The sequence below is a fragment of the Macadamia integrifolia genome, chromosome 4, assembly GCF_013358625.1.
Source record: "Macadamia integrifolia cultivar HAES 741 chromosome 4, SCU_Mint_v3, whole genome shotgun sequence".
Taxonomy (NCBI): Eukaryota; Viridiplantae; Streptophyta; class Magnoliopsida; order Proteales; family Proteaceae; genus Macadamia; species Macadamia integrifolia.
In genome coordinates this window covers 36,281,439-36,425,617 of record NC_056560.1, presented here as the reverse complement: position 1 = coordinate 36,425,617, position 144,179 = coordinate 36,281,439, and the positions used below count along the sequence as shown (strand labels likewise).

Below are 144,179 nucleotides of genomic sequence, written 5' to 3'. Positions count from 1 at the left end.
ATAAAAAATTCATGTTCCAGCAAGGGCCATTGCCCTTTTGTCTTGCCGTGACCAGTGACCAAGCTTCACTGCAACGTTCTGGTTCTTCATTTTGGGGAAGAAGAAGAAGAAAAAGGAAAGAGAAAAAGGGGATAAGAACTGGTTGGGTTAAGGGTAGAGTGGTACTTCATATTTTATGAGGGTAGTTTGGTATTTAAAAAAGTATAAGTCAGCTGATGTCATACCTTAACAGATATTCCCTAATGGACATTGACGTAAGGCGTCCGGTTCTAATTGTCAGTAATGTAAGGGGTGTTTCGTTAATAGTGGCATTCTCCAGGGGGTGGCACTGTAAATTTTCCATTTGCAAAACATGACACTAAGGTAAACCAACACAACCACGAAGCATATAACTAAAATTAAATCAGAAAGAAAAATAAAGAAGCAACTTACTAAGGAAAAGGCTACAAATCGGCTCGTTTCCGACCAGTCTGGCATCCCAGGTATGTGTCCATGCCACTGCAGTCGCTCTGCTGTCAGAAAGTCATTTAAACCTAGGGATTCACATTCACTGTAGAACGTAGCATGCAGATGAGTTTGTGTGAACTTTTAAGCATTCAATAGAAAGTAAAACCTATTAAATGTGATATCTGAAGGAAGCACTTACCGCCTAAACTTTGTCATGAGACAGCAAAACCTGAAAAAGTCGGACGAGTACTCTTCCTTCTTATCCCAATGGAAATAGTTAATCTGCAATTATAACTGATTTAAGTCCACAGACTATTCAAAGTCAAATTTTTTCGCGAAACTCAGAGGCTTAGAAGGATTTAGAATATCACATAGTTATCGTGGCAATATGTATTGTTGTTGCCTCCCTTTGTGTGACCGTACTCATCACCCATGTAAATCATTGGCACACCCTAATAGAAAAGGACAGCTCTAGTCAGTGAAACATTCGTATTGATAGGAATTATTATCTCCCATTTTGCCATGAATTTGTGGTATGCAAATAGTATTGGACAGCTACAAAGGACAGAAGGCTAGAACAGAAAAAAAAAATCCATGAAACCTACAACAAAAACAAACTCAAACCTAAACCTTAACCCAACTGAATGGGGTTGGCTACAATGAATCCAAGAAAAAACAAAAAGGAGAAATGAAAGTAGGAAAAGAAAGTAAGAAGAAATTCAAAAGTCATGAAACCTCCTGCGACAAAAACCAATCTAAGATGAAAGCGATGCCAAAGAAGCCTATTACACACTGTTACTTTGATAGCACTTCACCAGAATAGTGTGATTGAAGTGCTAAACAGAAGAACAAACATTTATTGGAGATTGCTTGTTCTTCTATTGTTTCATATGAATGTTCCTACAATTTTTTGGGGATGTTGTTTTACTTGCTTGCTACTTCATTAATCTTATGCCTTCCTCTGCTCTTGATTCCAAATCTCCCATGAACATTGTTATTTTCTCATTATCCCTTATATTCTTTACCACCTCGTGTTTTTTGACACACTTGCTTTGTTAATATTTAACGTCCGGGTATTGATAAATTATCTCCACAGGCAGTCAAATGTGTTTTGCTTGGATATTCACACACCTAAAGGGTTATCACTGTTATGACCCTAATACTCGTCAACAGTTTGTGATGTTGATGTTACCTTCTTTGAGAGAACATCACATTTTCTACTTGGGGTAATGATTTAGCAACTGATTTTTTAGTGCCCTTCAATCCACATTTCAGTTCCTTTTTAGATTCTTTTCTATTATTTGTCCAACACCATTGCATGTTTACTAGCAACAGCCTATAACATTTGCACTTGTGGCTACATCTCCTTCGTTATTGCCCTCTACATGAGATAATTCCTTGGCTGAAGTTCCTGATTCGTCCTCTACTCCTGACTTGCCAGCTGCTTTATGCAAAGTTACTTGCACGTGTACCCAATGGTATATGGTTGCTTCCCCCATTGAAAAATTTAATTTTATCTCACATCTTCCATCTTCTCTTCATAGATTTGCTTTATCTTTGTGCGCAAACTCTATCCCAAAAACCCACATTCTCATCTCAGGTGGAAGCTCTCCATGGATAAGGAAATGGATGGTTGGGTCTCTTGTAAGGCATGGATCTTGATTGATCTATCTCCAGGTAAGGAGTTAGTGAGGATTCGTTGGGTGTATACTATCAAGTACAACCCTGGTGGATTTTTTGCGTGGCTCAAGGCCAAGTTGGTGGTAAGAGGGTATACTCAGAGTTATGGTGTGGACTATTTTGAGACTTTTCCGCCGGTTGCTTAATTGAATTTTTTTCGTGTGCTTATTTCCCTTGTTGTTGATCTTAACTGGCCATAGCATAAACTCGACATTTAAAATACTTCTGTTTATGGTGACTTACATGAGGAGGTGTATATGGTGCAACCTCCTAGGTATGTTAGTCAGGTGGAGAGGGCTACTGAAGTGTGCAAACTTCATAACGCATCTATGGTTTGAAGTAGTCTCTAAGGGTTTGGTTTGATAAATTCAGAAAGATTGTTACACATTGTGGGTTTACCAACACAGATCACTTAATGTTCGTTCGTTGTTGTGATTCTAAGGTGGTGGTATTGGTTGTAGATGTTGATGATATCATTATTTTTGGTAATGACCCTTCCAATATTGATGAGGCTAAATCTTAAGATAAAATTTTTAGACGAAAGATTGGGGTGCACTATTTGTTGGATATTTTATGTGAAATTGGTATGCTTGCATCCAATCCAGTTGATACACCCATAGATCTGCATCATAAATTTGGGGTAGATGATGGTGAGGACCTTGTCTCGCGATATCTTCCTCCTTTGCCTTCAATTACATCTGTAAACGACTTGTAAACTTTATTATGACCATCCCTCATTGGTTGTCCACAGATCACATTATCCATGGCTTATTATACCAATTCCTCTAGACACATTACTAATTCCCCTGACATAGATCTACTTGTTCTTAATAAATCGGTAAGAATGTTGTTCAGGTGAATAAGCATTAACACAGGAGGTTGTCGGCTATGGTTAGAAATCTCGGATGTTTCAGGGTTTTTTTTTTTTACTAAAACAATCTGCATACGGAACACTGAAAAACCCAATTTCAGTCATATTTGGTCATTTCGTTTCTAAAAATTTCACTCATTTCAGTCCAAAAAATGCACTATTATGTTAAAATTTTGATCATCTTGGTCATTTCATTTTTTTCATTTCGCTAATTTCGGCCATTAGCCCCCCAAAATGACCAAACAAAACACATGGAAATAGTACACTGTTTCGGCGAAATTTCGGTTGTTTTGAAACCACCAAAACACCGAAATGAAACGAGTTTTTGAACCTTGTTGTCGGAAACTCATTTCTCTTACTATTACCAAGCCATATATATACTTTGCTCTTGGAGGTCATAAGTCAGTTTATGGAAACACCTACAAAGGTTTATTGCGAGGCAGCCTGTAGAGTTTTGAGGTATCTCAAAAGTGCTCCAGGGAAGTGCCTTACTTATAGGACTAACAGGCATATTGATTTGGTCGGCTTTTCTGATGCAGATTGGGAACTGTTGAAGGTGAAAGGAGATCTACCAGTACTTAGTGCACGTTTATGGGTAGTAATCTTGTCATAGAGAGAAGCAAGAAGCAGACTACTGTGGCCAGCTCTAGTGTAGAGGCCAAGTATAGGGCTTTAACTCATACTGCAGCTAAGCCGATTTGGTTGAAATCCTTACTTTAGGAGCTTGAATTTCCGGTGACTAGACACGTTTTGTGATAAACAAACTGCCATCTACATTGCCAGTGATCTAGTTTTTCATGAGTGGACTTAACACATTGAGATTGATTCACTTTGTGCAGGACGCAGTTATGAGGAAATTTATATCTACTCCGTTTGTTAAATCTGGGAGCCAGCTAGGTGACATGTTTACTAAAGCTTTGTTTTGTGTGGCCTTTTTGGAGGGTTGTTCCAAGCTGGGCATGCGAGATATCCTTGGGCTTAAGTGCTACTGCAGGGGTACTTCAGTCATACATTCTTATGTATAATGTTTTGTGTAAATAGCTGTGGACCAAGGCTATACTTGGTATACTTGTCATATCTTTATATTTCAGCATATATCTATATAAATATAGCACTGCCCACTGTTTGGACATTCAGTCAAACTGTGAGCCCTATTGTTCACATCTTCTTCTTCTCACATCACTTTGTACAGGTCTGGTATTGATCTCTTATATCTATGATTTAGTTACAGAACTTTGGTCACAGAAATAAACTTACTCAAGAAAAGAAGAGTGACTCTTGATCATGCCAGTAAATTCCCATTAGCAGGTGAGATTTTCAACACCAGTTGGTTTGATATAAAATCAAGCAGTTTTGATTTCTTGCTGCATCCTTGTTTTCTGAAAATTTAATCATAAACCAGATCATTTTTATAAATTTAATGTTTCATTCTAATGGTTGTGTCAAAATGTGCCACACGTAGTCATATTACTCACTACTTCCCAACCACCCCCCCCCCCAAAAAAAAAAAAAAATATATATATATATATATAAATAAATAAATAAAGATAAAGAAAAGGTGTTTCACATTTTTTTTACAAAAACAAAGTTTGTACAAAGGTTCAGTGTATGTGTTAATAAAAATAAATAAGAAAATCAAGATGAATCAATAATTTAAACCTTACTTGGGAAACCATAAGGCAGAGGAAGAAATTCCGCATTTGTCTTTTCCTCAGTCTTTTGACCGGAAGGCTCACAAACTCTCCCTCCTACACACATTTAACTGAATCAAACTAGGTAGCTTTCATTTGGATATAATAAATTAATATAGATAATGGAAGTTATAGCTCTGGAAATTCAACCTTTTAAGTATCTGAAAAAAAATTGGACAATAGAAACAGTTTATCAAAAGCCGTTTGAGCTGAAATGTTCAGAATTATTAGCAATTATTCAGCTACTAAAGTTAACTCTTACTGTTACCAAAAAAAAAAAAAAAAAAGTTGACTCTCACAAAATTCAAGTAAAATTTCAAGAGTCTAGACATACAAACCCCGGTCCAACTGTCCAAGTTTGGTTCAGGGTCTTAAGACTAAGTTCACATCCATAAGTGGTTCAGTAAACATCCTTTCAAAACCATGAACTACCCTATGGGCCACAAGAAAGCTCTCATGAAACATCATTTAGGCCCAATCAAGTTTTTTGTACTTATTTTCTAAAAGATTTCTATTTATGATCTCTTGAGCCTACTTTCCAACAAGATCAGGGTATAATTATCTTGCAAGATTTTGTACATTTCAAAAAACTCACAATTAAGGTCTGCTTTCACTTGTGAATGTTCTGCAATATTTGTTTGTATTGGCTTGGATTGTTTTGTCCATTATAACTTAAAAGACTGTAACTTTATTTAGGATGGATTGTTTTGTTCATTATAATACACAAAATCTTCTTAACAGAATGGCAGGACATGATTTGTTCAGCCAAAAGTAAAAAACAAGTTATAGGGATACATCTTTGTCAAATTGAGTGCACACAATTTCTCTCTGCTCATTTTTTTTTTTCTCTTTCTTGGAAAAAATATCAAAAAGGATTAAAAGTATCGGTATTGGGTATTGCATCAGAGGGGTGATTTTATGAGATAAATCGTGCCGTATCTACACAAGATACACATGGAAAATGGTCAAGATACGAATAGAAATACACTTATGGAGAGAAAAACACTGTAAATAAGAAATATATAACACACATCACATATAAACACTAAAATGGAGAACAACATATAACGAAACAAGTCCATTTAATTAAAGTTATTATACAGGATGAGGTATCGTGTATATATATATATGTAAAAATATCCCAACTCAATCAATTTTTTTTTGCAAGAAAATCAATTTTTTTTTCCAGGTTAGACACTTCAGACATTCTAAGAAATTTTAAAATCTATGAACAAATTGATGCAATTTCAGTTTGTTTTACCTAAATCTACTCAAACATAGAAAAAAAGCAGGAGTAAAAACAAGATTTGCGAAAACAAATTCAAATTTTTTCAACTTACCTGTCTTCCCTATGTTTAGTTTCAATGGATTTTCAACGGATGCTTTTTTAATGCTTGATTCAAGTTCTGGTTGATTCACCCCATTTACTAGTGCCGTAATCGGTTAGGAATCCGAAATGACAGCACAACACAAGCCGCCATACCTCCGGAGGCTTCACTTTGCCGCAGATCCAACTCTGGTCTCTGTCGGACCCCTCCCTTTGACCCATCTTGTTTGATTTTGTGGGGCTAGGAGCCGACTGCTGGAAGAGGCTTTCCCGTGGGTTGGGAGGGTAGCCGCCTCTTCACTCTCTGGAAGCCGATTCAAATACCGAATCGTATCTCTTGGAGAGAGGTGCAAAAGCTCTCCTTTGACTCAGGGGACATTTCACCACTTCAACTCATGCGGACGCAGTTCCCTCGTTGTAAAAGAAGTAATGAAATGGAGCTCCGGGTCAAACCGTGTTCTTTGTTGCCTGTAATTGTAGATTTTGAATCGTTTTCTATGAATGATTCAAAGTCCCAAGTCCATGAAATGAAAGGGAGATTGATCGTGCAATTGTGCTTCAAATTTTGGAAACTTAGGCACAGTTTGATAACATTTCTGCTGTTTGTGTCTAGAAACAACAGAAACGATTTTTCACATTTTTGGGAACAAAAGTGGATTTTTTGGTGTTTGATAAACTTGTTCCTTGAATTGAGTAAGGTTGGGTAGATTCCTTGGGTCGGTGTGTGTTTTGCTGGGGAATTCGACCTTCAATCCCTAGCAACGATTCTGTAATCGATTCATGAGGGTCTGGAGAGAATTGGAAGAAATCCACAAAGGAATCGATGAGATGTGAATTTAAGGCTTCCACTAGTAGAGCAAAAATTCAAGTGTATTCCTTCTCGTTTCCCTAAAAAATCTTTGAACTTTGGAAAGTGCCAGGTTAGGTAACTGTTGGGTTGGGAGATACAACTTTTCATCGGGGGTCCATTGATTTTTTGGCCCACAAGTTGTTCCAAGAAACGGAAAAAAAAGTCTGACTTGTTTCGTCAAACCCGTTTCTAAACACAGAAATAAGCATAAATTTTGATCGGGTTGTAATTATTCATGAAATTAATATTTAATTATTAATTTTAATCTGAGTTTCATGATTAATTTGACTATATAATGTGATATTGTATGTTTGCAGGGTTTTCAAGAGATGTGCACAGTTTGATGCTAAATGGATGCATGTGGTTCAGTCTAGAAGCAAGGGCAAAGGGTCAAGGGCAGAGTTGGAATTTCCAAGAGAAGAAGAGAATATAAAAAATTAAAAATAAAAAAAGGGAAATTTAGGGAGAGAGAAAACCCCATGGTTCTCCTCTCTCCCTATTCCACACGTTCTCTTCTCCCTCTCCTACTTTCTCTCATGTTTTTCTCTCTCCTTATCCTAACCATCTCCTAAATAACCTCACCTTGGGGTGCCCCAGTATTGTTTGTCAAGAAGAAGAATGGCAGCTTGCGTATGTGCATTGATTACCGGGAATTGAATAAGCTAACCATTAAGAACCGGCATCTATTGCCACGCATTGATGATTTGTTTGATCAACTACAAGGTGCAAGGTATTTTCGAAGATAGACCTTAGATCAGGCTATTATCAGCTCAAGATAAAGAGCGGCGACATACCCAAGACAGCATTCAGGACTCGGTATGGTCACTATGAGTTCCTAGTGTTATCTTTTGGGTTAACCAATGCACCGGCAGTATTCATGGATTTAATGAATCGAGTATTTCACGATGTCCTCGACAAATGGTAATTATTTTTATTGATGACATCTTGATCTACTCTAAGACAGAAGAGGAGCACACTCAACATTTGAGAATGGTGTTACAGAGGTTGAGAGAACAACAATTGTTTGCCAAATACACAAATGTGAATTTTGGCTTGAGCAAGTTGGATTCCTGGAACACGTAGTGTCTGAGGCCGGAATCGAGGTGGATCCTGATAAGGTGAAAGCAGTAGTAGAATGGGAAAGCCCTAAGAATGTCACTGAAATTAGAAGTTTCTTGGGTTTGGCTGGGTACTACCGGCGCTTCATTGAGAATTTTGCTCGGATCTCAGCACCAATGACTAAGTTAACCAAAAAGGTGTGAAATTTAAATGGGTAGAGGAATGTGAGAAGAGTTTTCAGGAATTGAAGAAAAGATTGGTGTTGGCCCCGGTGTTGGCCATCCCCGAAGGCACAGGTGGAATGACAGTTCACCCGAAAGATTTGAACATGAGGCAGAGGAGATGGCTTGAGCTCATGAAGGATTATGACTGCGACATCCAGTATCATCCTGCAAGGCTAATGTAGTGGCAGATGCATTGAGTCGAAAGGCACAGACTGTGTCACTCTCATACTTAGCAGTTAGCCCATCACTTGTACAGGAGGCGACGCTAATGGATTAAACCCTCTTATATGAAGAGCAACCTTAGAGCTTGAACATCAACTAGAAAACCTTAAATGGTTGCTGTATCACTGGCGGCTCTACAGGTGCATCCGTCTATTAGGCAAGAGGTGATAATAAAACAACCTTTGGATCCTGAATTGCAGCAGATCAGAGTTAAGATTCAAGATCAAACAATGAACGACCCTGATTTTGCTTTAGCCAGTGATGGGGCATTGATGTTTCGAGGCAGATTGTGTGTGCCCGATGATTTGGATATACAAGACAAGATAGTGCGGGAAGCACACAGCTCTGAGTACTCACTCCACCCAGGAAGTACAAAGATGTATAAAGACCTTAAACAAAATTACTGGTGGCCAAGCATGAGAATCACGATAGCCCTGTATGTGGCGACTTGCCTTACATGCCAGAAAGTAAAAGCTGAGAGGCATTGACCTTATGGTACTCTTCAGCCACTCCCAGTACCAGACTGGAAGTGGGATAGGATCACAATGGACTTCGTCACCGGACTACCATGCACACCTAAGGGGATGGATGCGATATGAGTGATAGTCGATCGGCTTACTAAGACTGCTCATTTCATTCCCATCAAGACCAAGTTCTCTATGGCCAAATTAGCACAACTTTATATGGATAACATAGTGCGCTTGCATGGAGTGCCAGTGAGCATTGTATCAGATAGGGACCCAAGGTTCACTTCCAGATTTTGGAAAAGCTTCCAGCATGCCTTGGGATCACAATTGAAGTTGAGTACTGCCTTCCACCCACAGACTGATGGTCAGTCGGAGCGAACCATACAGATATTAGAAGACATGCTCAGGGCATGTGCAATGGAAATGTGTGGTAGTTGGGAAGAATATATACCCCTTATGGAGTTTTCCTATAACAACAGTTACCAAGCTACAATTGGGATGGCTCCATATGAGGCATTATATGGTAGGAAGTGTAGAACTCCTCTGTATTGGAATGAGATAGGCGAACGCCGAATGTTAGGACCCGAGATGATACAGATGACTTGTGACAAGGTCGATGTTATTCGAGAAAGGATTAAAGTAGCTCAGTCACGTCAAAAGAGCTATGCAGACAACCGCAGGAAAGACATTGAGTTTCAGGCAGGAGAAAAGGTGTTTCTCAAGATCTCTCCTACTAAAGGGTTGCAAAGATTTCATAGAAAGGGGAAGTTGAGCCCGAGATACATTGGCCCATTTGAGATCTTAGCTTGGGTTGGCTCAATAGCCTACATGCTTGCTCTGCCACCTTCACTCGGGAATGTCCATAACGTATTTCATGTATCCATGCTGAAGCGATACGTTCATGATCCATCTCATGTTTTACCCGTGGAACCAGAATATCTAGAAGCGGATATAACCTATACAGAGCAGCCAGCTGAAATCTTGGACCGAAAGGTGAAAACCCTTCGCAACCGCTCCATTTCCTTCGTAAAGGTGCGATGGGCTAATCATTCACTTGAAGAAGCTTCTTGGGAGAAAGAGGATGAAATCCAAACCAAGTACCCTCATCTTTTCGAACCAGGTATGCCAATTTCGAGGAAGAAATTTTCAGAAAGGGGGGGTAAATGTGACCCTATTTTTTTAAACCCGGTCTAATTACACGGTTGACCCGGTTTAACCATACAGGACCGAACCGGAGAGGGTTAAGGCAGGTTCCTTATGGACCATGATGGCGAGGGTGACTTTGAACACTGGTTGGCCAGACAAGTCCGAGTCAGTGCCAGAGGAGACGGGTGTACCTAAGCCATGTATATACACATATCATAAGGCCATGTATGGATAAAGCTAGTATGTAGCCGTACCCTAAAGCACATACGTATAATATATCTTGTGCCGAGAGTGAGATTCAAGCCGAGAGTCGAATTCCACCAAAATCCCACTTGTTGGCCAATTTTCGGCCCTCAGGTGGGCGGTCTCAGGTGGGCGCATCTGCCCACCTGAGTGATCCACCCATGTGGTTACTTAGTTGTTTTAGGAAGTATAAATAGCATTTATGAGTTTTCCATTTTCTCATTTATGACATTTGGGTGTTTGGTGAAAAGAGTAAAGAGGAGAGAGAAAAGGAGGGAGAAAAGAGAACGGAGAAGAAGAAAGGGGAGGAAGAGGAAGAAGGAACGGATTTAAGCGGCGCCAAGGCTTGATCTTCCCATTCCGACCCCGGAAGAGTGATCCCTAACACGAGATCTGCGTTTAGAGGTGAGCGAAGGCTATATTCCCTAAACTTGCAGCATACCCAAGTAAAACCCTTGATTTGGATAGTGTTTCTTGAGGTCTTGTAAATCCCCCTTGAGATGATGAATCTAAGGTTTAATAGATGGTCCATGTGTTGATTTTGAAGGATTGAAGAAGTGTTTACAAGGTTGGAGAAGCATTGGTGATTTGAAGTGATTTTGGGGTTTTTAAACGAGTTCTTGAGCAAAGAAGGTAAGATGGCTTCCATTCCTTAAATCTAACCTAGATCTAGGTTAGAATCATCTTATGAGACCTTGAATGTGTGGAAAATGGGTTTGGAAAAGCCCCATTTGATTTCCCAAAGGTTGGGGAAGGTTTCGGGGGAAAATGCATTTTCCCCCAAGACCGCGGTGGGCCGACGATGGGCCAACTGGCTACCCTGGGCCAACCGACGGGCCCCTACCGGTGGGCGCCGCCGCCGTTGGCGACCCCCCACCTGTGAAGACCGGTGGGCTGTGACAGGTGGGCTACCCGACCCACCCGAGAGGCTCCCAACGTGATTTTTACACATGATTTTGTCATCAAATCTTGTTAGTTTCGACCCCAAAGTGGTGAAATGCTAACCCCATTCACTTATGATAGGTTCACCAAAACGTACGCTTCTCGCACCGGATCTTAGCCGTACCGGGCGTGAGTCTTTGTACACTACAGGTAAGTGGGAAGAGGACGTTTGGCCTTATTTTAAGGCTTGTTTGGCATTCATTAAATTGTATCTAGACTAGCCATGTCATCATGCAAATTATATGTAGCTTAGCCATCCTCATATTATTATGACTTGTGTGTTGTGTTTATTTTCTAAATGACAAATGATGATGTGATTATGTGATGAATGATGACATCATTGTGCATAATGCATTAATAGACTAGATGCCGTAGTCGGCCTGGAAACGAGTGCATTGGTGGCCCGTGGAATGGGACGCGGTGGCACTATGCAATCGTACTATGTCATATAGGAGCATGCGGTTTAGGATTATCATCTTCCCGTGCTACGACCCTTCCCAACAGGGATTGAGGTGTTGGGTTACCATTTGGGGGGAAGCAGTGATCGCGGTTGTAGGGTCACTGTGGCAGTTAGATATACGTCCGGCTGGTCATTAGGACAGTCAGCAACCTCGGTGGTATATTCAAGAGGGCCAATCGTACTGCTTTTAAATTGTTAGAGTCAGCACCTTTATTTTCTGTCATTTACTTTTATGCTGAGAGCTGGTGGTCGACATGCTTTACTTTTCCGAGTACTCACGGTGGGCCTTCTCCGACAGCCCTATGGGCGTATCGCGGGATGGAGTTCGCGGCTCGTACCTGGAGTATACGAGCACTGTGGTTGTAGTAGCGCTAAACCCAAGACTTAGTAATGTTGTTTAGGTGGATGTAATTTAAAATGAATTGCATAGCATATAGTTCATATGGTTGTGATTGTTGTGTGGACTGTTGTGTGGTCCTTCTTTTCACTTACTGAGCTAATGAGCTCATCCCACGTGTGCACCTCTTTTAGACGATTTTGTAGGTCACCAGCCTGAGGATCAAGGGTCGGGCCCCACAGTGGAATTCCCCGAGGAAGATTGGTGGGTCTCCGAGGACTATGGGCAAGGCACGGATTGCACGTGCGAAGGTTGTGCTGTGGGACCACAGCAGTGACTCCATACAGGGTTACTTTTTGATTCTTTTGATGATCCCTTTTGTGTACTTGATATGTAAATTGTATTATTTTTATGTAAATATCATGCCTACGGGCCCACACGTACATAACTATGTACTATAATTTGGGTATCAAGTATAATGGGGATATTTATAGGTAAATTAAGTCTTCCGCTGAACTGTTGAACATTTTTTTAGTTGTGTATGCTGTGGTTGGATACTGTATCAGATGATCCTGGCAGGTTTGGGTTAACCGGAGTTAACCCTGTCACCGGTCCGGTTCTATGTGAACGGGGTGTGACACCATGAGCAGCTAAGTTCCTTTCAATCTTTAGGTCTAGATGAAGTCTTGAGTTATTTTTATTTAATTTATGGTTTAAGTTCATACTTGATTGTTTGATGTTAAAGACTCCTCCCATTGTGGATGATTTTAATAGTTAAATTAGTTTAGGATATTTGTTTCTGTGATTCAATTATTCTATTCAAGTAATAGTATTTCATGTGATTTTTAGTATACATTAATGATATCCTTTAACCAATCAAATAAGCGTGCTAAGCGAAAGTGATAGACGATAGTGCTTAACAGGATAGGTTATGCTTACTACAGTCAAAGATTGTGTTTTTGTGGTTGCATTGGAACTTGTAGTTTCAATGAACCGAAGTATAAACCAAAAATTGGTAACAATACCAAAACGGATTCGAGACCTAAGGATAGCTACTTCTCATTAATTATTGTTCTTGTTAATTGGTTTATTTAGTTTTAATTTAAATTCTGAGTTTTACAAAATTGATTTTCAAAACAACGTTCACCTCAATTTTAGTAGATTTAGCCTTCTAGTTCTCTATGGGTTCGACCCCTTTCTTACCACTATCTCATAGTTTAGTTAGGGTTTATTTTGATTCGCTCATGACAACAATCAAATTTTGGCGCCGTTGCTAGGGAACCGAAGCACGGTTTGCTAAGATTGATTTAGTTGTTTTGTTTTAGTTTTAATTTCAGATATTTTTTTTTCTTTAGTTTAAGTTTAGAGCAGCCTAATTATTTATTTTGTTTTGCACGTATCCCAGTTTGTAGAGCAAAGAAGAGTGCACTATCTTCAACATGGTTTCATTTCCGGGCATTGAACCCGGGTCTCTTGGGTAAAAGTCAGATATCACAACCCAATTTGTTTAATTTGCATTCAGCCCTCTTGCACAATCTGGGTATTAAACTTTCTGGTTAGATTATTTTATTTTCATGGTTATTGGTAGTTGATGCATGGTCATTGTTCTTGTCATCCCAACTTGACCAATTTGGACCCTAAAATTGAGAGAACTTTACATTTAATTCGGAAAAATAAAATGGCAGAGGAGAATGGACCTGTAAGACGCCCATTGAGTGAACACTTTACCCCCATCGACTTATACATCTACCTCTTGTATTAAGGTTCCTACTATTCAGGCTGCCCAATATGAGATAAAGTCTAGTATCATTCAAATGCTCCCATCTTTCCATGGACTTAATAATGAGGAACCCTACAAGCACCTGGATGAATTTTTGGAGATATGCTCCACTGTCAAAATCTAAAATTTTTCTAAAGATGCCCTTAGGTTGACCTTGTTCCCATTTTCCCTTAAGGATAAAGCCAAACAATGACTTAATTCTTTAGATTCCTCTATAGTGATTGAGACTTAGGCCCGAATGCAACAAGAGTTCCTAAAGAAGTACTTTCCCATAGGTGGACCAACCAAATCAGGCGATCCATCACTAGTTTTTCACAAGTTGATGGTGAGCAATTCCTTGAGACCTGGGAGAGACTTAAGGATCTAATTAGAAAGTGTCCCCATCATGTTGTACCTAAGTGGCAGTTGGTTCAATGTTTCTATGATGGACTGATAGATAGATATAGACAGATGGTTGATGCTTCCTGTGGAGGCACTTTTATGCATAAAAGTGAGGATGAGGCATGGAAACTATTTGAAACTCTCAGTGAAAATTCTCTACATCATGTGTCAGCCTCTAGGATTGAAGCCCCCACCATTGGATCCCAAAAGAGAGGTGGCCTCTATGAGGTAGGCCAATCTGTGGCCATAAACACCAGAGTGGACATGCTTTCTGAAAAGCTTGACTGCTTATTGTCCATGGGGCAGAATTTTAGGCAATCTACCCTAGCTCCCACTTATCAAGATGCGTGCGCTCTTTGTGCCAATCCTGCACATTATGTGGGTGATTTCCCTCAAGCTGTGCCATTACCTCTAAATATGTTCAAGAACATGCACAGGCTGCCCAGAGTTTCTCTAAACCAGGTAATGACCAGACCTATAACCCTAGTTGGAGGAATCACCCCAATTTTGGATGGAAACAACCCAATAGTTTCCAAAATCCACCATATAGGAAGAATTTTTCCAATCAGCAGATTGCCTATAGAGATGTGCAGCAACCACCTCCTCCACCGCCTATGAATTCATCATCAGAGGAAAAGGTGATGCGTGCCTTGAATGGGTTGGACCAAAACACACAGCTCTTACACTCCCATACTCAATCCTTCACTAAGTTAGAAACTCAGTTGGGTCAGTTAGCTGAAGCCATTAGCAGGAGAGAGGAAGGTCAACTACCAAGTCAAGTGGTAGGAAATCCTAAGAGTCAGCCTAACAATCGAGTTTTCCATGAACAAGCCCAGGCAGTATGACCCTAAGGAATGGCCAAGTATTGGGAACACCTGAAAGAATTCCCTTGCAGAGGATTCTGAGAAGGAGATGAGTCTAGACCCCAATCCTGAAGCTCCACCAGCTTCTAAGGATGATGAGATTAAACATGTTGGGGGAGATAGTAATCCTAATGTTTATATACATAAAGCCCCTTTCCCCTCTTGTTTAGAATCTCTTTCTTTTTCTGCATTTGGCAAGAAGGGTTCAAGAATGGAAGAGATGATGGAATTGTTCAAACAAGTCCAAACCAACCTTCCGCTTCTAGATGCCATAAAGCAAGTTCCAGCTTATGCTAAGTTCTTGAAAGACTTACGTACACAAAAGCGAAAGCTGAAGACCCACATTCCAAAAACTGTCCAACTTGCTGAGCAAGTGAGTGCTGTCTTGTCCAATAAGCTTCCCCCTAAGCTTAAGGATCCAGAAGCACCTCTCATATCTTGCACCATTGGGAACCTTACCATTGAGCGTGCTCTCCTTGATCTAAGGGCGAGTGTGAATATTTTACCTAGCTCAGTTTGTGATCATTTTGGGTTTGGAGAATTGAAGCCTACAGAGGTTATTCTCCAACTTACTGACCGTTCAATCAAAGTCCCTAGAGATTGTATTGAGGATGTATTAGTTAAGGTTGATGAGCTTTATTTTTCTGTGGATTTCCTTGTTCTTGACATGGAAGCACCTACTAATGGAAAACCAGTCGATGATCTTAGGGCGTCCATTCTTGGCCACTGCCAATGCATGCATCAATTGTAGATCAGGTGCAATGGACATTTTCTTTGGTAATAGGAAGCTCCAATTGAACATCTTCAATGCTTCTTTAGGGCCCCAACGTGAGGACGAGTGTTTCTCTGTTGATGTGATAGATGAGGTGGTAGCACAGTACACCCTGGTGATATTAGCAGATGACCCAGTGCAGCAATGTTTGACCTTCTTTGGAGGTGATGATTTTGATGTTGATTCTTACACTGCTGAGGTCAATGCTCTGTTAGATGCTCCTACCTTTTCTGATCTTCCTCGGACTATCAAGTTTGAGTCCCTTCCTCCTTTGGCTGAGAAGCTAGCATTGAGTTCTATTGAGTCTCCACCAATGTTTAAGCTTGCCAGATTCATTGAAATATGCTTTCTTGAGATCAAATGAGACATTGCCTGTCATTATTGCTTCCAACTTGACACCTGATCAAGAAAGCAAACTGTTGGATGCTCTCAAAGAACATAAGGCTGCAAGTAGACGGTCTGTGGCTGATTTAAAAGGTATTAGCCCATCAATTTGTATGCATCGTATCTATTGTGATGATGAAGCTAAACCATTCTAAGATGCGCAAAGGAGATTGAATCCTAACATGCGCGAAGTTGTCAAGAAAGAGGTGGTGAAATGGTTAGATGCAAGCATTATTTATTCCATCTCTAATAGCAAGTGGGTGAATCCGACTCAAGTTGTGCCTAAGAAGTCAAGCATTACTGTCATTGAGAACGACCAGAGTGACAAGGTCCCTACTCGCACAACCACAGGTTGGCGGGTATGCATTGATTATCGAAGATTGAATTCTGTCACCCGTAAGGATCACTTTCCTTTGTCGCTCATTGACCAAATCCTAGAGAAATTAGTAGGACACAGCCATTTCTATTTCTTAGATGGTTATTCAGGTTATAATCAGGTTTCTGTGTCTTGAAGACCAAGAGAAAATCAATTTCACGTGCCCTTATAGTACATTCGCTTTTCGACGGATGCCCTTTGGGTTATGTAATGCACCTGCCACCTTTCAGAGGTGCATGATGTCTATTTTTTCTGATATGGTGGGAGATTTTCTTATGTTTTCATGGATGATTTCTGTGTTTGGGTCTTCCTTTAATGATTGTCTCTTAAAATTGACCAAAGTTTTGAAACGTTGTATAGAGACAAATCTGATTTTGAGTTGGGAGAAGAGCCATTTTATGGTTCAAGACGGCATCGTTCTAGGTCACATTGTGTCCAAACGTGGGATAGAGGTTGATAAGGCCAAGGTGGAGTTGATTGCCAAACTCCCACCTCCCACTTTTGTTCGGTAGGTTCGTTCATTTTTAGGCCATGCAGGTTTCTATAGGCGATTCATTAAGGACTTCAGTACTATATCTAGACCCTTGTGCAATTTGTTTGCCAAGGATACTCATTTTGTCTTTGATGATAACTTCTTTGGAGCCTTCCATACCATTAGAGCTTTAATGTCTACAGCACCCATAATCCAGCCCGCAGATGGGTCGTTGCCATTGATATTATGTGTGATGCATCTGACTATGCTGTTGGAGCTGTGTTAAAACAGAGAGTTGACAAGAAACCCATTGTCATTTATTATGCTGGTAAGACATTCTCAGAAGCTCAATTGAATTATACTACGGCTGAGAAAGAATTACTAGCAGTTGTGCTTGCTCTCGATAAATTCCGATCGTATCTCCTTGAATCCAAGGTTTGTACATAGTTGTCACGGCATCAAATCGATCCAAGGCGGTGGAGGGGTGGCTAATTGATTTGGCGATAAATCGCCCATTATGGCGTTGGCATGGCAGTCAAATCGCCCGTGTCATTTTTTATTTTCCCTATTTTCTAAAGTTATTTAGTATGTTACTTTTTTATTTTCCCTATTCTCTAAAGTTATTTAGCATGCTACATGCCTACAATATATACCTTATAACATATAAAACCAACATTAAGCAACATCAAATCATCAAAAATCAACATAACCCTATCAAAATCACCCTACATTTTACAAAAAATCGACCGCTTAGTGAATCAGGTGTGACCTGGCGTCCATGGCAGTGTCATGGCGATGCCTATCAGCCAATGGCGACCGCCATTTGTGAATCACGTAATCGTAGCACTGCCATGAACTTCTTTTTTCGCCAGGATGCCAAATCGCCACCTTGGCGATGCCATGAAAACTATGGTGGTGTATACTGATCATGCGGTTCTTAGGTATTTACTTGCCAAGAAAGACACCAAACCTAGGTTGATTAGATGGATTCTTCTATTACAAGAATCTGATTTAGAAATTCAGGACAAGAAAGGTTCTGATAATGTGGTAGCAGATCTGTCTAGGATCTCAGTTGAGTCACCCTCCACCACTGAGTTGGTTAGAGATTCATTTCCTGATGAGCAATTATTTGTGATTTCTCATATGCCTTGTCTTTGGTTTGCACATATAGTGAACTACTTGGTTATTGGGAAGCTTCCTGATGGTTGGAGTAAGCAAGAGAAAGATAGATTCTTCTCATAGCTGAAGTTCTATTATTGGGAGGATCCAGAGTTGTTTAGGTATTGTCCTGACCAGATTATTCGTCGATGTGTCCCAGAGAGTGAGTTTCATAGTATCCTTACCTTTTGTCACACTTTTGCATGTGGGGCATTTTAGTGGCAAGAAAACAGCTAGCAAGGTTTTACAGAGTGGTTTCTTTTGGCCTACTATCTTTAGAGATACCCATGAGTTTTTCTGTAATTGTGTTCAGTGTCAAAAAGTCAAAAATATGTCTCGTAGAGACATGATGCCCCTTAACCCTATTCTTGTTGTTGAGATCCTTGATGTGTGGGGCATAGATTTCATGGGACCTTTCCCTCCATCTTTCGGCTTTGAGTACATTTTGGTTGCAGTAGATTATGTGTCCAAATGGGAGGAAGCAGTGGTCACGAGAACCAATGATCACAAGGTGGCAGTTAAGTTTGTATAGAGTCACATTTTCAGTCGCTTTGGATTTCCACGTGCCATCATTAGTGATGGTGGCTCCCATTTTAAGCACTGGAATTTTGGGGCTCTACTGCGAAAGTATTCTATTACTCATAAGGTTGCCACGCCTTATCATCCGCAGACTAGTGGTCAAGTAGAGGTGTCCAATAGGGAGATCAAGCGCATTCTTGAGAAAACGGTTAGGCCTGATAGGAAACATTGGTCTTCGAGACTAGATGATGCATTGTGGGCCTATCGTACTGCTTATAAGACTCCCATTGGCATGTCCCCTTACCTGTTGAGTTGGAACACTGTGGTTTGTCGGCCATTAAAACATTTAATTTTGATATGGTCAAAGTTGGTTTTAACGTTATCTTCAACTCTTGGAGTTGGAAGAAATGCGCAATGATGCGAATGAGAGCGCACATATTTATAAGGCTAGGAAAAAGGCTTTTCATGATAAACATATTGTCCGGAAGTCTTTTGAAGTTAACCAGAAAGTTTGGCTTTTCAATTCCAAGCTATGCCTCTTTCCTGGTAAGCTTCCCTCTCGATGGGATGGCCCCTTTGTGGTTACTAAAGTGTCGCCCCATGGTGCTATTATAATTCAAGATCCTAAAACGAGGCACACTTTTTAGGTTAATGGGCAGCGCCTTAAACATTATGCGGATGGTATTACTGATGGCCAGGTCGTTCGAGTCTATTGATTTGATTGATCCGGTTTATGATTTCTTTTTAGTTCCACTGTTTGTCTAGCCGACCCCATTTAGTTGGGATAAGACTAAGCTTTGTTGTGTTGTTGTTTGTCTGGCTGAAGACGGTAAACTTAGTGCTTGTGGGAGGCAACCCACCATTTTACTTTATGTTTTTGTTTAGTTGTGTTTTTCAGGATTAGAAGTGGGGCAAATCCATGTTGGTGCAGATGATAGCAGTAGCACTTTACTCCATCAGGTTGTATCACTCCTTCCCTTCTCTATGATTTGCTTTGTTCCCCTTGCTCTATTATGTGTTATTCTTTCACATGCCATTGGAGACAATGTCATCTAAGTTGGGGAGTGAGGGGGAATTTTTTATTGAATGAACAATGTGAACTTGAACTCTGGTATTGATTACACATTTATGCTTAATTTTTCTACTCTAGAGCTTTTAAGGTCTTTGTCAAGAGATATGGCATGTGATTTTTAAGTGTGTTGCTGTATTTAACAGTTAGTTAAACTTAGAACATTATTACTTTTCCATGGTGGTTAACTTTTTTACTTTGAATCTGAAATTGCCATTTTAGTCAATGTTTATTATGATCTTTGTGTAACTATGCAAGCCTTATGTGTTGAAAATGTTCTAAATCAAGAAAAAGACTTCCTTCTGAGTAACTGGGCCTCTGTGTCACAAACATGGAGTTTCGTGTAAAAAGGTTGGATAGTTTGAGCAAAATTTGAAAACTTTGATCTAGTCTTGGCTTGTAGCCTATTTGGGTTGAGTAAGTCTGAGGGGTGTTCTACACCTAGTTCCTTAAAGCCATCTAGCTTGAGAGCAACTGATCGAAAGCTCGCTACATAGCCAATTTAGAATGCTTAATAGGTTAGGACATTGCACAGATCAGAGTAAAAAAAAAAGAGTATGATCATAGTTGCATGATAAAAGTTATGGCTTGTATAACACTTGGACTTCATAACTTAGCTGCGATGGTTGATTTTGAATGAAAGAGTAAAAGTTGGCTGGAGTGGACGAGGATGTTGTTCTTTGTTCAATTTTGTGTTGAATTTTTAACATATTTATAATCCTTGTTATTGATTCGTTGATGATGCTCTTACTTGTTTATGAGTGGTTACATTAAGCTACTGTCATAATAACCAGAGTAGTTTTTATTGTCTTTTACTCGAGGACGAGCAAAAGTGTAAGTTGGGGAGTGTGATCGGGTTGTAATTATTCATGAAATTGATATTTAATTGTTAATTTTAATCTGAGTTTCATGATTAATTTGACTATATAATGTGATATTGTATGTTTGCAGGGTTTTCAAGGGATGTGCACAGTTTGATTCTAAATGGACGGATATGGTTCAGTCCAGAAGCAAGGGCAAAGGGTCAAGGGCAAAGTTGGAATTTTCAAGAGAAGAGAATATAAAAAATAAAAAATAAAAAAGGGAAATTTAGGGAGAGAGAACCCCACGGTTCTCCCTCTCTCCCTATTCCACACGTTCTCTTCTCTCTCTTCTACTCTCTCATGTTTTTCTCTCTCCTTGTCCTAACCATCTCCTAAATACCCTCATCTAGCCGATCTCTATCACTTTCTCTTTCCTAATCCCACACAATCTCTACCATTCCACACACTCTTCTCTCTTCCATTTTTCTCTCCTATCCGAATTGGATCTCTACCATCTCACACATACGTCTCTCTCTCCTAATGTCCTTTACCATGGTATCCCTATTTTGTCTCCCTATATCGGCTAGCATGCACCCTTATATATCCGATCCCTCATTCTTCTAAAAGGATCCCATCTCCCATGCACCATGGTTCCCTCTCCCTCTTGGAACTAGCTACACATACTCATTCTCTAAGACAAGATTTGGAGGGACAACACATTGCACACGGAGGATTACCATGATGCTAAGGGTTCATCACCATCATCATCATTGCTGCCATTCCTTCATTAGCACCATGAGCGACTAAATTCCTTTCTATCTTTAAGTTTAGATGAAGTCTTGAGTTATTTCTATTTAATTTCTGGTTTAAGTTCATACTTGATTGTTTGATGTTAAAGACTCCTCCCATTGTGGATGATTTTAATAGTTAAATTAGTCTAAGATATTTGTTTCTGTGATTCAATTATTCTATTCAAGCAATAGTATTTCATATGATTTTTGATATACACTAATGATAGCCTTTAACCAATCAAACTAAGTGTGCTAAGCGAAAGCGATAGACGATAGTGCTTGATAGGATAGGTTATGCTTAGTGTAGTCAAAGATTGTGTTTTTTTTGATGCATTGGAACTTGTAGTTTCAATGAACCGAAGTATAAACCAAAAATTGGTAATAATACCAAAACGGATTTAAGACCTAAGGATAGCTTCTTCTCATTGATTATTGTTCTTGTTAATTGGTTTATTTAGTTTTAATTTAAATTCTGAATTTTACAAAATTGATTTTCAAAACAACGTTCACCTCAATTTTAGTAGATTTAGCCTTCTAGTTCTCTAAGGGTTCGACCCCTTTCTTACCACTATCTCATAGTTTAGTTAGGGTTTATTTTGATTCGTTCACGATAGCTATCAAATTTCTATTTATGTTTAAAAAAACAGGTGAAATGAAATAGGTTTATCAAATAGTTTTGGGTTTTTTTTTCGTTTCTGAGCACAGAAAAACCGAAAAACACGTTTCTGAAAATGTTATCAAATGGTGCCTTAAGAACCACCAACTAGAAGAATTGGCTTTGTTTCAAAAGTTAAATGGGATCTGTAGATACATATCTTAAGTATCGGTAGGTATTGGTACATATCGGTAAGATATAAGGATACAATTCCCTTTTTTTAAAAAAAAGAAAGAGGTACCAATACATAACCTAGCTCTAAATCTCCATTAAATTTCGGCCAAAACTCTGAAATTTTCCAGCTTCAGTATGGCCCAAAATGAAACTAGGGGTAGAAACTATAATGTTACTGGTTTTGACAAAATTTACCGAGTTTCGCATAGTTCGACCAAATTGGTCCAACCCATGCTTATATAATTGACATGTTTCAATGAAAACATACACTGTTTCCCATATTTCGATGGAACCTCTCAAACTTTCTAGGTTTCGACTAAGAAAGCGGGAATTTGGCCAAAAAAAAAAAAATAGGCCCAAGTTTTTTCATTCTTCTACTATGTTGCATTATCAACCCAAATCAACATAGAGAGGACTTCTTGGAGCTTTAAGGTAAACCCAATTTTTCCCTAAGTTCTTATTTTATTCAACATAGTATAATTCTTTTAAAACAACCACGTGTGCCACCTCCACATCCTTACAGCCTCAATGAGCCTAATGTAAGACTATTCTGTTAAGTTTGTCTCGAATTCTGGACCCATTTTGAAGAATGACCTGCTCTGATATATTTTGGTGGCGACCCGAATGGAAAGTTTTCTGAGATTTATGATGGAAGCCGAGGGGTTGGGCTGATAGGATTGACCCGCGACTTGGAGGAGTATATAATGTACTATCGTCTTGTTGAGCAAGTCATTGCAATTTGAGGTTTTTTTGAGCTACGGTTTCAGGGCGAGTTTTCTCGCTGCCGCTTGGGTGCATTCTCTTTTCTACATAGTGCAGCATCTTCTTCTTCGCCTGAGGATGTAGCACACCACATCAGTGTGTGAACCTCATTAAATCTTTGTGCATTGCGGATCTTTCTTTGTTTATTTTCGTTGCTCTAACATATTCACTTAAACAAATAGTCCCAAAGAATTCACAAACTCCAAACCAAACTCAGAAATCGAGATCAGATTTTAACAGTAGGTGTAAGTAATCAAATCTGAGAATTACAGCTGTACAGAGAGAAAATTGAGTACTCAAGAGAGTTCAAAACTAGGATCGAGTGGGACCCCTAGTTGACCCAAAAAACCCAAAACTAACAACTTCAGCAGGCCTCAATAGGCCTTGTCCTCCTTGTTGAGTGGTCCTCTAGGGACCCTTGATGAAACCCTAAAAGGGCAGCAGAAACAGATCTGAGACTCGGGAGATCTGAGAAATAGATTCCAGCTTCAAAACCCTGACTCTGTCTATATCGATTTGGTTTGTTTGGCATATCTCCAAACTCAAGTTACAACTGATCTTCAAGGCTTCAACAAGGGTTCTTCAAGCTTCAATTGATCATTTAAACACTCTCTTACAAGTTACAACTAGGAAACAAAGAAAAAGAAGATGGAGAAGATAGACAAATCGTGGTATAGGTGTGGGTGGGGGCTGGGCTGCCTCAGCCCTAGGGTCTCTCACCTACAGTGATCTTAGCTGTTGAAAGGGAAATTCTCTCTCAGAATTGAAGCAAGCATTGCTGGAAATTTCGTTAATCAATAGCTGTCTAACGTTTTAACTATTACAATGGTCTCTATATACTTGAGGCTTGGGCTCAATTGCATAGGAACTTATAAATTAGGAAACAAAGGAAAATTACAAACTCCTAACTTAGAGAGACAAAATTTCTTAATAAAAAAGCTTGTTCCACTAAGAAAAGAATAAAGAAAAGACTACATTCTAAAGAACCAAAACCCAAATTTCAACCTTGTGTTTGACTTGGTCAAACACTAAAGACAAAGTAAAGCTGTAGGGAAATCGATACAGAGAACATTGGACATTCTGGAAGCTGCTAGAAGAAATTATGTGAAGACAAAACTTCTGGTTCAATGGGCACAAAAGGGCTGGCTCTATTGCTGAAAAACTGAACCAGAACTGAACTAAAATTGGGCCATCTTGGGCTGGCTTGATTGACACAAATGCCGGTCTTGGCCTTTGTTCCTCCTTCTCCATACAAAAGATCAGCATCAGCATCTACGTCAGAGCCATTCCCTAGGTTGGGATACCTACAAGATATGGCCTTATAGGTGGGCAATGATGGACTTTCAAAACAATTAGGCCCAAAACATGTCATGGGATTCATCTGTTGCATTTAGAGGAGCAACAATAACACTGTAGTGGTACGCACCTTGTGGAATGGAGCTGTCTAGAAACTCCTCCTGGTATTTAGTGGTGTGTTGTATGACTAATTCACTATCTAAGTTAGATGCTTTGATTGTTTTAATAGCTTATTTACATTTCTAGCATCCAAGTTATGTGTAGACTTAGTGTGTATTAACAAGGCTATTGTACAACATCATTCAACATACACTAGCAAACTTGGGTTAACACCAAATGTACCATTTTGAGTGCTCTTTTTTAGTGAAAATAGTTCATGGATTAGCTTTAAAAGGTAAAAAATAGGCTGTAAACAAAAAATAGACTACAAAAACACTTTCTAGGGGTCGAAACCAAGGTTTCCATATAGACAATAAAAAGTACTTGGTTTCCCTGAAATTTTGCAGGTTATGACTTATATTTCGGATTTAGAACCTTGCTTCAAACCATGAATATGAAATATCTCCTTTATCAATAACACAAGTATGTATCCAAGGGGTCGAAACCAAGGTTTTTACATAGACAAGACAAAGTACTTGGTTTCCTGAAATTTTGCAGGTTTGTCTTATTTTTCGGACTTAGAACCTTGCTTTAAACCATGAATATGAAATATCTCTTTTTATCATTAACACAATTATGTGTTCAGGAATTAGTTACCTCTGCCTTCTTGGGATTTCATCTGTTCCAAATGTCCCCTTGTGCCTTGGCGCAACACTATCAAGTTTAAAAGACATATCTCTCGTTCTAGCTTTCGGCCTGGCAAGCTCTCTCTTACTGCCTTCCTATGTAGTTTTTCTCATATACCGGCATATTCAAGTTCCCCCCCCCCCTGCGGTGTTGTCTCTGCTGGAATGGTACTGAAGATGTAGACCATCTTTTTTCTCGTCCCGTATCTTCCTCTGTTTGGAAGAGGGTCCTCTGCTAGCCTTCAGCAAGAGAATCCTTCATTTTTCTAAAGAATGGATCTGCATTGACATGACTTATGAAGGGTCTTCTATTTGTAATCCGATTAGGAAGCTAGCTTTTGGTGACACGATTAGTCACATTTGGATGGAGCGCAATCTTCATAGATGGACTTCTAACTCCAGATGTTTTAATAAGATTTGGAAATCCATCTACTTTGATGTGAGCTCCAAGCTTAGTTGTCTTTCTCATCGTCGTGTTAGTGACACCCCAAGCAACATGCTCATTGTTGTCTCCTGGGCCTCCCGTCCTCCATCATTGCCCCCCTTAATGTATCCATTCTCTTTGCTGGGCTCTTTTCCCCCCTGTTGTTGCCCCTCCCCTAAGGTCTTGTCCCTTGTGGCTCCCCCCCTCTTCTCTTTGTATATTTTTCCTCCTATTAATGCAATTATTTATTCACCCAAGGAAAAGAAAAGTATGTATCCACATAAAGTAAATTGGATGTCTTGGATCGGTGTGGGGTTTTAAAACTTTCAAGAGTGGAGAATTCAAGGATGTCTCCCTTAGATGGTACTATTGCCTTACACCGATGGTTTGCTAAATCAAAATAGGGCATCCTATGGAGGTATTTCTAGACATCATGATGGCAGTCCCATTTTTGCCTATGTGGGAAGGGGAGAAGGAACAGATCTATCCTCGATATGGAGTTTCTTGCAATTTATGGAGGATTGCTGCTTTGGAAGGAAAAGTGATGCAGCATTGAAGACCTATTCAAGGAGGAAGAAGAGAGGGGTCGACCATGCCTAGTAGGGGTCAACCAGGCCTAGTCCTTAGGCCCACGGTTTAGCTTTGATGGGGTTTATTTAGTTTCTAATTCCGGTTTATTAGTTTCTAAAGTCAGTTCTTAGTTAGCTTCTAATTTCAGTACTTCTAATTCCTAGTTTCTATTTCCAGTTTTAGCAACTAGAGGACTTTCTATTTTGTAAGTTTCCTATTTCAGTTTTAGCAACTAAAGCTAGTTTCTATTTCTTGTAACCCCCATCATTATTATAAATAAAGGAGAGGGCTCTCACATTGACCACGATTTTTTTATGAAACAAAAACAAGCCTGCTGCCGTTATGTCTTTGCTGAGACTACCTTTTGTTTGATCAAAGCTTTTGGGGCTGGTGTTTGATCTGGTCGACACTTTGCGGTGAGAATCCCGAGTGGTCACTTTTATCTACTGTTCTCTTCATTATATTGTTCCTCAACGATCTCAGGCAAGTGATCCACTCTTCTTTCAATTCTGATCTGAGAATTTCCAGAATTCCCTAAACACTGACCACTACCCAACAGACCATCCAGCCACCTGATGGCTTCTCTGTTTGGGTCGAGTGTTACCCCTTCTGAGAGGATGGTTCGATCCAAACTCTGGGGTAATCAGACCTGAGATTTGAAAGATATAAGAAATCTCCCTGATCTGGTCGATCTCAGTTTTAACCCTATTCTGCCGAGAAATTGAATCGATTACTCTGAGTACTTGTGCATGTGTGGTCACTATTTTTCCCATGGTTCAGTCTCAGATATTGGTGTTGTAAAATCCTTGTTTTCTGGTTATCATCCAGCTACAGAATTTCTGAAACATAGAGATCGGTAGGGCTGATCTTTGCTTATTGACTTCAGTTTTGTTAGTATTCTGTTAATGAGTTATTTGGTGATTGATTGGGTGTTCCTTGAGAGTATCCCGCTGTCTTTGGAACTAGGTTGACCTTGTTGATTCTAGTTCTACATTAAAAAGGGGCTACAAAAGGTTTCAGTTCTGTGGGACTCTAAGGTGGCAGTGGATGTCCTTGAGGGCAAAGCCTACTGCCCTTGGGGTGTTTCGTACTTGAGGATTGCTATTTCACATACAGGTGGTGACTTTGTTTCTGTGATATTTCATCATGCCTACTTACCCAAAAAAAAAGACATTTCAGCATGTCTGGAGAGAGAAGAATCAACCTTTGGACTGTATTGCTTCTCTTATTTCTTCAGAGGAGGAATTCTGTATTTATCCAAATGATTTCCCATCTGATTTGGCTACTCTGGTTCAGAATGATGCCAGACATTGTATTCATCGACGGATGTAATTCTCCTTCTCTTTAATGAAATTTTATATTATCCATTAAAAAAAAAAAAAAAAAAAAAAACGTAAAGTGTAGTTTAAAAAGCATACACTGGAAGGAAAAACAAAAGATGATTGATAGCCTTGGCGATACCAAATAAAATAAAAGACAAGCTCACTCACATTTCTCTAACTAGTCTCTCCATGATCTTTCTCAAGAGAATTCCCTTAAATTAATAAACACCTTAACTCCCATACAAACCCCAGTAGATAGTACCATATACACACTGCCAAAAGATAAAGACCACACAGGCATGGATGGAAATGAAGAGAAAACTTTGGAAACATGAAACAATTCATGATCAGAACTATACAATTTTAAGCTATACTGCTAAGGATTTTTATTTAGGCTCCATCCGATTGGAAGCAAAGTGCAGGGAAACAAGATGAAATATAGAAAGAATAAAATGGATTATTTTTTTACCTTAATTACAAAGGTCAATGGAAACTTTTTTTTACCATAATTACAAAGGTCTCCATCTTCTTTTTAAAATTTTCCCTTCATATCCATTTACTTGCAACCAGACAATTCCTGGGAAGTCTCCATAATATACTGATTTTCCAACAAAATTTTTCACATTTCTTCAGTTATGGACAAACAAAAAAAGGGCATGCCCAGTGCACGAGGCTCTAGCCACTGCAGGGTCTGGGGAGGGTCATAATGTACACAACCATACCCCTGCTTCAGGGAGAGGCTGTTTCCTAACTCGAACCCATGACCACTTGGTCACAATGCAACAACCTGACCGTTGCACTAAGGTCCACCCTCTTCTTTAGTTATGGACATTACTATAGATGAAACAAACTTCCTTAAATATCTTTTAACACTGATTTTGATGCCTTTCGTGCGGGTCGGAACTTACCCGACAAGGAATTTCGCTACCTTAGGCCGTTGAAGTTACGGCCGCCATTCATTGGGTCTTCGATCGCCGGCTCCCCTATCATCAGGTCACCAACTTCCTTGACCTTCCAGCATTGGGCAGGCGTCAGCATAGTTTTTAAGGCGGTAAGGCGACGGAGGCGTTTGAGGGTCTTTCGGAGCGCCTTAGCGATAAGACGAACATAAAGCGTTGCCTTATCGACTAAAGCGTTCTTGTGTAATTTTTTTATAAAACCAATCTATTTTGCTCAAATCCTAGTTGAATCCTATTACTCATATATTAAATAAATATTAAAGGTTCATATTCATACCAATGTAAGATATTCATTAAAAAAACAAATCAATAAAGTGAATAAACTAAGTTCATCAATCATCAATCATCAATCATCAATCATCAATCACCAATATTCAATATAATCACAATCATCAATCATCAATCATATTAACATATAATATAAATACATAATTATGAAACAAAATTATAAATATAAAGAAAAGAAGACATAAAAAATACAAGTATTTATACTTACCTCTATGATGCCAAAATGAGTGCCTAAGCCCTAAAGGTCATCCACTATATTTCTACTCGTGTCAAAGAAGAATGAAGCTCACCGTTGCCGGAGAAAAATGGTCGCCTGGATCAATGGTTCTTCCTTGTTCCTTGATTCCTTAAAGCCCTTTCTTAAAACCCTTGATAAAATCCAAACCCTGTTTGTGAATCGTGTTTTTGTTTTGTTTGTTTTGGTTATTTTTGGTGGAGTAAAGCTGATCCCATATCTCAAGTGTTAACAAAACTATAAACCTACCAATAAAAAATCTATATTTGGAATCTTCATCAAGTAATTTTAAAATGTGTTTAAGAAAAAAAAACCCCCCATAAGGCGCCACTTCACATAAGGCGAAGCACTGCCTTACCATCTCTAGACTGCATCAACGCCAAGGCGTTGCTAAGGCGTCGCCTTACCAGCGCCTTAAAAACTATGGGCGTTAGACCCATCTTCTTTCTCGTCCTCATTCTAACCCAAATCTATTATATTTCTATAACAAGTAGGATAAGATAAATAATAAATATTTGATTATTTTTTATATATAAATTAACAAATAAATATTTTTTTAGATTTATAAGTAGGAGATATCCATTTGGGAATGATAAAAAAAAAAAAGAGGATAAATAGAATCTAGAAGAGAAGAATATACAAGGGAAAAGGGGGGGAAGAAGGCTTAAGCCAACCCAAGGGAGAACAACAATAGAACCAAAGCAAAACATTACATCATAACATAACATAACATCATAAGCCCAGTGTAGCAACTAAGGAGGGGGGAAAGCAATCATAATGTCGTCAAATGGGGGGGATGAGATCCACCTGCAGATTCCAAGAAACAATGATGTGGGTGTTTCTAGGGGAGTTGGCAACAGTACGGGCATGGAGGGCATGGATTTTGGAGGTAACATCAGAGTAGATAGCTTTCCAAATCTTATCCGGAGAGCAAGATTTGGGGGTCCATCTACGAATGTTGTACCCCATCCAGAGATGGATAATGGTTGCACAAAAAGCCAGTTTACCAACAGTGTGACAGATGGAAGAACTAGAGAAGGTCATGTCTATCCAGTTCCATTCCCTGTCAAAGGGGAGGATTGGTCTTCTAGCCGGCCATCACTTGGAAAGGACAGACTTCCAGACAGAAGAGGAAAAGGGGCAGGAGAAGAATAGATGAGGGATGTTCTCCACACCTTAAGGGCAGAGACAACATGAAGGGTTGACGGGGATATGGCTATGGATGAGGAAGGATTGGGTAGGAGACAGTTGGACAGGCATCGCCATAGAGTGAAATTATGGCGGGGAATATGGCCTTTAAACTAGATCAACTTATGCCACGGAACTACTGAGGAAGAGGTATGAATAAAGGACCAAGCAGAGGCAGGGGAGAAGATCCCATTAGAGGAGGGGAGCTAATTGTATTTATATTCTCTTCCTCTATGACTAGGGGGGAGAGGAGGGAGGGAGGCCAGAGATCAAGGAGAGGAGGATGGGAGATGGTGGGGACCAACCCATGGGAGAAAGGATAGAAGAGACAAAAGCATTAACGGGAGATCATAGGAGTAGATAACTATAGGAGATATCAGATGAGACAAGATGCCCGAAGGGGGCCAGGGGTCCTTCTAGAGAAATGTGGTCTGACCATTTCCAATGGAGTAGGAAATAGCAGAGAGGGCAATGGGCCTATGATCAAGGATCTTTCTCCAGATCCAGGAGGCATTAGGGATGGAAGGGGCTGTCCAAAGGGAGTTATGCTTGAGCAACCTAGAGAGGATCCAGTCGACCCAAATGCGCTTGTGCTTGGACACAATTTTTCCAGATGAACTTGAGGACACCCACTGAATTGGCATCCTTGATTCTTCTGATTCCTAAACCTCCCTCAGATTTGGGAAGGCAAACCTTCTTCCAACTGAGAGGCTAAAGGAATTTAGAGGAATAGGAACCCTTCCAAAGGAAGGAGCAAAGAAGACCTTCAATAGACTTAATCACACAGTAGGGAGAACAAATGTATCGGACCAAAAAGGTAAACGACTAGAGGACTGACTTGATGAGGGTAAGACGGCCAGCATAAGAGAGGAGTTTGCCTTTCCAGAGCTGAAGCTTATTCTTGAGCTGATTAAGCAAAGGGGTACAATGGTGGGAGGTGAGCCTGGAAGAAATGAGAGGGAGGCCCAGGCATTTAACAGGCAAGTAACCCAACATAATTTCCGAGATTCCTAAAAGGTTGGCTTAGACATCAGAGGAGACACCAAAGAGGAAAATATTGGATTTGAGAAGGTTGATGCTGAGGCTCGAGAGAGATTCAAAGTAGTAGAGGGTGTCCATGGTAGTGGTGATGGAGAGAGTCAGCCTTGGAAAAGATAATGACGTCATTGATGGAAGCCAAATGGGAGAGGAGGGATTTGCATTTGGGGATGGGAGAGATGAGATGGAGGTCAGTAACAGATTGAATAGAGCGAGACAAGACTTCTATGGAGAGGGAAAAGAGAAGAGGAGAAAGGGGGCAGCCTGATGGATACCACGGCCAGAGGGGAAATATCCGACTGGCTACCATTCACAAGGACAAAGAATCGGGGGGAGGAGATGCGAGTGAGGATCCAGTGAACAAAAGAGGTCGGAAAGAACATTTGAATCATAACATTGGATATGAAGTCTCAACTAATCATGTCAAACACTTTATGGATGTCAATCTTGAGGAGGGCAGCCGGAGAGTGAGACTTGCGGTCAAAACCACGAACAATCTCATAACAGAGGATAATGTTATCAAAAATGCTCCTGCCAATAATAAAGGCAGATTGGTTAGGACTAACAAGGGAGTCAATAACTTTTTGGATCCTGCTGGCAAGGATTTTGGAAATGAACTTGTAAAGGAGATTGCAAAGAAAAATGGGTCTGAAGTCATACATGGAAACCAAACCTTCCTTTTTAGGAATGAGGCAAAGGAAAGTGTGGTTATCCCTCTGATTTGATTAGGATTATAAAAGAAACTACGCATCGCAAGAATGAGGTTGTTGCGAATGATGTTCTAGCAAGCAGAGAAGAAACCTATACTAAAGGCATCAGGATCTGGGGCTTTGTTGGCCTTATGGGATGGAATGGCCGAAAGGATTTCCTCCTCACAGGGAATGGATTGAAGGAAAGGGAGGAACTCATCTAGGACAAACTTATTGAGGAGGTAGGGGGGGATGGAGGGAGGGATAGGGGGAGGGCAGAAGAGCCTCTGAAAGTGAGAGATGGCTTCCGACTTAATGAGGTCAGGGGAGTAAAGATCAATCCCAGAGGAGGGGATAAGCTTAGGAATGGTATTAGCATTATTCCTGGCTTTGAGGGAGCGGTGGAAATAGGAAAAATTAGAGTCACCCAGATCAATCCATTTGATGCGGCCTTTCTAACAGAGGATGCTTTCTTCTTGATCCAGAGCCAAAGAAAAATCAGAAGCAACAACTTTCTCTTCCTCAGCCAGGACAAGGTTGAGAAGATCATGCTCGAGCCTAGATTGAGTGGGGTGGAGAAAGTCACGACAGGAGGCTACCCGAGAGGAGATGTTCCCAAAGGTAGATGAATCCCAAAGCTTTAGGGTAGAGGAATTCCAAAGCTTTGGCGAAGGCCAGGAGAGGGGAAAGGGAGAGAGGGGTAAGAATGTTCCAAGCACTATTGAGTAAAGGTTGGAAATCTGGGTGAGAGATCCACATGTCAAAGAACTTGAAAGGCTTAGGACCAAAGGAGCGGAAGGGAAGAACATGGATGGAGATGGGACTATGATCTGAAATCCTAGGAAGGCTAAAGTAGGCATGTGAAGATGGATAGGAGTCGAGCCAAGCTTCATTGACAAGGGCCCTATCAAGCTTACAAGCCACCCGAAGATTGCCTGATCTTCTGTTACGCCAAGTAAACTTGGCTCCCGACCATCTGAGGTCGGTGAGATTGAGATCATCAATGCAATCGTTGAAAGAGTCAAATGCCGGGGATTAATGGGGTTTCTTCCATGTTTTTCATGACTGAAGCCGGTAACATTAAAGTCTCCCGCAATGCCCCAGGGCCTGGATCCTGTGAGGGGGGCAAAAGAGAGCAGGTCAGACCAAAGAGAGAGCCTAAGAGAGGCCCGGTTGTAAGCATAAATGATTAGGCGAAAGCAGATGAAGGGGCCAGAATGATGGGAGATAGAAATGTGAATGGCTTGTGATGTAGCATTGAAAATTTATTCCAGGACGACGAAGAGAGGGGTCGACCAGATTTGCTATCGGTCTTAGTTTCTATATTCAGTATTATTTAGTTTCTAATTTCAGTAGTTGCTATTTTCTTTAGTTTCTAATTTTCCTAGTTTCTATTTTCAATTTTAGTAACTAGATGACTTACTATTGTTCTAAGTTTCCTATTTCAGTTTTAGTAACTAAAGTTTTAGTTGCTAAATTGTAACCCCATCATTATCATAAACAAAGGAGATGGCTTTCATTATAGCCTACGATTTTATGAATAAGAAAAGCTATGCTGCTGTTTTGCTCCTTTGTGAGTTTACTTTGTGTGTGATCAAAGTGGTGGACTGGTGTTCGATCCAATGACTCTTTATGGCGTGAAGTCCAAGAGGTTCCTTCAAGCTATCTCTCTCATCTTTTCTAAAGTATTCAAGGAGTTAAATTGCTGGTCTGCTTCACAGGTATTAGATCTGATCTTAAATTCTGGTTCTGGAATTTCCAGATTTGCTCCCATCACCCCTTCACTGATCTGAACATTCTGCCATCTGATGACTCTCACGATCTGGTCGAGTGTTATACCCATGGAGAGGATCGTTCGATCCAGCTTTTAGACCAATCAGAACTGAATTTATTGATTAAGTGAAATCTCCCTATTCTGGTCGATTTCTGTTGACCCAATTTTTCTGCCCAGAATTTGAATCCGCAGGTTTGAAAGTTTGCTTATTATTTTTGGGCTTGGTTCCCTTATTGACTCAGTTCACTTATTGACGCTTTAGGTCATTAATTCCCTGATTACTAACCAGATTACAGAACTGTTAGCATACTGAGATCAATTGCCTATATCCTTGATTATTTATTTCAGCTTTGTTACTATTTTGTTAGTGAATTATTTGGTGATTGATTGGATCACCTCTTTGAGAGTATCCTGCTGTTTGGAACTAGGTTGATTGTTGATTCTAGTTCTACATTAACTTGGGCAGAGGAGGATTGAGTGGAGATGGTTAGATAGGAAGGGTCTCAAAGAATCCAAATTCTCCCATTAGAGATGTGGAGATAGTTAGAAGCAAAGGACCAGGACCAAGAGGGGGCAATCGAGGAGGCAATCCGGGAGGCATTGGCCTCCAGAACACGGGTTTCCAGAAGACAGCAAAGGTTGGACTTCGAAGAGCGAATAAGGGATCCGATTTCAGTTTGCTTGGCCGAGGAATTAAGACCTCGAACATTCCAAACAGTCCAGGGAATCATTAGGAACCAAGGGGGGTGGGCATCGAACGCTTGGTCGAGCAGCGGGGGGTCTTGGGGATGGGGGGACCTTGGGTGGAGGGAGGCTGGCGGCTGTAACCAATGACAGGGGAGACAGTGGATGTGGATGTGGATCTAGTGTTGATGGAGGATATTTTGCTATGTTTTTTGTGGGTGGAAGTGGTGGTTAGGAGTTGGTGATGGGCAGGGAGGTGGGAACAGGGGTGAGGTTTGGCAGTGGTACAGTAAGGATCTCATCCAAAGAGTCAGCAGGAGGGGCTTGCTTTATACAGTGCAGATCAAGAGAACCAGTGCTGACATGTATTCCATTAGTAGCCAAATGGTTGGTTCCGAGAGATTTCCATAGAGGATCATGAGAGGGAGACAAGGTCTGCATATCGTCAATGATGTCCTGGCCTGATCGGGAACCATCAGAGGTGTCTTGAGCAGACCATGAGGAGCAGGGCAACAGTGAAGAAGAGATGGCAGGGCCTTCAGAGGCTGATGGGATCAAGGGGGAGCTTGTGTCCGAACTGGTGCAGATATCAGAGAAGCTTCTCAGACCCGATGAAGGGTCAGGAGTAAGCAATGAAGAAGAAATGGTAGGGCCTTCCAAGGCCCAAGGCAAGAGGCAGGAGCTGGCAACCGGGTTGATGCAGGTAGCAGAGAGGCCTTCCAAGGCGAGCGGAGCCGCAGTGGGGACTGGAGTGTCCCCAATACAAGGGCAGACATCCATGGCAGGGACAGGAGCAGGGGGCGAAGCAATCGAGCATGGCGGAGTTACCATGGAGGTGGCGGTCGGTGACGAGGTAGTGCACAGTGACGCCTGGCAAAGGAGGTGACCAGCAATGTTTGGGCAAAGAGTATCCGAGTTGCGTGAAGAGGAAGGGAGCGTTGGGTTAGGAAGGAAAGGGTTAGGCGGGTCAGAAAGAATGTTTGGATGATGGGTATTGATAGTTGGTTCCGGTAGAGAGTTGGGTAGGCTAGGATGGGTGAAAGAATGAGATGGGTTATAAAGGTTTCCCGGGTACAAAGGATGGTCGGACGGTTATTTAGTGAATTTGTTTAGCAATTGAACCGGGAGAAATTGGTTCAGGGGAATAAAGGGAGGTTCAGAGATGGACTGGTTCGACTGGCTGGAATAAGAGGGGTTCAGGGTTAAAGGACTAGGGTTAGAGTTCGTGGGTAGAGGGCTCACAGGAGCGGCGACAGATGCAGGGAGAGGAGGAAGAGGAGGAAGGATGAGATTGGTGATATCAGGTGATGGATCCAAGGGCAGTGAGAGTTCGACCTGGCGATCTAGAGGGAGAGAGTCCTCTCTAGGAAGAACCTGGGAAGAAGCGATGGCGTATGAGCAGGGAGGCGGATGAACTGGTTTAGTAATGTAATGATGAAAAGAAACTTCGATGAGTTTATGACTGTAATTCATTTGTTTTCCCTTTTCTCTTTTTCCAAGAATGAGAGATCTGTCAAAATATGTTGGATATATCATCAAAATATTAGTACTTACATATAAAGTTTTCCAGTCTCATCTAATGTCAAATGACAAGCAAATGCTTTCAAGTACGGAATCCCAAGAAACCATTTTCTCTGTCTCTAAAACCACCCAATATGCACATTCAGCATAGTTTTCAAATCCATTCTTATTCCTTCCCAATCATGAACTCCAGCAATAGCTGCCAACTTAAACAAACAACACTGCCCAAAAAAAGAAGAAAAAAACTCCTGCAATATTTGTTGAAGTTGCTGCGTCATTCTTGTTACTCTCGGTCACACATTCCATGAGGAAAATGGCTAGGATAGATTGCAACCAAAAATGTCAACCCCCCTTTCTTATTTCTCTCCTAATGTGGGGCAAATATAAAAATAAAGACAAACTCACTTGGATGTCACCAGTTTGAGAAAGGTTCTTTTATGTATTTATTTGTTCTTTTCTTTCCCTTTTCCCCCCTAGTTTGGAGAACTAAATTTATTCTCTCTCTGGAAGATTAACAGACAGGATTAAATCATTCAAGCATTCAAGCAAGATGAGGATGAGTACTAACTGACAGTGGAATTTTATTTGTTTGCACAGGAGATGACAATTTTTTTTTTTTCTTTTTTTGTTCCCACAAATTCTAACACAACCCTGTTTCTGCTGTATTTTTCCCATTTTTCATACATAGGAGAGAATAGAACGCTTACACAGGTACGATGATGCAGTGGAAGAAGAAAGAGAAACTGAAGATATCAATAACAAATTAGCTTCTTGGTGAATGACAGTGGATGACAAGTTAGGTACAAGGATATGAGAGAGGATGACAAGTTAGAAAGGTACACGAATTCATATACAAGCATCAAATTTAAACCAAGAAGAAATTAACTACAGCATCTAGACAAGATTATTAAGATTTACTTGTCCGCAGTTCCAGCTATTGTTGTGATTCTCTCCGTCATTGTTGTCTTCCCCGTTTGCCAAGTTATGTTTATTGTTGTATGTAACGAGATCAGCCAAAGTAAATCCATCATGTGCACATACAAAGTTGATACTATTCCAAGGTTTCCTTCCTCCTCCCTGTTTCAGTCCAAGTGAGGAGCATACTTTAATCAGAATAACTTTTGCATATATAACATTTAAATACGTAATCTCAGGGCACTTCCACAATAATACACTCCACTGAGAATGAGTAAGGAAGAGTACTAGAAAACTGATATTCTAAGCTATGGATTCCATCAATTTTAAAAAAAATAAGAGATGCAAGTTTTGCATTCGGGTAACGTGGAGAGGGAAAAAAGGTTTTAAAGCTGGAATCCAATTGTCAAAAGATATTACATAAAACAAGTCCAAGATCTCCAATCCCTGCTAAAACTAGGATCATAACGGCCTCAGTGATGACAATATGATCCGAGCCAATCCATGACTGGATCCATGGATCCTGCCAAATATGGGTTAAGATCTACCGTAGGGCGGGCGTACCTAGCACACAAGGCTCCCACCACTGTGGGGTCTTGGGATGGCCATAATGTATGCAACCTTACAGCCGCTTCGCAGAGAGGGTGTTTGGTCAAAATGTACGCAGTCTTACCTCATCTTTGCGGAGAGGCTGTTTCCCAATTAAGAAAAATTAAACTCAATGATTAGGTTAGTACACGGGAACAAGTGCTACAAATTAATCACCTGGTATAGATTTGGGCTACCACAAAGACATTCAGCAAAAGCCCCGGAAAATCCATCTGTACCTTTGATGAACTGTCGAACTATATCTCGATACTGGAAAATTATAAGGAAATATAAATTATAGATAAGATGAAAGTTCAGGGAGAACAGGAATATGTTTCATAGTGAATTACACTTAACACTTTATGCACAAACTTCTAGTCCTACTTTTGAATTATTCTGGCATCATTAGAACAAAAGAAGAGACAAGGATAAAGTAAAGAAGAATGTGAGCAGACCTTCCCATTCCATTCTGACCAAATACCCCAGTGTGGAAATGTACCAACTTGGTAAAGCCCACCAGTATCCCATGCTTCAGCAATAAGCTGTAGAAGATTGGAAAGAAACAAAATCATCAGTTGTTTTCGTATATGCATGCATGATTGAGAGAGAGAGAGAGAGAGAGAGAGAGAGGCTGTGGGGTAATACTAGATGAGATTACTAAATGGATTAGCTAACGCGAGACATTAATAAAATGAGAGTCTCAGAAGTACTGCTCAACTCCTTTATCAAGGATCTAATGTAATATTGACAGGTTCAAGGAGATGGAGAGACACCTTGTTTCCAACATGCATACACATGAATGATTGCATTTACCACAATCTTTACGGAGTGTACTAATCATGAAAATGTATCTTTCACCTCTTTTTTTGCGAAGGTGGAGAAATACAAAATATAAAAAATTTCAGCAAAATGATACAATGAAGGTATATAAATCCTTCATTTTGACGCGCTTAGACCCCATTTCGGTAGCTGAACCACTAACGAGCTCAATTTCTTGGGAAACACAACTTAGATCCCATTTCGACAGATAAACCACTGACGAGCTCAATTTCTTGGGAACACAACTTAGACCCCATTTCAACAACTAAAAACTACTGACAAGCTCAATTTATTGGGAAACAAAATTTTCTGCCCAATATACCTATATTTGCCGCTGAATCAAGCCTTAGTAGATTTGAAGCATCATTTGTCTAAATTATCCCCAAATATCAAGTTTGAAGTAAAATCCCCAAATCCTTCAAATTTGTTGTATTTTATTGCATGATTAACAGTACTTAATCATGATACTAACATCCAATGTGCATGACTCATTTGTTTAAGAAGGATTTGCTATGCTTTTTGTTAGAAGTCGATACCTAAGAGGATTCGCGGCTTGCTTTTAGTGCAAGTCACGACTCCCCATCCTAGGGGTATTTTGGTTTGGTCCTCATGGACCTTGGGAAGTTAGTTTTGCTTCCTTTTCTGACTTTCCTAATCCTAGTAGGTTGCTGTAATGGTTAGTCTATATAATGAATGAAGGACAGTCCCAATCTAATTGATTGTGACTCCCAAGTTAAAACAATCGTCTCTCCATTCTCTTTTTCTCTTTTCTTTTTACATGGTATTAGAGCTTGATCCCTAAACAAGAAAATCAATCTCTGCTATCATTGTATCAATAGTAACAAACCCTTCTACTCTTATTTGGTTGTTAATGGTTCTTCCCAAGGGTTCCTTGATTTCTTAGAGGGGGTGGTTTCATCCTCTAGCTTGCTGATTTTTGGAATGGGAGTTTGATTGATTGTGATCAATCATATTTTTTGAAGGATCGACTCTAGGTATTGTTATGAGAGTGATGCAGATTCTTCACCAAACTAGGCTTGTTTTATTAGGAATAAGCCTAGGTTGGTTCCGTACATGTTGGGCCCCTGATCCCATGTGTTTTGAGTGTAATAGACCACTTTTATGGGTCTAAAAGAGGGGCTCTAAGGTTGCATACGAGATTACTAATTTGTCTCATTTTCCATTAGTTTCCTTTTTAAGTTGGGTTTAATTTAAGTTATTTTTGTTTTCTTAGGAGTCAAGTTATTAGTTGAGTCAAGTCATTAATACAAATTTTTTCAAGATGGAAAGGAGTTGATGCAGATTCTTCACCAAACTAGTAATCACATATGCAACCTTAGAGCCCCTCTTTTAGACCCATAAAAGAGGTCTATTACACTCAAAACACATAGGATCAAGGGCAGCCCAACATGTATGGAATCCAACCCTAGGCTTATTCCTAACAAAACAAGCCTAGTTTGGTGAAGAATCTGCATCAGAGTGATTTTTGGACGGGTTTTATGATTTAGAGATTGAATTGCCCAAGTATTGGAGAATCGACTAAAGCTGTCAGGGTTTTGGCACTCTACCAAAATCGATTTTGGCAATATCTCTCTAGTATGGCCTCAGTTTGGAATATCCTTTTAGGAGTTTATTCAGAATCATATCAAGGACATTCAGTCCTAATTTGAGCTTCATTGGAGCACTACACAGCTAATTGCAGGTATTCTTCTATTTTACCCAGATAGAGTTTTGTGATCTGAGTCAATTCTTCTCTTATTGCGGATTTGGTGGAGTTTTTTCTAGAGAGTTAGTTAGTTCTTTCTCTAATTAGGATTGATCAGTTAAACAAGATCAATCAATTGTGTGGTCTAAAACCCTGATAAGGAGACTAGATCAATTTTTCTAGTGAAAGACTTTGTATGGATCGATATTTTTTTTTTTTGGTCTTGTGTGACTTTCTGTTGATCTCTTTGCATCAATGGCTGAAGTTGAGGCAAAGAATGTTGTCACTGAGGTGGTATCCTCATTCTCTCATAGGATCACAAAGAAAGAGCTTGCAAGAGTTACCAATTTACAACAATGGAAGAAAATTGTGCAGCTGGTTTTGACTGGTCGTGATCAAGATCATCTAACAAAATTGAAACATGTTACAGACACTACATGGGATATTGTTGGGCACGTATTTTGGGATAGTTGTTTAACTCGATGCATAACTCTATAGTTGATATTGTTACTCACATTGACACTGTGAAGGAGCTGTGGGATTATTTGAATGTTCTGTATTTTGGGCAGAACAATCTATCTCGTATCTATGACTTATCTCAGGAGTTTTAACAGGTTGACCAAAAGGGTTGACCTCTGACTCAGTACTTCGTTGATTTCAAAGGGATGTATGAGGAGCTAAACTCTCTTCTTCCAATTAGTGGTAGTGTGCAGAAGATGTAGAACCAGTGAGAAGCTCACCGTTAGAAGATTTTTGGGTGGTCATGGACCAGAGTATAAAGCTATTCATTCTCAGATTCTTAAAGGAGACAAAGTGGCATCTCTTGTAGATGCCTTTTATCGAGTCTTATGGGTCTCTCAAGAGAGTCTCACGATTCTACACCAGCGGATAGTTCTGCTCTTGTTTCTTAGAATAATAATCGTGGTGGAACATGTACCGACAATGGGGGCGGTAAGGGGCAAACTTCTGGTAACTCCAACACTTTAAATACTTCAGGGGCAGCACGTTCATGGCAAACCAGGACATATCTAACGGTTTTGCTGGAAACTTCACAAAAAACCTTCTCAGATTCAGTTTGTTAATTCAGCATTGGTTATTGAGTCTTTTTAGCCTTCTCATCTAGGACAATTTGAGGATAAAATGGTCAAGATGATAGATCAAGAATTTGCATGGTATGCTCAGTTTCAAACTTAGCCTCCTCAGCCTTCACTGCTACTTCTGTCTAGACAGGTAATGCCACCGCACGTCTTTCCTCCTCTTCTCTTCTCTAGATAGTTGATTCAGTAGCATCAGATCATATGTCTAGTGTGTCAGGTACATTTTCTTCTTTTCAAAAGCCTTCTGATACTGTCACATTGGCTAATGGGTTTGTTGTGAAAGTCAAAGGCACTGACAATATCGTCTTAACTCTTCTTTGTCGTTATCGCCTGTCCTTCAATTACCAAATTTTCCTTTTAATCTTTTATCCGTGAGCGAATTAACTCAAGCTCACAATTGTTCCGTAACATTTTCTCCTGATTCATGTGTTTTTCAAGACCTTACGAGAAAGAAGACCATTGGTAGGTTCGGGGTCTATATATTCTTGAAGTTCTTCCATTGCATGTTTGAGTATTTTAAGCCCTCATCAGATTCATTGTCGTAAAGGTCATCCATCTTTGCAGAGTTTATAGAAGCTTGATTCTCGTTTTCGTTCTATTATAGTTTACAGTGTGAGTCTTGTCAGTTTGGAAAGCTTCACCGTGTAAGCCATTCCCCTAGAGTCAATAAACGGTCTACGCACCTTTTTTAGTTCATTTGAATGTATAGGGTCCTTGACTTGGATTATTTAATGAAGCATTGTTCTGAGTTGTTTTCTATTTTTTGTGCATTTGTTACTGAAATTCAGAATTAGTTTATTTTATCTATCAAAATTTTACGTAGTGATAATGACAAAGAATACTTTTCTAGTCCTTGCTCTTAGTTCATGGCTAGTTGTGGTATGATTCATCAGTCTTCCGACTCAGACGCACCTCATCAAAATCGTGTTGCTGAGGAAGAATAGACATTTGATGGAGGTTGCTACTTGCAAGGTCCCTTTTGCTTGAGACGAAGGCAGCCAAATATTTCTGGTCCATTTTGTGGCTTGCTCTTTAGCGCAACTCATGACTCATGACTCCCCTTCCTAGGGGTATTTAGCCATGGTCCTTGTCGACCTAGGTGAGTTAGATAGAAATGTTAGTTTTGTTTCCTTTTATGAGATTCCTATTACTAGAAGGTTGCTGTAATGGTTAGTCTATATAATGAATGAAGGAGGGCAGTCCCAATCTAATCGATTGTGACTCCCCAAGTTACAACAAGAGTCGCTCCTTTCTCTATACATTGTTACACCAATATTAGCTTTATTGGGGTTCAATTTATTATATGTTAGACAACATAGGCCGACCTATATGCTCATGCAATTGGTTTACATTTACTGAAATTCCAAATTTTAATTAAATGAATTCAAAAATATATATATATATATATATAATTGACATTTTTCTTAATTAGGGTCAAAACATCTTGGCTGGGACTCTTCCTTTTTTATTTTTTTTTTAATATTTTGATTTTAAAAAAAATGATATAAAATTTCAAAAATTATAGGAAAATAGTGCAAAATATTATGTTCAAAGTTAAAAAAAATCATGAGAAAATTTGTGTTATCTCATAGTTAATTAATTATTTTAATTAGGTAATTTTTACTTCTTAAAGTATTAAAAAATAGTTTTATATGAAAAATAGAACTTTCTCTAGTTTTAGAAGTGTTAATTGATGGATGCTTCGATGTCACAAGGTTCAATATTTCAATTTTGAGCTTGGTTTCGGCTAGACTCAAAATTGAAATATTTCGCGTAAGTGCAAAATTTCGATGGATTAAGGGTTTAGAGGCTTAAAAGTCCATATTAATTCCCAAAACTTTTAGGAACCCCTACTTTAGGCTCTATCAATATGGCTCATTTGCTTTGGTCTATTCCCTCAGATGAGGAAATCTCTAAGGCTATTCTCTCCCACAAAGCTAGTAAAGTGCCAGGTCCAGATAGTTTTAGTATGGGTCGTCACATCAGCCTAGGATATTATCAGAGAGGATTTGATTAAAGTTGTAAAGAGCTTCTTCAACCTGAACCAAATCAAGGGTATTAACCACACTTTTCTTTGCCTTATTCCCAAGATTGAGGGAGCAAGCTCTATGAATAATTTTAGGCCGATAACCCTTTGCAATCTTCTGTACAAGTTCATCGCTAAAATCTTCGCCATACGGATTAAGAATGTGGTCGATTCCCACGTCAGTGAGAACCAATCAGCTTTCATCCCTGGAAGAAGCATTGGTGACAACATCCTCCTTTGCCATGAGATTGTTCGAGGGTTTGACAGAAAAGGCCATTCTTCTGCTGCTCTCATAAAGATTGACATCCATAAGGCTTATGATTCTCTTCGGCGGGGTTTTATCATTTCAGTCCTCATCCAGATGAGGTTCCCACCTCTTTCACCAACTGGATTTTCCATTGCATTGCTTCGCTCAAGTTCTCTGTTTTGGTCAATGGCAGTCCGATGGGCTACTTTTCTCCGTCTGCTGGAATTAGACAAGGATGTCCTCTTTCGCCATACATCTTTTGCCTTTTTATGGAAGTCCTCTTTAGAAGTTTGCAGCTGGCCACTGATCAGAAGCTCATCTCTCCTATTCCCAAATGCAGAGCTCTCAAGCTGACCCATCTCGCCTTTGTTGACGACCTAATGACCTTCCCCAAGGCGGATGGTCCCTCTTTGGACGCTATTTTGCATTGTCTGGATCTCTTTTCTAGGATGTCTGGCCTTCATATCAACCCGAGGAAATCTCTCCTCTTCCTCCCGGGTATCTCTGAAGCTGTGAAGACCTCTTCTCTCCTTGAGAAATCTAGGTTTGTGTTAGGTTCTCTGCCAGTAAAGTACCTGGGGCTTCCTCTAATTCCTGGGAGGCTCACTGCCCATCACCGAGCTCCTATGTTGGACCTAAAAAAAAAATTGCCTTTAGCTTTGGAAAGGAAAGCTCTTATCCTTTGCGGGGTGATTAGTGCTTGTTAAAGCTGTCCTCCAAGCTTCTTATATCTATTAGTCTGGAATCTATGGGCTGCCCAGGACCATTATCTCTAAAATGGAATCTATTTTTGCTGCCTTCCTCTGGAAAGGATGTGAATCTTCTAGATTTCTTCGTCCCATCAGTTGGGCCGCGGTGTGTCTCTCTAAAAATTAAGGGGGCTTGGGCCTTAGGAGAATCAAGGATGTTAAGAATGCAAGAATCTTAAAGCTCATCTGGAAAGTGGCTTCCAAGAAGAAATGCATTTGGGTGGACCAGGTGTATTCGCATATAATTAAGCATGGCTCCTTTTGGACTATAAATATTCCTTCCGACTCCTCCTGGGTGTGGCGTAAGATATTCTTCCTCAGATCCATTACCTCTAGATCCATCTCCTATAGCATTGGGGACGACTCTTCCACCTTCCTCTGGCTTGACCCTTGGCATCCTATGAGAATCCTCTCAAATGTGCTCACTGCTAGAAGCATTTACAGTTCGGGGCTGCCTAGGCAAGCTAGGGTTGCAGACATATTATCCTCTGGAGTCTAGGCCCCAAATGATTCAGTCCTTTGGCTCCACTCCTCAAATGGGCTCTTCAATATCAAGACTTCTTGGGATCATATCAGATTGCATGGGAATCCAGCTCCATGGCACAAGCTTATTTGGTTCAAGCAACATATCCCCAGACAAAGCTTCACGGCTTGGAGGGTCTTTATGAAATGCCTTCCTACACAAGCTTTCCTAATCCAGAGAAGAATTCCAGTGTCCCCGGCTTGCTATCTTTGCTGCTCTAAGCCGAAAGGCACTGATCATCTCTTTTTTTCCTACCCTGTATCCTTCTCTATTTGGAATTTTGTCCTTTCCAAATGTTGGCGGGTGAGAAGAAGAATCCTTCCTATCCATAGGGAGTGGATTTGGATGGACATGACCTTCCAAGGGAAGACTATTTGTGACCTGGTTGCCAAGCTTGCTTTCTGTGCCTCAATCAATCAAATCTAGATGGAGCGCAATCATAGAAAATGGACCTCCAACTCTCAGTCTCTTGATAAGATTTGGAGCTCCATATTTTCTTATGTAAAAGCAAAGATCTCTAAAGTTGTTATCACTTGTCTCCCTTTCCCTAGAAATTGCCATATTGTTGAATCTTGGGAGCTTCCCACCTTTATTTTTAGGACTTTAGCCTCCACTTGAGGGCTAAGTCCCTTTTCTTCTCCCCCCCCCCCCCTTAGGGGGCTTGTATGTATTTTCTTCTCCTTGGTAATGAATTGTTTATTCACCCAAAAAAACATAGTGGAATGCTTAGATTATCAATATATATATATATATATATACACACACAAAATGGTAGTTTGGCTTTGGACCATAGGTTGGTAGTGTACGTAGTACACTATACAATGCTATATACACAAAATTTAGTTCTAGAACACAAAATTCATTCAAAACAACTAAAAAAATGTTTTAGGAATGAATAAGCATTATATTAGAAACCATTTCATAATTATCAAATGTTATTCATGGTTTATTACAAAGATTTGGGAGTGATTTGGCAAAAAAATCACAAACTAGTGAAATGATACCAAAACTCGAAAAATGGTCGAAATTTCGATTGAAACCATGCATTTTATTCAAAGGGTTTGACCGAAACGATACCGAAATCTGAAACATTGCAATTCTTCAGTATCGCAAGTTGTTTCGTTTCGATAGCTTGCAAAACCGAATTATTTCTGTTGGTTTTGTGAAATTTTGTCGAAACCTTGTACAATGCAATGTTTGGGCAGAGAAAACTTAAAGATAGTTGCATTCTTGAACTTTGTATGTAAGTAGTGGTTGTGTATTTTATTTTGTCAATTATTGATTCAACGATGTAAGAAGTTATGTAACAGAAACATTATAAACTATACACATTGGGTCTGAAGCCAAACTATCATTTTAAGTGACTTTTTTCCAGTTTAATAATTCAAACATGTGTATTTATGCTTAAATAGGGAGCCCCTGAAGTTTCATGTACAAATTCCATAGTTTAGGAGACAAAAAGGGAATTTCTGTCCATTTTACCAACATATTTCAGTTTCAGCTGGGGTGAAATGGATTACCCTGCCGAAATTAAAACCATGTAGACGAGTCCTTGGCATGCATTTATAGTTGAAAAGCTGAAAAGTGCTCGAAATAATTCCACTATCATAAACTGATATCCTTGTGATACAACAAATCTCCATATCAAATAGCAAGTCTAGATGCTTCATAGAAAATCTATAATCTCTTCTAAGTGGAAATTACAGGTCAATCACACAGATATTGCACAGATAAACTTGGGATGTATGCTGAAATCAAGCTTCCAGATAACTGGAACTTTCTGTTTCTCCTCCTTTTCAACTCTTATATGTCCCACATATAGCATGACATTTGGAAATTCAGTTTGAACCAAGAAAAGGCTCCCAGCAGAAGGAGAATATCAGAAGCAAGAAATAAAAAATGTTGCTCACATGCTAAAGAGAAAAATTACAGAAACATGCAATGCATGGAAACTTATATGGCTTGCAAGAAAAAGCATAAATAGAGAACTTGCTAATGGTTTCTTTATTATATAGATGCACTTAATAAATAAAAATCATGGCTTTCACATGGATAGGGAAAAGGAACTACTCTCGTTGGTACCTTCACTCCACAAAGGATCGGATCATTACTGATCATATCAATTAAGGGGGGGCTACTCAGGGGAGTGCCTGTTGTCAACAAGTCACTCTCTATTGGGTTCCCATATACATTAACTGCATCCCAAAGACTAGAAAGGAGAAAAGTAAGAAAAGAAATACATCAGCCTATTTTAAGTTTTAAATGCATACTGAAATAAATGACCATAGAGCATAGCAAAAGAACCTGCTACTCCTGGTCAGTATAGATGCAAGATCAAAGCGAAAGCCATCCACATGCATCTCTGTAACCCAATATCTGTTGAATAAAGCGGTAAAATGCAGACACTAAAAATCCATGTTGAAAGATAGAAAAAAGTTGCTGAACCAATAGAATCAGAAATAAAAAACGAAAAGTTCTGAAGTCTTTTATGGTTGATAAAAAGGCAAAGGACAGAATCAACCTTCAGGCTTCTACTTGACATGATTTAAGGAATCAGATCGGCGGAATTGCACGATTCAAATCAGAATCAGCAGTCCCCGATCCTGATTCCTACCGATTCAAGCACTTGATAATTGGATTGGGCAGTCTGATCCAGATCGCCTGATCCAACTGATTTGGCAACCTGCATGATGAACACGTGCAACTGAACCTTCCAGAAGAACCAAGGTGTCTCTGGAATTTTCACTGACCTCTTCAATGCTTTCTATTTGACAGCCCTACCAGCTCTTCCTACTTGTTAGCGTAGTGTCTGTTAGAGTGTGTGTTCATGTTGTGGGGGGTTTTCCTATTGAAATTAGTATCTGTTTCCTAGTATGTTTCAAATTCCTACTATGTTTACGACTAGATAACTAATAGCTAGCTAAAAAGTCTTGAGTAGTCTATTTTATTTCTACTGTGTAACCTCAGGTAATATAACTAAAGTTGCTGCTGGCCGCCAGCAGATTCTATTCTGATCTATTGTACAAGCCTTGCTCCCTCAATCCATGTCTTTCTTTCTCTCTCAGTTCTCTTCTTCCTCTTCTTGGGTTCTGGTTTTTTTTATTTTTCTCTCCCGGTCACATGGTATCAGAGCAATGACGATGAAGAAGAATAATAATAAAACCCTAGTGACGAAGGTCTAGGATTTCTGCTGTTTCGATGAAGAGAAAAGTTGTTTATTCTTACCTGCATTTGTTGATTTGTTGGTTCAATTCGCTGCTGATAGGGTTTCAAAGATTGCTGGTGCCCTTCAGTTGTTGAAGACTACTGCTGAAACTGCGAACGATTTCTCCCCACCGACTGATGCAACTAAGAAGTCGATGGAATGGTTGGTTGAGTCGCTGTTGGTCGAAGGTTGAAGAAGACTCCCCAGTGCTGTTTTTAGTTGCATGGTGTTGCCCCTTCTTTGTGCTGTTTTTGTGAGGCAGAAGTCTTCTTTTTCTCGTAAGAAGGGTATGCTGCCAAGTTGTTTTATTTTTCTACCTTCCAAGTTTACCCTCCCTAACAATTAATCCCTCATGCCTTTAATTTAAGGGTAATTTACAGCGCCACCCCCTAGAGAATGCCACTATTATAGAAACACCCCCTGTATAATACCAAATTATACTTAGACCCCACTGCCATCAGTCTCTGTTAAGTGATGCTATGAAATGACTCTTTAACCCTTATGAGAAAAAAAAAAAAAAAAAAAGACTACCTAAATTGAACTCCTCTATTTCCTTCTCCCGATCCTCCTCAACGCCGTCACCGCCGCCGCTTTCTTCTTTCCCTCGGACCAATCCCAGCAGTTCCTTCAGCATAAACACCGCTGATGTACGGTCGCAGACGGATGTGTGGAGGCGCAATGCAACAACCCACTTCGATTCGGGCAAAGCATAAACACAGGCAAAGAGGACGTCCGTTTCGGACTGGTCGGACCAGGTATTTTGATTCAATTCGCGTTCGATTATACGATGGAACGGTGAGATTCGGCCAATGTTTGCGTTGCTGCCTTTGGCTGCTTTGAAGAAGTTGGGAAGCTGTAGAGATGTCGAAGGATTGGATTTGAAGGAAAGGGATTGGAGATACGGTGAAGAAGAAGGTGTTGGTGTTGTTGTCTCGAGTAATTCTGGAACGGAGGATGGGATTTTTGGAGTTCGTGGTGGAGGGCGTTCAGAGAGAGAAGGGTTAGAGCTTATAAGCCATGGATTGAGGTTTTTCACTTGTCTCGTGAATAATGATTCATGGAGGGCATTCTAGAGAGAGAGAGAGAGAGAGAAGGGTTAGAGCTTATAAGCCATGGATTGGGTTTTTTCTCTCGTCTCATGAGACGGGGACAGTCAATGAGTTTCGTACAATGAGACAGGGACAGTCGAATCTGACTAGAACTCTATAGTTGTAATGGGCAGCTTATGATGCCTTCTGATAGAAGGATTCCAGAGCAATATATCTTCCTCAGAGTCAGATATACAGAGTAAACCGTTGCATGAACCCAATGTTGCGAAGTATGGGGTCTTGAGCGGATGATCAAGTTCTACTGCCGCTTGTTGTTCGCAAGCATCTAAACCAACAGAGAAGAGAAAGCAACTTCTGAAAATGAAGCTGAGGTTGCTATTGCTTGCAAGGGATTGATTGAGATGCTCTTTGACAAAGGCAGGATCAGTTATAAGAGCACACCAGGTTTTGCATACACACCTGAATGTTAGAAGAAACTTGATCGGAAGCCTTGAAGTATGTCGGCGATGAAGAAGGGTTAGGGTTAAGAAGAAGGGAAGAAGGATTTGGGGAAGAAGTGTTAGATGGGTATATTAGGTACCTCATCTTTTGCAAGGGAATTTTGGTATTTAAAAAAAAATACAGTAGCTGACATCAGCATATAAGGTATATTCCGTAACAACGATTGACAATAGGGGGTCTTAGTATACTTTGGTATCATACAAGGGGTGTCTATAATAGTGGCATTCTCTAGGGGGTGGCGCTGTAAGTTACCCTTAATTTAATTATGCTTCCTAGTTTACCCTTTGGCCATATGTTACACACACTCCCATTACTTTGTTTCTCCGAAGTTGAAGCTCCTTGAAATTGCAATACTGCCACTTCTTTGAAGATTCTGCTTTATTACAAAATAGCCAACCTTGATTACTTTGGCTTGTGCTTATAATTGGATTTCAACTAAATCACGCCCATACCATTCCCCTTTTAGCTTTGAGATATTTACAATTTTTCCATTCTTCTCTTTTATCTAATCCAGGCCCCTTGAACATTATGGTTAATTACCAAATTGTCACTATCTCTTGTTATTGACAAATTTTGTGTATTCTCTTGCTTGGATGGCCCTATAACTGTGCCCAATAATTAGGTTTCATGTAGATACGCACCTGTAGAGCGATCCATACCCATCTGGGTATCCGGATAGAGATGAACCATAGCAATATTGTTTTTGGGTCTAGTAGGATTTTAGGAATTTACTTCAGTTAGGAAGATTGTCTTTGATTTTATTTTACTCACTTTTATCTTATAAAATTGGGTTTAGAGAGTGGGTTTGCTTTGTTAGGGTAGTTTTCTATTTCGGTTGAGTTTCTATTTCTTTGTCTTTTATTTGTCCTATAAATTGGTTGTAACCGATGGAAAACTTAAATTGAAAAGATGAATTGAATTATTAAGTTAGAGAGCCTGTGGGCTAGTGTGTGCTTGTGTGCGATTCTCCTTCTCCCCCCTTCTTAGTGTGATTCTTCTCTCTCCCCTACAACTCTGAGACTCATCTTGGGGAGTTCTTTCCTTCCCCAACCGGCCCTCCATCAACTTAGTATCAGAGCCGAAGGATCCATATTCCTTCCCCATCCATCTCTCTCTTCCCTCCCCAGTCTTCTCCTTGCTTCTACCGAGAAATCTGAAATTTAAAAATTAAAAAAAACGACTGTTGCGAAACAAAGTTGGAAACCCCCCCATCGCTTGATTAAGACAAATCCCCCCACCTCCCTCTGCTTTCCCTTTCTATGGTTTTGAAAATCAAAGAAAAAGAGAGTAGAAAAGAAAACAGAAGGAGAAAAGAAGACATAGAGAGAGAGAGAACCATATCTGGTTCAACAGAGAAAAGATGAGTCCTCCCCTGGAGGTCCTTGCTTCTACCTCGTCGGCCCCTGGAGTTCCTCTCTTTTCCTCTTGTTGGCCCTCCTTTGTTGCAACGGTATAGCCCAGCTCTCGTGGTTTCCTTGCTTCGATAGAGAAAAGATGAGTCCTTTTCCGGACTTCCTCTCCAACAAGGAGTCTCCTTTGTCAGTATTCAAAACCCCATCCCTGATCTCTTTCTTTATCCATTTCTTTAATTTTCTCTTTTGTTTCCCAAATTACCCATGCCTTTCTCTTTTATCCCCCCATATCCTATTTTCCAACTTACCTTCCAAGTTTACCCTTCACCCTTCACCCTTCACCCTTCACCCATACGTAACTCTCTTGTGTTCCTAATTGAATTTCATCTAATTATAGAACTACCATTATATTGTGTGTTTCACTTTATTAATGGATTCTGCCACTTATTACTTCCTTCGAGTATCCCACCCATAATGAATCCGAATACAGAACCTAGCCGATTGATTTGACCCTCTTACTGGAGATCCATTAACATATGCAATCGATACAAAAGAAGCTCGATGAGATTCGACGACATTGCAAGGACATAAAAAACCAGGCACTAGTCACATCTGATTGTATGCACTTTAAGTTCAACGACTTGATCTCAGCCATTGAGCATCAGGTGGATGAGCCAGAAGATGAGTAATTGATGATGGAAGATGAGATGTACTTGAAAATCAACTTGTGGAAAAAATTTTAATTCGGATGATATCTTCAATTTACTAGTTGATTTTATTTTTCCCAGTCATTGCTTCACCAATGAACTTCGCGTCGTGGATTTCAAACCATTTGACCATGGTTTAATCAATGGCTTCATATAGGAAAGGATGGATGTTGATCGATTGGTGTTGATTCTCCCATTCTACAAAACTCATGGACAAGTTTTCACAACACCGGGGGAGATTTATGTAGATATGCACCTGTGGAGTGATCCATCTATACCCATCTGGGTATCTGTACAGAGATGAACCAGATCCATATTGTTTTTGGGTGTAGTAGGATTTTAGGAATTTACTTTATTTATGAAGCTTGTCTTTGATTTTATTTTATTCAATTTCATTTTAGAAAGTTGGGTTTCACAAAGGATTTAGAGAGTCTTAGAGAGTTGGTTTGCTTTGTTAAGGTAGTATCATATTTCAGTTGAGTTTCTAATTATGTCTTTTATTATTCCAATAAATGGGTTGCTATTATTGGAGATTATTTGCTCAGATCTAGTATTTTATTGGCTACCGTGAGGGGGAGCTTAGATTTTACCGGGATCATACTTACGGCCAAGGTTCTAAATCTCGGGTTTCAACCTTGGTCGAACCCAAAATATAGGTCAAAATTTCTAGAACCTAATGGAAACTAGGTATTTTTCTGGGGCTATTGCTAGAAATTTGGGTTGAAATTATTGAAATTTGGGCCGAAATTTCCAAAACATGCTCATCTCGGGGTCCGCTGAAAGCACTAAAATGTCCGAAATTTCGTCCGAGATTTCCAAGACAATGAACTATGCTTGTGATGCAATTACACGTTGGATTTAGAGTTATTTCTCTATTTCTTTCCTTTTTAGAGTTAGAACTTAGTTTGGTAGTCAAATTTTACTCTTATTTGAGTGAGATTTTATCCGTATTTTAGATTAGATGCAATATTTGTTTCAATTTCAAATAGGAAAATAGGTTTACTTCTAGTCTTTAAATATCTGCTTGTACCCAATGTCTTAGTTGGATTTGGAATAAATGAAATGAAATCGAATGAATAGTTGCTTTGGTTGAAGCTATGGCCGAACCCCTCTTTCTCCCTCTCTGAAGTTCTCTCATATCTTCCCTTCCATTCTCCTACTTCCTCTTTATTTCTTCTTCTTCATCCTTATTATTTTCTTGCTTTCTTTTTATACTCTATTCTGTCGAAAACTGCAGACCACAAAAATGGGTTGTTCTCTTTTGTGACTGGTCTTTTGACCTGAGGTTTTAAACGAAGATAGCCCCTTCTTGGGCGACCAAACCCTTAGAGCTTCTTTGCCGTAAACCATCCTTGCTGTGAGGAATCGAACCTGCAAATCAGTTTGGTTTAAGATACCGGCCAGATTTGTTGCAGATACCGACTGGTAGCATAATACCCAAATCTCGGAGCTGTCGATGCATGCTTCTAGGAGGCCTTGGTGCTACAAACCCATGCCTGAAATGTCAAGTCCATCAGGCCAAAGATGAGAGTTCTCCTGCTAGTTTCCCCCTTTGTTTCTTGGTTGGAGGTAGAAGATAACCCACATAACCCCTTATCACCTACGGTAGCTTTTTCCCTTTATCTCGTAGACTAGATATCTATAGTCTTTTGTCTCTTGGTCGTTTGTCTTTTGTGGTGGCCTCATAGTTTTTAAGGCACTGCTAAGGCAACTTGGCGCTGATGCGGTCTAGAGATGGTAAGGCATTTGCCTTACGTGAAGTGGCGCCTTATGATTTTTTTTTTTTTTAAACACGTTTTAAAATTACTTGATGAAGATTCCAAATATAGATTTTTTATTGGTAAGTGTATGGTTTTGTTAACACTTGAGATGCATGAGATCAGCTTTACTCCACAAAAAATAACCAAAACAAACAAAACAAAAACACTATTCACAAACAGGGTTTGGATTTTGTCAAGGGTTTTAAGAAAGGGCTTTGAGAAGGAATCAAGGAACAAGGAAGAACCGCTGATCCAGGCGACCATTTTGCTCCAGCAGTGGTGAGCTTCATTCTTCTTTGACAGGAGTAGAAATATAGTGAATGACCTTAGGCCTTAGGCACTCATTTTGGCATCATAGAGGTAAGTATAATAAATACTTGTATTTTTTGTCTTCTTTTCTTTAAATTTATAATTATGTATTTATATTATATGTTAATATGTTATGATGATTGATGATTGATATATTGATGATTATAAGATGAACTTAGTTTATTCACTTTATTGATTTGTTTTCTTGATGAATATCTTACATTGGTATGAATATGAACCTTTAATATTTATTTAACATATGAGTAATAGGATTCAACTAGGATTTGAGCCAAATAGATTGGCTTTATAAAAAAATTACATAGGAACACTTTAGTCGATAAGGCGACGTTTTATGCCCGCCTTATCGCTAAGGCACTCCGAAAGACCTTCAAACGCCTCCGTCTCCTTACCGCCTTAAAAACTATGGGTGGCCTTTCTTTATTCCATATCACCACCCTTACTTTTTCCCTTTATTACGCCCTACCATTAAGTTGTTTGCCATTCCTAATTTCTCACTTCTTAATAATTTGTATTTCCCTTCATATCCCATCACCTACTTAAACTATCTTTTACCCTTTTAGATTCCCTTAATTTACAAGTACGCCATCCTATTATAAAACTCAAGTTATTCACTATTTTGCCATTAGTTCTTTAATTCGAGTTATCTTTTACTTGGACAAACCCATAAGGGATCCGATTCCAGTTTCAGAACCCGGATCTGCATCAACTTGCAGATGCTCTTTGATTATGGGATTCTTTGTGATGCTGGTTATTGCTTCCAAGGTTCACGGTATCAGGTTTCGACCAGGTTTCAACCTCTGGGGAGACCGAAATTTCGGTGGAAACCTGGGAAATTTTGATACTGGGGAATTTTTCTCGATATGGTGGAACCTTAGGTTTTGACCCCCAAACAATGTTTTTTTGGTCTGATTTTTTGTGTACAACCTATTTTAAACATTTCTAACACGTTCACATCATTAGTTTCATGAAAAAAAAAAAAAAACATAAAGTCTTACTTGTGTGGTGAACCAAAGGTTCGATAATCATTACGCTGACTTGTTGGCTTAAATTCTAAAACTTTACTACACAATGACTATATATAGTCTATAATCTACATCAAAACATAAGACATAATCCAAATGATCCAAAATAGATAAAAATATTACATCATCGATAGTTATCTATCAACACTGAACAGTAGTGACTCAATTACTCAACACTCGAAAGTAATGACTCAATTCCAAGTAGAGTGTCTAGGCAGTTGTATCCAAGTAGTGACTCACTACCCTCAAGGCACGCATGTTATCTTTTATAACATTATTTAGTAAGCTATATATACCTTATATCATAAAAAATCAACATTAAGCCACATCAAGTCATTAAAATCAACATTTTGCCACATCAAATCATAAAAAATCAACATTAAGTCACATTAAGTTATAAAGAATCAACATTTAGAGAAACGCTCTTGTTCTATAATAAGTTTGACTGGTCAAATGATTTTTATTTTACATGAGACTTTTTGTATTAGGTATAACATAAAACCAGCTTTCCAACAAGTCTAAGATTACTTAAATTTGAGTTGTAATGACATAGTTATGTTCTAGTCAAACTTATTTTAAAGTGCGCGAATGCTATTAAAATCGCCTAAATGAAAATAATTTTAGGGATATCAAAACAAAATATTATTTTTCTGGACTTTTGGTTTTTAGCAATGTTTTAACATTATAGGATTTATAAAATTTTCATAATTGAGAAAAACTCTAGCATTTAAAAGTTGAAAATCACCCCTATAACCAAAATCCATTTTTTGTTCTTGGACTAGGTGGTTGACATTTTATCTTTTAGGAATTTGATTTTTAAACTATTTTTATTGGATTTAAATATGGGGTATTTCCTTATTTATGAATATCTTAAGTAAATGAAACATTTACTTAAATGATATTTGACATAAATAAGTGCTAAAAAATGAAAATCTCCACTGTTTCCCCAAGTTTCCCACACTTGAGAGACAAAATGCACAAGAGAAGGTCGAAATTTCCCATGTTTCGGTCGAAACATGGGAATTTTGGTCAAAATGTTTCGCTCGAGTTTACGAACCATGATTGCTTCCATATGATGGTGAATATTATTTATTGCATTATCTCTTAACGTGTAATGTTGCACATGAGTATTCTTTATTGTATTATTTGTTCAGGTCTAGGCTACACGTGAGGAGGAGATTAAAGATTATGGTTCATTGATGAACACTGTTATTATATGCTTAAGTAATATCAAATCATCAACTGAAGATTATTATTATTTTGTTCATGTCATCTGTTCATGTCCTCAACAATTTTCTATGAAGATAGATAGTTACAGTATTCAACACAATGCAATTTATCTGGTGTCAGCAACCTTATAGTGAGTGGTTCGCAACAACCTTTTGCTGTCTGGTTTACAGCAACCTTTTGCCGAGTGGTTTCCAGCAACTTGACGCTGTGGTATTTGATCTCCAGCAACCTGATGCCATTACCTGGTTAGCAGTAACCTATACTACACGTTTACCAGTGGTACACAACGACCTATACTGCAATTTTATCTGTGACCTCTATTTGGGGCTCATAAGTGCATTGATATTTGCAATTTTATTTGTCACCTTTGGGAAGATTACTATTTACTACCTGCCTTCCTTGAGAAGGGCATATGATGTAGCTTTTGGATGCTGAACTTTTATTTGTCTTTTTTTAGTAGATTGCTACTTACTACTTCCTTCCTTGGGATGAGCTTATGATGTTGTTATTGGTGATAAGATATTTTGGATTGTGGATTCGTATTGTCCACCGCATATTTTGTTCGTTGGTGGTAGTTATGTTGGATTTATTTGACATGATGGTTTTTATATACTGATGTTGCTGATGATTGGTGTGTTTGAGCTGATATTTGATGCAGAACCTGGGTTGAAGTTCGTTGGGTTCGTTTATGGGCCCACCCAACTGATTAAAATCCAGGCACAAGGGAACGATGGCAATTTGGTAAATAATCTGAAGTTACCAAGGGGATGGCAAAGTTGTAATTAAATAAATGGGATATGGTTACTCGATAGAACAAAGGCCAAAGGACATTTATAATTATTAGCTAGGGACAAAGGTGGAACTAGAAGGAAAGAAAATACAAAGCAGAATATGGGAGAAAGGTAGGGTTATTAAGGGAAGTGAGGATTAAAATAAGAAAACAAAAGAGAATCGTGAGGGTAGGGGTTATCTTCAACATTCCGACCTGCAAGGGAGGTGGAAACCAGCACCTTGAGAAGGAGAGAACTCCTTCAGTTCTTCTCGGTTAGGCCAGAGATTCCAGGTGAAGAATTGCCACAACCTGCCCTCTCAAGAGCACCATGATTTGACTTGAAAGATCCTGATTCTGGATCTGGCGGTAGGTTCAGTTTCAGATTTGGTCGTGGAGCAATACAACCCAGCTGAGAATGGTTTTGGGGAAAAGCACACAGATCTTGGGTTTCCCTAAAGAAGGAAACACATGAACAAGGTTTCAGTCCTAACAGATCAAACTTGAGGGATATCGATCAATCTGAATAAGGCTGCAACTACTGCCCAGAATCAGGGGTGGGGAAAGGTAAGGGAAAGAGAGGTCACAAGAAAGAAGGGGGGAGAGAGAGCATGCACAGAAGGAAGGGGGTTGGGACAGGAAGAGAATCGCACAGCCACGCAGGCCACATACCACAAAACCCAACCTTCAGTTTATTATCCAATCTGTCTTCTCAATCAATGGTTACAGGTATTTAAGGAAAATAAAATTCCTACTCTAAGCAACAACTATCGAAACTAAAATTAAGTTAAATAAGCAACTAAAATAAACTCAAATCGGAAAACCCAATATCCCATCCTACATAATTTACCCATATAAAAGAAAGACTAAAATATTATTGCCACATAAATTAACCTTGCTAAAATCCTATTAGAATCCTAAATCAATTTGGCCCGGTTCTTGGTCTAGATTCCCAAATGGGTTCCAATCGATCCATGGAAACGCTCCTACATCAATATTGCTACCTGAATGATGTTCTCTCTGTGCTCACTGGCATCCATGATTGCTACTTATGTTCAAGACTGGTGCTGCTTTTAATGCTTATTCTTGTTGGTCCAAGCTGGAGCCTTTGATATATATGCTCTAGTTTAAGGGGGAGTATTAGTGAGTGTGTTATATCTCCTCTCCTTGGTAATGAATTATTTATTCATCCAAAAAAAAAAGTTGTTGGCTGGCGGTAGATAGAATATGGGTTAAGTGTGCCGCAGGGGCACAATGGAGCTTTCCCGCCTCCACCGACCAAATTTAGAATGGGGCGGCTAGATGGGGGAGGGTACACTTGTACTTCTGTTATGACTCTACGTTGATTATTATAAATAAAGGGCTTGTGTGATCAGTTAGACCACTCAAACATTCGCCCCATTCATGTTGTTAGAATAGTATTAGAGGTTTTTATTGAGATAGGTTTTCAGCATCCCTTATTCTCTTCTTCCCAAAATCGCAAGCCCCATCACCTCCAATCTTCCATCTTCTTCACAAGCCTCCGTCTTCTCCCACCTTTGCCTTCCTAATCACCTATAAGACAGCAATGAGGTGATTCATATGAATCTAATTGCTGTCCGACACATAACTTCAATGTTTTAAATCAAAAAACCTTGCAAAATTTGGGTTCTTACCTATCTGCAATTTTTTGGTCTTCTTCTCCTTTGGAATTTGGTTCCTACTTCTAAGAACAAATCTCCACCTATTGAAGATAAGTACAGCAATCTGGAAAGGACCCATCATTACCTACAAGATTGAAGCCCCTCTGCAATTTCTACAAATTAGGGTTTTTCTCTTTCAAAACCCTATCTCCATCAACTTTAGGGTTCCCTCCCTCATAATCGATTGCGACTTGTAGGATATCTCCCTCACTCATACAAAGGAGTTCGACCTGCTATGTGGCTGAGTCTTCCTAAGTTGTGTGTGTGATCCTATTCTTTGAAGATTTTAGGGTTTTCAGAGAAAAGCTCAATTGGACCGTCTCTTCATTTCTTCGTCAGAATCAAATATAACTTGGAGGAGTTCTTCACCACCCTTATTGGGCAGTTTGATCCAAGTATGTCCCTTTTCTAATGGTTGTTTTTGAAGATCTGGTATTTCTCCAAATTATTGTCAACTTCTCTCTATTACCATAATGTCTAGAGTAACTACTGTACCTATTGTAACCTCACACTCTGATGGGAAAGGTTGCATTGACTATATTTCTTTTGGTGCTTGCTCTATGAAATTGGCGGGAACTAATTACCTCATCTGGTCCAGCACCACTCATCTTACGATTGCTGGCAGAGGTCTCACTGGTCATATCACAAGAATATCAAAGAAACCCTCTGAGGAGGGTACTCCTTAGGACAAATGGATCACCAATGACTCTCTAGTAATCGCTTTTCTGATCAATTCTATACATCAATCAATTTCTAGAGGAGACCTGTTGTTAGAAACTTCTTTTCTTAGATATGGGTTGCTGCCAAAGAAACCTATGGACAAATAAGGAAAGATGCTCAAGTGTTTGATAAAAGCAAGAAAATGTGTACTACTACTCAACGGGACCTCTCTGTGTCCAAGTATTATGTTGAACTTCGAACTTTGTGGTATGAGCTTGATCACTTTGCAGCCTAGCAAATTATCATCCATCCAGCACTAAAGATATTGCTCCCTATGCAAAACATGTGGACAAAATTAGGGTGCATGATTTCTTGGCTAGTCTGAATGTTGAGTACCATCAGATTCCTTGGTTTATACGAAGGAGTGTCGTCGTAACTCTATGCTTCAAACTTCCCCTACTGAGAAATCAACCCTACAGACTGGTTTACTACTTCTGAGTTCTGAGGGAGCTGCTCGTACCAGTAACACTACCAAGGAAGTGGTGAAATGTGAACACTGCAACAAACCATATCATACCAAAACCATATGTTGGAAACTTCATGAGAAATCAGATGATTATAAAGCTAAACGTGCTCGTTGTAAATCCAAGACAAGGCCCATCAGGCTGAAATTGTTGACAAACCCTCCTGCAACTGATACTGGTCTATCCCAGGAGGAACTCTAGGCTTCCAAATCATCAGCCCCCGCCAATTCTCCCATCCCTTGAGGTTCAACATTGCTCATTCAGGTATCTTGTTTGGTGGTCACTGTACATCGGTAGTCTCCAGTCCTTGGATCATTGACTTTGGTGTCACTAACCATATGACTGGTTCTTCCAACCTTTTCCACCAGTATTCACCCCATCTCAGGCAGAGAAAAAGTGAGGGCTGCAGATGGCACCGTTTCTTCTGTCTCTGGAAAGGGTTCTATTCAATGTTCTACTTCCCTCACTTTAAATTCAGTTTTACATATCCCTAATTTTACTACTAATCTGCTATCTATTAGTAGCATTACTAAGGACTTGAGCTGTAAAGTAACATTTTTTCCTTCCCAATGCATTTTTCAGGATCTAGCAACAGTGAAAACGATTGGATGTAGTAAGGTGCAAGGCCTCTATTTGCTTGATGATGGTTGTCTTCCTACAGTTGCGGTTTCTACTACTCCTCATCAGCTACACTATGTTTCCTCTGATCTGCAATAGTGGCATTGTCATTTAGGACATCCTCCTCTTGGAACCTTATCTCTTTTATTTCCTCACTTAGTTAAACAATATAATATGGATGACTTTTTTTGTGAAGCCTATATTTTGGCTAAACAAACTCAATCTAGTTATTTTTCCATTAAATAAAAGAAATTCTGCACGTGGGTTTGTCTCATTGGACGTCTATCTCTAGTAAACATTGGTTTGTGTCTTTTATTGATTGTCACTCTCGCATAACGTGGGTGTATATGATGCAGCACAAAAGTGAGGTGTTCAATTGTTTTCAACGGTTCCACAAGATGATTTAGACACAATTCAATGCTACTCTGAAAATTCTCCGTAGTGATAATGGTACTGAATATATGGAGGGTCAGTTTCAGAGGTGTATTGCAAAACATGGGATTCCTTTAGCAGACTAGCTGCGTTGGCACTCCCACTCATTATGGGGTGGCCGAAAGCAAGAACAGACACTTATTGGACATTGCCCGTGCAATGATGTTTTCCAGATAGAATCCCTCTCAGTATTGGAGTGATGTTGTCCTGACTGTTGCCTACTTGATCAACCACATGCCAACTAGGGTTCTTGTTCTCGTACTCATGTTGTCGTTCTTAATGGGAATAGCTCCTTTTTGGTTCCTTCGAAGACTTCTGGGTGTGCTTGCTATGCTAAGGATCACCACGCAGCAGAAAAATTGGATCCTCGTAGCATCAAGTGTATCTTTCTAAGTTATTCTTCTACTCATAAAGGACACAAGTGTCACCATCCTCCTACTAGGCGTACATAGTCACCATGGATGTTGTGTTTCACTAATCTGTTGGCTATTATTCCTTGCCATCTCTTCAAGGAGAGTCTGATATTGATAGTGAAGAGTCGACTTTGAATTTTCTTGCTCCACCTCCAATGTATCTACCATCTTTGACAGAGAGTGAGGGAACAGAGAATACTAATGTTCCAGCTCAGGGGGAGATTGAGGCCACTGTTCTTGCCTCGGGGGAGCTGACTCTCGTTCAGCGTACTATTGGTGAATTTCAGAGATAGGTTGATGATTCAAATTTTCAAGTCTATTATAGGGGACACCAGAAATAAGCAACTTGAGACCACTACCACCACTACAACACCTTTACACATCCCCTCACCAGCCCTAGATCCAAAGTTGACTAAGCCTATTGTGACAAGTACAATTTCTTCTTCTAACCAACCTATTGCTCTCAGAGAAGGCACTAGGACTTGTAGTCAACACCACATATCCCATTGTGTTTCATATGATTCCCTTTCTGCCTATTTTCGTGTTTTTGTGTCTTCTCTTTCTTCTGTTTATGTTCCTGAGAATTGGCAAGAAGCTCTTGCAAATGGAAAATGGAAGGTTATAATGGTGGAAGAAATAGATGCCCTAAAAGAGAATGCTACATGGGAACTTGTGACTCTTCCTCCCGAGAAAAAATCAATTGGTTGTAAGGGGGTATTTGTGGTGAAGCAGAAGATAGATGGCTCCATAGATTGGTACAAGGCGAGACTTGTGGCTAAAGGACTCACTCAAACATATGGCATTGACTAGCAAGAGACATTTACACCAGCTGCCAAATTGACCTCTATGTTAGTGTGGCTCTCATGTGCTGTGAACCTAGGTTGTGATCTCCAACAACTTCATGTCAAGAATGTTTTCCTCCATGGATAGCTTGATGAGGAAGTATATATGGATATTCCACCAGATTTCTCCATTAAGGGAACTCAAGGCAAGGTCTATAAGTTAAATCGTGTTCTCTATGGCTTGAAACAATCAACTAGAGCATGGTTCGGGAGATTTCACAAGGTGATGACATATATGGGGTACAAACAAAGCAATGCTGACCGCACATTGTTCATAAAGAGGTCTAGTGATAAAATTGTTATTCTCATTGTCTATGTGGATGATACGGTGGTGATAGGGAATGATAGTGCTGAGATTGGTCGCCTAAGGATTTTTTTGGCCGAGAGTTTGAAATAAAGGATCTTGGAAAGCTAAGGTACTTTCTTGGGATTGAAGTTGCTCGAACATCTAAAGGCATCTTTCTATCCCAAAAGAAGTGCACCCTTGATCTATTGTCAGAGACTGCTTTATTAGGCTGTCGTCCTTCTGATACACCTATGGAAGCTTGTACATAACTTAAGGAAAAGGAGGGGGAATCTTTTAACAAAGAGCGTTATCAACAGTTGGCAGGCAAGTTGATCTATCTCTCTTATACTCAGCATGATATTGTCGTGGTTGTCAGTTTGGTGAGTATGTTTATGCATGATCCCTATTCCTCCCATATGGAAGCAATCCTACGTATCCTGACTCCTGAGGTACTTGAAGTCTGCTCCAAGAAGATGGATTCTTTTATCTCCTCATAATCATCTCAGAGTTGAAGCTTATACAGATGCTGATTGGACTGGATCTCCTGACAAAAAGTCCATCTTAGGCTATTGTACCTTTGTGGGTGGGAATCTTGTCACTTGGCGCAGCAAGAAGCAGAATGTGGTGGCTAGATCTAGCACTGAAGCAAGTTTCGTGCTATGGCACAAAGGATTTCTGAGTGGATGTGGTTATACACTCTTCAATGATATTGGTGTGTATGTTCATCTTCCTATGATGCTCTACTGTGATAACATGGTTGCTATCAGCATTGCCCATAATCTAGTACTGCATGACCGTACCAAACATGTGGAGATTGACAAACACTTCATCGTAGAGAAGCTGGATGCTGGCTTGATTTGTGTTCCCTTTGTTAAGTCTGAAGATCACAATTAGCTGATGAATTCACTAAGGGCTTAGTTGGGAAGATGATTCATTCTTATTTAGTCAAGTTGGGCATGTTTGATATCTATGAGCCAACTTGAGGGGGAGCATAAGAATATGGGTTAAGTGTGCCGCAGGGGCACAATGGGGCTTTCCCCCCCTCCACCGACCCTATTTAAAGTGGGGCGGCTGGATGGGGGGTATTCTTGTAGTTGGGTTATGAGCTTATGACTTGTACTTCTATTATGACTCTACTTTGCTTATTATAGATAAAAGGGCTGGCGTGATCAGTTAGATCATTCAAGCATTCTCCCCATTTATGCTGTTAATAGTTTTCTTCTTCATAGGTTTAGGTTGCTAAGCTTTTGTCACACTCATGCTCGCCATCATCAAAGACAAGGAACCAACAAAGACCCGAATTGGCATCCAAAGAGAGTTGCAAGGAACCAAGGTTTAAAATCTCATTTCATTTCGGTATCTCGATGGGTTCATTACAACCGAAATACCGAAATTTCGGCCGAAACAATGTATTTTTTTTTTTTCGGTTGGCTGTTTCAGTGGTCAAACGGTGGTATTTTGACCTGAAACTTGGGGGATAGTCTATTTTAAGGTTAATAAACATGCTAAGAACATAAAAATGCAAAAATATTAGAACATGATATTGTTTGAGTTGTACCTTTGTTTGGCATCAACCGTCAAACTGTTCTGGAAATTTTACCTACTTCATTGCTAGAACAAGATGCAATATGATAGTAAAACAAATAAATAACGCATTTAAGCCATGATCAAACATACATCAACATTAATTAGCTAATATTATAGTAGTATACTATGCGACTCCCTAATCCACAAGACCACAAGTCCCAACTAAAGTCAAACAATAGGCATGTAACTTACATAACAGTACAAGTGTACAATAGTAATCATAATGACTATGTAGTATCTACTATCTACTAGAAAGAACTATGACGACCTGGCCAGATTCCACGCCCAGTACGAAAGAAATAACATGCATTTTCCTCTGATTGCGCCACAAATGCATGCCACGTCATAGTCTGAGAGAATAATCGAACAAGGGAAGATTAGAGAAAGCTACCAAACTCCACATGTCGGATAAGGTAGGCTGAATCAATCAATGGAGCACCTACCTCATGCTAGCCAGTCTTTTCTTTACCATTATTGCCTCCTACCCTGGCCACCGCCCTCGGTTCACATCTTTCAATGCCTTAAGTTATTCCCCGCTTCTCTGGCCGGTAGTCACGGTTCAGAATGCTCAAGCCGGGTCCTTACCGATGTTGTCACTGATGTTGATGGTCCCTCTTCCGTACCTATGTATGGTTACATAGAGATTGAAAGCTACTCATCTTCTTTGTCCCGGTAGAGAACTGATCATCGAGTGCTTTCTTTGTCCACTGAAGTTAACCCTCATCTTCCTTCCCCACTCATCGCTCCGGGTTCGAGTAGCGGTAACCTATCCGAGGGTACCTATCGCCACCATATTATGAAGAAGAACCTGCCATTGAGTTACTGTCAACTGATGGATCCAGCAACGTGTACAGTTGGCTGGGGCCGCTGGGTATGAGAATAAATTGTCCACAAAGCCACTACCATGTGACTGGGTCTGGGAGCCATAGTCAGTACTACTACTAGGAATGGATGAACCAGATGTATGCCACATCCCAGTGAATTGACCATAAGGTCCATGATAGTGCGACCAGGTGCTCCCTCCAATAAATGATGGGACATGCCATTACCCACTCCCTCTACTCTCACTGTCCGGATGACTATCCCCTCCACTCAAACTCATTCCACCAATAGAAGTAGATAGACTATCAATGTCCATACAATCTCGTTGCCCTTCACCGAATCGACGACGAGGCCCTTTACTGTAACCTGAACTCCTCCCTCCACCTAATGGACGTGCACCATGATGAGAATCTTGTGTAGCATACTCAAACTGACTCTCCCCAGTGAATCGCACCGGCTCCGGCGATGGATCGGCTTACTCATATTACTCTCGAACTCCTTCAAATCTATCACCACCACCTCCCTCATCACCACCATCACCATCATCATCGTCATCACCATCACCATTGCCACCATCATCACCCTCTTCATCACCTCCTCCATCACCATCACCATCACCATCACCATCACCATCACCATCACCATCACTATGTGCCTGTGTCTGTGTCTGTCTGAATCTGGGTGTGGGTACGACCACCCAATGAAATGGACCAATCATCTTCCTCATCATCATCATCCCTACCAGGTGTAGGCTCGAATGGTCGAAGGGTCCGTGAATGTATCCTTCCATTTGTAGCCATATAATCATCGACATTAACCGCCATCTCTCGCACTAGATATGGGTCTGGCCTACCTCCCGGCCGATCCATCAACGGCTCGCCTCTATCCCTCACCAAGTCCACTAAAGGATCCTCATCACCCAGTCCACTAAAGGATCCTCATCATCTAAGTCAATCTGAAAAATATCAATTAGCTCGATCTGACCCCTATCATTATCTTGACCTATGCTATGTGTTGCATCCTCCGTTTTATATTATAATGCACCATAGTTTTTAAGCCGGTAAGGCGACGGAGGCGTTTGAGGGTCTTTCAGAGCGCCTTAGCGATAAGGCGGGCACAAAGCGTTGCCTTATCGATTAAAGCGTTCCTGTGTAATTTTTTTATAAAACCAATCTATTTGGCTCAAATCCTAATTGAATCCTATTACTCATATGTTAAATAAATATTAAAGGTTCATATTCATACCAATGTAAGATATTCATCAAGAAAACAAATCAATAAAGTGAATAAACTAAATTCATCTTCATCAATCATCAATCATCATAACATATTAACATATAATATAAATACATAATTATGAAACATAATTATAAATATAAAAAAAAGAAGACAAAAAATACAAGTATTTATTATACTTACTTCTATGATGCCAAAATGATTGCCTAAGCCCTAAGGTCATCCACTATATTTCTACTCCTATCAAAGAAGAATGAAGCTCACCACTGCAGGAGCAAAATAGTCGCCTGGATCAGTGGTTCTTCCTTATTCCTTGATTCCTTCTCAAAGCCCTTTCTTAAAACCCTTGAAAAAATCCAAACCCTGTTTGTGAATCGTGTTTTTGTTTTGTTTGTTTTGGTTATTTTTGGTGGAGTAAAGTTGATCCCATACATCTCAAGTGTTAACAAAACCATACACCTACCAATAAAAAATCTATATTTAGAATCTTCATCAAGTAATTTTAAAATGTGTTAAAAAAATAAAAAAATAAAAATAAATAAAAACCCATAAGGTGCCACTTCGCATTAGGTGGAGCACTGCCTTACTATCTCTAGACCGCATCAGCGCCAAGGCGCTGGTAAGGCATCGCGCCTTACCAGGGCCTTAAAAATTATGTAATGCACATACACTAAGTCATTCAGACGGTGTGACCCCAATCGATTTCGCCTCTTCGAATGGATGAGTGAAAATGTGCTCCAATTTCTCTCACAACCAAATGCAGAGCATGTCTAGGAGAGTACTTTGATGGTAATATTCCTCAATTCCAAAGATGAACCCCCATACAACACCCACCATTCAGCTGCATTATAAGTTACAATAAGTGTCCAAGATTATTTATGTTCCAAAACACTTAACACTTGTATAGGTAACATACTAAAATTTGGATTTCATACCAGGATCAGCATTCGTACAACCCGCATATGCGGCGGGAGACTTGAAGCTGCCCAATGCATCCTTGAATTCTTTTGTCTATAACAAATTTACAAATAGGACCCAAGTTAACAACCATTGTACTGAAATTTAAATTTCTCTATAGTATAATAGTAATAGTAGTACAAAACTAACCTCAATATTGGCTTTGGCTTGTAGATCGGGGTTTGATTATAACTTGGCAACCACCTGCTTCACTGCTTCTAGAAGATTCGGATCTAATGCAAGTCTCTTGCTGTACTGAAACCTAGGGTTTAAATAGTATACTGAAATGTGACAAAACATATTATTGTCAATGTGAATATTAATGCATTTTTATATCACATAAAAGAATGTATTCAGCTTTGCTTACCATCCTGATGCAACGGATGCGAAAGCTGGCGCTCCCAACGGTCTTCTATTATTTTCACAAATTTCCTACTTCCACGTGGGTTGGCAGCATAGACATTTTCCTTCATCATTGCAATAGCAGCCCATAGGCTTAGCAAGGTGGGTTTGAAAACAGAATCCACCAACTTCAACACGCCAACAATTGGTGCCAAGATTTTAACCACTTTACCCAATTGTGTCCAACACTCCTCTGATGAAATGGTTGCTTGTGCCTCCCTACCACTAGCTAATCCTGCTTCCTTCCAACCAAACCACTCCTTAGATGCAAACATGGACCGAAGACCAACTTCTTGGATTCAAAACTCTAGAGTGCAATATAGTTGGTAGCAAATCTTATGAGACCGGGCCTGACCAAGTCACCCCTGCACTTCTCCCTCAATAGGTTCAATGAAAACCTATGATTATAGACAAATGTGCTCACTTGCCTAGCCCTTTCAACCACAGTTTGCACAATTTTAAGTTTCCCCATGTCCTTCAACATTAGGTCAATGCAGTGTGCTGTACAAGGAGTCCAAAAGAGTTGGAATCTAGGGTTCTTCATCATTTTAATTCCGGCCTTCCTGTAGTTACTTCCATTGTCAGTCACAATCTGAACAACATTTTGTATCTCAACTTGTTCCACAACATCCTTCAAAAGTTTGTAAATATATTTTGCATCCTTTCTTTCCTTGGATGCATCAATAGACTTCAAGAAAATGGTTCTACCATCACAATAAACCATAAAATTGATGATGGACTTTCTCTTGGGCCCTGTCCAACCATCACACATTATGGTTACCCTATAGCTCTTCCACATAACTTTTAACTCATCAATATATACTTTCAAGTCAGCATTCTCCTTAGGCAAATATACATTCATCACATCATATGCAGTCGACCCCTTTATCCCTGGACCGGCCTCAGCCACGACATCAAGCATCGGCTGGTAATACGGACCTATAGTGGCGTTTGTTGGGATGCTATGAAATAACATCCACTTAGACACTGCCTCCCCAACATAAGCCTTCATGTCGCCCCACATCCCCTTTATCTTACGCTACTTACGACCCTTTTTCCTGAACGCACGGGGATCCTATTGTAGAATGGGATTCACACGAGGTGGAACCACTAGAGCTAGAGTTGGAGCTGGAGCTGGAGCTGGGGCTGCCCTTATACTCTGTGATCTCCTAAAGGGCAAAGGGATCTGTGAGGATCCAATACCTCTTGCTCTAGATGGACCAGCCCCTCTATGTCTACGCCTTTCCATATCCTCATGAAGACTATCGGCTCAATGCTTGACCTATCGCCAATCTCTAGCCTCTTGCTCAGTTTCTATGTCATTAAGCACATACACCGGGTCACCGCTGTCTTCATCACTATCATCATTATATCAATGCACAGGAGCATGTACTGCCTCCTCAAACTCTATCCTCGTCTTCTCCTTAATCGTTTTTCTCTTATTCCCCCCTTCATGTCTTCAACTATGGCCTTGGTAATATGATTAGGCACTTCTCTGCATCTAGCCACATCTGAGGAATTTCCAACCAAGTGTTGCTCAAGTCTTATGCCCCCACCACCCATAAACCTCTTATGACAGTAGTTGCATTTTGTATGCCTCTTATTGCCATCAATCGGCTTTCCTTGTTTCCATGCAATCTCTCTACTATCATGACTACTATCATGTCTCCCACGTCCTCTCCCTCTTCTCTCGCCTCCTCTAGCCATTTTATGTCACCCTGATGCTGACGCATAGAAAAAAGAATGTCATTATTAACTTACAAGTATATGGTACCTGCTTCTATTTTATTCTTACATAAAATTATTTTTTAATCAATTTTAGAAAATATCGTAATGACATAATCATAGTTTTTAAGGCAGTAAGGCGACGGAAGCGTTTGAGGGTCTTTCGGAGCGCCTTAGCGATAAGGCGGGCATAAAGTGTCGCCTTATCGACTAAAACGTTCCTGTGTAATTTTTTTTATAAATCCAATCTATTTGGCTCAAATCCTAGTTGAATCCTATTACTCATATGTTAAATAAATATTAAAGGTTCATATTCATACCAATGTAAGATATTCATCAAGAAAACAAATCAATAAAGTGAATAAACTAAGTTCATCTTCATCAATCATCAATCATCAATCATCAATCATCAATATCAATCATCAATCATCAATCATCAATCATATCAACATATAATATAAATACATAATTATGAAACAAAATTATAAATATAAAGAAAAAAAGACATAAAAAATAAAAGTATTTATTATACTTACCTCTATGATGCCAAAAATGAGTGCCTAAACCCTAAGGTCATCCACTATATTTCTACTCCTGTCAAAGAAAAATGAAGCTCACCGCTGCCAGAGCAAAATGGTCGCCTGGATCAGTGGTTCTTCCTTGTTCATTGATTCCTTCTCAAAGCCCTTTCTTAAAACCCTTGACAAAATCCAAACCCTGTTTGTGAATTATGTTTTTGTTTTATTTGTTTTGGTTATTTTTGGTGGAGTAAAGGTGATCCTGTTTAGGGGGGGGGGGTTGTTTTACTGCTTGCTAGTTCAGGCCCTTCTCTAACCTATATCCATTTATCCTAGGGGCTTGGGTTGGAACTTGGAATTAAAACCCTTTACTATTCCAGGTTAGATTTGGGTTGAAGTGTTTGAATCTTATATGGATGTGGACCTAGGTCTTGCAAAGTTTATTTTATACCGGTTTTACAAGTGAAAAACAATTGGAAGCAAGTATCAAGTATCGAAAACAACAACAACAACAACAACAACAAAAACTCAACATTTTCCCAACTAAATGGGGTCATTGACTCCCATGTGAGCCCCAATCAATCGACCTTCATTTCTGGCAGAAGTGTCTCTGACAACATCCTTCTCTACCATGAGAATATGAGATTGTCAAAGGTTTCGAAAGGCGCTCCCATTCCCTTTGCTGCCCCTCTCAAGATTAATATCCACAAGGCTTTCGACACCATCCGTTGGGATTTTATATCAAATGTCCTTCATTTCATGTCCTTGCCCCTCCTTTGTCCACTGGACACACTCTTGTATCTCTTCCCCCCATTTCTTAGTTCTTGTCAATGGCTCCCTTGCTGGTTACTTCCCCTCTTTTGTTGGGTATGAGACAAGGATGTCCCCTCTCCCCCCTATTCTACTCCCTAGCCCTTGAAATCCACTCGAGATATATCCAACCCTCCACTGATTTGCACCATATCTAACGCCTTCCAAAATGTAAACCCCTTAAGCTCACCCACCAAGCTTTTGCCGATGATCTAATAATCTTCTCCAAGGCTGACCCTCTTTCTGTTTCTTTTATCATCTATTCTCTGAATCTCTTCGAATCCATATCTGGCCCTCAAATAAATTTCTTTAAGCCCCATATCTTCCTCTTGGGAGTCTCAGATTCTCTCAAAGCCTCTCTCCTCCAAGGCTCCCGATTCTCTCTAGGTTGCCTCCCCGTCAAATATTTTGGCCTCCCCCTAATTCCTTGTCGTTTCTTCCCTCACCACTGCATCCCAATGCTTGACCTCATTCGTAAGAGACTTCAACTTTGGAAAGGCAAACTCCTCTCTTATGCAGGGCGCCTTGAACTCATCAGATCGGTTATACTGTTCTAGAGTCTTCAAGCTTCCCTCTGCCACCATGAAAGCAGTTGAATCGCTTGTGTGCTCTTTCCTCTGGAAAGGAACCAACTCCTCAAGATTCCTTCACCCTCTCAGTTGGTTGTCTACATTTTCCAATCTTGAAGGGGGCATCTAGGTCTCTGGGGTCTACTCCCATCTCCTCCGAAATGACTCTATCTGGACTCCCCTCTCTTTCAGATGCCTCCTTCATTTGGCGCAATATTCTAGAACACCGTCCCTTGCTCTTAAGGCCAGTCATTCCTCTATTTCTGATGGTTTCTCCACCTCCCTCTGGTTGGATAGTTGGCACCCTTCTGGAGTCCTCTTCTCAGTTGTTGGAGCCAGATCTATCTACTCCACTGGCCTCCCAAGAAACTCATCTGTTGCCTCCATCCTTTCCAATGGCGCGTGGGCTCCCCCTCCCTCCCCTTCCCTTCTTGACATCTGACACTTCCTCCCTCCCCTCCCTCTCTGTCCCTCTCCTATTAGGAACAAAATTAAGTGCTCTCCTTCCCCATCTAGCATCTTCATCTCCTCTTGTGCTTGGATCTTTGTTCGTTCCCCCTCCTCGAAGGTTCTTTGGCATAAGGTGGTCTGGTTTAAGGGTCATATTCCCAAGAACAGTTTCGTTGTTTGGAGAACCCTCTCTAATTGCCTTCCCATCCAATCCTTCCTTTTTCCGTCACATCTCTATTCCCCTTTCCTGCTGTCTCATTGGAATGCTAGAAGATTCCAACCACCTCTTCTTTTCTTGCCATTTCTTGTCAATCATTTGGAAGAAGGTCCTTAGTTTCTGCTGGCCTAGTAGGATAAGTCCCTTGCCTTTGAGTAGAGAATGGATTTGGATAGATATGACTTTTTCAGGCTCGTCGATTTGTGACACTACTAGAAATATGGCCTTCTGTGCTACCTTTAACCACCTTTGGGCCGAGAGAAATCTCTGTAGATGGACTTCCAACTCTCGTTCTTATGATAAGATTTGAAAAGCCATCTTCTATAAGGTCAGTTCTAAGTTTAGGCCGATCCCGATTTTTTATTCCTAAGGAGTAGGCTTATTGTTGTCTCCTGGGGACTCCCCTTCTCCCCCCTTTCTTTTTTCACTCTTCTCTTTTTCGTTTGGGCTTGTATATTCCTCCTTTTTTCTTTCCTTTTGGTAATGAATTATTTGTTCACCCAAAAACAAAAAATGGAGTCGGCTACATGGATCCGATCAAAGACAACAAAAGAAAAGTAGGAGTAAAAAGGGAGGGACACAACACAACAAATAAACTCACCTAAATGGGGTTGGCTAAATGGATTCTCACTCTCTAATCAGATCCATTCGAGGTCATACCTGGGAGAAGACCTAAACTATGCATGTCTTTCCTCACTACACCTATGGTCATTTTAGGCCAGACCCTATCTCTTTTAGATCCTTCAATCTGAATCAAGTCAATCCTCTTTTAGTCCTTATCGAAGCATCCTCAAGCCACTATCGGACGTGGCCATACCACCTCAAACAACTTTCTCAGAGATTATCATGAATCGGGAAACTCCCAAATCAGCTCTAATATGATCATTCCTTATTTTATCCTTCCTAGTTTTTCCGCGCATCTATCTCAGCATCCTCATCTTTGCTACACATTTTATCTATATGACACTACTTAACTGGCCAGCATGATGCCTCATACATCATAGCCGGTCTAACAACTGTCTTATAGAACTTTCCTCCGGATGCACCTCTCCACTTTAATTCTCTGTGAAACATGATGCTCTATAACACCTTCTTTATTATGGTTGATCCCAGATACCTAAAACGATCACTTTGCAATACCTCTCTCCTCAATTTTCACTATAGTTATTCACCCAAAAAAAAAAAAAAAAACCCTTCACTATAGAAGTATCCATCGTAGTGTGACTAAAGTTACACATCATATACTCCGTCTTTGTTCTACTTATCCTAAAACCTCTAGATTCCAAGGTTGATCCCCACAGCTTTAACGCAGTGTTAATCACATCCGTTGGGTCAGGTATGGATCTAAAGATATGGATTTGAGTTGGATTTGGATTTCTAGTCAAATTGTTACAGGAAATTCCCTATTGGACTTAAATTGTTTTGGCCAAGCTCAGATCCATAAAATTTGAGTTCATATCTCCTTACACTCCAATGGATCCATGTTCATTCAAGTTTAGAATATCATTCAATGCAAATTGATCCATAACAATGCCAAAATCATTATGGGTTGGGTCCTAAATACTGTTGGGTGTGGACTTTTACGCATGATCATCCTTATAAACCAAATACTGTTAACACATTACCATGCCTAGCAAAAAGGGTTTTCTCTTTTCCAAAATAATCATATCAAACTTTTCATCAAGCTTTATGATGCAACCCAACAGATGCCAGGCTAAATCCTTCTCACTTTCCCTATATTTTTCTTTGCTTTGGGAAACACACTTCCCAAATACCATTATTTTTCTATCTGTTGATTGCCCCCCCCCCCCTCCTTTTTTTCTGATTTCCTCTCTAGGGATAAAATCATCAGAATGACATTTTCTTGTTTGACAGCTTTGCAGCGGCTTAATGGTTGGCAGCACTGAGGATGTTCTCTGCTCACAGATGTGATCGTTTGATCTAGTTTCGTGTCCAGATGAATGAATTGTGTGATCTACTATAAAGACATAATTCATATCCAGACACTAATTGAAGATATTCTCTGCCATCCAGACACTGTTAGCTACTCTTTCTCAGTTCTTCTGTCTAAGCTATTTCTGAAACGAAAAATTTGTCACTTCAATTTTCAATTTTTTCAAAATCTGAAGGCAAAAAACAAGCATCTGTGAAAAGTTCGTTACAACTTCTTAAGGTGTTTTGATGTGGGATTTGAGCCTTAAATGAATTTCTATTTTGTCTGGCAATTTAACAAAAATAGGTTCTCATTGTAGGCAGGGGCAGAGCCCAGAATTTGTCAGGGGGTGCAAACTCTTACCAACTCTAAACCAGTACTGCATTTAAATATAATTTTTTCCCTCTCAAGTACAATAAAAAATAAATAGCTCCATACACCAGTGCAAAAGTATTTTCATATTCTCTTCTACTTCAAAATAATAGAAGTTATCAAATTAATCATCATGTGGATAAAATTTCAAGAAAAAAAATTAAGATACCTTGTGACAATTTTTTCAAATTTTCATCTTATGACATCCAATAGGACTTTCAACTTGACAAAAGTTTTTAAAATAAAATAAATAAAAAACTAATAAAGATGCATATAGGATTCATATAAATTTCTTAACTAATAAAAAGAGAGAATAGATGAGTTATATAAAGAGAAAACTAACATCAAGTAGCCCAAAACAAGCACAAGAATGGTTAAAATGAATTTATACAATTATAGAATTCCATGGATGCCCTTCTCGCTGTTCATGCATTTTTCGTACTTGTTTTAAGTTAAAACTTGACCAATGAGATGGATGTGGATTGTGGAAAAAGAGAATTCACCATCACTAGTGACATCAAAGAAGACCTTTTTTTCCTGGGTTTCATCGTAGTTGGGGGTGAGATAAACCAGATCCATCTCATCATTATAACATAGAAACAATGGAAGAGTTAAAGGGGTGGGGGGGCAGGGGGAGGGGAAACAATCTTGCTCCCTTATCCCTCACCATCTATAAGGTAACTCAAGTTACCAACTTTGCCCCCCCCCCCCCAATTTGGTCACATAGCATATATATCCAGGCACAAAAAGTTACAATTTCACATGGGAGAGGGGGAAGGGGCTCGACTCCACAAGTGATTCTGGGCCAGTTCCTTCAAGGCAATGCTATGGACATTTTGCTTTATGATTTAAAAATGATAAAATGACCATAGCTTCCAGAAGATAGATGCTTGTGAAAATTGTCTCCTTAGGCTCCTTTCAATGTAAGTAAAATTTTGTACATGTTGAAAATTTTTCAGTGTTCATTTCCAAGAGGAAAAATGACGGATCGGATACGGAATTTTGCAAGCACTAATTTGCCATCTGAAGGAGTTGCAGTAAAGGACGGAAGAAGAGACATCATCATCGGTGCTTGATTAAAGTATAATGCCTTGGAGTAAAAACATCAAACATGTAATGTGGTGTAGAGAAAGAGAGACACACATTACATCCTCGTCCACTATCCATTAAATTGTAAACTAGCTGATGAACTGATCTGCTTTGAAGAATCACCCCCAAGGATGCAAGGATCGATTTGGGAAGAAGTCTCATCTCTGCCGGGACAACAAGAAATCTAAAGCTTAACCCTACCCATGATGGTATGAACTCTAATATTCAGAACTGAATTCTTTTTTCTTTACCCACGATTAACAACGATGAGCCAGCCACCAGAGTGATTCAAGGAGGAGATGTCTTCAGACCAATCTCCAGCCAACAAGCACACGAAGGCAATGCTGCCATGTAATATAGACACAAGAATCATAGTTGTCAAGGCCTCGCAAAGGCGCCGGTTTGGCTTCCAAACGGTTTGCCTGGGGCCTAAGCGACTATCGCCTTATTACATTGAATGTTGCCTTATGTTTTAGCACTTAAATTATGCCAAATATCATTTAAATTACTTAAGATATTATTCATAAATAAGCAAATACCCCCTATTTAAATCCAATAAAAACAATTTAAAAATCAAATTCCAAAAGGATAAATGTCAACACCCCCAGTCCAAGAACAAAAACTGGATTTTTGGTTGTAGGGCTTTTTTTGACTTTCAAATGCCAGGGTTTTTCTCAATTCTTAAAATTTTATAAATCTTATCATGGTAAAACATTGCTAAACAAGAAAATTCCGGTAAAATATTTTTTTGTTTTGATGTCCACAAAATTATTTCCATTCAGGCAATTTAACAATATTCACGCACTTTAAAATAAATTTGACCAAAACATAACTTTTTCTTAACAACTCAGATTTAAGTAATCTTAGACTTGTTGGAAAGCTAGTTTTATGTAATACCCTGGCACCTCGGTTACTGGCAACAACCCCCTGATATGTTTCCAAGACTTCGTACCTTTTTTCTCTTATTGAAGTTTTACCTCCTCCTGTCACTAGCTTGGCTATCACGACACCGCCCTTCACCTGGATCCCTACTGGCCTCTCCTCTGTAACTTCGCTTCTCTACTCCTCCCTCTCCCTTCTAAGACTCCTTCACCTACGCCCTCTCCTTACTCACTTCTAACTCTAACCAACCCCACCTAATCCAATTTAACTCCAATCCCTCCATTCCGGCTTGGTCTGACCACCCTTTTGCCCCCCTCAATCAATTCATACCGGTCCAGCTCCTCTTTACTTTCTCTAAATTTCCCATGGACCATCCGATCCATCTATCCAACCTTTACAACCCGTCCTGCTACCCAAACCCACCCTGGGCTCCGCCAGCTTTCCCGACCCACTCACCTCCTCCTGCCGGCTAACATACCCGACATCCCCACCCCGCTTTCATATTCTCCCTCGCATGAGGCCCTTCGGGCCTCCTTTGCTCCTGCAGCCTCCTCTATTGCTGCCCTCCTCCTGAGCGACCCTGCAACTATTCCTGCTTCCCCCTTCGACGGTTATGGGCATGCAACTACCCCCATGACCTCCTTCGTAGATGTTTCTCTCCATGATTTGGCCTTAGAAGGCCCTGCTACTGTCTCTCCCATGCTTGGCACTCCTGCTTGTCACTATCTACTCTATGGATGACTCCACATCTGCCCCTGCGCCACTCGCCGACAACTCTAGCACCAAGACTGACCTTGCTACTCCTCCAATTTTGACATCTCCATGGCACTCTACTCCTAGCTCCACCCACAATTCTTCTCAACTCAATGTTGGTGCTTGCTCTATTGAAGACGTCGATGACTTTGGCACTCAAACTGGCCTCATTGCTCCTCCGCTACCGACACCTCCCTTGCACGCTGCTATTGGCTTCATCTTAATTTCTAGTGCCTCCTCCGCACTTGGTTCTCTGGCCTTGGAAGCCCCCAACACTACCTTGTGCCCAGCACAAGTGCCTCCTGCACCCCTCTCATCGGCTCCTGCCACTGATTCTCTAGATAGCCCCCCTCCATTGGTGATCCATTACCAATTAGTCCCCAGTCCTCGCTGGCTCTTCGGGCCCCATGTGATATCGGAGTCCACCTCCTGAATGCCCCCTGCTTCCCTCACCCCTATAGCCTGCCCCTCTGCCTCCTTTGGGTCTGGCCTTGCCACTCCTCCCACTCCCCTTCTCAAGCCTCCTCCCTCTGGTCTTAGTCCTAAGCATTCAAGAAAAAGATCCCTGTCCCCTTTGTTAGGACCTCCACTAAACCTAAATCCCTACTGCCCACCCATACTACCCAGTCTCCCATCATCGAGTAACGCCGAAGACCCCCTAAGTCTGGTCCTTCTAATCCTAAGCCCCCTGCTCCTCGGAGCTCTTGATGCCTCCCCCATCCTCCAAATGATTCCTTAGACCATCTAGAATGTTCAAGGCCTCAACTCCTCGTCCAAGCAAGCTGATATCAGATCCCGTATCTGCTCCTCTCGCACCAATTTTTGCTGCCTTCTTGAAACTAGAATTCTTGAGGCAATTGCACCTAAAATTGATTCCTCAATAGCTCCATCCTAGTTCTTCCTAGATAACTACCTTCATAGCTCCAATGGCAGAATCTGGATCCTCCGGAACCCTTCCTCTCTCCATATCTTTGCCTTCTCCTCCTCTACCCAAGCCATCCATCTTTCTATTTCCCAAACTTTGGATGCCTGCGTTTGTTTCTTTTCTACCATCTATGCTCACAATCTTACATCCCAAAGGCTCCCTCTTTGGTCTAAGCTGCAAGCCTTTGCCCCCTTCACGAGCTCCTCCCCTTGGGGGGTCGCAGGTGATTTCAATGTCATCCGATTTAGCCATGAAAAGCATGGGGGAGACCCCCTTAACCTAGGCTGTCAATTCCTTCAATGGTCGTACAAATGACCTTAGTCTAAGCGATCTCCGATGGTCCGATGTCAAATTCTCCTAGCACAATAGGAGATCGGGAAACCTTTGTATTGCTTGCAAGCTTGACAGGGCCCTTGTCAATAAGGCTTGGCTCGACTCCTTCCCTTCTTCCCATGCCGGTTTTGTGCTTCCTGAGATATCTGACCACAGCCCCATCTCCATCCATATCCTCCCCTTATTATCTTTCGGCCCTAAGACCTTCAAGTTTTTTGACATGTGGGCTCTTCACCATGACTTCCTTCCCATTGTTCGTGATGCCTAGTCTATTCCTGTGTTTTAATCTTTCTCTCCCCTCATTGCCTTTACCAAAAAGCTTACGAATGTCAAAGCTGCCCTCAATCTCTGGAATTTCTCCTCCTTTTGGCAACATCTCCTCCTGTGTCTCCTCTTGTCGAAACAAGCTCCTATCCATCCAATCCAGATCCAAACCGACCCCCTCAACCCGAGCCTCGCCTTGCCGAGGAGAAGGTTCTTGCTTTGGATCTCTCCTTGCTTCTTGCCCAGAAGATATCTTCCTCCAGCAGAAAGCCCACATCAAGTGGCTGGACTTGGGTGACTCAAACAATGCCTTTTTCCACCGGTCCCTCAAAGCTAGAAACAATGTCCATTCCATACCCAAACTTGTCTCCCCTTCGGGGGCTGAGATTCTCCTTCGAGAGGACATCAAATCTGAAGCAGTCTATCCACTCTATCCGCTCTGAGGAAGAAATCATCTAGGCAATTCTCTCCTACTCTGCCAACAAAGACCTTGTCCTGATTTGTTTAGTGTGGGTTTCTTCTCCTCTTGCTGGGACATCATTTGATCTGACCTCGTCCTTGCGATCCGGAGCTTCTTCTTCAACCCCAATCAGATCAATGGAATTAACCACACTTTTCTCTGCCTCATTCTTAAGAAAGGAGCAGCTTCTATTAATGACTTTAGGCCCATCTTTCTTTGTAACATTCTTTACAAGTTCATTGCCAGAATCCTAACCAACCGGATCCAGAAAGTCATTGACTCTCTCGTGAAACCCAATCAATCTACCTTCATCACTGGGAGAAGTATTGTGGATTACATCATTCTCTGCCATGAGATCATCTGGGGCTTTGACTGCAAATCCCGTTCCCCTACTGCCCCTTCTCAAGATTGACATTCATAAGGCTTTTAACTCCATCAGCTAGGATTTCATTTCTAAGGTCCTACTCCATATGTCATTCCCTTCTTCCTTTGTTCACTAGATTCACCGATGCATCTCCTCCCCCAGCTTTTCTATCTTAATCAATGGTATCCCTACGAGTTACTTTCCTTCTTCTAGGGGCTTCAGGCAAGGATGCCCTTTATCCCCTTTTTTTTTTTTCTCCCTAGCCTTGGAAGTCCTGTCTCATTCCATCCAATCCGCCACCGATCTTCACCTCATTCCTCCTATTCCCAAACGTAAGTCCCTCATACTTTCCCATCTTGCTTTCACGGATGATATCATGATCTTCTCCAAGGTTGACCCTCTTTCTATCTTCACAATCATGCCCTCTTCATTCCTTTGAATGTCTTTCGGGCCTCCGTATTAACCTCCTTAAGTCTAGCCTCTTCCTCTCTGTCGTCTCTCACGCGCCTCAGGCTCAGCTCTTTGGGATCACTGACTTCTCCCTGGGCTCATTGCTAGTCAAATATCTAGACCTTCCTCTTTTCACCACCAGGCATTTTGCCCATCACTGCTCCCTATGCTAGATCTCCTGAGAAAGAGGTTTCAGCTCTGAAAAGGCAAGCTCCTCTCCTATGCGGGCCGCCTTACCCTAATTAGATCGACTCTCCAGTCCATTTACCTATACCAGTCTGGCATTTTTTGTCCTTCCTTCCTCTACAACCAAATCCATTGAAGTTCTCCTCTGTTCCTTTGGATAGGTTCCGATTCCTCCAAATTTCTCCGCCCTCTCTACTAGGATAAAATTTGACATCCCAAGGCCGAAGGAGGCTTAGGAATAAGAAAAATTAAAGAAGTCAACACAGTTGGTATTCTCAAGCTCATTTGGAAGGTTGTCTCCAAGCAAAGCAGCATTTGGGTCTATTAAGTCCTCTCCTCCCCACTCAAGAGTAACTCCCTTTAGACTACCCCAATCCCTTCCGATGCCTCCTGGATCTAGAGGAAAATATTTAGCCTTAGGTCTATTACTCTCAATGCCATTACCTTCTCCATCGGAAATGGCATGTCCACCTCCCTATGAGGGACCCTTGGCATCCTTCGGACATCCTCTCCTCCCTGGTTACCCCCAGGATCATTTACTCCTCTGACCTCCACAATTATACCCATGTGTCCTCTATCCTCTCTCCCATCAGTTGGTCCCCTCCTCTCGTCGACTTATGGTCCTCTCCCTCCCCTTCCCCTAGGTCATCATGGAAGGGACGACAAATGTATTTGGTTACCCTCCTCCAATGGGATTTTATCCTCTGCCTCCGGTTGGTCCTTTGTCGGATCCACTGGCCCTATGGTTCCCTAGCATAAATTAGTTTGGTTAAAGGGTCACATCCCCCGCCATAGCTTCAGAGTTTGGCATACTATCTCCAATTGTCTTCCTACGCAGTCCTTCTTCATCTATCACCACATTCCAGTTTCCCCCTCCTGCTGCCTCTGCACTCACGGCTCCGAGGACACTACCTACCTTTTCTTCGCCTACCCCCTCTCATCCTCTATTTGGAAAAGAGTCATCTCTAGATGTTGGCCCTCCCGAAGACCCATTCTCCCCTTTGATAGGGAATGGGTCTGGATTGATATGACCTTTCCAGGGCCTCCATTTGTGACACTGTTAGCAAACTTGCTTTTTGTGTTACCATAAACCACATTTGGATGGAGCGCAACATCCGTAGATGGTCCTCCAATTCTCATTCAGCGGACAAGATATGGAAAGCCATCTACTTTGACGTAACCTCCAAAATCCGATCCCTCTAGCCTCGCTCGGTCCCAAACACCCCTAGGAGCATACATATCATTGCTTCCTAGAGTTTGCTGTTCAACACCATCCCCCGTCCCCCATGATGTAACCCCCCCTTTTTTCCTTTGGGCTCTCCCGCCCCCCCCCCCTTATTGATGTATCCCCTGTGATTCCTTTTTGTTGCCTTTAGCTTTGTCTTTGTTGGCCCCCTCCGGGGATGCTTGTCTTTGTTTGGGTTTTGTCTCCCCTTCCCTCCCCCCTGTCCCCCCTTTTTTTTCCTTCTTGTATTTTCTTCTTCCCCTTGGTAATGAACTTATTTATTCATCCAAAAGAAAATTAAAAAATAACAAATAACGCATGGGCAATTTGATCGCCATGGCAATGCCATAGAGAACAAGTCATTGCCAAATTGATTAGCCACCCCTCCACCACCTTGAGTCGCCATGACGTCATAAAAACTATGACGAGAATTATGAAATTCATCGGTCTTCATGTAATATGAAGCTGCCAAATGTTCACCATGGTAGCACAATAGCAACTTTGCGCCATTATAAATAGGAGCCGACCCTCACCCGTTCTCTTCACCCACCAAAGCCTCCTGCGTTATGAACATGGCAATCAATACAAAAAAATTATGTTTCTTTCTCTTCCTCTTTTCCTCTTTCCTTCTGTCTATGACTTGAACGTGACAAGGAAGATAACCAGAGAATCCATGGAGAACATATCAAGAATACTAATCTCGTTGCCAGCAGCAAGAGCAAGAACCTTGCCAGCAACAAAAGTGGCAATGACATTGTGAGGAAAGGTATGCAGAGCATGGACGCTATGAGGAAGTCAACAACCAGCATGATCCACACAGAGACTTCCAGCAATGGCAGCAGGAGCGAGACCCATGCTAGAAGCAACAGTGCCAGAGGCGCTGCGAGGAGAGACATGGGGATTGGGGAATGGGGTCGGGATGAGGAAGATAACCAGTGCAATCCACAAAGACAATACCCGCAATGCCAGAGGCACTGCCACATGACATAAGTACTACTTCACAGCGCCATGACCCTAAGGACCATTGAGTATGTCAGCAAATCCCGAGGAACATTTTACCTTCAAATATGACGTAAAATTTACCTAAGCTTAATCCGGAAAATGTGTGGTATACAGTAAAATTCCCCCACATGAAAATTTTCTAATTTACAAAACAAACAGTGAAAATTTTAATAAAATTTGTTTTACCGACTATTTTACATCGAAACAAATGGATCCTTAGTTGTAAACATTCGAAATCAGTCAGTTGCTTAATTGAAGTGTTTGTAGTTGTTGCCACGTTCCACCACTATAAGAAAGCAAACAAAACTAATTGGACACCAAGATCTATACCTTTGGTGCAAGCATATAATAGACGCTGTTATCAACACCTCTAAATGATAATATAGGACCGTTTTCATTGCCTTCAGCTGTATGATTGAACACAACATCCATGATTACCTGCAAAAAGGTAACAGAAGTCACCTGGCATTCTTAAAGAAACAACAAAGAATGCTAAAAGCTATGATTACCTCGATTCCTCGTTTATGAGCTTCTCTGATAAGAACTTTGACTTCATTTATTGCATTGCGGCCACAGTTGAGGATGCCCAATGAGGCGTATCTTGTCATTGGTGAAAAATAATTGACAGTTGAATATCCCCAAAAATTCAGCCTGAACCAACAAATAATATTTGGTACCAAAGGTGAAGATCATGTAATTTCCTTTTCATTTCCCCCTCTTTGAAAGAAACAAACAGATTGAAACTTGAAACTTTTGGAAAAGACCAAAAGGGATATTGGAAATTTAGGGATAGTGAGTGTTGCTATGTTCTTTGATCATCAACAATTAATGTATATTTGTGAATGGATATATGCAGATTCGGGATACTCTAATACATACCAATTTTTTTATAAATATGCAAAGAGTTCTGTATTTTCAAGGTTTCAAAAGGATTCCTATATTTTATACCCCATAATATAATTTGTATACCTTTCCTCTATTATTCTACATTACATTCATATATTAAAATTATTAAATAATACATAAAATTAGTTTTCTTTTCACAATCCAACTATAAATACCTTATGGCAGCTCAGTCATATCCAAATATAATGAACATGATCTCCACATCATCAAGACATGTTCAATTTCAGACCACTATAAATTCTCGTATTATAATGCTTTGAAAATTTCTGGAAAGTTCGATTCTGTTTGGTATTATTTGAATAAAGGGAAAACAAGCAGAAAACCCCATACAAGGCAGGCCAAATGATTAAGATTGGCAACAATATGACATGTGCCTTATCTAACAAATTCCAGGTCCCATCCAATGCTCCGAATGATGAATCGTGCCTGCATGGCATAAAAGAGAAGAACCATATAGGCTCTGTAGGAACTCTTTTCCCAATGCATGTTAAAATTCTCATCATGCATCTATACGACAACAACACAGCTTTATTCCAACTAAATGGGATCAGCTACATGGATCTTTACCCTCCAATCAGTACTATTCGAGGTCATATTTGATATAATCCCTACGCTATGCATGTCTTTCCTCACCACATCTCCCAAAGTCATTTTAGGTCTACCCCTGACTCTTTTGGCTCCTTCAATCTAAATCAAACCACTCCTCTGTAATGGAGCATCTAAAGGCCTCCGATGAACATGCCCATGCGACAAACGAATTTCTTGTAGCTTGTCATGTATCGGAACTACTCCCAAATCAACTCTAATTCGATCATTCCTTATTTAAACCTTCCTAGTTTTGCCACACATCCATCTCAAAATCCTTATCTCAACTTCATTGAGCTTATCTATGTGATGCCCAACATTTGGCACCACTATACATCATAGCCAATCATCGTATGATTGTCCTATAAAATTTTTCTTTAAATTTCAAAGCAACATGTCAATCACACGACACTCCGGAGACATCTCTCTACCTCATCCATTATATTTTAATTCTCTTTGAAATATCATCCTCTATATCACCTTCTTTATTTATGAATTAGCCCAGATACCTACAATAATCACTTTGCAGAATCTCCTTCTCAACAATATACAACCACCTCATTATCCATCCTAGTGTAACTAAAGTAACACCATTTACTCCATTTCTGTTACATTTTTCCTAAAACCTTTAGATTCCAAGGTTGATCTCCATAACTCCAACTTGGCATTAAACCCTGTCTCATCCACAAAAACAATTACTTCAGCAAAAAGCATACACCAAGGAACCCGATCTTTCATGTCTCTACCTAAATCATCCATGCTAAGCCCAAACAAATAAGGGATTAAAGTTGATCCTTGATGTAATCCAATTGTAATTGACAAATCACTACCTTGACACCCCCACAATTCTTACACAGCCATAGGTCACCACACCCTCATACGTATCTTTAACCATGTCTACGTATTTACTTGAAACACTTCTCTCTAGTACTTGCTAGATTAACTCTAGTAAGTAAATAGCTTCAATCGTGGATCTTCCTGGCATAAAACCAAATTGGATCTCTGTAATAGTAGTTTTTTGTCTTAGGTAAGTTCTAATAACTCATAATTTCATAGTATGACTCATAGTTTTACGCCTCTATAATTACTATAGCTCTAAATATCACCTTTATTTTTATAAATCGAAACCAATGCTTCTACATTCATCTGGCATTTTCATTATGCTCATAATCGTATTAAATTGATTGGTTATCCAATATAAATGATAGATTTCTAAGTTCTACTAAACTTCTATTGGGACCCATCAGGACCTTGTGCATTGCCTGCTTTTATCCTCATTAAAGCTTCTTTTACTTTAGACACCCTCATTTTTCACATATATTGTTAAGTTTGTCTCGAATTCTTAACCCATTTTGAAGATTGACCCGCTCCAACGTATTTTGGTGGCGACCCGAATGGGAAGTTTTCTAAGATCTGTGATGGAAGCAGAGGGGTTGAGCCGATAGGTATGGGTTCGACCGGATTGACCACGACCCGATGGGTTGACCCGCGACTTGGAGTATATAATGTACTATCATTTTGTTAAGCAAGTCATTGTAATTTGGGGTTTTACGAGCTAGGGTTTTAGGGTGAGTTTTCTCACCGCTGCTTGGGTGTAATCTCTCTTATGCATAGTGAAACATCTTCTTCTTCGCTCGAGGATGTAGCACACCATACTGGTGTGTGAACCTCATTAAATCCCTGTGTTGTGCGGATTTATTGTCTGTTTATTTTTCGTATTTTTCTTGTTGTCTGCTCTAACATATATCTGCGACATGTGGTGTCTTGATGGGTAATGCAGCCCTTCAAGGAAATTATTATTTGAAACGTTTGCATTTTGTAGGTTGTAAAAATGATCTTTCCATCTCTCTTTGATGTCCTCTGTTGAGCGAAAATGAACATACTATTTTGATAATGTGTGTTGGATATGAAAACCATTGATTGATGTGTTTTGGTGTTCTAACCAGTGTGTTAATGTCTTATAAGAAAGAATTCAAGTTTTTGAGGAAAATTCCACAAAGCAAAGGATGGCATTATGAGTTGATGGAGAATTTCTAAAAACAGTCAACCGTGGACAACTGTGGTCATTCGTGAACAAAAAGACATGAGGAGCTTCACATTAAACTCATTTGAAGGAGTCTTTTGTAAATCAAGATTATGTGTTCAGTAGAGTCAAATCTTGATGATGTTGTTATCCACAAGATCTAGGAGGATAGGCCCAACTAAGTAATTTGCTTAAAGACCTAATTGAATTTAACCTTAGGAAAGTAAGAAGGTAGACTTAGAAACTTCATTTATGCTGTGTACAATTAACAATGAATTATTATGATCATCTGTGACTTACACAGTACATCAGTGGTTTAATTCTACGGATGGAAGACTCATTGTCCACGGCATCATCCGTCCAAATAGAAGCCTCGCCTGGAGGACTATCTGTTTTTGTGGTCAACCGTAACTATTTACGGTCATCCATGTTCAATGTAATAATGCTCCACAGTTCAAGCATCACTCGGATTTTGACCAAAACTATTTTCAGAGTGTTTTATACGTGTCTTTGAAAGTATGTTTTGCACTAAGTATTTTAATTTATTAAGTTATTTAGTATTGTGTTTCAAAGACAAAACAATAGCCAAGATAACCAAGATCTATAACTCAAAGGATAATTCAGAATGCAACAAAAAAATTTGAAGAGATAAAACATAAATTAAAGGAGGGAAACATAACTGTTGTAATAATGGGTTTTAGGGAAAGTGTCAAATTCCAAATGGGTCCTCGGGTACTTTTGGGTTTTAATGGTCATTGTAATACTCTATAACTTTCTTTCTGTTATTATAAATAAAGAGGGTTGGTGTCATATTTGACACAAGTCATTGCCCCATCCAACATCGTATCAGAGCGAACCAAGGGCGAGTCCTTCCATTGTTTTCAACAATTTCATAAGATGGTTCAGACTCAATTCGGTGCTACCATTAAAATCCTTCGAAGGGACAACGGTCATGAATACTTTGAGGGGTCCTTTCAGGCTTACCTTTCTGCTCATGGGATGATCCATCAAACCAGTTGTATCGATACTCCAGCTCATAATGGCGATGTTGAGAGGAGAATCACCACCTCTTTGTGGTAACCTGCTCTCTTATATTTGAGATGCATGTTCCTCCCCAATATTGGAGTGACGCAATTCTCACTGCTGCCTTTCTAACTAACCAGATGCCTTCTCAAGTTATCACCTTCCTCTCCCCTCTAAATCTTCTCCAGGGCTCCGCTGCTTTTCCTATTCCTCCTAAGGTATTCGGTAGTGTCTTCTATGCTCGAGATCATCATCCTCACAAGAAGTTTGATCCTCGTGGTCTCCAATGTATTTTTCTGGGTTATGCTCCTACTTAAAAAGGTATTCGGTCTATGACTATGCATGTTGCCTTCCATGAATCTGTCCTACTACACTGCCGCATCTCTTCAGTAGGAGTCTCCTTCTATTGTGGAAGATATGCCACCACCTCTTGAACTTGCTATTCCTGTCGGTGTTTCGTTTCAGGGGAAGAGTGACACTCCTACTTCTCCTACTTCAGGTCGGCCTTAACCAAAGTAGCGTGTTTATAGCTACAAACAACAGACTCAGACCACTACACATCCAACACCTACCCTACCATGTCAGTTGTCTCCTCTTGAGCTTGATCTTGTCCCTTTGGACCAAGATAATTCTCCTCCTTCTGTTGATCCATCTTTTGAGTTTCCTATTATTGTCTGTGAAGGCACTAGGTCTTGGACCTTACATCTTATTGCTAAACCTGTTTCTAATGACTCACATTCTCCTTCCTACTATAGTTTTCTGTCTTCTCTATCCACTGTGTCTATTCGCCATACCCAGCAGAAAGCGAATGCAGACTCACAATGGTAGGTAGCTATGGTTGAAGAGCTGCAGGCCCTAAAGGAGAATGATATGTGAGATCTAGTTTGTCTTCCCTCACAAAAGAAGACAACTGGGAGTAAGTGGGTCTTCACAGAGAAGCAAAAGGTTGATGGCATAGTGGATCATTATAAGGCCAAACTTGTTGCCAAGGGCTTTACTCAGACTTATGGGATTAACTACCAGGAAACGTTTGCTCCAGTTACTAATATAAACACAATCCGTGTTATCTTATCATGTGCCGCCAAACTTAGATTGGGATCTTCAACAACTAGATGTAAAGAATGCATTCCTTCATAGGGAACTTGAGGAGGAAATGTATATAGATATTCCCCCTGGGTTCGCTTATTTCAAAACCTAAGAAGTTATGCAAGTTGAATGGTGCATTATATAGGCGGCAGCAATCCCCTCGTGCTTGGTTCAGGTGTTTTCACAAGGCTATGGTTGCTACAGGCTACTCAAAAATCAATGCCGACCACGCTCTGTTCATCAAGAGATCTGGTGTGAATATTGCTATCTTGATAGTCTATGAATCTATGTATATGATATTGTTGTTGCTGATGATGATCTGGCAAAGATCTCTCACCTCAAGAGATATTTGGGTGAGGAATTCGAGATCAAAGATCTAGAAAAGCTTTGTTACATTCTTGGCATTGAAGATGCAAGATCCTCTTGCAAGATCTACTTGTCTCAACGGAAGTATGTGTTTAACCTTCTCTCTGAGATAGGCATTCTGAGGTACAAGCCGGCAGATACTCCTATTAGAGCTAATGGTCACCTAAGTAGCAAGGAAGGTGATTCTGTGGATAAGGGGAGATATCAGAGATTAATGGGGTGCTTTATCTTTCTTATACATACCCTAACATAGCATTTGTCGTCATCCTAGTTAGTCAATACAATGCATAATCTCTATTCGACTCATATGGATGTTGTACCACATATTCTTCGTTATTTGTAGTCAGCCCCAAGACGTAGTATCCTTTTTTCCCTTTAATATCAACTTAGGGTGGAGACCTCATGGATGTTGATTAGGCAGGTTCTCCTGATGACCGCAGGTTCACTACTAGTTATTGCACCTTTGTTGGTGGTAACCTGGTTACTTGGCGTAGCAAGAAGCAAACCGTAGTTGACCGGTCAAATACTGAAGCAAAGTTCCGTGCTATGGCCCATGGCCTTTGTGAGCTCCTATGGCTTCACGGTCTTCTCATAGATTTGGTTGTCCCTGTTACCCTTCCTACGAAGCTCTTTTGTTATAGCAAATTTTCCATCAGTATTGCTCACAATCCTATCCAGCATGATCAAACCAAGCATGTGGAGATTGATCGACACTTCATTAAAGAGCAGTTGGATATGGGTCTTATCGTTGTGCCTTCTGCTCCCAGTAATGAACAACTAGCTGATGTATTTACTAAAGGTCTTATAGTAGTAAAAATGTTTCATCATATTATCTGAAAGTTTGACAAATGTGATAAGGGGGGAGTCTTATAATAATGAGTTTTAAGGGAACAGTCAGATTCCAAACGGATCTTTAGGTCCTTGAGGAGTTTGATGGTCCTTGTAATACTCTAAAACTTTCTCTCCGTTACTATAAATAAAAAAGGATGGTGTCATATTTGACACAAGTCATTACCCCATCCAACAATAACAGAACTCAATAGGGGTAGTTTGGCAATTTCGAGCCCCAAACTAGGGTTGAGAAATTTGGTTAATAAAGCTCAATTGATCTTTGAATTTAGAAACTAACTTGATTCACAAACAGAAATTATTTAGGAACAAAACAGTAACTCGATTCAAATTCTAAATATGAGGATTTATCCAGATTTGACCATTAGAATGATCTCAGATTTTAATCGGATCCTAATATAATGAAGTGGAAGGTGTGGTCAAAAGTTGAACGCAATCAGATGGCTGAATTGCTTGAGCCAAACAAAAAAATCCTTGTATCTAACCTTCTGGAAGATATGATAAAATACAAGAAATATTTGAAGAACAATACTTACTTGACAGCAACAAGAACAAAAGATTGAAGATAATAAATAAGAAAATCAGTAGCTATAATGGAAGATAACAATATTTGAACTGTCCAGGCATCACACCCCAAGACGTCAATCGGATCAAACACCGATTCCTTCACGTTGATCAAATACAAGAGGTCTTCAATGGAGAAGCAAGCAAAGCTTTTCATTAATCAATTTGTATACAATACTGGTCCCCTCACAACCTTCTAAAGAAAACTCAAAAATAGACTTGAGACATTAAAAATGAAAGGCCTAACACAGTCTTTAACTAATTCGGAAACCTAAACTGATTGGGAATCTGTAATAACAAAGAAAATAGACTCAAAACAGGACCGGACTTATAGACTCCTAATCCAACCTAACTAAAACACTGAATAGTGAAGTTCCACCCCTCCCAAACCTTGGATTGATGTAGCTAGATCCCAAAAAGATGTCCATATTTCCCCTCTAAGCTGATGCCCTGAAAATTCCCCTTGTCTGACCTCTCTCTGGCAGGTCCTGCCCCGGAGCTTCCAATCCACCAACCGCCTGCCCTTCAACCACTGCCTTTAATGTCTCCAGCCCTCATCCCCCCTACCCTCCGGTTGCCCCTTCCACCTCTCCCAAACCTTGAATTAAAGTAGCCAGATTCCAAACCTCCTCCCTTCCTTCAAGAGACGGCTTCCCTAGTCTTTATCCCCCCTTCCGTTATCGATGGCCTTGAGTCTGAGATCGCAAAATGGAGAATCTACTTAATCGGTCACTTTCTTGGGAGTAGACCGCCTTTTAACATTGTCAAAGCTTCCCTCCCCAAGCAATTGTGGCTCTCTGGCCAGCTGTCCACTTACCTCCTTGACAATGGGTTATTCAACTTCACTTCAGATGCTGATAAGCTCACCGCCCTTGAAGGAGGCCCTTGGTTGGTTGGTAAAAAACCAATCTTCCTTAGGCATTGGGACCATTTCACTATCCTCCACAAGGTTGACCTCAAGAAAATACCTGTCTAGGTTTACTCATCCAAACTTGTCGCTCCACTATTGGTGTGCTCAAGGCTTGAGCTTGTTGGATCTACAATTGGGCGACCTCTCTTCTCTGTTCAAAGGACAAGACCGATGGATCACTTGGCTTTTGCTAGAATCTACACAGAGCTATCGGTTGAAGCAAACCCCTGACCCCAAAAAAAATCTGTCACCATTGTTGTTGAAAAAGGCTTCACATTCAACCAACCTGTGTTTACGAATGGTTGCCTCATTGCACCATCTGTCAATCTTTTGGACACAATACCATCTCTTGCTCTCCAGAGACAATCCCTGATATTGTTCAGACGAACCAAAATCTTAAAGAAGCTGCCCACAGTCCGATGACCAGATCTCCTTCTCAAAACCCTATCAGAGGAAGAAAAAATCATCAACACAGACCTCGCCGGAATCGAAGTATGGTGATTCCAGGTCGCCTCGACCTACATTGTCTCAGTCACCTTGATCTTGCACGACGTCGAAGATATTGTTGAAGAACCACTTTCTCATGCCGTCACACCTTCATGCCTTCCTTCTCCCTCAAGGCATCACCTCCATGGGACCGTCTCTAACCCTCGTTCTGCCCTAGACAGTTTGACGTCTTTCTCCCTTCCTATCTTTTCTCCTTCTACTTTACCCCTTACTACCCTCCCTTTTGGGGGCCCCACCTTCATTCTGAGAACTTCCTCAGCCTGGTCTCTTCTCGACCTACCTCCTCTAGCGTCAACTCTTCTCTCCTAGCCCATCTAAGCCAGTCCTCTAAACCCACCTCCACCATCCACTCCATCCACCGAGCTAACCTAGTACAGCTTTAATGCAACGCAGCCACCCATCCTCACTCTGACCCAACACCTACCCCAACCCTCCCTCATAACCAAACCCCTACAGCCCCATCCCTCTTACCCAACCCATCTTCTTTCAGTTATTCTTTCTTGAACCCATCTAGTTCATCCCTTTCACCTAATCCATCAGCTAAAACTGCTCTATCTCAACCCAATCTTCTCCAGCCCTCCCGCCTGATCTCAGTCCTGGACGCTAAGGCGGCGCCTTGACAACTATGGTAGGATCCCTACTAAGAGTCGGTTGTAAGTTATTATAAAGGTGTTGTCTATTAACGATAGAGAGCATCCTCTCTGTCATCTTCAAGCTCTTCTCTCATTCTCGGTTTCGTCTCACTTCATCTCATCCTCTTCTTTGCACCATTGATGGTTCCCTAATAGTATTATTACATGCCTCAGAGCATAGTTAACTTCACCTTCTTTCTTTTTAAATCTCTGGTTTGATTGACCAAAAGGGATCCTCATCCTTGGTTTGCAGGAACCTATTTATATGGAAATAAACAAGGGTTTCCCTTCTATATACAACCTGCAACAGTGGTTCAATGGGCTCATCACCTTACAAGTATCATAATCCCTCTACATAGCTGCTGGCAGTACTCTGTTTTCGGAGAAATTTGGCAGAATTTGATGTGATCCGATCTCTGTATCTAACCAGCAGATTGTCAGCAACTATAGGTCAGTATTGGACCTGGTGGTAAGAGCCTTGGACCTCATTTGAGGCTAATCGCAGCCTCCTATCTGCTGCAGAATAGCATCACATACATACTGGTGGTACTATGTTTTTTCTTAAGTATTTTTTCATCGAGATTCTCTTGGTATGAGAATTCAACCATTTGAAGCTGATATTCTGTGAATTATTTTCCCAATCCAATAGGCTCCTTCGATTCTGATTTGGTAGGTATCAGATGCTTTGTTCTTCTGATATCAGAAATCACCCAAAAATCTGGCTGTTTGATTTCAGAATTGATATTTTTTTACTGCTGGTTTCTAAATCTTCATTGGAGCAGATTGATGACCCCAAGGGGGCAGCGGAGTTGGCAAGTGTCCTTCACCTCAGGAAGCATGTGGTTCTGAGTTCAACTCCTCTTACATCCCTGGGGCCACTCACACGGGGATGTTTAGTGCTCTTCACTGCTTGCGATGAAAGTTGAATGGTTCTCATTCAACCCCAGTATGACCCGGTCCATGCGGTTGCGGAGTCAGTATGGGCCCGTGGGACTAGTCAAGTCAAATGCTTGGATACCCATCGTTAGAAGAAGAAAAAAAAAAAGGAGCAGATTGATATTGTTACATAGTAGCTATTACTTGATTTGGAGTTACATCAGACAAGCCTCTCCTGGAATTCTGTTGCCTATCGTCTGTGTCCAGATTTTGACATTTATTGGCGTCTGGTATATTGTGTTGGTTCTATATCTCAATGGTTATTTCATTAGTAAATGAATTTTATCTGGTTGATATCATGGGTGACTCAAAACCCCCCAATGAACTCTGTTACTGTCCAAATCACATCCATCAAACTTAGTGGTGCATCCAATGGACAGCTAAAATGCTACCATACTTTGTTAGCTATGGATTCTGTACGGAATAATAGCAGGGTGCCTGCTGTGGCTGCCAATCTTATGTTTCATACACAGCCAAGGGCGTCTAGCACCAACTCAAAGAGAGTTTCCCTCAAGACAAAAACATGTCCTGGGTATTTTATTTCAAGTGAGCAGCCAAGATCTTAATTGTGCTTTTTCAAATAGATTGTATAAACAAAAATCAATTACTTACTATTTTGGAAACAGTATTACTAATTTAGAAAATTTTACGAAGTTTGAATTCACATACTTGTAGTCACCCAAAACAGAATTGTAGCTGTAATACTCCAGCTCATTGAACTCCTGACATGGCATCAGCTCTATACAGTTGATTCCAAGTTCCTGGAAATGAAACTTTAGTACGAAATCCATCGGAAATTAATGACGTATGTAATCTGGCTAGACTAAATAATTGTTTCCATTCCCTCAGTCAACACATTGGTAAGCAGTAAATTATCCATTAAAGAAATTATCAATGATCTAACACTTCAACAATATGGATACCCACCTTGCGGGAAAATCAAACCCACAACATTATATGCCAAAAATACGTGGGAACCTGATAGTGAGATTACCCACAAGAATGCAAGGAATAGACACAGATTTCTTAAGATTACTCTAAGTGTTAAGAGTTAATAAGGGTACTTTAGGTACATGCCCATTATATTATAATTTGATGAAATATTTTTTTACCTTTTTCTTTTTTCCTCCCTTGGCTATCTTATATTAGCATGGGGGGTAAGGATGTAATTTCTCTGTTCTAAGTTAAGTGACTCAATATAGGGGAGAAAAGTGTATTATTGTTAGAGTTTATTTAATAGGCATAGTTGTCACTGAGCCAAGGCAAACCAAGGCGTTGGAGGTTTGTCTAAGTGTTTAGGGGAGAAGGCATCCGCCTTAAGGCGAACAAGGCGACCAGGTGTTTTTTTTTTTTTTTTCTCTCTTTTCTAACATTATTTAGTAAACTACATATACCTTGTATCATAAGAAATCAACACTACGCCACATCAAGTCATTAAAAATCAACATTAAGCCACATCAAATCATAAAAAATCAACACTTTGATAAATGCTCTTGTTCTATAATAAAATTTTATTTTCACATGAAACTTTTTGTATTAGGTATAACATAAAACCAGCTATCCAACAAGTCTAAGATTACTTAAATCTGAGTTGTAATGACAAATTTATGTTCCGGTCAAACTTATTTTGAAGTGTAAGAATGCTGTTAAAATCTCCTGAGTCGTATTCCACTTTTTTCTTCCCTACTTCCTCTCTTTGGAATCCTAGGGCACAAAGGGATCCAAGGAAGTGGTTACTATGTGAATCGATCGAAGAATAATAAGATAGGTCTGGAATGAAACCTACAAGAAGGCCTCATGTGATTGACTGAGCTCCCATGAAGCCCAAATCCACATCAGCACCATTGCCAGTTTTTGAAGTTGTACCTCTCTCTCTCTCTCTCTCTCTCTCTCTCGGCAATTGTTGGGGCTGGGGTATGGCTCCTAAAAATCACCCAAGGGGACTTCTACATTGCCATATGGTCTCTGATGTTGAAAGAAGGTTAAGAGCACAACTCACCTCTGTGTACTGCCAGGTACAGCCAGTATTAGTTTTTCTTCCTCTGTTTTTCATTTGGAATGCATTGTGTGCTATTTTCAGCTGTGAAATGCCTAATATGGTTCTTTGATTTGTTATGAGATGATGTTACCCCTGGAAGGGTGTATTTGAGCACAGTTTCTTCAAATTTGGTGCTTGTTTCCCTTTGCTGGAATTATTTTTGTGTGCCGGGACTGTGTAGCTAGGTTGAGTGTGTCCTCTCCACTCGGTTTCAATATTTTTCCCATATTGTTGTCTATTACTACACTATGTCTGAGGTTATTGAAACTGCAAAAGCTTCGGAAATTGCTTCAGGTGGTTCCCATCCCACTCAAGATTTTCCTTCCAATCCTCCTATGTACCAGAAATGGGAGACCAAAAACTCCACTGTGATGACTTGGCTGATCTTCTCCATGAAGCCTGATATTAGGAGGAGGCTTATGAGAAAGGAAACTGCCAAAGATATTTGGTATAATGTTTCCAAGACTTGATAGAGTGGCTCACTTGGAGAAGATTTACCAACTTCTCCAAAAAATTATCACAATTCGGTAGGGTGATAGAACAAATACTGAATACATAATACTATTATTGGTCTCTAGGAGGAGTATGATCATTATCGGTACCTCCAAGGCTCCAACTATCTAATCCAGAGGACAAAGATAAGATGTACTACACATTTGAGAAGGAGCGTGTTATCATTCTTCTTGGTGGTCTGAACCATGATATGGACCAATCCAGATACAAATCTTAGGCTGGTCTCCCCTTCCCTCCTTAGATGAGTTTTGTAGTACTTGTAAAGTGAGGAGACCCAACGAGTGGCCATAGAACCAGTACCACCCCTTAAGCGGTCTACTCTTACTTCTATCTCTCACAGTGATTGGCGTGGTGGTGGAAGAGGCCTAGGGCCATAGTTTTTAAGGCGTTGGTAAGGCGAAGCCTTAGCAGCGCCTTGACGCTGATGCGGTCTAGAAATGGTAAGGCAGTGCTCCGCCTTACGTGAAGTGGCGCCTTACAGGTTTTTTTTCCCTTTTTTTTAAACACATTTTAAAATTACTTGATGAAGATTCCAAATATAGATTTTTTATTGGTAGGTGTATGGTTTTGTCAACACTTGAGATGTATGGGATCACCTTTACTCCACCAAAAATAACCAAAACAAACAAAACAAAAACATAATTCACAAACAGGGTTTGGATTTTGTCAAAGGTTTTAAGAAAGGGCTTTGAGAAGGAATCAAGGAACAAGGAAGAACCACTGATCCAGGCGACCATTTTGCTCCGGTAGCGGTGAGCTTCATTTTTCTTTGACAGGAGTAGAAATTTAGTGGATGACCTTAGGGTTTAGGCACTCATTTTTGGCATCATAGAGGTAAGTATAATAAATACTTTTATTTTTTATGTCTTTTTTTCTTTATATTTATAATTTTGTTTCATAATTATGTATTTATATTATATGTTAATATGTTATGATGATTGATGATTGATGATTGATGATTGATGATTGAATATTGATGATTGATGAAGATGAACTTAGTTTATTCACTTTATTGATTTGTTTTCTTGATGAATATCTTACATTGGTATGAATATGAACCTTTAATATTTATTTAACATATGAGTAATAGGATTCAACTAGGATTTGAGCCAAATAGATTGAATTTATAAAAAAAATTACACAGGAACGTTTTAGTCGATAAGGCGACGCTTTATGCCCGCCTTATCGCTAAGGCGCTCCGAAAGACCCTCAAACACCTCCGTCTCCTTACCGCCTTAAAAACTATGCCTAGGGCCTACCCATGGGGATGATAGAGATAGACTTCGATGCATGGTTTGAGAACTCGATCGAAACCTGTGAAATTTTGCAGGTTTCAACCGTATCCCCAGGGGTCGAAACAATGTCCTGTCACAGGTTTCGACCATGTTTCGACCAAACCAACTAGTTCGACCCTTTTGGTAGAACCAGGTCCTATATAAGTTAATTTTAAAAGAAACCCAAGCCTTCTTTAGCAGAATTTGACCCTCTTTTCTTAGTTTTTTCTCCTAGGAGTGGAAAACTTGGGGAAACAATGGAGATTTCCATTTTTTTCCTAACAAAGTTTAATTTAAGGGTGGTTCTTGCTTCATCAACATAAGAAAGACAGCTTAGACCAAAAAGGTAAGCCCCAACTTCCCCAAAAATCATTTTTTTTTATAGAATTTACTTGTAAATAGAGTAGAATTATGTAAATTTTTTATATGATACTTAGGAAGACCCGATCTACGCATTTATAGTGGCCGAATTTTTTTTTGCATGTTAATGCTTTTTTCTGTTTTTGAAAATGCATTTACCTACAACATATTTCAATCAACAACTCAGCGTAATGATTACCGAACCTTTGCTTCACCACACAAGTATGACTTTATGTGTTTTCTTTTTTAAATGAAACTAATGATGTCATTGTGTTAGAAATGTCTAAAATAGGATGTACACAAAAAATAAGGAAAAAAACACTGTTTTGGGGGTCGAAACCTAAGTTTCCACCAAACCGGGAAAATTCCCTGGTTTCCTCGAAATTTTCCATGTTCCGACCGAAATTTCGGTCTCCCCAAGGGTCGAAACATGATACCTTGAACCTTGCTTCGATGTGATCACTTTGGGAAACTTGGGCACACTAGAGAGAGTGTTGGGTACTTCCTAGCCGTCTGCCCAATATACATGGTGGTTCCCTTACTGTGTTAGACACTTCGGCTTCTGTCTTGTAGGTCACGACATCTGCCCTTTCCACTACTCCTTAAGTTATTGACTCTAGTGCCACCGATCATATGATTGGTATGTCTCAAATGTTACAATTCCTATTATGTTTGTTCTGGTCGTGATAAGGTTAGGGTTGCCGATGACTCCCTTTCTAGTAAGGTAGTGTACATGTTACCTCTTCTACTAGAATTCAAATTGTTCATTATGGTGGACTCCAGGACCCTTTTACCAACAATGTCATTATACATAGCTTGCTTGTGTTGACACACCCCAATAGAATAGGGTACTTAAAGAGGAAAAATTGCCACTTGTTGGAAGTCTCTAAGAGCCTAATCTTTTGCATGCATGTCCCTAAGACTTTTTGGTTTGATGCTCTTCTTGTGCTTTCCTCATTATCTGCATGCCCACTAAACTCCTTGGTCCAAATCTCCTTTGGAAACCTTGTCCCCTCAGGCTTCTGCTTTCTCTCTTCCCCCAAAGGTCTTCGGGTGTGTCTGTTATGTCCACGTTCACAAGTCTACTCAAAATAAACTTGATCCCAAAGCCCTCAAATGCCTCTTTTTTGGGTATTCCTCTACTACCAAAGGCTATAAGTGTTATCATCCCTCTTCTCGCCGGCGACTTCTTTCCAAATATAACACTTTCCTCCTCATCAGTATCCTTTTCAAGGGGAGAATAGTAGGAGTGAAGAGATTAGTCATGTCATCCCTTTTCTTCCATCCTTTCCTATTCCTCCATTCCAGCTTGATATTGGGAAACATAAAGAGGTGGATATTATTGATATTTGTGATAATTCAAGTATTAGTTCTAGTGATGGAGCGAAACATTCGTAAATGGTCTCCCAAATCCCACTCTTCGTATCATATTTGGAAGGCCATCTACTTCAATGTTAGCTCCAAACTCAGATCCCCCCAACATTGATCAATCTCTGACACCTCAAGGAACAGGCTCATTGTTACCTCTTGAAGCCTCCCGTCTAATATTATCTCCTCCCCCCCCCCAGTGATCTCCCCATTTTTTGGGGCTCCTTGAGCAATTGTTTTGTTCCTTTTGTTGTATCTTACCTCTTCCGAGCTTGGCTTTCTTGAAAGGCCTTAGTTTCTGCCCCCCCCCCTTTTCCTTTGTATATTCTTTCCTCTTTTGGTAACGAATTTATTTATTCATCCAAAAAAAAGTGGGAAGGAGTTACTTGTGTACAAAAGGAAAGGGAAGAAGACCTATCAGAAAGTCCTCTTTGGATCCACCTTCCTCAGTCAGGTAACATTCCTCCTCCATATTCTGACTTGAATCTTCCCATTGCTATTTGAAAGGGAAAGAGAGTTTGTACTAAATCCCATAGCCTAACTTTTTTCCTATAATGATATCTCTCTTACATGTATTGCCTTTACTGCTGCCCTCTCCTCCATTTCTATTCCCAAGAATGTCACTGAGACCATGTCTGACAAAAAGTGGAAGCAAGCAATGTCTGAGGAAATGATGGCACTTGTAAAGAATTGTACTTGGAAACTAGTTAATCTTCCCAGGGAAGAGTTTCAATCGTATGCAGATGGTTCTATACAATCAAGTACAAATCAGATGGAAGTGTCAAGATCTAAGAAGGGAATAAGCATCTGCAAAGCAAGTTTGTGTTGGACTTACTAAAAGAGATAAGAATGTTGGGTTGCAAACCAGCAAACTCTCCTTTTAAACAAAATCACAAGCATGGTGAGGACTGTGATTCTACCTTTCTCTTTCTTTGACTCGCCCAGCCATCACTTATGCAATTGGAGTAGTGAGCCAATTTATGAATGCTCCCAAGAGTGGGGCACTTAGATGATATATATCACATCCTCATGTACTTGAAGTTCACCCCAAGGAAAGGGCTATTACATGCGAGGCACAATGTCTTGAAGATAGAGGGCTTCACTAATGCTGATTGGGTTGGTTCAATTTCATACAGACATTCTAAATCAGACTATTATACATGTGTGGGTGGTAACTTGGTCACATAGAGGAACAAAAAACAACCTATGGTGGCCAGATCTAGTGCGGAGGCAAAGTTTAGGGCTATGGCTCATGGAGTTTGTGAGCTCCTATGGTTGAGAAGGCTGGTTCAAGAGTTTGGGTTTGATGTTAAGGCATTTACGAGACTTTATTGTGATCATAGTTCAAAAACTCGCCTAAATCTAGCCAAAATTTTGGATATTTTGGTATTTGTTATTTTATCGAAACAAAGCTGCCTACAAAACACAAAAAGACAATTTTCATATTTTGGTCATCTCGCCGAAATTTCGTTTATTCCGTTTTGGAATTTCACTCATTTCGGTCCAAAAGATGCACTATTTCGTCTAACTTTTGGTTATCTTGGTCATAATGTTTCACTCATTTCGCTAATTTCGGCAAGTAACCCCCCTTCAAAATGGCAAAGCAAAACACATGAAAATTTTTCATTGTTTCGACAAAATTTTCATATTTCGGTGATTTTGAAACCACGAAAACAAAACAAGTACTTAAACCTTGATTGTGATAACAAGGCTGCTATAAGTATAGCCTATAACCCAGTGCAACATGACAAGACAAACCATATTGAGGTGGACATGCGTTTCAACAAAAAGAAGATTGACTCCGGCTATATATGCACTCCTTTCATTAGAATTGGTGATCAGTTAGTAAACATCTTCACCAAAGGCCTTATTCCTCATTATTTCAATACCCTTCTATGCAAGCTGGGAATGTATGACATTTATTCTCCAACTAGAGAGGGAGTGTTTAATAAGGGTACTTTAGGCACATGCCCATTATATTGTAATTTGGTATAATGTGTTTTTACCTAATCCCTTTTTCCTCCCTTGGCTCTCTTATATTACAATCGAGTAAGGATGTAATTTCTCTTTTCTAAGTTTTATGTAATTTCTCTTTTCTAAGTTAAATGAATCAATATAGTGGAGAGAAGTGTATTCTCTCCCACAAGTCCCACTGTATCCTATTTTTCTCTTCCTTTTGCCTTCTTCTCCTTCCTCGTCTTCCTTCTTCCTTCTCCCTTCTTCCTTCTTCCTTCTTCCTTCTTCCTTCTTCCTCGCTTCCTTTGAACTCCTAAATTCCAACTACAAAATAACACTAATATAATAGTAGCTCATCATCAGATGCTTTTCTATGGGCAATAGGAACTTATGCAGATTCTTCACCAAACTAGGCTTGTTTTATTAGGAATAAGCTTAGGGTTGGGTTGTATACGTGTTGGGCCTTCAGTCCATGTGGTTTGGAGTGTATTGGGCTACTTTTATGAGTCTAAACTAGGGGTTCTAAGGTTGCATACGGGATTCAGTGATTTGTTTCCTTTTTCTTTAGTTTCCTTTTTAGATGGGGTTATTTAGTTTCTAATTTCAGTACCTAAATTAGTTTCTAATTTCAAGTCATTGTTAGTTTCTAATTTCTATCTAGACTAAGTTTCTATTTTCATTAGATTCTAATTTCCAGTTTTTAGTAACTACTTGTAATCAATTTTTAGTAACTCAGATTTAGTAACTCTGAGTTACTATTACTTGTAAACACTCCCCATCATTATAAATAAAGGATGTGGCTCTTTTATGAGCCACGATTTGAATTTAAAAGAAAACTCTCTTGTTGCTGCCGCTGGGTATCAATGGTGGTTCCTTGTGTTTGATCAAGGCCTAGGGATTGGTGTTTAATCCAATCGACACTCTGCGGCAAGAAGTCCGAGTGGGTTGTTATTATTTCTGGTCTTATTTATTGGTTCTCTTCTTCACGGTACAGGTAAGTAATCTGAATTTTTCTGTAGAAATTTCTGGGTTAAGCTCTCTGTTTCCTATTCTGTCGACCTGGTCTATTTTGGAGTTCTAGCCACCCGATGGCTTTGAGTTTCCGGTCGAGTGTTACCCTTGTTGTATGGAAGACTCGATCCAATTTTTAGAGTAATATGACCAGGGAGTTGTTAGTTATAGAAATTATTTCTATTCTGGCCGATTGGAGTTTTTACCCAAAACTGCTGTCTGATCTGTGTTGGATGTGGAGGTTGAATGCTGCCCTTACTCTCCAATGGATTGAACCTTTTAACTGGTGATCTGAGTTTATAATATGCTATCTAATATTCTGCTATAGACTTTTCTGAAGCTATTGGGATCGACTGCAAGTCTCCAGAACCTGCAGTCTTAGATTTATTAATATACTGTTGTCTTAGGACTGTGGATCATTATTCTTGTTGATTCAGACCTCTAAGAGTCATATGAAGCTCCTGGTTATGTTTATTTAATTACTGTTGTTCTGTCCTAATCAATACTGCTGGACTGAGATCGATGGACTGCTAATTTATTATTGCTTTTGCTGATTTATTATTGCTGGTATATTGGGTTCTTGGTTGTTCTTTGGTTTACAAGATCCTGTTGTTTGGGTCTAGTTTGACTTGTCAAACCTAGTCCTACATTAAGTGGTATCAGAGTATGGCTGAGAACAACACCCCCACCCTAGCTTCTATTATGGAGTTTCTACAAAAATGGAAAACTGAATTGAAGGCTGAATTGGATGCTAGGTTGTTGAATGAAGAGACCCCACCACAATCGCCTACTGGCGATTCACGTACAACACCCGAAGTAGAAACCCCATTGAATGTAGTTGCTCAGTTGACTAACAGGAGAGCAAACCCTAATCTGAGAGCACCACAAAGGGTTCCGGTAGCACAACCTACTTTTGAAGAGCATGTAAGAGGATATTTTGAGACCGAGCGTCCCGTGCCACAGAGGTATTCTGGAGATTCACAGAAGGTCAAGCTCGATCTAAAGGAGTTTGATGGGAGATATGACCCCCAATTGTTCTATGATTGGGTAGTCGCACTAGACGACTATTTTGACTATTATGAGTTACCTGAGGAACGGAAGATGAAACTAGCTCGTGCTAAGCTAGTTGGGGCTGCTCGTGAGTGGTGGAGGACCTATGAGCTAGAGTTAGAAGACCGTGGTAGAGAACCTACTAGTTGGGAGGAGATGAAGCTTGAGCTATCAGATAAATACTAGCCACGCAACTTCAGAGCTCGCATGCAAGACCAGACGAACTCTCTTCGTCAAGGGTCTATGACTGTTGCCGAGTATATGAATAAGTTTGATGCACTTTATTCTTGCACAGGAATTAGGAAGAATGAGAGGCAATTACTTTCTCAGTTTAGACTGGGATTACGAGCTGAAATTAATAGGGGAATTGGTGTTGCTGATGTGTATACAGTGAGAGATTGCTTTGACAAGGCTCTTCGAGCAGAGGAACTTATGGCATAGCCAAGTAGAAGGTTTAGTTACCAAGCTGGGGAGGTCAAGAAAATTTTTTCAACCACTAAACCTAACACTTTAGCACCCCCAAGAGCCACAACTCCTCTATGTGAAGTGAAGATACCTCTATTCAAACCAAAAGAACTTGAAGTCAAGGTTCACATTGAAGAGATGGTTCTTGAAGCTTCAAAAACTGAAACCATGGAAGAAGACTCCAGTGAAGGATTCTACATTGAAGAGAGCATAATAGACAAGACTAAAGATGTGGAAGATGAGGTAGTGATTGAAAGAACTCCAACACAAGTCTTTGAGATTCATGATGAAAAGGAAGCGTTTGTTCCAATCCTTGATGCGAAGGTTACCAACATTGACGACTCTATGCACATGACATTCACAGTTGGTATTGATTCAGAGGTTGAGCATATAGAGTTTGTTATGCCATCATGGTTCTTTGAAGAGAAAGCTCCACACCTTGAAGACTACCTTCCAAAAGTCTACAAGCAACCAGAATTTTGTTTGGGAATGGTTAAAGCTGCTACGCACATGTTGTTTCCTCCTTATCACTGTAAAATTCGAGGATGAATTTTTTCAAGATGGGGAGAGTTGATGTAGATTCTTCACCAAACTAGGCTTGTTTTATTAGGAATAAGCTTAGGGTTGGGTTGTATACGTGTTGGGCCTTCAGTCCATGTGGTTTGGAGTGTATTGGGCTACTTTTATGAGTCTAAACTAGGGGTTCTAAAGTTGCATACGGGATTCAGTGATTTGTTTCCTTTTTCTTTAGTTTCCTTTTTAAATGGGGTTATTTAGTTTCTAATTTCAGTACCTAAATTAGTTTCTAATTTCAAGTCATTGTTAGTTTCTAATTCCTGTCTAGACTAAGTTTCTATTTTCATTAGATTCTAATTTCCAGTTTTTAGTAACTACTTGTAATCAATTTTTAGTAACTCAGATTTAGTAACTCTGAGTTACTATTACTTGTAAACACTCCCCATCATTATCAATAAAGGATATGGCTCTTTTATGAGTCACAATTTGAATTTAAAAGAAAACTCTCTTGTTGCTGCCACTGGGTATCAATGGTGGTTCCTTGTGTTTGATCAAGGCCTAAGGATTGGTGAAGTCCGAGTGGGTTATTATTTCTGGTCTTATTTATTGGTTCTCTTCTTCACGGTATAGGTAAGTAATCTGAATTTTTCTGCAGAAATTTCTGGGTTAAGCTCTCTGTTTCCTATTCTGTCGACCTAGTCTATTTTGGAGTTCTGGCCACCCGATGGCTTTGAGTTTCTGGTCGAGTGTTACCCTTGCTGTATGGAAGACTCGATCCAATTTTTAGAGTAATCTGACCAGGGAATTGTTAGTTATAGAAATTATTCCCATTCTGGCCGATTGGAGTTTTTGCCCAGAACTGCTGTCTGATCTGTGTTGGATGTGGAGGTTGAATGCTTCCCTTACTCTCCAATGGATTGAACCTTTTAACTGGTGATCTGAGTTTATAATATGCTATCTAATATTCTGCTATATACTTTTCTGAAGCTATTGGGATCGACTGCAAGTCTCCAGAACCTGCAGTCTCAGATTTATTAATATACTGTTGTCTTAGGACTGTGGAACATTATTCTTGTTGATTCGGACCTCTAAGAGTCATATGAAGCTCCTGGTTATGTTTATTTAATTACTGCTGTTCTGTCCTAATCAATACTGCTGGACTGAGATCGATGGACTGCTGATTTATTATTGCTTTTGCTGATTTATTATTGCTGGTATATTGGGTTCTTGGTTGTTCTCTGGTTTACAAGATCCTGTTGTTTGGGTCTAGTTTGACTTGTCATACCTAGTTCTACATTAACTGGAAATTAGTTTCTAATGAAAATAGAAACTTAGTCTAGATAGAAATTAGAAACTAACAATGACTTGAAATTAGAAACTAATTTCGGTACTAAAATTAGAAACTAAATAACCCCAACTAAAAGGGAAACTAAAGAAAAAGGAAACAAATCACTGAATCCCGTATGCAACCTTAGAACCCTTAGTTTAGACCCATAAAAGTAGCCCAATACACTCCAAACCACATGGACTGAAGGCCCAACACGTATACAACCCAACCCTAAGCTTATCCCTAATAAAACAAGCCTAGTTTGGTGAAGAATCTGCATCAGGAAGACCAAGGGATTTATCGAAAGTAAGAGGGAAAAGGGATACTTGGGAGTCAGTTCTCCTCTTCTTGCGAGAAAACACATGTGAAACCTAATCTGGCACCTGTAACTTCTGTTGAACCAGTGGCTCCCTTGTATGGAATAGAAGCTTTCACTGATGCTAATTAGGCTAGATTCATTGATGATCAGAAATCTAAAGCTACATCTGGATATTGTTCCCCTCTTAGGGGCAAATCTTGTTACATGGCAAAGCATGAAGCAGCTAGTTGTATCTTGTTCTAGTGCCAAAGTTGAGTATTGTGCAATGGCACAAAGGATTTGTGAGCTGATATGGCTTAAGAGCCTCTTGTGTGATCTTGGAGTTGTTTTTGAAGATCCTATGCGGTTATACTGTGATAACAAGGCAGCCATCATCAGTATTGCTCATAATCTTTATCTAGCATGACAGAATGAAGCACATTAAGATCGATAGTCACTTCATCAAAGAGAAGCTCGAACAAGGGGCGATTTGCATACCTTTGTTAGTTATAAAAATCAATAGTTGATGTGTTTACCAAGGTTGTTCTATGAAAGGAGTATCATCCTCTTGTCTCCAAGTTGGACATGTATGATATATTTGCATCAACTTGAAGGGGAGTGTTGAGATGACCATAGTTTATTATTTACCACGGTTATTTTACCTTTTTTTTCCTTTTTTCTTTTTTTTTTTTTTTTTTTTTTTTTGTTTTCTTTTTTTGTTATTAACGAGGGGTCTCCAGCCCTTTGGCCCATACTGACCTTGGTTATTTTACTATTTACTATAGTAACTCTTGTCGATAAGGACGCTTAGTCAACGACACCCTACTTTCTTTATTTGGTTGTAACCTACTAACCTTCTTACAAATAAAGGTGATGCAGATAAGTCACTTAATAGGCTTATTTTATTGGAAATAAGCCTTAGGTTGGGTTATATATGTGTTGGGCCTTTGATCCCATGGGCCATGGGTTTTCTTTGTATTGGGCCTAAAATATGGGTAGAAAGTAGGAAAATGGGATTCAATTCATTAGTTTGGTTAGAGCATTGTTTTGTGTCTATTTCCTCTGTTATTTCAGTTTTCTAGTCAGTTTAGGTTTCTCAATTAGTTAAGGATTAGGTTAGGCCTTTCCTTTTTAGTGTTTGAGTCAGTTTTGAGTCTTCTATTTAAGTTTGTAAAGTGCTACAGCATTGAACACGAATTTAATTGAATGAAAAAAAAAAATGTGCTGGAGAACTGTGAGATGCAATGCTGTGAGAGACAGCTTGGGTGAGATGCCCTAGGGAAGAATGAGATACTCGACCCAACCTATTCCCCTACCGCCATTCTTCCGTTCATTCTCTACTTTCTATTTATTCATATTATTAGTCCCTAAATCTGATTTTTATTGAATTTACTAAAGGTCCTACCTAGGATTGGATCACTTGTGATTCGATCTTACATTAAAAGATGACCTCTGTCATTACTGACAAGTTGAATCATTCTAAAACCTCTGGTTCTCAACTAAACACATGGGTGTCATTTGATTGAACTTGAGTATGAAATTGACACATAGCCAATCCAGATCATTCCCTCAATATCCCAACCATGGTTTGAGGAATCGGATTGGAATTAGCCTTAACTGATCCCGTTTCTTAGCTGATACTATATCGGTGTATCAGAAAGGGATGAAGAGTAAAATAGTCCAAAAAATGTTTTTTAATCGAAAGCAGGTGCATTTCTAGCCAATCCTTGCCAACACAAATCAGTATTGGATTGGTATCAATCTTAACCGTTCCCGTTCCCAATGCCGAGTTCTGAAACCTTGATCCCAACTGTCAAAATTGCCAAATCACTCCACATAGCCGAAATAGGTGGCCCGCTTAGAAAAACTCTCCAATCGGGTCTGTCTAGAATAACTTTTTCTATAAGAAAGGATTTCTGCAGCTAAAACTGAAAGATGGCAAGCTAATGCTTCACATATGAAGTATTAAGGTTTATAAGAAGAACTAAGGTTAGGATCATCCAATGGTTCATTGTCTGGGGTTGGATTAAGATAGTTAGGGGTTACACAGAATAGAGGTTGGGCAAGTGAGTGAAAAATAAAAATAGAAAACAGCTAAGGGAAAAATATATTTAACAGCCAGCAGGAAACCGCAAACAGAATAACAGCAGCAGTAAGATGTTTGAACATCATTTTTTTTTTTTGGTGAAAGAACATCAAAGTTTCAATCACTACAGTTTACTTTCAGTCTAAAATACATCACAACCAAGAAAATATACCTAGTTCCAAGGGTTTTGCACAATAAGATAGCACTGAAAAAATACTTTTTATTTATAAAATATCACGTACCAAGAACTCGAGTATTGTTGAGGATAAGGATTACAACTCATCCGTCTAGATTCATTGTATGTGAGCTAGAGATTGTGACTCTGTTATGTCTCAGCCCTAGTGAACATTCCATAATTGTAATCCGTCATTCTATTATAAATAAGAACGGCCTCTATCATATAAGACAAGCCGATCCATTATTCTCTCAATCCCTTCTTCTCAACTTGGTATTAGAGCCCAATACTGTATTTGGGTTTTTCTTTTCCCACTAATAGAAGAGGTCAGACCCACGCAATAGAGGCATCAGCCTCCCAAGGCGGAGAATTTTTATCCAAATGTACCTCCTCCTCATAGGCCCTCACCAACCTCCATAAGAACTCCTGTCCTCTTTGCTTGTCCCCACTAAGGCCCAGCCCACTCACTGAACCACATAAGGGCTCCAGCCCACTCACTGAGCCATATAAGGGCTCTAGCCTCTCACCGAACTGCCAAGGGCCCCAACCCTTCCAAAGAAAGGCACACATGAGAGACTCCAACTTCAAAATAGTGGACTGAGGAAGCCTAAAAATTCCAGACCAGTAAATGTATGAAGACACTGAAGAACAGATCTTATCAACTTTAGGGGGGGCGGAATAAGAGAGAAGCTTCCCTTTCCAAAGCTACAAGCTTCAGAAACTAACAACTACTTAACTACATACACTTTCTCTCTCTGGGGTTTCTGAGCCTACCAAAGCCCTCCTTCTCCGCCTTATCGGTTTCTGCCTTAGATCCCTCCCTGTTAAATACGTTGCCTTCCCCTCATCACTGCCCACTTGACTGCCCATCATTGCACCCCCATGTTGGACCTTATGCACAAAAGGCTTCAGCTTTGGAAAGCTAAGCTTCTCTCCTATGTAGGTCGTCTGGAGCTCATCAAATCAGTGCTCCAATCTTTCCATATTTACTGGTGTGGTGTTTTCAATTTTCCCAAGTCCATCAAGAAGGATGAATCCCTTATGTGCTCTTTTCTTTGGAAAGGGGTCGAGTCTACCAGGTTTCTCCATCCCATCAAATGGCCATCCATTTACCTCTCAAAATCTGAAGGCGGCCTAGATTTGAGAAGAATTAAAGATGTTAACCTTGTTGGCTCCCTCAAGCTGATTTGGAAATTAGCTTCTAAGCATGTCAGCATCTGGAGCTCCTGGATTTATGTCGGTCTCCTTTGCAGAGACACAATCTGGTCTGCTACCCCCCTGTCTAATGCATCATGGGTCTGGCGCCTAATCCTACAGATGAGACACATTACTAATTTGCTATTGGGGCCATATCCTCCAGGATTGATGACCGCCTATCTACCTCTCTTTGGCTTGACAAGTGGCATTCTCTGGGTGTCCTTTCCATGTGGTGAGCTCTATAACAATTTATTCCTCTAGTCTTGACAGAAGTTGCACAGTCTCCTCCATTATCTCTCATGGTACATGGTCCCCCCCAAATTCCCCCCTTATCCGATCTCGAGTATCGTCCCCCCAGGTAACTGTGGTAGAGGTGATACGGTGCTATGGCTCCCCTTGGCATCATTTATCTTCAGTACCCTCTCGGCTTGGAATTTGGTTAGAGCCTGCGGTCCCCCTTCCCCTTGGCAAAAGATTGTTTGGTTCAAAGGTCACATTCCCCGCAAAAGCTTCAGCACTTGATGCGCCCTATCTAACTGCCTCCCTACGTAGTCCTTCCTCATCCATCGAAGCATCCAGGTCTCCCTTCATGTTGCCTTTGCTGAAATGGTATTAGAGGATACGAATCACCTATTCTTCTCTTGCCCTTTTACTACCTCCATATGGAAGAAAGTGCTCAGTTGCTCCTAGCCAATTAGGAGAAGTCCCCTCCCCCTTCATAGAAAGTGGATCTGGTTTGATATGACTTTTGGTGGGAAATCCATATGTGACATTGCAGGGAAATTAGCTTTTTGTGCCTCCATCAACCATGTTTGGATGGAACGTAATTTCCGGAGATGAACTACCAAATATCGCTCTATCGATATGATTTGAGAGGCCATCTTCTTTGATGTTAGCTCCAAACTTGTCATGCTCCCTTGTTCGCCTGTAAGGGACTCCCCAAGGAACAGGCTCATTGTTGTGTCTTGGGGTCTCTTGCTTTCCATCTTGCAGCCCCCGCCTGAGTAGGCCTTTTGGCCTCTCTTTTGTTTATTCTGTTCTCTTTTGTTGGCCCTTGGACCTGTATATTCTCCTCGTTTCTTCGTAATTTAAATATTGATTCATCCAAAAAAAAAAAAAACTACATACACACACACACACACAGATTGTATATGCAGTACCCACATCATGAAAGGACTATAGAATGAACCTATGATCCAATTAGAATTTATTGAAAGGATAGAGATTCCACAACGAACTCATGACAACAAGCATTAACCACATTATAAAAGGTATGGGAAGTCTAGACATACCCTAATAAAGACCATAAGGAGACCCACTAAAAGCCCACATGCTTATGGCCTACGAGCAAGACTGCTCTGTAGCTCAAATAGAAGACTAGAGCTGCTTTCATGTTGTTCTGCAACATAGTTCCACAGACTAGTCAGCATGCTCTGTTTATCAATCTGGTGCCTATGGTACAGTTCATAAGGCCTAAATAAAAGACTCTTGTGTTTTACAGCATACTTGCATCAACTGTTAGCATGCTCTGCTTGCATATCACCAGGTTTGGTGGATGAGGTGAGGTGATTATCCACCAAGAATGGATCCTATCTCGATGGAATTTGTTTTATATTAATGGAACTTTCTATACTATGTGTAATTTTTTCCTTCAAGAACAGCTTGACAGATATACAAGCAAGGTCCCATCATGACATTATTCACTTCATTCTTAAAAGACATAAAAGCAAAAACTGATATGTGACAAATAGAAAGAATAAGATAATAACTAGATCCCACATCGCAATGGAAAGAACAAATCAATAACAGATGTATACCTTTAAGTGATCAAGTTTCTCCACTATGCCAAGATAAGTCCCAGGAAATTTAGTCATGCTCGATACATGCCTTGTAAAGCCACGAACATGCATTTCATAGATTATAAGGTCCTTCTGAGGATATTTTAAAGGTAAATCTCCCTTCCAATCAAACTGAAAATGTACAAACCTAAAAAACCTGAGATAAGCTGTGGATAGATAATCATAACTTATTGATAATATTCATATTAACACTTCTTGACAAATAATCCATAACTTATAATAATAATAATAATAATAATAATAATAATAATCATAAATGTAACATTTCCAAGATGAACAAATAATATTTAGGTGTACCTCAAGATATACACACACTGTAAACACAACTTATACCAGCAAAGAAAATTTGCAAAAACTGTAAGCTCTGCAGAAGTAGTCATAATTTTGGAATAATAATCATAAATATGACAAAAAGTCAAAAAATGAACATTTAGAATTCAGGTTTACTTCACAACATGCACTAAACATGATTTATATCTACAAGATTAGAGTATACATCTTGAATCACAGATTCATGAATAAATATACAAAGCCCTCAAAACTAGATTAAGCATAGTTGCACATTTCACGAAATGATTGCTGCAGATCCAGACCTTGAAAACCCAGAATTTGGGTGATTAATGATTGCAGCAGATCCAGAGCTCAGATTGTCATCAAACAAAGGTCGAAGGACCTTCCAAGGAGGTCCAACACTATCCTTGAAAATCAATTGAATCTGATGGCCATATTTTGAATAGGAGCAGCAATCGATTCTGCCAACCGTACACAAAAACAGAGAATCGCATGCACTGCTCCTGCAGAAAACTTCAGTAAAATAGGGACTTAGATCAGCTTCAAGCTGGGATCAATAAGTATTACCAGTAGGGCCAATGATGCCCTAATAATACCAGATAAAGTTGATGACGTGATTAGGAGTATTAACAGATCTCGAATCTGTCAAAAGAACCCATAAAGCAGGGTACCACCAGTCTTACCAAAAAAAAGGGGTACTGCCAGTAGATATAAAAGATTAATGTGATGTAGTTCAATCCTTGAATGTAAATTACTCCATGAGATTTCCATAGCAGGAACTCTGCATGTGAATAGCATATTGTTGTAATAATGGGTTTTATGGGTTTTAGGGAAAGTGTCAGTTACCAAACAGACCCTAAGGGGTTTAATGGTCTTTGTAATTCTCTAGAACCTTCTCTCCATTGTTATAAATAAAGAAGGCTAATGTCATATTAGACACTAGTCATTACCCCATCCAACATAATATCAAAGCCTTAGGATCCAAAACCCTAAGGGCTCTCTCTCTTCTCCATCTCTTTGCCTCTTTCTCATTTCTCTCTCTCCCAGTGCCTCCTTCATCTGCGCCTCCCTCCATCTCTCTTTATCTGCTTCTTTCTCATGGTGGGAGCTTCTTAAACCACCAAGAGGGTTTCTAGCCTTCATCCATCTTTCCCCTGGGCTCCCAGACTCTCTTCTACAATGATCTGAGAGACCCAGAACCTTTTTTTTAATCAAATTTTCAGGGTTTTCTCCCTGAAATTGTTTTTCCATTGCCATGATGCTTTTTCCCCGCTCGATGCTCCGATCGTCTTGATGTTTGTTGCGATTGGCGCCCCTTATCCTTGTAGTGGTATGTACCGACCACTTTTTCATTTGAGGCCTCTATTCTAGAACTTTCCCCAAAATCGTTTTCTCAAGGTTTTAACCTTTATCGATTTTTTGGGTTTTCTACCATTTTCTGGTTATTTTGGTGCTTTTTCTATCTCCAGATAGTGTCTCTTCTATTTGCACAGCCCCCTTGAGTAGCAACCATGTCTACCAACTTATCTGCTTCTACTGGTGGAGACACCACAGCTCTTCCTACCTTTCCTCCTTGTGCTATCAAGCTCGATGGCACAAACTGCCTTATGCGGTCACGCTCAGTCTACATTTCCATCAAGTCCCGTGGCTATTACTGGTACCTCACAAGAACCACGAAGCATCCGACCACCAGTCTTGAGATTGACAAGTGGGAGTGTGCCAACTCTCTGGTTATCGCCTTCCTTGTCAACTGCATGTTGCCATAGCTTTCGCGTGGCTATCTCCTCGACTTTACTGCGAAGATCTGGAAGTTTGTCCAAGATATCTATTCTCAGGCAGGGAATGATGCTCAAGTCTTTAAGCTTCGCTAGAAGGTTCATGATCTGAGGCAGAGAGGACTCACTCTGTCACAATACTATTATGAGTTGCGGACACTATGGACTGAGTTGGATTTCTGAGAAGTATACTCGTTCCACCCTTGAAGATGTCACCAGTTTTCATAAGCGAGAGGACAAAATCAAGGTCTGACTTTCTGGCAGGTCTAAATGTGGAGTTTGATCAGCTGCGGTCTCAGGTTTTGAGTTGTGACCCCTTCCTACCATGGATCAAGTATATGTTGTGATCCAACTCGAGGACAGTCCACGTACCACTATGCTTCCACAACAAGCCGCCACTCCTACTGAGAGATCTGCACTAGTTTCTGGCACTCAGTCCCTTAGTGTAGCCCCATAGTCTGGTGGCTCCTCTACCAGGACTCCAGTGAAGTGTGATTATTGTGGGAAGGAGCATCACACCAAGGAACACTGTTGGAAGCTTCATAACAGTCCTACTGATACATCTGGAAAAGAGCGAGGGAAGGGTCGTGCCGGTACTTCTGGGCAGGCCAACCATACTGAAAGCCCTGACTCTGACTCTACTCTTAGTACCTCAGTAGCCTCTCTATCATCTGATGAGCTTACTGCCCTCCAACGCCTCTTGACACATCCAAACTCTCCTACACTAGCCACTGCGAGCTCTGCTCATTCCATCCCTTCTAGGTCAAGTATCTCCTTTTTTTGCCATAATATGTTTGTCTCTTCTACCCCTTCGATTATAGACTCTGAAGCTTCTGATCATATGACAAGCAGCTTGCCTCTTTTTTCACAGTACAGTACTTATCCTGGTAATGTTAAGGTCAAATTAACTAATGAAACTTATTCCACTATTCTGGGAAAGGGCTATGTTAACTGTACCCCTTCTTTATCCCTTTCTACTGTATTGCATGTTCCTTCTTTTCCTACTAACATTTTGTCCATTAGTAGGTCTTACTTCCAATCTTAATTGCAAAGTCACATTTTTCCCATATCATTGTGTTTTTCAAGATCTGGAAACAAGGGCAACGATTGGCTCTGGTAAGGTACGTAGTGGTCTGTATCTGCTTGATGATGACTCCGCTTTGGTCTCTAATCAGGCTCTTAGACATCTTCTATGTCACCTCCCATCTCTGAGTTATTGCAATGGCATCGTCGGTTGAGACATCCCCCTTTGGAAACTTTAGCTTGAGTTTTTCCTTCCTTTAAAAATTGTAATTCAAGTCGGTTTTTTTGTGAGGCATGTGTTTGGCCAAACAAACTCAAATCACTTGTTCTATTTCTGGAAATAAAAGTGCCACTCCTTTTTCATTGATACATTCTGATATTTGGGGTCTATCCCGCTATGTGTCTGTCAATGATATCGATGGTTTGTCTCTTTTATTGATTGTCATTCTCGAACTACTTGGGTTTATATGATGCAAACCAAGGGCGAGACCTTCTGCTGCTTTCAGCAGTTTCACCATATGGTTCAGACTTAGTTCAGTGCTACCATTAAGATCCTTCGAAGCGACAACGGCCGTGAATACTTTGAAGGGTCCTTTCAAGCTTACCTTTCCAATCATGTGATGATTCATTAGACTAGTTGTGTGGATACTCCGGCACAGAATGGGGTTGCTGAACAAAAGAATTACCACCTTTGTGAGGTTGCACGCTCTCTTATATTTGAGATGCATGTTCCTCCCCAGTACTGAAGCAACGCAATTCTCACTACTATCTATCTTATCAACTGAATGCCTTCCGCTCCCCTCGGAATCTTTTCCAAGGTTCTGCTGCTTTTCATGTTCCTCCTAAGGTATTCGGTAGTGTTTGCTATGCCCGATATCATCATCCTCATGGAAAGTTTGATCCTCATGGTCTCCGATGCATTTTTCTGGGATATGCTCCTACTCAGAAAGGCTATCGGTGTTTTCATCCTCCTACTTGGTGTTGGTTTGTGACTATGGATGTCTTTCACGAATCTGTGTCCTACTACACTGCGATACTTCTTCAAGGGGAGTCTCTATCCATTGTGGAAGATGTGCCATCGTCTCTTGATATTGCTATCCCGGCTAGTATCCCGTTTCAAGGGGAGAGTGACTCCTACTTCACCTCGGCCGGAGATACGTGTGTATAATCGCAGAGAGCAGACTCAGACTACTACACATCCAGCATCTACCCTTACCATGCCAGTTGTCACCTCGAGCCTGATCTTGTCCCCTTGGACCCTGGTAATTCTCCTTCTCCTTCTCCTTCTCCTTCTCCTTCTCCTTCTGTTGATCAGTCTCTTGGGTTGCCTATTGCTGTTCGAAAAGGCATTCGGTCTTGTACTTTACATCCTATTGCTAAAACTGTTTCTTATGACTCACTTTCTCCTTCCTACTATAGTTTTGTGTCTTCTCTTTCCTCTGTGTCCATTCCTCATACCTGGCAGGAAGCGAGTGCAGACTCACAATGGCAGGCAGTTATGGTTGAAAAGATGCAGGCTCTAAAGAAGAATGACACATGGGATCTAGTGTGTCTTCCTTCACAAAAAAGACAGTTGGGTGCAAGTGGGTCTTCACAGTAAAACAAAAGGTTGATGGTACAGTGGATCGGTACAAGGCCAGACTTGTTGCCAAATGCTTCACACAGACTTATGGGATTGAATACCAGGAGACCTTTGCTCCAGTTGCTAAGATGAACACAATTCGTGTTATCTTAGCTTGTGCCGCCAACTTAGATTGGGATCTCCAGCAGTTAGATGTGAAGAATGCCTTTCTTCATGGGGAACTTGAGGAGGAAGTGTATATGGACATTCCTCCTGGGTTCACTTGCTCCAAAATCCAAGGGAAGGTATGCAAGCTAAAGTGTGCTTGGTTCGGACGTTTCTATAAGGCTATGGTCACTATAGGTTACTCTCAAAGCAATGCCGACCACACTCTGTTCATCAAAAGATCTAATTGGAAGATTGCTATTCTAATAGTTTACGTAGATGATATTGTTGTTACAAGTGATAATCTGGCAGAAATCTCTCGCCTCAAGAGATACTTAAGTGAGGAATTCAAGATCAAAGATCTATGACAACTTCATTACTTCCTCGGCTTTGAAGTTGCCAAGTCTTCTCATGGGATATATTTGTCTTAGCGGAAGTATATGCTTGATCTTCTCTCTGAGACAGACATGTTGGGGTGTAAGTCGGTAGACACTCCTATTGAAGCTAATGGTCACCTAAGTAGCAAGGAAGGTGATCCTCTGGATAAGGGAAGATATCAGAGATTAGTGGGGCGGTTGATCTATCTCTCCCATACAAGCCCTGACATAGCATTTGTCGTTAACCTAGTTAGTCTATACATGCATAATCCCTAGTCGATTCACATGGAAGTGATGGAGAACCTTAGGGAAGAAAGGGGAAATCAAAGTAGAGAGGGGGAAGGAGGGGAATCACACACTTTCACTGGTGCCCAAACTCAACATCTTCATTCAATAATCAAAATCTCTCCTTTGTCCATCGGTTACAGTCAATATATAGGAAAGTAAAGACATAGAATTAGAAGCTTAATTGAAATGGAAACTAGCCTAAACTAGGGAACAACCAATAAAAAGGAAACCAAAGCAAAGGAAATAAATCCTACTCCTACGTTCAACTGTGGAAGGTAAAAAGCATGAAATAAAATATTAAGTAATTACTAGTTTTATTTCCAACCCTTGTTGGACCAAAACCCTAGGCTGGACCGGTTCTTCTTGGCTCTCGGCTTCCAAAGCCGGTCATGCTAGTCCAACTAGGTAAGGGCAGTCGTATCTGCATCAACTCTCCTCCTCTGAAAAGAACTCGACTCCGTCGAGTTAGGAAAAGGACCGAGGAGACCGTCTGAAGGAATACGCTGAAAGAGGAACGATCCCACTATCTTCTTGAGCTTAATTTCAGGGAGATCTTTGGCAGGATGAAACTTCATAGTCTTGTTGGCATGCTTGAAAGCACAGGTATTGGCATAGCCACAATGTTGTATTTTCTTGTCAAACAACTAAGGTCGACCAAGAAAGATATGGCACACCTTCCAAAAGAGGACGTCACATTGGACTATATCCTTAAATCCACCAATAGAATATGTGACCAAATACTTATCTGTGATTTTGAGATTAATGTTGTTCACCCAAGCAACCTTGTAGGGATTTGGATGTGGCTTTGTCTTCAATCCTAGCTTAGGAACAGCATCTTCAAAGGCAACATTAATGCAACTACCTCCATCAATACCAAGGTTAAAAACTGGTCATTGCACTTCACACAAGTCTGGATAATACTACTGTGGTGCCAATCTTCATTGTTAGTGACTTTCTGAGTGGTCAACACATGACGAATGACATAAAAAGAATGTTGGTCTTCATCACTGAGAGTGGCATTGACTTCACCTGGCACACGCTCTTCTCTTAAATCAACTGTCAGAACCAAGTTGCTCTTCGAGAATATATAGTATAGGAGAATCCTTATCAATAAAAGCAACCAAACGGCTGGGACATTGAGCACTGATATGTCCAAATCCATTGCATGAGTAGCACCGAACTGTAAATTTTGTTGCATCAAAAGGTTTATCTGAACCACGCTGAGGGGGTTGATGCTATGCTGCATATTCTCCGGTACTTGAAATCTACCACAAGACGTGGCATCCTTTTTTCTCCTCATGGTCACCTTAGGGTAGAGGCCTTCACAGATGCTGCTTGGGCAGGTTCCCCTGATGACCGCAGGTCTACTACTGGTTATTGCACCTTTGTTGGTGGTAACCTTGTTATATGACGAAGCAAGAAACAAGCTGTGGTTGCTCATTCAAGTGCCGAAGCAGAGTTCCGTGCTACGGCACATGGCATTTGTGAGCTCCTATGGCTTTATAGTCTTCTCACTGATTTGGCTATTCCTGCTACTCTTCCTATAAAGTTCTTTTGTGATAGCAAATTTGCCATTAGCATTGCTCACAACCCTGTCCAACATGATCGAACCAAGCATGTGGAGATCAATCGACACTTCATCAAAGAGAAGCTGGATATGGGTCTTATCTCTGTGCCTTTTCTTCCCACTAATGAAAAATTGGTTGATGTATTTACTAAAGGTCTTAGTAGTACGATGTTTCATCATATTATCTGCAAGTTGGGACATATGTGATATCTATGCACCAACTTGAGGGTGAGTGTTGTAATAATGGGTTTTATAGATTTTAGAGGAAGTGTCAGTTACCAAACAGACCCTAAGGGGTTTAATGGTCTTTGTAATTCTCTAGAACCTTCTTTCCATTGTTATAAATAAAGAGGGCTAGTGTCATATTAGACACAAGTCATTACCCCATCCGACACATAAATGGAAGAAACCCTAGTTTTTCATTAATATAAACTAGGTCTTTATACAATAGAAACTTGCAGCAATAGGTGGCTGCACACCACAAGAGAAAACCCTAAGTAGAGTCTCTCAGAGCAAAGAAAAAGAATATTGCAAAAAACTCATTAAACCTGCTTTGATACAATGAAGCAATACCAAATACAGGAAACCAGTGTTAGCACAAGAAGAGAGAGAAGAAAGAAAGAGGGCGCAAGCCTTGAGAAGAAAGCAGGCTCACAGTTAGTCAGAATTCCAAACCATGGCCACTATGATGTATTATATAATGTGGTGAACTCAAGAAATTACAAGTATGCACCAGTCTACTAAACATTACACAAAAGACAATTAAACCCAGAATTATATACCCAAAATACCCCCTGCAGTAGCTCTAACACAGTAGCAACACTCTTAACAAATACCTTTCTATCTTGAGAGGGTACCATGCCAGCCATTTGAGGCCAGCAATTATCTTCAGGGCCAAGGGCACCATACTCTGTTCTGCTTATAACTGCCTGAATAAATAAAAAAGACAATTAAGTGCACGCCTTGGACTTCAAAGCATGCTACAACAAGCATAAAATGAAAATTCATTGAGTAGAAAACAATGTGCATGCTCACTAAACTTATATTGATATGTATGTTGAAATATAAACACACCACATTTTGACAATAAACAGTATCCTGAGGTGTCAAAGCTTCCGGAAACTGAAACCAGTGACTTAAAGATCAGTATCGGAGTAAGGGTCATTCCATACTGATACTGAAGTAAATACTTCTCAATTGTCCAGATCTTTCTGGCCCAACACCAATACAGATTAGATTACTTGAACAACCCATTACCAATCCTTAAAACCATGACTGCAACAGCAGATGTGTGGTCTAGATGCCAAAGTACACATGCACCATGGTAAACCCAGAATGTGCAATAACGGCTAATATAAATCCATCGCAAGAACAAGAGAAGCATCTACCAACTCTGAAGATGGGAGCACCTATAACAGGGAGGAAAAAGTGCCTCCAAATGGAAAGAAAGATGAATCTTAATGGCATCACTTAAAATGTACTGACCTTAGCATAAGGATCCAACATAATTCGAGAAGGATCAAAGTAATACCCTTCTTCAGGAGAAAATTTCCCCTCAAACTTGTAGCCATACAGCATATCTTCAAAATCTCCCTTCAAAAACACATGCCAAACATCACCGGTCTTGTTACTTAGTGGATCAAGGGAGATCTGCTGAGTCACTCTGTTCTGCTTCATATTAATGGAAAAGGTCAGTAGCACACAATATAAACTATGAATTAAAAGCCAAAAGAAATGAAGCAGGAAAGGTCAAGGACGAGATTCTAATTCACTAACTCAAGATCGTTTAAGATATGATATTACAGTAGACAAGATTGTTCCAATTATAAAGGACCCTTTTGTTTTGCAACTTACTTCTGAAGAGCAACATCATATGGGCTCCTCCACACATATAGGATATGCACCTTACAAATAATAGAATATGTTGGGGACACCCACTCACCTCCAAAGGGTTTTGGGCTCTGATACCATTGATAATCAAAGGTTTAATGAATGATTTGACTTGCCAATAATAACAGAGGTCACCTTTATTTATAATAAGATTACAATATAACCGAATAGGAATATAAGGTGTCAATGACTAAGCATCCTTATCTAAGACGACTAACCATGTTTAACACCAGTCAGGCTACTTGACTCAGGATTCTTGCATATTCTACATGTTGAGAATGTTTTTCCCTAGTACAACAATTTTTTGGGGGTTGATGATTAAGTTATGAGAATGTCATTTGAGATGGTATGGCTATCTTCAACGCTTGTAGATGCTCTTGTACGGAGGGGAGATTTGGATCAAATTGAAGGAGCCAAACGAGCCAGGCGAAGACTAAAATGACTCTAGGATAAATGGTTAGGAAAGACATGCGCAGCTTTGGCTTTGTACCAAGTATGACCTCGAATAGAGCTGATTGGAGGGTAAGAATCCACGTAGCTGACCCCGTTTAGTTGGGATGATAGTAAGTTCGTGTAAAATTGAAAAAACATTTTATACAAATAATTCAATACATAAGGTAAATTTCGTGTAATTTATGAATGCACGTATTATACACGAGTTCTGTATAATACGTTTAAAAACTAGTGTCTTGAATTTAAAGAAGAAAAAATTAATGAAACAAGATCTGCCAGATATTTTAAAAGTATTATTACAGTATAGTCCATTTAATCGCCGTACGTATCCGTACCCATTTTATTGACATTCCCGAACCTACTATGAGTTGGTATAAGGTTGTCTCGATGTTGTTGTTGTTGTTGTTGTTGATGAACACCACAATAGTTGAGTTTTAGTTTAAGATATAAACACTATAAACCAATCATCAATCACTCAGATAAATTTACAACGTTAACTTGCAGGGTTAATGAACTAGAAAATAAATTTAAAAAAACAAAAATCTTATTAGTGGTAAGACAGACAATGGGTCCTTCGGTAGAGCTAGTAGACTTTAAATTTGATTCAGTTGATTTTCTTCACTATGTTGCCTAAGTTATTGTAAACCAAGAACAATTCGTAGTTAATTGAAGGTTATGCTGAATCCAGAAACTATGGAATATTCCATCAATGCACCTCTTGAAGAAAAAAATTTAAACGTGATAGAAAATAACAATAAGAATATATGACCGATTTACCTCTTGTAAATCTGAGAGGCTGATTAAGCAAAGGGTAACTGATTTTGCACCGCTAGAGTAAATTGCAAAATTCACTCCACCATCTTGTTCTATGGCACCGAAAGGTATTGGACTGCCCCTGTCTACTTCGAAAGTTCCCACTCTGGGCTTCTCCACTACTGCAGTCTCCACCTCCACTCCCCCATCACTTGCTTTGACAACCAATGATCTTGTGAAACTTTCAGAGATTTCTTTAATTACCCTAACGCTCAGTGCGTTTCTTCTCTTCTTACAGATTGTTCCACGCTCCTGCCGAGAATTGGAATGGCTATAAAGATTTCTCCATTCCCCTTCCCCAGGAATACACTTACGAGTAAAGCCGAAGAATGCAGCACTCTGTGCTAACTCCATAGTTAGACAATCTTCAGGACCATTTATTTTCGTCAGACAACTAAGGCACAGCCATCGATTCTAACAGCCGAACCTCTCCAATTAAAAACAGAGAACGAAAAGCAAAAAATAGCTTAATTATTCAAAACCTAGATAGAAGAACATAAATTTTACAATTAAAAGAAAAATAGCTCCGAAAATGCAGAAATAAGAACAAATTAAACAGTTCAGAGAGATTTTTCATTTAAAAAAGAAAAAAATTCAGAGACATCACTATAAACAATGAGAACTACGCAGGTAAATCTCGAGTACGAGATCAAGGATTTAAGGGGAAACAATTTTTTGAATGAAGGACTGCTCAGGGTTCCGAGGAACAGAATCCAGATTCTACTCCGAAATACAATAAGATCCGAGATACAGAAATGTTATAGAAGAACGAAAAGAAGAAAGAGATCACACTGAAATCTAAGGGTTTTAACGCTCAAAAGCTGCTCAAATCATAACAACAAAGGAAAATGAAAACAAAATTTCCATAAAACATTAGGGTTTAATAGCACAACTGAAACATCAAGCCCAAAATTGTCATTTGAAACTATGTTCTAAATTTTTGCCTGGCATAGTGGGATAGATTTGTTTGATCTAAGACTCGAATGAACAATAATCATTTTTGGTAGAATTTGAATGAACGATAATATGACGATTAAAATCTGAATCATGAAATATGTGTGGTTTTCTTTTTTTTTTTTTTTTTTTTTTTTTTTTTTTTTTTTGGTAATGTTCCTAACAAATATGTGTGGTTTTCGGTTACAGAAAAAACGACAAATTTTATGATTTATTAGTTTATAATATAATCTACTTCCCGCTAGAGACAGTTGAGTGGCGACTGAAAATTGCAAGAGACTACCGACGAGGCGACGACAATAGAATATGTAGACCCAAATTATAATCAGTCCTCCTGCCATCTGTCGTTGTTACGAAATAAAGCTTATATGTTGATGTCAGCTAGTATATATATATTTTTTTAAATACTAAAATATCCTTGCAAAAAGTGAAGTACCTAATAACACTCTAATAACTCCCAGCCCTAAATCGAAAAAGACCTCAAGTCAAGTAGGGTAAGATTGGTGAAAGCGAAGAAAAAAGAAGGGTTGGATCCAGTGAGCGAATTCTGTGAGAGATCAAGCACCGAAAGATTCAACAACTGACTTAGCGAAGGTTGAATTATGCTAGTAAGGCTATTCTTAGAGAGATAAAGAGAATTGAGAGTGGTTAAGTTTCTGAAAGAAGAAGGAATGGCATCGATTACAGAACAAGATCTGAGATCAAGCACTTGCAGCGAGTGGAGGCAATACCTGAGATCAAGCACTTGAAGTGAGTGGAGACGTTGGTCGAACCAGTCAATAAGACATGAGATCAAGCACTTGCAATAAGTGGAGGCAATGGCCGAACCAGTCAGGAATGGAGCTCGGAAGCGACAGACCAGAGAAGAAGGTCTTGATTTAGTTACACATTTTTAATTCATCTTTTTGCTTTCTTTTTTGCCCTCGCATATATTCCATACAATGTTATTGCTTTCTCTGGCATTAAACTGCTAGGGTTCTCAAGTTTATATTTGGACCTGTATGGCCAGCTGTCTTTTCTAGTATGATGTTAAAGGGGCAATTTAGTGATCCTCTTAAGAGAACCAGTTTGAAATGTATAGGCCCCTAGCTAGAGTTTTCTATTTTGAGGATTGACTTGTTTACTGAGATAGGACTTTAGTCCCTATTTACTGATGTTAGCACTAATGTAACATGTTGGTTACAAGTTCAAACCTTAGAAACAGCCTCTTCTGCAAAGTAGGGGGTAAGGTTGCGTACACTTTGCCCCTCGCAGACCCTGCAGTAGTGAGAGCCTCGTGCACTGGGTTGCTCTCTTTTTTAGTGAAGCATCTTTGTTTTGAAAAGGGGAGAGAAAGAACAAGCAAAATGCCCTGATTCATTGAAACATTGCATGGACCGTTGAGGGTTATGAACCAATTTGTAAGAGTGACTCTTATTTAGGGAGAAAGGCTTCGGTTCCACATGTATGTTAGACGCCATTAGTTGGGATATATTTAAGAGAAAAATTTGGAATACCCAATTTTTTATAAATTTAATGAGGGATTGATGATAAACGATAATTGTCACACCCCGTTCACACAGAACCGGGCCAATGACCGGGTTAACACCGGTTAACCCAAACCTGCCAGGATCATCTGATACAGTATTCCACCACAGCATACACATAACTAAGAAAGAGCCCATCAGTTCAGCGGAAGACTTAGTTTACCTGTGAATATTCCCATAATACTTGATACCCGAATTGTGATACAATAGTTACATACATGTGGGCCCGAAGGCATGATATTTACACAATAAGAGTACAATTCACATATCAAGTACACGAAAGGAATCATCAAAAATCAGAGTGTACAGCTCGGCTCGGTATCAAAGCTTAGAGCTCAGCTCGGCATCAAAGCTTGAGCCCAGCTCGGCATCAAAAGGTAGAGTTGAGCTCAACATCAAAAGTGGAGCTCAGCTCAGTATCAGAACTGCGGTCCCGCAGCACAACTCTCGCACGAGCAATCAGTGTCGTGCTCTAACTCCTCAGGGACCCACCAGTCCTCTTTAGGGAACTCAACCGTGGGACCCGCCCCGTGCTCATCTGGTTGATGACCTGCAAAATCATCTAAAATAGGTGCACACGTGGGATGAGCTCACTAGCTCAGTAAGTGGAAAGATGGACCACACAGCAGTCCACATAACAAACCACAACCATATGCACTATATGTTATGCAATACATTTTTAATCACATCCACCTAAGCAACATTACTAAGTCTTTGGTTTAGTGCTACTACAACCACAGTGCACGTATACTCTGGGTACGAGCCATGAACTCCATCCAGCGATATGCCCATAGGGCTGTCGGAGAAGACCCACCGTGAGTACTCGGAAAAGTAAAAACATGCCGACCACCGGCTCTCAACATAAAATAAATGACAGAAATTAAAGGTGCTGACTCCAGCAATTTAAAAGCAATACGATTGGCCCTCTTGAATATACCACCAGGGTTACCGACTGTCATAATGACTAGCCGGACGTAATGTCTAACCGCCACAGTGATAATCTTAAACCGCATGCTCCTATATGACAATAGTACGATTACATAGTACCACCGCGTCTCATACCACGGGCCACCAATGCACTCGTTTTCAAGCCGACTATGGCATCTAGTCTATTAATGCATCATGACACAATGATGTCAACATTCATCACATAAGCATATCATCACTTGGCATTTAGAAAATAAACACAACACCCAAGCATAACAATGTGAGGATGACTAATCTACATAGCATTTTCATGATGGCATGGCTAGACTAGATACAATCAAATGAATGACAAACAATGCCTTGAAACAAGGTCAAACATCCTCTCTCCACTTACCTGTAGTGTACAAGGACTCACGCTCAGTACGGGTGAGATCCGATGCGAGAAGCGTGAGATTTGGTGAACCTATCATGAGTGAGCGGGGTTAGTATTTCACCATTTTGGAATCAAGATTAACACGATCCAATGACAAGATCATGTTTAGAATCCTAAAAGAAGGTCACACGTCCGTTTTGGGTCCCATCGGACGTAAAAATCATGTTCGGAGCCTTTCGGGTGGGTCGAACAGCCCACCTGTCTGACCCACCGATCTGGACCGATAGGTAGGTCGGCCCACCGATCGGCCCATCGGTCTGACCCACCGATTGGGCCCGAGGGTCCTGCTAAGACCAGTGGGCAGGGTGGCCCACCAGTTGGGCCCGAGGGTCCTGCCCTCTCAGGCAAGTGCCCACAGGCAGGCCAAATGGCCCACCGATCTTGGCGGAAAACTGCTGTTTCTTCCCCAAACTTTCCCCAACCTTTGGGGATTCAAATGGGGCTTTTCCAAACCCATTTTTCACACATTCAAGGTCTCATAAGATGGTTCTAACCTAGATCTAGGTTAAATTTAAGGAATGGGAAGCCATCTTACCTTCTTTGCTCAAGAACTCCTTCAAACCCCAAAATCACTTCAAATCAACAATGCTTCTCCAACCTTGTAAATACTTCTTCAAATCCTTCAAAATTAACACATAGATCATCTATTAAACCTTAGATTCATCATCTCAAGGGGGATTTACAAGATCTCAAGAAACCCTACCCAAATCAAGGGGTTTTACTTGGGTATGGTGAAAGCTTAAGGAACCCAACCTTTGCTCACCTCTAAACGTAGATCTAGTGTTGGAGATCACTCTTCCGGTGTCGGAATGGGAAGATCAAGCCTCGGCGCCGCTAAAATCCATCTCTTCTTCTTTCCTTTCTTTTCTCTCTCCTCTTTATTCTTCTCACCAACGTTCGAGTGTCATAAATGAGAAAAGAAAAGAAAAACATAAATGCTATATATACTTCTTAAATAACTAAGTAATTCACATGGGTGGGTCACTCAAGTGGGTGGATGCGCCCACCTGTCCGCCCACCTGAGGGCCAAAACTTGGGATTTTGACAGAATTCGGCCCTCAGCACGAATCTCACTCTTGACATACGATGTAATATACGTATGCGCCTTAATATACGGCTATATACCTGTTTTATCCGTACATGGCCTCATGATAGGTGCATGTACACGGCTTGGGTACACCCATCTCTTCTGGCACTGGCTCGGACTTGTCGGGCCAGCCGGTGTTTAAAGTCACCCTTGCCATCATAGTCCATAAGGATCCCGCTTTAACTCTCTCCAGTTCGGGTCCTGCATGGTTAAATCGGGTCAACCGTGTAATCAGACCGGGTTTAAGAAGTAGGGTATTACAATAATGATGGTTCATCAATGGCTACAATTAGAGTGGAGTAGATGACTAGAAAACTCCCATTAGTGTGTAGAGGAAAAGCTAGAGTTTTCATAATTCTCAGATTCCTTTTCTATGTGTTTTAGTCAAAAGGGTGCAATAGTCATTTCAACTCCTTACTTAACAGCAACTGACAGAAGGGGGTATGTATATAATTTGGTATTATGCAGGGAGTGTCTCTCTAATAGTTACATTCTCTTGGGGGTGGCACTGTAAATTACCCATAAATATATAGGGATGGGAGTTAGGACTGGGAGTTGGAACCATGGTTTGAGGTAGGGGTGTCAACGGGTCGTTTCGACCTGATTATGGTTTGGGTTGAATCGGTTCCAGTGTGAGGATGGTGAAATCAAAACCGAACTAATAAGAAATTTTTGTTTTGGTATGATTTAGTTTCGTTTTGACTTTGGTTTCCTATATCGGTTTGTAATCGGTTTAGTTTCAGTTTTTTGGCCAATTTGGGTTAATTTTTCGTACAAGTTTAGACAAAACTATGGAAAACTTGGTTTTTTTAATGAATTTTGGATTGTTTTCGGATTGTGGTTTGGTTTTGGTTCAGGCCTGGGGTTTGAGTCGATTTCGATTTGGTTTCGGGTGACCTAGAGGGGGACGAATAGGTTATGTTAGTGAATTTTTCAATCTTTTAAGTTAGTATTCCCAAATGTGATTGTAAATTAAAAATTGCGGAATGGAAAGATTAAGCACAATCACACAATACCAAGGTTTATACTAGTCCGACTCAATCCGAGTCTAGCTTGCTCCCTACAAGTTCCACTTATAAAGTATTCTACTAGCTCTTCCCTTTCAGTACAGTAGGCAGGGAGGAAAATTTTTACACAATCTTTTTAGGATAAGAGAATTTGTACAATCTCTTTCACATAGTAGGGAGGGTCCTTTACAATCTCTTTCTAGGTAGAGAGGGACCTTACTACTCTTTTAAGAATAAGAGGATCTTATATAGTAACTCTCTGGACAAATAAAAAGTAGTTTGGAATATAAATAGAGTTACCTCAGCATAGTGCAAATGATATCCAATGATGTAAGAGAATGATGCACCTTCACTTGGTCTTCAATGTCTATGCAATAAGATTGATGATGAAGAAGATCTTGTAGACACTCCTTAGGCTTTTCTTGTGTAGAATAAGTTAGCCAATAGCTTAAGGAGGGAATAGATTGAATATCACCTCAAAAACTTTAGAGTTCAGTCTTAGTTGCTTAGGTGATAGTTCTTATTACTAGCATTGTAGGTATTTATAGATGAGATTAAGGAACTAAAATAGGTAGAAAGTCTCATCCAAATGGTTATATTTTAGGCATACTGGTCGACCTCCATGAGTGTCAGTCGACCACCACAAATAGTCGTTAGACTAGCCATTGGAGGGCATTTCGGCCAATCCAGTCACTAGTCGGTAGATCAACCATATCGATTAGCAGCTGGTTCAGTCGATTAGATAGAGATGGTTGCTACCACTAGCTTTTTGGCAGAATTACTTTTGCAACCATTTTGGGTGGGTTTTGACTGGGTAAACTTCAGGTGATCGTAACTTAGTCATACAAACTCCAATTAGGCTGATTTCAAGTCCGTTGGTTCTATAACTCGAAACTCTACAAATATCATGAAAGAGACTGTATGTTTGATACTTATTATTTAAATACCCAAAATGCCATTAACACATGGAACATGTTTTTCACAGTTAATGTAGGGGCTTCTTGAAGCCAATATGCTCCGTATGGCTACGGGTCTTGGTCCTTACTAGAGTGGCATGGATTACGGTCATTACAAGTATGATGAATGCATATATGGTGCGTGAGTGTGTGCGTACAATTAAAAGTAAATAAGACTACGACTCAAGACATCTTGTATATAGTCTTCATTCTTCTTTTTTGCAGAACCTCAAAGCTTTTGAAAACATCATTTCTTCATTTTGACTTGAAGTCTTGAGCTTTGCTTGACCATTCATAGATTATGGAGCTTAATTTTGACTTCTCTAGATGATCTTTCCAACTTGACATGCTAAACATTAATTAAAAGTAACTTGCTAAATATTGTTCATTTGTTTGTTACATCAAAACTACTTTAGGTAGATTAGGAGTGGGGGCATATTCCCCAACATCAGGTCCATTCGATTTTGTGCGGTTCGGTTTGTTATGGGGTTATAATATCCCAAACCGAAATCGGCCTAATAAGGCTATGATTCTACTTAGTCCGGTATATTTTTGGTTTGGGCCAGCCAATTTTACGGGTTCGATTTAGGTTTTGACACCCTTAGTTAGAGGAATCTGATCAGAATCGGCCTTGACCAATTGCAATTCTTGGTTAATATTGTATATGTGAAGCGATATGGATAAGGTAAAATAAAAAAAAAATGTTTTTTAATTGAAAGTAGAGGCATTTTTGTCCGATCTAGATCGTTATCGGATCGATTCCCTATCCCATGTTCTCAAACCTTTATCGAGAAAGATTCTTTTTATGATAAAGAAGATAGATGTTTCGCAAAAAAAAAAAAAGATAGAGAAGATAGATATTAACGGATCCCGATCCTCCCCTATTGCAGTAAGAAATCATCCCAGGTTGCTTCTGCATCTTGCACAGAGAAACAAATACATGAGATTGAGTGTTGGGATGATCTGGTGGGGACTCTCCAATGCCTAAGTTATATCTCTTTGCAAACAGTATTTCTAGTAAGAATAGAAAAGTTCCAATCCCTTGGAAAGGGGGTTTACCTGGGTATTTATAGTTTAAGATAGTAGTCATCAAGAGAGTCCCAATCTGGTAGTTACCTATTGCTGGTGGGAGCCCATGTATGGCATGAGACATAATAGAAAAGTGAATATGGAGGACATTCTGGTTATGGGAGCTCCACGTAGTGGCCATATCAGAAAGATATCCTTCCTTCTAGGGAAGATTCGATATTCTGTCGAGAGTCCTTTCTGGACTAGGATTAATCCAAATCTTATAACTCACATGTTGGACTTTGTAGGATCATTTAGGCGTTTCTTAGTGAGGAAAAACCATTAGGGCCCTAGTGCAAGTGACCTGAGTCGGATGGGCCGATTTTTGAGCCACTTAACATGAGTGACAAGTTATACATGCCGCTTATCGTTTAGTTGGTGAGGCCTTGTGCTTTCCATTTAGCCAAGGCACTAATGCAATTGAGCTGGTTCAATGGTTCAGATGGTTGTGTGGCAGGACATCTATGCTAACTTATGCTGGTGCTTGCTCAACCGTTCGATTGTCGAGGTTCCTCTAGTAAAGTATGTTGGTTAGTCCGCTTCTGACTTAGGCGTCCGCTTTAGATCAGATAGATGTCCTAGTAGGGCCCAAGTCTTTTGTCTGGACCCGAAGTAGTACTTTCTAGGCTTTGGGCCTACTACCCATTCAGTTCATTCGGTATGCCTATATTTTTGCAATAATAGATTGCTCCCACTCTTATCAAGTTGCTTGTAGTCGGTTGAGTATTTTGGGCCATAACATCTTGCAGCCAAAATTGTGGCTCCTTCTTGATGTGGTTGAGCACCGTGTATTGTGGGAAGGTTAACCGCCTCAATGGCTCGGCCCTTCGCTTTTTGAATTGGTACCTCCCTTATTCATCAATGTGCAGCAGATTCTCTGGGAGTCATACTAAAATGGTGGCAACTTCTCATGATTAAAAAGATGCCTCTTTGATGATTGACGAATGAGGGGTTGCCATGTTAGCATCCCTACCGCCAGCCTGACCCTGGAGGAGTTGAAATGGTTTGCTTGGTTGGCCTAGTTCACACCTTTTTCCATGAGGGATGTCTTTTCACTGGTTTGGCATTAAGTGCTGGCGCTTTTGGGGAGGGGGTGAAAACCATATTTTCAAGGTTCTCCACTATTCATCTTCTCCATTTATTCTTCCTCACAACTCTGAGAGGTTTCTGCTCAATCAGTGACCTCATTTCTTGTTGTCTGTGATCTAAGTTGGCTTCTTTTCTTCGAGGCTATCGCTACCGCCATCGTGCTTCTTCCTTTATTTATCTTTGCTTGTTTACTAGTAAGTTTCCTCTTTTCTCACTTTCCCCTTCATTTTAGTTGGTCTTTAGTTCATTATCCTCATTAATGGCTTCCAACTGAGACTGGGAGGCATATATCGGGGCAATTTCTACCGCTCAATGATGGATCCAATCAAATAACTCTTTGAGAAACCAGCTTTGATAGGAAGGAAAACTCGATGGCTATTGTTGTTGTTTGAGTTTGATATCAGTTACATCACTCAAAAGTCCATCAAGGGACATGCAGTAGAAGATCACTTGGCTACTCACCCTATAGAGATGAAAGAGTATCAAACGATGCTTTCCCGGATGAGGAAATAGCCACGGCCGAAGAAGAAGTCACCAATGAATGGCAGTTGTACTTTGATGGGGAATCCAATCAAAAGGCATGCGGTGTGGGAATAATTTTTCTAACTCCTAATGGATTATATTTGCTCTCATCCTTTCGGCTTGACTTTCCCTGCACCAATAACATTGCTGAATATGAAGCATGTGCATTGGGACCATGGAATCAAGTATCGGTATCGGATCAATTGGATTGGATCGTTATCGACTAAGACTGATCTCGATACCTGGCCAATCCTGAGATGGGTATTAGTATCGTCCTAGGTATCGGATACCAATCTGGACCGACTGATCTGACCCAATCCGTTAAAAAAATGATTGGCCGATCTTGAAGTCTTCTTCTAGGTTGAGTTTGCTCGCTTTGGGTTGGGGCTTTACAGAGTAAGAGAAAGGTGCCATAAAATTTGCTCTAATGGCAGCCACAGATTTGGTTCAATGTTTCGGGCCTAAAAAAAATTGCTATTGCAGTAAGCACTGCAAGCGAGGCAGGGGTCTCATCAAGATCAACGTCTACCCCATTGAGCTCGTCGAGCTGGAGATTCTCCATTACTAGGCCTATGAGCCAATCCTTTTGCTCGGTCATTAGTGTTTCGCAGGTGTCGACATGAGGATTAGGTATGTGGTGGTGGTCACACTTCGCAGATCTACGCGGTTTGGATAGTAAGTATATTCTATTTCCAGTGGGAAATCGTTCTGCATTTTTCTTTTTGGTTGAATCATGGAATATGTTGTTGAATTTAAATAGGGAAAAAAAGAGATTAAAGAAAAAAAATTATTCGATCCAAGCCGATACTATGATCGATTTGAAAAAATTGTATGATTTTTTATACTTAACCGATCCTTATCGATACCGATACGTATCGTATCGTATCGGTATAAGTTGAGACCGATAACTAAATCATGGTAATCCTCCATGTGCAATGTTGTCTCCCCAAATCGTATCATAGAGAATGAGTATGTGTAACTAGTTCCAAGAGGGAGAGGGAAAAGTGGTGCATGGGAGAGGGGCCCTTTTAAAAGAATGAGGTATCAGATATATAAGGGTGCATGCTAGCCGATATAGGGAGACAAAATAGGGATACTGTGGGCATAGGGGGACAAAATAGGAAAAGAGTGAGAAAGGGTGCGTGGGTGAGAGGGAGAGATCGAATGCAATTAGGAGAGAAAAAGGGAGAGAGAGAAGATTGCATGGAATGGTAGAGATTGTGTGGGATTAGGAAAGAGAAAGTGATAGAGATCGGCTAGATGAGGTTATTTAGGAGATGGCTAGGACGAGGAGAGAGAAAAACATGAGAGAAAGTAGGAAAGGGAGAAGAGAACGTGTGGAATAGGGAGAGAGGGAGAACCATGGAGTTTTCTCTCTACCTAAATTTCCCTTTTTTATTTTTTTATTTTTTTCTTTTTTATATTCTCTTCTTCTCTTGGAAATTCTAACTCTACCCTTGACCCTTTGCCCTTGCTTCTAGACTGAACCACATCCGTCCATTTAGCAATCTTTTGAAAACCCTGCAACCAAAGATTATCCCAATATACAGTCAAATTAATCATGAAACGCAGATTAAAAAAAAACAATTAAATATTAATTTTATGAATAATCACAACCTGATCACACTCCCCAACTTACACTTTTGCTCACCTTCGAGTAAAAGACAATAAAAACTACTCTGGTTATCATGCCATTAGCTTAATGTAACCACTCATAAACAAGTAAAAGCATCATTAATGAAGCAATAACAAGGATTCTAAAGATGGCAATAATTCAACACAAAGTTAAACAAAGAACAACTTCCTCGTCCACTCTAGCCAACTTTTACTCTTCATTCAAAATCAACCATTGTAGCTAAGTCATGAAATCCAAGTGCTATACAGGCCATCACTTTTATCATGCAACTATGATCATGCTCTCTTATTATTATTATTATTATTATTATTATTATTATTATTATTATTATTATTATTATTATTATTATTATTATGATTTGTGCAATGTCCTTACCTATTAAGCTTGCTAAATGGGCTATGTAGCGAGCTTTCGGTCAATTGCTCTCGAGCCAGATGGCTTTAAGGAACTAGGTGTAGAACACCCCTCGGACTTACTTACTCAACCCAAATAGGCTCCAAGCCAAGACTAGATCAAAGTTTTCAAATTTTACTCAAACTATCCAACATTTTTACGCGAAACTCCATGTTTGTGACATAGAGGCCTGGTTACTCAGAAGGAAGTCTTTGTTTGAATTAAACATTTTCAACACATAAGGCTTGCATAGTTACACAATGATCATCATAAACATTCACTAAAATGGCAATTTTAGATTCAAAGTAAAAAGTTAACAACCATGGAGGAGTAATAATGTTTTAAGTTTAACTAACTGTTAAATACACCAACACACTTAAAAATAACATGTTATATCTCTTGACAAATACCTTAAAAGCTCTAGAGTAGAAAAATTAAGTAGAAATGTGTAATCAATACCAGAGTTTAAGTTCACATTGTTCATTCAATCGGAAATTCCCCCTCACTCCCCAATTAGATGACATTGTCCCCAATGGCATCTGAAAGAATAACACATAATAAAGCAAGGGGAACAAAGAAAATCAAAGAAAAGGGAAGCAGTAATACAACCTGATGGAGTAAAGTGCTACTGTTGCCATCTGCACCAACATGGCTATGCCCCACTACTAAACCTGAAAAACACAACTAAACAAAAACATGAAATAAAATGGTCGGTTGCCTCCCACAAGTGCTAAGTTTACCTTCTTCAGCCAGACAAACAGTGGAACTCAAAAGAAATCATAAACCAGATCAATCAAATCAATAGACACAATGACCTGGCCATCAGTAATACCATCCACACAAGGTTTAAAGCGCTGCCCATTAACCTAAAAAATGTGTCCTGTCTTAGGATCTTGAATTGTAATAGCACCATGGGGTAACACTTTTGTGACCACAAAGGGGCCATCCCATTGAGCGAAGTTTACCAGGAAAGAGGCGTAGCTTGGAATTGAAAAGCCAAACTTTCTGGTTAACTTCAAAAGACTTCCAGACAATATGTTTATCATAAAAAGCCTTTGTCCTAGCCTTATAAATATGCGTGCTCTCATACGCATCATTGCTCATTTCTTCTAACTCCAAGAGTTGAAGACAATGGTTGGTACTAGCTTTGACCATATCAAAATTAAATGTTTTAATGGCCCACAAAGCACGGTGTTCCAACTCAACAGGTAAGTGACAAGCTTTTCCAAATACCAATCGGTAAGGGGACATGCCAATAGGATTCTTATAAGCAGTACGGTAGGCCCACAATACATCATCTAGTCTCATAGACCAATCTTTCCTATCAAAAATGTTTTCTCAATAATGCGCTTGATCTCTCTATTGGACACCTCTACTTGAACATTGGTTTGCGGATGATAAGGGGTGGCAACCTTATGGGTAATAGAACACTTCCGTAGTAGAGCCCTAAAATTCCAATGCTTAAAATGGGAACCACCATCACTCATGATGGCACGTGGGAATCCAAAGCGACTGAGAATGTGACTTTGAACAAACTTAACTACCACTTTATGATCATTGGTTCTCATGGCCATTGTTTCTACCCATTTGGACACATAATCTACTGCAACCAAAAAGTTCTCAAAGTTGAAAGATGGAGGGAAAGGTCCCATGAAATCTATGCACCACACATCAAAGATCTCAACAACAAGAATAGGATTAAGGGGCATCATGTCTCTACGAGATATATGTTTGAATTTCTGACATTGAACACAATTACAACAAAACTCATGGGCATCTCTAAAGATAGTAGGCCAAAAGAAACCACTCTGTAAAACCTTGGCAGTAGTTTTCTTGCCACTAAAATGCCCCCCACATGCAAGAGCGTGACAAAAGGTAAGGATACTATGAAACTCACTCTCTAGGACACAATGTCGAATAATTTGGTCAGGACAATACCTAAACAACTCCGGATCCTCCCAATAATAGAACTTCAGCTGTGAGAAGAATCTATTTTTCTCTTACTTACTTCAATCATCAGGAAGCTTCCCAACAACTAGGTAGTTCACTATATGTGCAAACCAAGGAGAAGGCATATGAGAAATCTCAAATAATTGTTCATCAGGAAATGAGTCTCTAACCAACTCAGCGGTGGAGGGTGGCTCAACTAAGATCCTAGACAGATGATCTACTGCCACATTATCAGAACCTTTTTTGTCTTGAATTTTTAAATCAAATTCTTGTAACAGAAGAATCCATCTAATCAACCTAGGTTTGGTGTCTTTCTTGGCAAGTGAATGCCTAAGATTAGCATGATCAGTAAACACCACAACCTTGGATCCAAGGAGATAAGATCGGAATTTATTGAGAGCAAACACAACTGCTTGTAATTCTTTCTCAGCCGTAGTATGATTCAATTGAGCTTCTGAGAATGCCTTACTAGCATAATATATGACAATGGGTTTCTTGTCAACTCTCTATCCAAACATAGTTCCAACAGCATAGTCAGATGCATCACATATAATATCAAATGGTAGCGACCAATCTAGGGGCTGGATTATGGGTGCTGCAGACAATAAAGCTCTAATGATATGGAAGGCTCGAAGGCAGTCATCATCGAAGACAAAATGAGCATCCTTGGCAAGAAAAATGCGCAAGGGTCTAGATATAGTACTGAAGTCCTTAATGAACTGCCTATAGAAACCAGCATGGCCTAAAAATGAACAAACCTGCTGAACAAAAGTGGGAGGTGAAAGTTTGGCAATCAACTCAACCTTAGCCTTATCAACCTCTATCCCACGTTTGGACACAATGTGACTTAGAACGATCCCATCTTGAACCATAAAATGGCTCATCTCCCAACTCAAAATCAGATTTGTCTCTATACAAAGTTTCAAAACTTTAGTCAATTTTAAGAGACAATCATCAAAGGAAGACCCAAAAACAGAGAAATCATCCATGAAAATCAAGAAAATTTCCCACCATGTTAGAAAAGATAGACATCATGCACCTTTGAAAGGTGGCAGGTGCATTACATAACCCAAAGGGCATCCGTCGGAAAGCGAATGTACCATAGGGGCACATGAAAGTGGTTTTCTCTTGGTCTTCAGGATACACATCAACCTGATTATAACCAGAATAGCCATCTAAGAAACAGAAATGGCTTTGGCCTGCTAATTTCTCTAGGATTTGGTCAATAAACCACAAAGGAAAGTGATCCTTATGGGTGACAGAATTCAATCTCTTATAATCAATGCATACCCGCCAACCTGTGGTTGAGCGAGTAGGGACCTTGTCACCCTAGTCGTTCTCAATGATAGTAATGTCTGACTTCTTAGGCACAACTTAAGTGGGACTCACCCACTTGCTATCAGAGATGGGATAAATAATACCTACATCTAACCATTTTACCACATCTTTCTTGACAACTTCGCGCATGTTAAGATTCAATCTCCGTTACGCATCCTGGAAAGGTTTAGCTCCATCATCACAATAGATACGATGCGTACAAATTGATGGGATAATACCTTTCAAATCAGCCACGGACCCTCTATAGACACCGAATTTTGTCACCCCCGACAATGATGACAATATGAAGAATTATAAGTTGGATATTTTAGACTTTGAGAATTTTCAAGCTTAGAGTAGAAAATGACCATTTTTCCCCTATAAAATTTTAAGAGAAAATGTTTTCAAAAATTAGAATTTGATGTTGTGGATTATTGTCGTTTGTCCCCTCAAGTCGGACATTACACTTTGATGCGAGAACTATGTGAATCGATGCCCGATTCTCTCTTTCATTATATGATCCGGGTCTCAACTTTATACATATTTTCGTAGAAGCTCTCGATCGAGACCACAATCGTGTCTCACATCATTGGATAGTGCTTGGACTGAGCTTTCTAATGACATATTACACGTCAAATTCTGACAAATGGTTTGAAAGATATGACCCCCGAAAGTTGACTCCAAAGTTTGGTATCAGATCCCATTCGAGCAACCAAAGAGTGCCACATGGCCCCCAAATCCCTTTGTCCAAAAGAAAGCCTTTTTGGATAATTCTCTTTAGTTTTTTAGTCTCACATTGAAAATAAGAGAGAATTGTCTCAAGTCCCAAGGCTATAAGTATAGCCCTTCCTCTCTTCCAAAAATGGAGGAGAAAAAATTGGGAATTTGGGAGAGAGGATGGGCCCATCAAGGTTTTGGCTAACTTCTTCCCTTTAAAATCAAATATTCTCTAAGTCTAAAAGTTTAACACATTATTCCTTCCTTGAGCCGGGAGATCTAGTCCGGCTCGGTTCGATTTGGGGCTTGAAGCACAAGGGTTATCTCCCCTTGTTTCTTGATTTAAGCCGGGTTTAAGGTATTTTTCTTCTCCTAATTGCAATTTAGAACTATTTTATCTAATTTAATAGATTAGGTTCTAATTTATTAATAATTGTTTCATTTAGATTAATTAGGTTTAATTAGTTTCAATTTGGTTTAATGTGGTTTATTAGATATAATTTGGTTTATTCTGATTCAATTAAGTGTATTTAGGTTTAATTGGTTCATTTAGATTAATTAGGTTTAATTAGCTTTAATTTGGTTTTGTAAGGTTTATTAAATGTGAATTGGTTGATTCCGGTTCAATTGGGTTTATTTTATTTTAATTGGGCTCAACATAGTTTGATTTGGATCATTGGTTCCAATCCATTGGTTTTGCTAATTCGGTTTTTCTCATTATAATGTGTTTTGTTTTCTCTTATTATTATATTTTGTTTCAATTAATCGATTTTATTTGTGGCTTAATATACTCACTTAATAAGTAGGTTTGATTTGATTTATTTTTGGTTTTTTATTCTTTAGACATGAACCCTTAGATTAGGATCTCAAGCCCTAATCTCTTCTCCCATCTCTTCTTCCTTTCTTTCTTTCTTTCTTTAGCCTCCCTCCTCTTTTTCTTCTTCTCCTTTCTTCTTTCTCATTTCCAAACCAGCAGCCATCGTGGTAGCAAAACCTTCACTTCTCAGGTAACCGAACCTCCCTCTTCTTCTTCTCCTTCCCTTCTCCATGGCTGAAACCTGCAACTTCTTCTTCTCTTCTTTTTCCCTGCTGCTGCAACTACTAACCAGCAGCCATCAAATCTCCTTTCTCATTCTTCTTCTTCTCTTCTTCTTCCTTGCTGCTGCAACTACTAACCAGCAGCCACCGAACCTCCTTTCTCATTCTTCTTCTTCTTCTTCTCCACTTTCTTCTTCTACTTCTTTCCTTCCTCCAAAATCTGCAGCAACCATTGGTGATATAAACCAGAAAAAAAAAAAAACTATTCTCACCTTCATTTTCTCCTAGTCCGAACTCATCCTCCCCCTCTTTTCTCCATAATTGAAAGCATCTCCTACTTCTTCCCACTTACCTTTCTCCATAACCGAAATCTGAACCACTACAGCTCCCATCTTCTTCCCTTTGCCAAAATCCACCTCCTGCCCATCGTCTTCTCTTTTTCTTCCTATTTTATTTTCTTGTTTTTTGTTATTTCTTTAATTTGCTGATTAGATAGTCCATATTTGTAATACCCACAACCTGTTATTTCATTTCTGTTTTCTGTGTGGAATCTTCCCCTCCTTTTGTTCTTTATTTTTCTTTTATCCATTTTGGTTTGATTTCCCCTCCTTTTGTTCTTTATTTTTCTTTTATCAATTTTGTTTGATTTCAGGTCTGTAATGTATCCAGTCCTAGAACTTAGGGTTGGGATTCCCCTAATTTTAAAATTTAAAATCAAATGATTTTATTTTATTTCCCTCTTTATAATGTATGGGACGTAGTCTAGGGTGTATGTTAGCAAGGGCGTGGCTGGCCCCTCTCAAACCGGCTCGTAGCATTAGGTGCATTTCTTGGGTTTTCGGTTTGATAAAATGAACCCGGTTCGGTCCATTTCTTTTTATCTCAAATAGTAGGTCCTTTTAGAATTAATTGTGTATTTAATTTAGATTCAAATATCTTGCCATATTGATAATCATTAGATTTAGATTGGTTAGTCAATGTCATGTTTGCCATCCTTCGTGTTTATTACCATGTTTTTGATACTTGATGATTTTTTTTTCTTGTTTAAATCAATTCATTTTTCTCATGCATGTAGGTCAGTTAGTATTCATATTTTATCCACTTCTCACTCATATCACCACATGGGACATTTACAACCATTGTATATTTAACATAATAGATAGATTCCATTTACTTAAATTGAGGTAGTTAATTAAATAATTATTTTAATATTTAATTAAATAAAGTCTTAACTCATTAGATTAATTAGGGTTCATAATGCATTTAATTGACTCTTAAAATTTGGTTTTAATTGTTTAAATTATTAGATTGATTAGGTTTTCCAAAACTTTCATCTGAAATAGTTAGATTTGGGTAGCTTTCACCATTCAATTCAAGTTTTTGTCTTTCTTTAAAAACCTTTTTACCTATTAGATTAATAGATTAATTAGGATTGCAATAATTCATTTCACAAATTATTAGGGATTATGATTAATCATTTTAATTAATTCAATTTAGGATTTCATAAATTCATTAATCATCCATCTAGGTTAGGCTCAATTAATTGAGTTAGAATAATTTAGGGTTTCACAAATTGCTCAACTAATCCTAGGTCTAGGCTTATTTAATTAGGTTAATATAAGATTCATAATACATTAATTAAATCATTTAGGTTTTTTAATTTTTAATTAGCGTAATCATTTCATTATTTGCATCATAACCTAGCTAGCATAATTTAGACACTTGGTTTAGGGTTTTCACATGTCATGCTTAGATACCTCGTTTAGGATTTTCAGTGACCTAGATTTAGGACTAGTTAGTAGGGTACAAACAAACTTTGGTCAAACAGAAAGAGACCGGCCTTAGGGTCAGGCAGATTAGGTGCCTAACACCTTCCCAGTCTGCCACTTGACACTTGTCCAGAATCTTGGTGCAAACTAGCCTTATCCATTAGAGTCATTAGTCTCTCTCCCTTGATTGGGGGAGACATTTATGGGTCCTAGACCCTTTCTAGGTGGCGACTCCCTTTTTACCCATAACGTGTATCCCCCCTTGGCATTGATGACTAGGGGATACTATCTCATTAGGGTTGACTCCTAGCGTGTGTACATGCGCTACGCACCATATCGTGTCGTGGCGGAGGTCCATGATACCTACACCATCCAATGGTAGCCTTATGTTCATTGAGAACATCCAACAATTTGCTTTCTTGTCAAATTAGAAGCAATGATGACAGGGAGTGTCTCATTAGATCCTAAGAAAGCATATTTCAATGAATCTGGCAATGGTTTAAGCTCGAGACTCAATAGAACTCAATGCTGGCTTCTCAGCCAAAGGAGGAAGGGACTCAAACTTGATAGTCCAAAGAGGACGATCGAAAAAGGTAGGAGCATCTAACAAAGCGTTGACCTCAGCAGTTTAAGAATCAACATCAAAATCCTCACCTCCAAAGAAGGTCAAACACTACTGCGTTGGGTCATCTGCTAATATCACTGGGGTATACTGTGCTACCACCTCATCTATCACATTAACGGAGGAACACTTGTTCTCACGTTGGGGCCCTAAAGAAGCATTGAAGATGTTCAATTGGAACTTCCTATTACCAAAGGAAATGTCCATTGCATCTGATCTACAATTGATGCATGCATTGGCAGTAGCCAAGAATGGACACCCTAAGATTATCGACTGTGGTTTTCCATTAGTAGGTGCTTCCATGTCAAAAACAAGGAAATCCATAGGAAAATAAAGCTCATCAACCTTAACTAATACATCCTTAATACAACCTCTTGGGACTTTGGTTGAACGGTTAGCAAGTTGGAGAATAACCTATGTAGGCTTCAATTCTCCAAACGCAAAATGATCACAAACTAAGCTAGGCAAAATATTCACACTCGCCCCTAGATGGGGGGAGGGGAGGAAAATTTCACTCTGAAAGGGGATTCAGGTGTTTGTTCATCTGTTTTTTTCAAGGGAGAGGGGGGTATTTATAGTTTTTTTTCAACCAAGTAGGAGAGGGGAAATCCCTTTATCCAGTGGACAAAAAGGGGGCTCTTGCCTAAAGTGAAGAGATAAGATTTCTGTCCAATGGGTAAAAGGGAGGTTGAAGGCAAAAATGGGTGGGGAGGGCTTTTGTCAAGTGGGTATAATGGGGTTTTCAGAAAAAGGGGAGTAGAGAGAAATTTTAGCTTGGAAAAAGATGATTTTTAGAAAAGCGGGAGGAGAGAGAAAGTTTGGAAAATGTAGATTTTAGAAAAGTAGGAGAGAGAAAGTTTTACCGGAAAGGCAATTTTTGGAAAAGCGAGAGGAGAAAAAATTTTGTCGAAAAAGGTAGTTTTCGAAAAAGTAAGAGGAGAGAGAATTTTTTTCGGAAAAGGTAGTTTTCTAAAAAGTGAGAGGAGAGAGAAAATTTTGCCAGAAAAGGTAGTTTTCAAAAAAGCAAGAGGAGAGAAAAAAATTGTAGAAAAAGGTAGTTTTCGAAGAAGCGAGAGGAGAGAGAAAATTTTCCCAGAAAAGGTAGTTTTCGAAGAAGTGAGAGGAGAGAGAAAATTTTATCTAAAAAGGCAATTTTCGAAAAAGCGAGAGGAGAGAATTTTGTTGGAAAAGGTAGTTTTCTGAAAAGTGAGAGGAGAGAGAAAATTTTGCTGGAAAAGGTAGTTTTTGGAAAAACAAGAGGAGAGGGAAGGTTTGTCGGGGGTGCGGGTGATGTCACGGGTGCGTGAATGCATGGGTGTGCAGGCCATGTGCATGGTGTGCGGGGCATGTGTCATGGTGTGCAGGCCATGTGTGCACGGTGTGCATGGTGTGCAGGCTATGTGCACAGTGTGCGGGCCAGGTGTGCATGGTGTGCGGGCCATGTGTGCATGGTGTGCGGGCACAGTGTGCATGGTGTGTGGCAGGGTCCTGCACACTTTGCGGTAGGGCCGCGGACAGTGTGCGGAGGGGTTGTGCACAGTGTGCGCCAGGGCAGCACACAGCCTGTGGCGTGGCCGCGCACAGCGTGAGGCAGGCCCGTGCACAGCCTGCAGCAGGCCCGTGCACAGGTGTAAAAAAGCTAGGCTGGGCTGGTTGGCTTGGCTGAGCTGGCTGGCTTGGCTGGGCACGCCGATTGGGTGGCTGACCGGGCCGATGTGCGCGACATGCTCTCGAAAAAACTTGATTTTCCAGGAACGATTGCCGAAGATCCATAGGTCTGATTTTGGCATATCATGTATCGTCGGAATCGTATTTCTAAGCACTATTCATTTGTATGGTCATCTTGACCAGATTCCTTCATATATGAGAATTCAAAATTCGGCCTTCCTCTCTCCTGCGCGGGGATTTCCAAGGTTTTGGGTAGGGGAATGTTTCCTTTAGCATCTCTGTCGGTCGAAAGTCAAAAGTCTCGTCCAAGATCCATATTTCATCATAGCCAGAGGAGGGTGACAAAATTGGGTGTCTACAGAATCGTACATCAGTACACATCAGGAACATCGGGAGGAACCCACATAAGTCACATCTAAGGGTCTAGACACTATCCCTAAGTGACAATACTGTCACCGGAAACACCCATCGGAAATAGGGCGTTTCCAAATGAAAAATTAGTCCTATTTCCAATGGAGAAGAAAAAGAGCACATAAGGCTCATATATCCACCGAAAATATGCCACCGGAAGCAGACCTAGTGGATTCGGTGGGCTGTTTCTGGTGGTGGTTTAGAACAGTCCACCCATTTTGGGGCTTTCCAGCTCGGGCCCGATCGCCAAGATTTGTTCCATGGAGTTTGTAAGGGATGTTCCTAGCATCATTTTAAGCCAATAAAATCCCGATCCCACTAAGCCGTTTGGGAGATACGTTGATCGAACGATCGAAACCCTAGTTGGTCTTTTGGCAATACATGTTGTCAGAGCTCACCGGGCTTGGTTCGAGCTTAGCAATAACACCGGGAGGGTTGAACACACATTCTACGACCTTAACATGATTTGTACACTAAGATTTCATCCACACCTTGCTTTGTCTAGGTCAAAATGAAGAGAGAGAGTGGTATGGGAGGTTGTACTTACCTCCGACAATGATTCTAGCAACAAGGCGGCAGCGGGGACCAAGGTAGGCCTCCAACCTTCTTCTTCTTCTTCTTCTTCCTCTTCTTCTTCTTTCCTCTCCTCTTTCTTTCCTCTCCTACATTGAGCACAAGGGAAATGAGAAAATGAATTCTCATTTCCCAACTTATAACTTAAGTGGACTTTAGGGTCTGTTTGGGTTGGACCCCTTCTAGACCAATCGGGTTAAAATAAATTTTGGGGCACGAAGACCCAACTATTTAGGTTCATAAAGTGCTCACATCATGAGGAAGGTGTGGATTCGAAACCATTTACGATGAGAGTGGCAGGAACTACAGGCATTGGAAGCCCCACAGCAGCCTGTCAACCCACTGAAAACAGTCACTGGATCTAGGCCCTAGCTACTTCCGGTGGCTTGTTTCCAGTGGTCAAGATAGTTTTCTATCTTGATAGCTTACTGTCCCATGGATGGTCTCGCACAGGTGGTTGTCCTTGGACATGCCCAAGGCCATTTGGCAATTTTTGATGTGTGCCGAAATTCAAGTGTGGGGAGTTGGGTCAATTACCGTTTGGAATCGGAAGGTATGAATCCCCTCTAGTTAGATAGGCACAAAATGCATGAACATGAGGGGTCATCTCTACCCCTTCTGCAATGCACAACAGTGAGCCAAAACCCGATCGTACTTTCGATCTCCGATCCGAGCCTTGTCACACAGTTCAAATTAGACCGGATTAGGGCACGGGTGTAGCACCAAGCTTTTATTAACTGTCTCTGCTACCCTGACCTCGTCAGGATGTTCTACTGCAACCTTGAGGTTTCTTACAACGACAGGGTGTACACCATCCCTAGCCGGGTGAAGGGTCGAGACATCAGACTTCCCATTGATCTGCTGGCGGTGATCTTAGGCATTTCCTTGAAGGGTACTTGGTATTACTGTCCTCCTAGGGGTAAGGCCTTGGGTCCCCACATGAGTGAGACCCTCCAGAGGCATGACTATGAGACCATTTGTGGCCATGCCATCTGCCCCGAGTCTGAGATGGCCTTCCTTCTAGAGGTTCAGATTTTCAGTCGTCTAGTGCAGTTCAACTTGCTTCCCCGGGCTGGGCATCGGAATCTAGTAAACTTCATGGCAGCATACGTGGCATACTATATTTACACTGTTCTGAGGAATGTCTCCCACCTATGCCTCCCATACGTGATTATGAAGACTATGGAGTACCATACGCCCTGTCCCTTACTAAGGTGTTCGAGTACTTCCAAGTGGATCTTAGGGATAAGGAGGGAAATTCCCCCTTGGATTGATTTTCCCAGGGTATATTGCGTAAGATGAAGCTGTATAATCTAATGGAGCCCACAATGCACAATGGAGAATGCAGCCCAAGAGGAGGTGGATGAGGAGGAAGACGAGGACTATGTCCCCGAGGTAGAGGAGGAGAATGAGCTCACCATCAATGTGGCTCCACCATCTCCAGGCGGGGCCTTAGACTTTCAGGGTATGTTGGATAAGTTGAAGGCACTCCAGGAAGGTCAGGAGAAGCTCCTGAAGGGATAGGAGGAGTGTGCTGCTCGAGAGAAGGCTATTCAGAAGGCCCAGGCAAGCATGTCCATGGAGATAGATAATCTATATAATATAGTGTACTCAGCCTTCAAGGACGTAGCGGCGAGCCTAAAACACCTACAAGAAGAGGTGGATTTGGTGAACCGTTGGTTTGACTACTACGACCACCGCCTCAACATCAACTCCAAATCTCTGGTGGAAGAGGTGATTGACTTGGACGATGACTGATGGGATAGCTGGCCTGGAGTTGTGTTCTCTTTTCTTCTCTTTTGAAAATGTGGTTCTAGGAAATTCTACCTTCTTTCCTTTCTTGCTCTAATTCTTCTTTTCATTATTGAAATTTTGTGAATTCTCTTTGGTGTATGGAATTTTTTTTATGTGGTTATGTAATCTCTCTCATATGTGAACCTTTTGGTACTATCATCATATGAATGCATCATGGCAAAATTTTTAAGTTTTATGTAAATTTGGCTTTTATGTGAAGTCTTTTAAGTTCTCCCCAACCCAATACTATTATAGATTTTTACAGGGTTTAAATCTTGTATGTTGTGTGTGATTAGAGCATCGCGCTCTGATACCACCGTTGTCACGCCCTGTTCACATAGAACCGGATAGGTGACAGGGATCCCTTTGGGTAACCCAAAACTACCAGGATCATCTGATACAGTAATCATAGCACAACAAGCCACATGTATATAATAATGTAATTTCAGCGGAAATCTTGTCATGTATAAGTACCTATAAATCCCTATATACTCTTGATACCCAAATTGTTATGCATAGTATAATTACATGTGGGCCCATAGGCCTGATATTTATGCAAGAAATAACAATTTAGTTATCGAGAGCATAAAAAAGGGTGTACACCAAAAGAATAAAAAAGGAGAACTGTAACTAGAGTCCGCTACTATTGCCCCGCAACACAGTTCTCGCACGGGCAACCATCACTATGCTTGAATCTTTCTAAGACCCACCAATCCCCCACTGGGGTTTCATCTGTGGGATCCGACACGAGTTTCTCTACCGGCTACTGCACAATCATTTAAAAAAAATGTGTACACGAGGGGTGAGCTTACTAGCTCAATAAATGGAAAGAAAGACTCACACAAGTAATTGTAATTCAAAATGGTACTATGTGCATGAGATTTATTTTAAACCTATTTCACCTAAGCAATTATTACTAGGTCATAGGTTACATGCTACTCACAACCACAGTGTGCATATGCCCCAGGTACGAGACGTGTTCTCAATTCTGTGATATGCCCATAGGGTTATCGGAGAAGGTCAGCCGTGAGCACTCAGAAAAGTAAATCGTGGCTTAACCACAGTAGAAAAGTAAATATGGCCAAACCACAGTAAAAAATAAAAGCAGTATGATTGGCCCACTGAATGTATCACCAAGTTTTTCAACTGTCCTAATGATTAGCCAGGCGTACTTCTAACCACCACGATAGTCCGCGATAGACGCTTCCCCCAAGTGATAACCCAACACGTAAATCCCTGTTGGGAAGGGTCGTAGCACGAGGGAATGTGAAATCCCAACCACATGCTCTTATATGAGATAGTATGACTGCATAGTACTTTTACTTCCCATTCCACGGTGTACCAGTGCATTCGTTTCCA

General features: G+C 40.2%; 2 protein-coding genes and 1 non-coding gene across 5 annotated transcripts in view; all 3 read right to left on the bottom strand.

Moving 5' to 3' along the window:
* Positions 1-46,814, bottom strand: part of LOC122076679 (isoamylase 1, chloroplastic-like) — a 52,451-nt gene extending 5,637 nt beyond the window's left edge. For 2 of the 3 annotated variants that reach the window (XM_042642111.1, XM_042642112.1), the window contains exons 1-9: positions 46,672-46,814; positions 46,450-46,576; positions 37,657-37,743; positions 37,379-37,471; positions 36,617-36,775; positions 4,663-4,746; positions 819-899; positions 647-729; positions 433-550 (exon numbers count right to left, since the gene is read on the bottom strand). In XM_042642111.1, coding sequence (XP_042498045.1) covers positions 433-550; positions 647-729; positions 819-899; positions 4,663-4,746; positions 36,617-36,775; positions 37,379-37,471; positions 37,657-37,743; positions 46,450-46,576; positions 46,672-46,727 — 888 coding nt within the window. In that variant the 5' untranslated portion in view covers positions 46,728-46,814. The remainder of the gene's footprint in view (positions 1-432; positions 551-646; positions 730-818; positions 900-4,662; positions 4,747-36,616; positions 36,776-37,378; positions 37,472-37,656; positions 37,744-46,449; positions 46,577-46,671) is intronic. The other variant, XM_042642109.1, reaches the window with a different exon arrangement.
* Positions 14,032-14,138, bottom strand: LOC122077708. The gene has a single exon (XR_006139945.1). It is a non-coding gene; the product is annotated as a small nucleolar RNA R71 (small nucleolar RNA).
* A 9,740-nt stretch (positions 46,815-56,554) lies between the features above and the next one.
* LOC122076429 (isoamylase 1, chloroplastic-like) lies at positions 56,555-120,656 on the bottom strand. The gene is made up of 10 exons (XM_042641726.1): positions 119,328-120,656; positions 117,693-117,875; positions 117,044-117,136; positions 109,119-109,271; positions 92,337-92,428; positions 81,790-81,931; positions 81,608-81,718; positions 73,739-73,751; positions 63,213-63,218; positions 56,555-56,604 (listed from the first exon to the last, which is right to left on the bottom strand). Exons 1-10 carry the CDS (start codon positions 119,715-119,717, stop codon positions 56,555-56,557), a joined length of 1,233 nt encoding a protein of 410 aa, XP_042497660.1. The 5' UTR covers positions 119,718-120,656.
* Between the last annotated feature and the right edge of the window lie 23,523 nt (positions 120,657-144,179).

What these genes read in the sequence shown, in the direction of transcription:
- LOC122076429 (XM_042641726.1), bottom strand. Translation starts at nt 119,717, where the DNA reads ATGGAGTTAGCACAGAGTGCTGCATTCTTCGGCTTTACTCGTAAGTGT. An exon ending in TGTTGGATCCTTATGCTAAG is followed by an intron (nt 117,137 to 117,692) that starts GTCAGTACATTT and finishes TTATTTATTCAG; the next exon opens with GCAGTTATAAGCAGAACAGA. An exon ending in AGAAACTTGATCACTTAAAG is followed by an intron (nt 92,429 to 109,118) that starts GTATACATCTGT and finishes TTTCATTTCCAG; the next exon opens with GAACTTGGAATCAACTGTAT.